The sequence below is a fragment of the Vidua macroura genome, chromosome 14 (assembly GCF_024509145.1).
Source record: "Vidua macroura isolate BioBank_ID:100142 chromosome 14, ASM2450914v1, whole genome shotgun sequence".
Taxonomy (NCBI): domain Eukaryota; kingdom Metazoa; phylum Chordata; class Aves; order Passeriformes; family Viduidae; genus Vidua; species Vidua macroura.
The window spans coordinates 297,920-422,571 of record NC_071584.1 but is presented as its reverse complement, the minus strand read 5'-3'; the positions used below and the strand labels follow the sequence as shown (position 1 = coordinate 422,571).

The following is a 124,652-nucleotide window of genomic DNA, read 5'->3' as shown; positions in this document are numbered from 1 at the left end:
TGCAAGAAAAAAAATCCCTTCTTTACATTCATAAATTAAACACTTATGGCTGTTACAGGATTTCAGGAAATGATGGCAGGAATCCAGACTCTCTAGCAATGTCCAGTGTCAATATTTATTTTCCTGGTGAGTGGAGACCTCATTTTCCCATATTTCTTTGCTGATGGCTACTATCCTGGCTTAGATGGCATCTTAGGAAGGACAGCAGCTGTTTGAATGTCCCTGTATAATGTGAGCCAACAAGGCATCTGCCATGGAGCTGGCTCCACGGAAATATTTGCTTTCTGTAATCAGCGTTGCTCCCAGAAAGACCCATCCAGCCCAAAGTCAAACGTCACACACTCCCTCTGCCTTTCAGATGACTTTGTGGCAGCCTCTCCACTTCCTGTGAGGCAGCTCTTCCACAAATCCATCACCAGTTTCCCGCAGTTCCTGAAGAAATGGTTTCTGTGTGCTGTCTGCTACCTTGGGAGCACACCCTGACTGAAGTATCCACAACCTGCTGGCTCCTGTCTTCACACTGAGTCAGCTTTTGCTCCTGGAGCAATTTCTTCCACAGCCTGCATGTACCCCTTGCCTACACAAGGACTTGCTCTGACTCTGCCTCTGATGCAGCTGGGCTTAGGTTTAGCAGAGACCGTGAGAATAATCTAGTTCTTGTCATGGCACAGTGCCATGTTTAATCAAGAACTCAATGACTCTACCCTGGAACAGCAGTGCACATAAAACTTTTGTAGGAAAGAACTACAAAGCAGGCTGAGGAATTAGACAGTGCTGACCAAAGTGTGTAGCAGTGCCTGGGAATCAGCCTGCAGGAAAAAAAGGGCTCCAGGGGCTGGGGGTGTGCAGGGCAGGCTGGGGAGATGCTGGAAGGGGAATAGGAGCACAGTCTGGAATGCCAGGGACCAAATTCTGTCACTAAATGCACCAGGGCATTACAGAAACAACTGAAGACACAATGCTGGCAGAGCAACAACTGCAACAGGCTGTGAATACATCCAGAGGGAGATGTAAAGGAAGCTAAAAATTATCTCCAGAACAGAAAGGCTCTCCCACAGAAGGATTAGGGGGGACAAAGAGCACCGTACCTATTTGTGCAGGCAGCACTCTGCCATGTGCCTGCTCTTGGCCGCTCCCAGCACCATCAGCACTGGGTGCAATGGCCCAATCCCCCTGCCAGGGGACCAGCCTGGCTACGGCAGGCTCTGCCTGGGATATGGGGCTCACAGGGAAGAGCTGTGTATCCCTGTTCTGGAAAAGGTGCCGTTTCCCCTGTTGCTCCTGCTCCCCCCTGTGGTTGTAGCTCTCTGGCCACAGAGAGCAGGCACAACTCTCTCAGGCATTGTCCTGGGGAAGGCTGTGAGAATATTAGAGAAAAGAATGATAAACAATTTTTATCTTTACGTGTTGTACTTGTTGTTGTGAATATGTGGAATGTGCTATGGAGACTTGTTTACTAAAGAGTAATTTTTAAATTAACTAATCGTGATAGTGTTTAGATTAAAGACTAATTTTGTTTGTCTGTATTAGACTGTTAGTAAGGGTGATGAATTTTTAATAGGTATAATAGTGTAGTATAGTATAGTATAGTATAGTATAGTATAGTATAGTATAGTATAGTATAGTATAGTATAGTATAATAAAGTGATTGATTAGCTTTTTAAAATCATGAAGTCAGTACTAATTGTATTGTCTAATACTACTATCAGGGACATCCTACTACAATATCCCCTGCCTGGAGACTCAGATCTGTGCTGCCCAGAGTCAGGGGGAGCTGCTGACCCCATGCAGGCAAGCCCAAGGCTGCTCCAGGACCACTTTCTGCTCTTCAGGCAAGAGCAGGCAGAAATAACACTTTGTATCAAATAGTCTGAGCCCTGCCGGAGCAGAGAAAATGGAGACATCCAAAGACAAATGGTTCTCACCCACACCATCTTCCCTGCCTGTCCTGCAGGGTGGGCAGGAGCCAAGCACAGCCTCCTGAGCACCAGGCTCTGACTGTGCAGGCATTCATTGAGAGTTAGAAAACACTCTCCATTTTCTTCCTCCCAACAAATCCACCAGCCTGCTGGGAGGGGCAGGTGAATACAACTGGTTCCCTACCTGGCCTAGAGGCTGCCTTAGGAAAGACCAAAATCTTCCCACCACATGGCTTTGAGTCCAGCTTCAAGACAAATTTTACCTGGAAAGGCAAATGTCCTAAATCTTGCTGCAATCCTGAAGCCAGTGTGGAGTTACTGGAGCAGGCAGAGCAAGCTCCCAGGCTGGCTGCCATCCTGCTGCTGAAAACCTGAGTGCAGCCAAGAGCCTAGCGCTTTTCCACGAGAGCAGTTTTTTCACCAGAGTGACGTGAGCGGTGGCAGCCAGGCGTTCAATCCCTTCTTCAGTGCTAAATCCTGGGAGGGGCTGACACACCTCACTTTGACTCTCCTGCCAGGGCCACGCTCAGCCTTTTTGCTGTGATGAATGCCCAGGTGCCAGCCCAGCCTCCTTCCAGCACATCCTGCCGGCAGGCAGTCACCATCTCCACTGGCCACCTCCCCTCCCTTGTACCAGTTTTATTCCAGCAGCATTTGCCCTCGAAAGTAATTACTTTTGTGGCAAAAGTAATTAAAGTAATTATTCCCAGTAGTAAGCACTTCCAATCTCGTTTTCAGAATTAGACATACAAAAAACCAGGTTGAGAGTCGTTATTAAGGCAGAAACATCTCACATGAAGTGTTGTCCCAGTAACTGTGAAAATAAGGCTGGCAGCAGGGCAGCACTCTGCAGGCTGGCCCTGAGAGTAAGGATGGGGGAGGCAACGTGATGGGCAAAGCAGGGATCCTGGCAGGCAGGGACCAGCTGCCTCTGATGGCTCTGGCACAGGCAGCAAAGGGAGCCAACGCTCCGTTCAGGCCATCCTAAAGTGAGAATAATCTCCTGGTTTCTTCTTCTCTGCCTTATCCTTGAAAACTGATTTGTCCTCCACAAGCCTCCAAGCCCTTGGAATAAAGAAAATAAATTTCCCTTTCCTTCTCCTTTTAACTGCATCCAATGCCTTGCACGAGAGAGTTTATGGAGACGTTGGCAGAGGTGTTCTGGTGCAATCATTGTGCAATGGGACTAACAAGTGAAAAAACAGATATTCTGTACCGCTAAACACCTTGACCTGGGAGCTGGCAATTCCCAATCTCTTCATCTTTGCTTCCTGCCTTTGTCTCCAGTGGGGATGGAGCAGCTTTCAGACAGCAATTCAGCAGCTCTTCAGCTATAAATCATTGTACTGAAGGATGTGCTCACAGGACTGCTCTCCAAGGCACAGCTAGCTGGTCTTCCCAGCACTGACTGGCCAGTGAAATTAGGCACAGGTTTGATCTCACCAGGTTTGTGAATGCTCTTACATAGGTTTGTTCTGCAGCAGGAAACATTATTAGGAAATATGATTAGGGAAAAAGGGTAGACCAGCTTCTTCTGGTAGCACTGAAATCCCTGTACAGCCCAGGAGCATGCACACATCAGGGAACAGTGAAAAGGGAAGCAGAGGAGGAGTAATTGGGTGGGTGGCGGGGGGTGTGGATGAGCTGCTGTGCCCTCTGGAAGGTGTTGCTGGCAGGATGCCTTCATTCAGCAGCTTCTGCAGGGCTGTGGTCTGCAGGGGGGCAAGGGTGGGACACCCTGACCCTCTTGAGGGGGTGGTCAGGCTAATCCCACTCTAGGCTGGGCTTGGACAGACCAGCTGTCCCTGCACTTGGGTAGTGGGAGGGACCAGCTCTGGCCAGACCTGTCCCTGGGATGTTGGGGCCAGATGTTCTTGCCAGACAACTTACCAACAATTTATAGTACTGATAGAGGCTTGGGTCAATGTGACCAGACCTGAAGTTAACACTGTTCAAACCTCCACAAAAGCACAGCAAATTTCCAAAGCCAGAGCCCTGAGAGGGCCATTCCCATATAAGTGTCCTGAGGATCCTTTTCAATAGAGGCTGTGTTGGGTTTTCCTTTTGGAGGGGTTCACCAAGCAGCATTTGCACTAACCACTGCAGTTTAGCTTGGGTTAAAGGAATCTAAGGATTTACATCTCTGCTGTGAACCAACACTTACAAAACAAACCCATGCTGGGCTGGTTTCATTGCAGATCTGTTGCTGGTAAGAAAGAATGAGTTTCACCTTGAAGGCAGGGCTCAAACAGTTTAAAGACTGCTTTTGCAAACAAAAATATTGGCTAACACCTAATATCTGACATGTAATGCTTGAGAAATTAGAGGTCCCACCGGTACAGGCTCTTACGGGTGTGCAGGATTAAGCCCAAAGGTCATCCAACTGTTATTTCCCAGTTGTTCCCTTTTCTGACTTTCCCTGGTGTTATGCTCTGTTCTTGGGGGTTGCCCTGCATTAGAGATGACTTCATGGATTTGAGTAATACTACTCCAAAGATTTACAACAGCAAAAACAAATATTTCAACAAGCTTTAAGAAATATACCAATAAATCCTTCATCATTGTATTAATCAACTGCCACTTACAAGATAGATATTAGCTGATGGGGAAGATTTGTCATAGCAGAGAAAATAAAAATATTTATTTTAATGAAAGGATCTCAGTAGTTTGCCTGCTTTGTGAAAGACATTCCTTTTACCCTGTGGGTGCCGCAATCTGCACTCTTCTAAAATTGAGTTGTGCTCTCCTTAATTCCCCACAAAGTGATTGAGCAGTGACTTTTTATTCCAATTACTAGCCTTGAAACTTGAAGAGTTGCCTTCTTCTGAAGCTTCTCCCAGTCCTACACCGCCTGTCTCTGCAGAAAGCCCCTGGGAAGATGCCACGCAGACAGAAACACCCTCTGATGCTTTCTTTGTGAAGTCCTACAGCACACTAAGCCCCTGGAGGCTGAACTCCCTTGCTCCATGCATTGGCTTACCCCAAAACAAATGATAGGGCTCATTACACACCAAAATATATTTAAATAAAACCATTTAATGTCAGGAAAAGGATAAGCAGGGAAAGCCTCCACAGACATTGAGCCATTGAAGTGGGTCTGCTTCAGTGGTTCTGCTCCAGTGGATGCTCCAGGGCGTCACCTTTAATTCCACAGGCTGGGATTGCAGGTAACAAAACAGAGCTGAACCTGCTGTCTCTGCTGGGGCAAGAGCTGCCAGCTCAGCCTTGGGCACAGGGGTGAGCACTGGGGATCCTGTGCTGAGCAGAGGGGAGGGCACTGCCCAGAACAAAAGGGACACTGCTCCAGTTAAAGCTAAGGAACCACAGCCTTGGCTCATCTTCCAGTCCACAGCATCTGTGCTTCATTGGTTTCCTATTTCCCAGTTTGGGAGTATCAAGCATAAAACAAATATTCCTGTACTTGTAGGTTTTATTTCTGTGAATGTCTGGCACAGAAAACATTCATCAGAGGTCAGAAATTCATCCTCTGTGAGAAGGAGTGGTCAACAGAACACAAGTTAACCACTGTCTTCTTCCTGCTGGATGGGAGGCAAGTAAATAAACTCCCCAGTCTTAATCACTTTTGACAGCCAGATTTCAAATGCTTTATTTTGACTTGTAGTTTGTCTCTTACACTGTCTAAAAAATTTCTTTAGCAGCACTTCTTGTGGATGTTTTTCATGGCACCACAGTGCATGAACTGGTCACTCAAAACTGCTCAACTAAAGGGGCAGGGTAAAAATGCCTTTGGATTCCTCCTTTGGTCCACCAGAGTCACAGCATGCCTGACAAATTAACCAGCAATTGAGATACATTTCATGTCAATCCAGCTGTTCATTTTGAACATATCAGAGCACAAGATGCTCCTGCTTGTGAAGAAACATCCCACCCTCTGTTCTGCCAGCTGACAGGAGTACCTGTGTGCTCCCCAACTGTTTCCCTAAAAAAAATGTGGGATTTGTCACAAACCATCATCTACAGCTGTCTAAAGCCTGCTGGCCAACAAGGACTGCCTGAGGCACCATCCTGGGGAGTCCAGAGCCAGCAAGCAGGGCAGGACACTGCAGCTCAGAGCCGAGGCTGGAGGGGACTGCAGGAGATCCCCTATTCCATCCACCTGGCAGAGGTGGGTCAAACACACCAGCAGTGGGCAGCTGGCTAAAATCTGAGCCAAACATGTTTTAGCCCTGTAGGGGAGGCAGGCGGGGAGCTCATCTGAGTTGGTGAGGGGGGTGGAGGGATGCCAAGGCACAGTGACACTGCTGGAAGTTAATAGAGAGCTGAAACTCCTTTAGGCAGCCCTGAGCACCACCCAAGTGTGTATTTTTAACTGCCACATCCTTGGCTTGGATTTTTCATGTTTACCAGCTTGGAAGGGTAACAGCTTCAGTGGCATCAAGTATTTATTTGTATAAACAAGCTGCAAAAGTGACAAACAGCAGAATGCTCTAGTTCTGGAGATCAGAGTGCAGGAGCAGTTCTCTGGCCAAAGTAAAGGGGCTTCACTGTCTGCAGGCAGAGCACAACCTGCACTCACAAGGGAACACAGGATTAAGTCAAGTTCCAATGTTGCCAAGCAGATGCAATCTGTCAGAAAGTGAAAAATAACTCATGTTTTTACCATTGTTGAGTAAACTATCAATTTAGACATGAATTTGTTGTGTTTTTTTTTTTTTAAAGACAATAACAAATTTAGTTTCAAAAATCTGTATTTACAGAAACTAGTTCACCCTTCTGTGCATAACCCTTTCTTGGTTTATGTCAAAGTCCAAGTGAGAAAAGCCAGATGGTGGCGAGATTTCTTTCCCCATCTGTATCTGTGGGAACAGAAGTGGTAAGATCTGCTCTGTTTTATAGATGTCTTCAAAGCATATTATAGCAATTCTGAGTTTGCTTTTAGTCAAAACAGAACTCCTTGCAATTTGTTGATATCTGAAAGGCCAAATAATTTTGCCAAAAAAAAAAAAAAAAAAAAAAAAAAAGAGGAATGTACCCCAATCTGAGGATACATAAGTCCTGAAAGAATCAAGTATTTTTCCTAAATAAAATGTTTGGCATTTCAATTTATGCATCAAACACAACTCCTGAATTTGCAATGAAAGCGCTTTGAATTAAATATTAATGCAAGTTATCAAAAAGAGTCAGTCGGTGTGATAAAGCAGTCAGAAGCAGTCTGCATGAAAAAGCTGTTTCTAAGCCAGTAGCAAAAGTAAAAATTGGGAATGGGAGTTTCAAAGTTCCCAATACACAAATAAGGCTTAATGATGCCATATACAGGCAATACACAAAAACTGACAATCAGAGCAAGCATGGCACTGCTAAGAGAAGGGCAGTAACACTGAGTAATAAATCTTGGTTCATTCAACGGGGGGGGGCCTATCTGCTACCTCTCTTTTGTAATCCTGTTGCATATACAGGAGGAAGAAAACTTTGAGAAATCCCCTATGATTTCATCAGAAAAAAAAATATAGCCATCATTTAAACTAATATTCCTGGGAAATAGAAGTTTATGTTGCTTGAGCCAAAAAATACAAGATAATCACTGTCCTTACTGGAGAAAGAACAGAATGCGCTTACTATTTCAGTACACAGTGAAAAGTGCAAGTTAGACACATCACCCAATGGTTTGTGGAGGAGAAGAGCTTTCACATAAACATTATTTGGAACTGAATTCAATACTACTTATCTATTTCTAAATTATACCCTTGAGAGTTTTCAGAGATAATCCTGCTTTCTTTTGATTCTGTTTCTTGAGGCCTGGAGAATACAGGGAGTGTGGGATGATTTGTCTTATTAAGAATTCTTCAGAAGTTCATGTGAAACAGAGATTTTTGGAGTTAAGTTAACAAAATGAATTAAGCATTTATAATTTAGCTTGTAGAGTTATGTGTTGAATTTTAACCTTTTACTTAAGAAACCTCTGCCTGGTACAAAGGGCATAGGAAAATGCAAATTTCTGAAGCTTCTTGCATAAAGAACAATACCAGAAGAGGCAAAGAACCCAGATAAAGAAGCTCCTCTGTCTCCAAGCCTATCAAGACTGACAGACGGACTCAGATAAGCACCAAAGGACCAAAAGCGCACGCGCAGAGAGGAAAAGTTCAAAAGTTCAATCATGAGGAAGACCACAATCTTCAGCCTCAGGACCACCAAGAGACCCCCGTACGACCACCACAGCAAACCACGCATGCCCAGAAGGGCGTGGACCCATTTAGCATGAGAGGTGAGGACAGGCGGGGCCAGGGGTTGAATGTGCATGAGAAAGTTGTGCAGTGTATTGCATATGGAACAGCTTTGGGAATAAAGGTGTGGGTGAGACTGAGGCTCGGGGCACAAGTTTTGGAGAGCTCTCTCACCTGTGCCGGGCGCTGACATACTAACACTGACACTTCATAACTACCCCAGGGTGTGGAGTCTATCTATTTATTCCGCGTATCGTTTCACATGCACTTGGAAGCTTCTGCTAGGAAATACTGTGTTGGCTGTTGCTTTACCTTCTCTTTCTGAGAGCTGGAGATGTTGGAGATCAAAAGGGAGAGGATGAAATGAACAACACAGCATCAGCTCATGAATTTATACCTGTCTATCTGGAATGTCATATTCTTATTAACAAAAATTAACATTTACACTGAAGATATCAGTATTTCTCACTCAAGCTGCAAAAGGATTTCAGCCTCCACTAACTGTGGAGAAGAAAAAGGTCTGGAAATGCATTAGGAGAGAAAGTAACACACATCACTGGACTGCTGAAGAGTAGGAATTTTAGATCTGACAGTTTCATAGAAGATAAAAATGGTAGTAAGTCATTGTGTTGGTTTCAACAGGGACAGAATTAACTATCATCTTAGAATCATAGAACCATTAAGGTTGGAAAAGACTCCTGAGACCATTGAGTTCAATCATTAGCTCAGCACCACTGAGCTCACCATTAAACCCTTTACCCAGTGCCACATCCACACAGCTCTTGCCCACTTCCAGGTATAGTGATTCCACCACTGCCCTGGGCAGCCTGTTCAATGCCTGACCACCCTTTCAGAGAAGAAATTTTTCCTAATATTCAATCTAACCCTCCCCTGACACAACATGAGGCTATTTCCTCTCATCCTGTCACTTGTTACCTGGGGGAAGAGACCAACCTCTACCTGGCTCCACCCTCCCTTTAAGGAGCTATAGAAAGTGATAATGTCCCCCTTGAGCCTCCTTTTCTCCAGGCTGAACCCCTCCAGCTCCTTCAGCTGCTCCTCCTCAGATCTACACTTCATGGAGTTCAGCTGGGAACAGAGGCTTCTGCACGTGGTATCATTGCCCTCGAACATCTAAAAAGCCTTTTCATAAGAGGAAAGTTTTCTTCAGAGCTGAAAACTAAACAGACTCAGAATATTTCAGCTTTAAACCCCTCATTGGTAACTGCAAAAAAAAGTTCCAGCTGCTGAGATGCTTTGGTAAAGGAATGGTGTTCCTTTCTTTAGAATACTGCTCCTCACTTTCTGCTTTACAGTCCCCAATGTGCCTCATCAGAAAACAAAGAGCAGCTGGGTGTGCGCAGGTGCAGAACAAGATCTCACAGGGAAAAAACATCTCTCAAAAGACAGTATTTATTTTCAATATTCAGGTCTAAGAATAAAATTGTCTACGTATTTAAATAATCTGAAAGAAATTAAGGTAAAATAAATTTGGTAATATACAACACTCTGTTAACCTACATTTGAATAACCCAACTTAACTACAGCTCCAAAACGTGGCAGTTCTGTTTCCCTAAGGCTGGATCAAGCAATTGATGACTGCAAACCAGACAGATTATCTGTGCTATTGCCAGAGCCAGCCCAGGGAATAGAAGGGAAACAGATCACCTCTGTCAGGAGGAATTTCTGTGCTGCTTTAAGGTTATCATTAGCAAGACTCAAAAATCTATGTTGTTCCAAATACATATGTGAGAAGATATTGGGTGGTTCTTACAGGAAAATGTGTAAATATATAAAGATTGCTACAAGTGAGGGCAACTTGATCCTTGTATATTCTCACCACTGTTGGTCAAAACCAAAATCCCAACATACTTCATATGTGGATGTGTCCTACATCCCTGAACCAGGAGTTAGCTTTCCATTTGTTTGTCAGAGGATGTATTTCCTGACATAACGAGGCAGGTCACTTATCTATCAAAATGACAACACAGACATTTGAGAGAACATACAACAAATTCTCATTATTTACTACAAATATATAAACTGAAATGAAATCAAATTGAATAACTTGACTACATGAAAATTATGAAACAGTTTGTATTTTATACACAGCATATGTACACTGGTTTTGGAAATGTGGGGTTTATCCATGCAACTTTAATACAAAACACTATTTACAAAAAAAAAAAAAAACAGTAAGAACATTTTTCGAAAGAAACATGTATGTTGGAAGCTCCGGCAATAATGGAAATCCTGAAAAAAGGCTTAATACAGTACAGTACAAGTAGACAATCTTCAGAAGTATGAAAGATGCACTTTACAAGAACATGAAATGCAAAATCAATTGAAATGCACTATCAAAAACTTTGCAAGTATATACACAATTTGAGCATCTATTTTTAATGATCACTCTCCTGCTGTGTCCTCAGAACTATTTTTGCCACATCCTGCACACATTTACACATTGACCATTTGGTTACATTGCATCTTCTGAGTTTTATAACCACAAATTACAAAATAAAATAACTGAATACCAGCTGAATGATAATTGTAAAGCAATCACATTTTCATTGTTCTAGACATTCCATAATAACAGAAAGTATTCACATTACTCCCAACATATTCCACCAACCCACCCTTTTTCACTACACCTGTGTGTGCTCCTCCTGGGAATCTCAGCTTTGCCTTGCTGCTGGTGCCACAGCCAAGAGCAGCTACAGCCAGGAACTCCCATGGCTGCAGGAATTTGCTTCAGGTATCACATCCCTTCAGCACACACACCTGCATCAGCAGCTCCATGTGAAGAGCACAGTCCTGCACAGCTCCAGAATACAAATTAATACTGAACAGTTACTACAAGCTCCTGTGCCAGGTATGGCACAACCAAACCCTACACAAATATAGTCATTTTGGAAATATTTCACTGGCTCACTCATTTTTAAATTAAAGCAAAAAAGTATCCTTGTGGCATTTCCAAATATTCTCTATTTTACAATCTGCCTTCATAAAACTATGATGGAAAAAGTTGTTTGCCTTATTTCACTTAATTTTGAATGAAGTGAAGAAACGCTCCTTAGTGCCAAGAATGTACTTTAAATTACTAATTTTATGCAGTAACTGAGTTACAAAACTCTGGAGGGAAATTCTGATCTCACTGAAGCCTTACAATCATAGACTTATTTAGGTTGGAAAATACTTTAAATGGATCAAGTTCAACTGTTGAGTTTAGCACTGCCAAAATCACAATTTTTCCAAAACAATTAAATTGCTGACAGTCCGAGCTGTTCTTCTCCTTTAGAGTTTCCTAAGACACCAGAGTAAGCCATGGAAAGAAATTTTGGTTTTTGCTTGTTTTAAGATTAGGATTCTAAAATGTAAAAAACACTCTGAAAATTCTTTTTTGAAAATGCAATTGGCTATATATAATTTGAACTACAAATGATAGGTTAGATGTCATTTTATGATAACTGGTATGCCTTCCCTATAACTGACCAAGCAGCTTGCAGAAATTTTGCTGAAAAATTTTGCCTCTCATGCTGAAAAAATAATGGTCAAACCCAATAAGGGACCAAACACTTCATATAACCACCATTTTAAGACAGTATGTTGCCAAAACTGTACTACGTGGAAATACTTAAAGACAAATCAAGCAAAAGGCATTTTATTATGTAACAAACACAGGAAGCCAGAACTGCTTCTGTGCAGTGGCAAGTTTAAACTAAAATTCAATTAATCATGTATACTCTATTTAAGCAGTGAAGATCAGCAGAATTCTTCTTCACAGGAAAAGAGAAAATTATCTTATTTTCCAAAACAAACCTGTACCATAACATATCTCATTAAGAACAGACAGTTCACCTGTCCCTCAGTCTGTAAATCAATGACACATGACCCAGTGTGCAGCATATGGAACAAACCCAGCATTACTGTTTGCCTTCCCTCCTGGAAGTGCATGAGGGCCACATTAACCATTCAGAGCCACGGTGCAATTTGCATTCAGAAAACGTCTGCAAGTTCCCGCAGCAAAAGTGTCCTCTGCCTCACTACATCACCCACTGCTGGGGAAAGTTAAATATTGCTGAGTATCTATTAGCAATTACTCTCAAATTATCACTTGGTGGTTTTGCTCAGGTTGCAGCATCTCTTTAAGAGCAAGGAGGTGTTTTTGTCAGCAGCTGTCCTGCACAGCCTCACTGGTACAAAGGCAGGGGATCACAAATGGCACATGCCAGGTCCCCTGCCCAGGGCTGGGCACGGGCAGTACTCTCTGCACCATCAGCCACGCTTCCTGCAGCACTGGGACAGAGTTATCAAAACCAAATGGGCTCTTGGAACACAAAGATGGCAAATCCCTTGTTGTTCTAAGCTCTATTGAAAGCTCCACGCAGTCCAGGATCCTTATCCCTCAGCTACAAAACACGTCCTTCTTTACTGAGACTGAAGGCTTTTCCTGAAGTGATTCAATGTGAAATGAATTCAGAGCACTCTCTGCTTGGATAACTCTACTTTGCCTTTCCCATTGCTGGTCTTAATGACATTTTCTTAATTCCAAATTTTGTGTTGGGGTGGGTTTATTTACTTTTGCTTTTCAAGTAGAGATCCTCTAACAGAAACACTTTAGCCTGATTTGGTATGGGAAGTGACATTTGATTTGCCAATACCAAACCACATCTCCTATCTGCAGAAGTGCTAAAAACTCCCAGAGGTTGCTTTCAGTTGAAATCCGTGTAATCAGCCTTTCAAATAAACACTTAAGGAATCAGCAAAAGGAAGAAGTGCCAGACCTTCGTCCTTCTCTCCTTCTCTTCAGTACCAACATGACATATGAAAGTTCCATATTAGTGAAAACAGATGTCTTCATTTTTGTTTGGATTTAGCTACAGATTTACATCAAAATCTGACGAGACTGCCACTAAATGATATGGTATTTGAAATGAAGTTTTTAGTGCAATAAAAACCTAATGGTTGTCATCACCTACAATTTCATTGAGGTAACAACACCTTCCCACCTCACTTCAATGTAATTTTTCCTACCATCTAAATACTGTTTGGCTTATCAGAAAATTTTTATTAAATGAATCCACATAACATTTTACAACTTCATTTAACTTACCAGAGGTCACTATTTTAGTCAAGAATCTGACACTAAAGTTTGCTAGTGTCAAACAAGTTTAAGCCATGTTTGCTACGGTCTTCAGCTCAGGTGCTCCACAAATAAAAAAGGCAAAAATCTACTGAAGTCAAGGGTAAAACTTGCCTTGACTTCAATAAAGCTTAGGATTAAAAAAAAAAATCTTATTATTCATGTCAGTTGTTTATTGTTTCAAATCCATTCCTCCCTATTTTATGTTCATAGTTCTTGGTTAGATTTTGGAAATCCTGCAGATTAGGGGTCTGGATGGTTTCTGCATTCCCAGCAGTGCCCCAGTGAGCAATGCTGGAAAACAGATGAAAAGCATTTCTGAGATACTCTCTGGGAAGACACTACACTTCACAACGATTATTTTACTGTCACTGCTGTAAGACCTCACCATATCTGGGACATTATTGCTCAAGTGAAAGTTCAGTCACATGTAACATACTGCATCCAGTGACACAAAACACAGAAAACATACACGAGGCCAGAAGCCTTGCCACTATGCTGATCCACTCTATAATTTACAATTCATGCCACATTATTGCAAAGTTTACTAGGAAAACTTAATGCACCTTCCTAAAGCTTTTAATGTTGACTTTTCTTCATGTTGTAAGTGAAAACATAATGAATGCAACAGGAACTGAGCAGGCCTCTGTTTTTACCTTCCCTATCAGCTGTATCAAGTACTAAACAAATCCTAAACAAAATGGAAGATGGGTATCTCAAACACTGGAAATGTTTGGAGCATGGATTCTGGAATCACAATGGTTCACCAGTGCCACTGGAACAATTCCTTTAAAAAATTCTAGAGGAAGAAGGGAAGTGGCCCAGAGTAAACAGCAACCTGAATGCACTAGATCTAAGAATGAACAAAAGTAAGATGCTGGGAATCAAAAGGGAGAGGGAAAAGGAATAGAGTATATGCAAATTCTTGTACAGAGAATACATAACTATCTTCACAGGCTACCTGGAAATGAAAACTTAAAATTCAAATCTTTTCAGTATCATTTTTGAAATTGCTGTTAAAGAAATCACAATGGGTACAAGCCAATGTTGGCAAGGCTTTAGATTATTATTAGTAGTAGTAAAAACAGTTAGATATGACAAAAAGATTCATCCGAGCACAGTGGGTCTTTTCTCAGACTGCTCCTAAGGGTACTTGAAAGCTTTAATCTGCCATGCTAAAAGGGAAGCCTTGGAAGACTCATGACTATCCTTTCCCATAAGCAAGAAGGCGGCCATAATAATTTCCAAGGAATGGCAAAGCACGACTGTTGGTAGCAAGGCTGTGGGGAAGAACTGCAGAGTACTAAAAAATATTTTAAAAAAAAAGGTTTTTTAGTAGATTTCAGTTTAAAATGAGTACATAAGTTTCATACCCAGTTTTCAACTTACTACAGAGTTTGAAAAACCCCTAAGTAGTCAGCAGCTGCCATGCTACATCAAGGGAATTCTTAATGTTTACACTGTGATGTTACTTAATAAAATTAGTTCAAGAAGGAAAAATGTTACCTTAAGATCAGAAAATGTTTTTAAATACGACAATGAAATAACAGTGAAGATCAGTTTTCAGATAAGAAAGTGACAATTTATAGTTAGCACTTCCATGGCTAACACTGAACTAGAACTTTGCTCTGGTAGTAGCAACAACAGTGAAATGAAAGACAAGGACTTATTCTTTTTGAGTGTCTGGGTTTTTTAAATTAGCAGGCTAGTATTTTGCTAAGTGAATTATAACTTTTTCATTAGTTTTTGCATGACTTTTCAGACAGCGCCATTAATGAAAATAGAGACTGAAGTTGCTAAAATAACCATTAGAAGAGATACAAGAACCAATTAGAGATAGATTTGAAATACGATATTTCAAATGTCAAAGCAATACAGTTTCTTTAAACACATATTTATCTAACCTAAGATTTATATCTAGGACTTTGCAAATTAATTTATACACCAGCCTCTCCATAAGCTGTGTTTTAAGACGACACTATATGAATAATAGTGGATTTTAACTATTACATGTACACAAACTTATTTCAATGGAATTTAAAATAAGTGGTATTTTTAAACTTATCATCAGAAAAGTTATTTTTCCTGTCAGCTACTGCCTTTAAGGACTACAGTAGAAGGAACAGACAACACTCTTCCCCCATTCTTTGATGAATTATCTTACATAGGGTCTTGGTCAATTGGAAAGAACATAATCAAGTATTGACACATGCCTGGCAAACATATCCCTCAACTGAAAATAACTTAGCCTGAAATAAAAAATCTGTGGCAGTCAAAACATTTTTTAATTGAGCTACCTACTCATGAAGAACAAACTAATACAAACAGATCTACTACCAAAATTAAGAAATTATTTGCAACTTGTTTAGAGAAGAATTCAACTGTATATGGTTCCAAAATGATCTCAACACACCAAGAATTTGTTCAGAAGCAAACAAATACATGAACTCAGAAATTTCAAAAGAACACTACAGTGGAAATGTTTCATTTTCACATTTATCCATCCATCCAATTTCTCAGCACAGTGACATTTGTACAAACTGACCTGTGTGCTAATGCCACACTCGTAAATTACACAATAAACACTGCAAACACTAAAAAAAGATAAACACTGATACTTCCCAGCTAAATTATGGATATACCTGTTGTAAAAATGTCATGTGAGATCAGGAGCAATTTTACATAAAATCCTGAACATCACAGTGTAAACCTGAGATTTTGGCAGTTTTATCAAAATGTCCTAAATTACTCTGTATGCATCACTAGTCCTCCTGTCTTATTCATCATGTGTATTTGTTTGTCCCAAACAAAGAAAAGTAGACAACTTTGTTTTTGTCCAACAATACAATAAACCAAAAGTAATTAGGTATTATCAAATTAAATATCATAAATAAAAAGTATTTACAGTGTTTTCTAATTATTAGACAACAATTAAATTGTGCAACAAACTTAAAACATCCAACATCAAAAATGTGAAGTATTACTTAAATCTTCACATACTGATTTTACAAAAAAACTATTAAAATATTTAAAAATTTCTATTTTATCTATTTTAAACAAAGAAACTTCAAAAATGTTAAAGACTATTAAGAGTTATCAATTACACAGGCACTTCACAGGTAAACAATCTACAGTACAACTGAAAAAAAATATTTGGCACCAACCTAGAAGACTGGGAAAACTCAATAAGCTGTGTCCTTTTCTCACTGTATCCTGTTCTGTGTAATCACCAGACACTCAGACTCAATACTGGCAATGTTAGAAGTGCGTAAGTTACAATCAGGAGTGCAAAAAACAAAGAACGCAAATATTAAGCTTTCAGAGAGTGAAAGGGGATTACAAGTGATCAGTTGCTCACATATTTACCATCATACCATCGCTACATTTATGACATCTTTAAATCAATGATTGACTCGAAAAATTAAAGTGACAGGGGGTGTGCTTTGTACTTTCAAAAGTAATTTAAACAACATTTTCAATGTAAAAAAAGGAATCCAGCATTTAACACTGAGATGTTAAATGGTAGCTTTTAACATAACTAGAAAGAGAACCTGATGCTACCACATTCTCTTTATACATCCAATTACAAAAGAGGAAAAAAAAATAATAGTTATGTTCTTTTAACTGTGAACTGACTCCAATGTTTTCACACACAGCTCCAAAGTAAGGCTCTCTATAGCATCTGGACAGGTTTTAGTTTTTGATGGCTTGGGTGTTCCCGTGTAGGAGGCTGAAGTGCCTCAGAGCAATCTATAACAGAGCAAATGGGAAGCTGTCTAGTTGCCAAGAAGCTGTGTCACATGGAAGAAAGCTGAGATACTTTCAATGCAGGCAACTCAAGCAGAGCTTGAACTGTGAGGCCAACCTTCACCAGACCCCTTTCCTCCAGAATGTGATGAGGTAAGCAAAGTCTCTCCTGCAAAAGAACACAGGACATTTAACCAGTTCCATGCCTTTGTCCCCAGGGCAGGTAACAAACACATCCTCTGAAGCCACACACACCTCAGGAAGACACTTGCAGAGAAAACACCTTTGGCCTTAAATGTCCCTGTGGTTCTCTACAGCAACAGAATGCGCAGAAACTTGTTATAGTTACAATCTCTTTGAAGTGTTAAACTATGAGAATGTCAGAAGACACATAAAAGACTGCTAAATTCTTAAAGTAAAGGACTTTCTTTTCATAAGCAGAGTCAGAAAAACAAGCTGGTGGGTGCTGTTGGCTCAGTGGCCTTCTTCTCCCTTTCCCTTGTTTTGCCATCTTATTAACAATCTTTCCCTTGGGATAACTTAGAAGTGCTGATAGACTCAGTAATGAACCATTCTCCAAGAAAGTCATCAATCTCAAAATTCAGCACAAGCTGGACAATCTTTCCAACTGTCAGCTGGTGTTACAAGTAATTCACAAGGTAAATCTCAGCACCTCTAGCTTCTGAATGGCCTGTGGCTCCACATGAGACAGAAGCTATGGCAGAGCAGTAAACCAGCTTCCAAATCTATCAACTAATTTTCTTCTTGCACTAAAGAAGAGCAAGGGAATTTTTTGTGTCATAATCTGCAGGAAATTACTTAATTTTTAAGCTTTTTCCTCCTCAAAAAAGGAGGTAAGAGGATACACTTGGGCAACAGAAGCACAAGTAATGGGCTGCAACTACAGCCATGCTAAAAAGACAGCCAATCATTCAGGCTACAGACTTCTATAAGTGTAGGATATTTCCTAGGCAGACTGAATTGATGTCAAAATTAGTTACTAAACTCAAGACTTTCAAGTAATAAAACATTACCCTCTCAAGTCCATTCTTTTGTTTAGATGACAATATACATTACAAGGAGGTCAGTGTAAGTTTTACTATTAAGAACTGACTAGAAACCCATAAAGTAGCTTCCTCAAGTCCACCCCATAAACCTGGAATGGAATTTCTCTTCAGACCATAAAGTTCTCTGGTCAGTGTCATAATCACTATTGCTCCCTAAATAAAGATCCCCTAACCCCTCAAACTCAGTATTTGCTGTCGTTTTCTGTGGTTATTAATAAATCAATAAAGCAATTAGTGTACCTGTGGAACGCCCAATTTTTTACAAGCATCAAGAAAGTTTTCAACATTTCTTCGGCACTTTGCCATGCTGAGTTTAGGCTGTGAAGACAGGATATTAGATCTTCATCAGACATTCATGAAGGAGTCTGAATTTCTGATGTAAATTCACTAACAGTTACTAAAACACAACACACATTCTATGAAGACTCAGTATGAGGAAAATAGCTCTTAAACTGAACTTCTGAGCCTCATTTAATGCTTCTTCCATGAAAAACCAAAGTGAGTAATGTAGCAAATCAATGCGGTAAACATGACTTACAATGTTTAATATAGAAATTCAAAAGCTTCTTTTCATGTAAGATGTACCAAAAATGAGATAAATTATTTATGCCTTACCACTGCTGGCGATGGGACGTGAATGCTGGCAACAGAACGTGGCCTTATGTGATTGGCTAAATGGCAAAGAACCACCCCATCCATCAATGCTGCTCCGATGTCATCTGGCAAAATTACCTTCAACCTGGATTCAAGATTCTAGGAAAAAGGCCAGAAGTAAGTTACTCTCAACATTAGCTAGTTTTTCCTTTTAAGAGCAGGGTATTTTAAAGCACGTAGATGTTTAATCCTTTTAAACATTTTAATAATAAAGTGAAATAAACAGAATAAATTTATGCTTAACTCAGTATAAACATCCTTTTCTCCTTATAGGCCCTGTGTTTCTTTTGTTTGTATTGTTGGGTTTTTCTTGCGCTTTGTTATTTTCTGGGGTTTTTTTAAATGACACAACAACATACATTGAGAAATGTCTTTTCTGCCAACAATGACCAGAATACACACCTCTCAAGCCCATACAACAAACTCACTGCTCATAACGGGCAAGCACAAAACTTAAGGACAGAAGTGTTATGCTGAATATGTGATCAGTGCTTAGTGGGCAGAATCTGCAAGTTTAAACCATACAGGACTTTATGAGAAGGAGGAAAATAAAAAGAAGGGAACACAAATGTGGGAAAGGCTATTTCACTTGTACAGATAAAAGTTAAGCTGGAGTGGCCAAGGGCCCACTCTTGTGTTGCAAAACAGAGAAGGCAAACAACGGTTTTTCCCACCCCAACAAGAAGACTTCACTGCTCAGGAAGTGAATCAGACAAACAAACACCCTTCATAGAAGGCACACCACAAATCAACACTGCCCTGAAAAGCAAAGCAGCTATGATTTAGTTAACTCTAACTGCTAAAAACCTTGAAAACAGAACTAGACAAAAACCAATTTACTGGAAATCCAAAGTGTATATCCCATTCAGGATCATGAAATTTGTAGCAACTTTCTACACTCAAAAAGCATTTGGCCATTTAGAAAACAATCATTTTTCTTCAGATCTCAGGTCAAACAATAGCAAACACAAGCAGATTAATTAACTCCCTAGAAAATTTAAAACCTCCGAAAAAAAATTCATTTCACTTTGTTTTTTAGAAAGAAAACAACCCCAGCAAATTCCCAGTCAGTATTCTGGTTGGACCCAAACAAGTACCAGTGAAGCCTGTTACATGAAATTCCTTAGGAAGAAATACCACTACAGGGATGCCCTTGTACAACTGCAACAACTTGGAGGCCTTTAAAATTAAGATTTAAATTGTGGAACAGAGCAAACCAAATGCACTGCACCCATATAGTATATGATGGTACCTACACTGCGAAGCTGTCTGATTTGTTCCCTTTCTTCCCTTAAATGTTCCATTTTCCTCCTCATAGTAAACCCAGGATCCACTGCACCGTAGTCCTGGCGTGAGGCACGGCTGAAAGCTGTCAAACATGAGGAAAGTCAGTCAGAAATCAGATTGAAAACATTCAAAAACTGAAGATCTATAACTGAGGATAAAAACAGGAAAAAAAAATGCAGAACTTTTAAGAACAAATATATTTAAGCATCCTGCTAGACAAGATGCTGCCTATGAAACACCTTTCAAATAAAATGCAGAGATCATCTTACTCAAGTGTAAATGGATAATTAGAAAACATGGAGACTGAACTGGCTTCAATAATGAAATATCAATATGGAACATACAACTCCATCTGCACGTCTTCAAGATATCAGTCTAGCTTTGAAAGTATTTGCATTGTGTTTTACTTTTAATCAAGTATAAAGCCTTTAAGCCATCAAACCTCAAGAACAATTGTGTACTGTTTCCCTGTTCTTTGACAATGACTAAGTATGCACAAAATAAAGAAGTGGGGAAAATAGCTAAAAGAAAACAACTCCCTAAAAAACCCCCAAACAAATCACTCTACAACTTGAGGAGCTTCCAATTATTTGTTTGTCAAAGCAGCTGTCTGTGCCTTTCCCAGTACTCTGCAGTGATAAGTAAATTGAGTGAACTGCTGTACTGTGACATCTGTTATGCTTACTGCCTCTTGCAGCCTGGCAAATAAACACGCTGTGTTAGAGAACAGCAGCTTACCTGATCTTGGTTTGAGACCAAATGGACCATGAGTGTTACTATCTGTCCTTTCATAATCCTGTTAAAAGAGATAAAGTCAGTTTTCTTCCACTCATTAAAAGAAGTAACTTTTGTTCCCATCAAGATACTGTTTAAGTTATTCTTGCCTAAGGAGAGTCCTTCTGCTTAACTGTAAAAGTCTTTTGAGGAGGACAATATAAAATAAATTGAATGAACGTAACCTTACTACATATAGATAAAACTGTCATCATGAGAAAGAAAAGCAGCACCAGATTATCTAAAATGTATTGCAAAATATTTCAAACTACTGCAAACCATTCTGTGAACAGAGTTTAAGCCAGCTGTAAGCCAATGCAAATGCAAATATTCTCCCAATGTTTAGCATCAAAACATTTCTTAAGAAATATCTACTTCCAACTATGAAGACAAGGTTTTTCTCATTTCACCATCTGAAAAGAGAAATGCACTCAGTATCTTGCTATGTACAAGAAATACCCTTGTTTCATTCCAGTGTATTCTAGGAGATGTTTTAATTCTTCTCTCTCAGACTGCTTACTGATATGAGGTAGAAATGTTAATAATATTTGCTTTATTTTGAGCTAAGCAGTGCAGTGCTCTCACAGTGAGACTTCAGGCACAGCCACCCCTGAATGAAGCTGGAAGGCTGCACCACAAAGGTGACACCCAGGATTGAGAAGGATGAAACTCCTCGAGAAGTGTCATCACTTTTGGGTTCCTGGTGATGTATAAAGAACTAAATCATAAACTTCAAATCCTCTCAGTGACTATGTGCCCTGAAGAGCAGTCGTCCTTAGGAAGGCCTATCAAATATGGCAAATTTGATTTTTGTTTCATTAGTATTTTCATCAGGAAAGATAATGGAGACAAAGCAATGCACCTTTCCTCACACCAGTCAAAAAGAAGACCTCTAGGGGAGACCAGAGTTGCAAAGGTAAAACAAGTTGTAATACCCGTCTCTAGTTTCTATCTCTTTTTGAATTTTTATTATGATGAAATATTTCTAATTGTAATTTCAAAGGAAACTAACAGCTTAGTATCTGCATGAAAACCCGGTGACAGCAATGAACACAAAGAAATGTTTGTTGAATGAAGAACAAACCCACAATTTGTACCTCGGATGACACAGGAGACTGTGGGGACACATTAATATTATCACTGTCTTGCTAAAAAGAAATCAAAGAGATGAAATTATAAAAATTAAAATGATGCTTTAACAAGAAATATGAAATTATTAAATCCATGAGACATGTAACATTTGTCAAGTATGCTACAAACTGGCAGCAACTAAATTTAAAAGATGTAAGGCAAGGAACCACTATTCGCTGTTTATATCAAATATTAGTTTTACATCACCTCTGCTTGATAGGTGGATTAATTTTGCTATTACCAAAGCAAGCAAACATCCTACTGTTTCCTAGCAGGCAATCACGATCTTTTTTTTTTCTAATAAAGGAGTGTAATAGTTATTTCTGCTATGGCTTTGGAATGCAAAGTTAATTTGTTCAAAAAAGACGTGAGAATAAATTTATTTCTTAATATTTCACACAACTACTACATCTCACCTCATCATTTTCATTTCCACTTGAACTCTTTCTGGAAGACTTATACTGCAAAACACACACAATTATTAATTTAAAATGAAAGCATGGTTTTCATTTGAACTAAAAGGCTTGCTTTCACTCAGATGTTACTTATTACTAATGAAGCTGCTGGGAAAAAAATCATGTTACAGAAACAAAGGAACAAAAATAAACAAACCAGAAAAGAACATGACATTTCTAGGCTAGACAAGACCTTCATTAGTTGAAGAGGTAAGTGCATTTTAAAACTAAACAATTTTATAAGGTAAACTCCGCATGTGACAGGCTAAGCAAGAGACAACTGTATTGTCACTGATTTCTCACAACTGCACTGGTGCCTATTTTTTTTTTCCCAGTTTGCCATGACAAACAGGCTGTTTCTGTGGCTTATTGCCTTGGTTTTGCAAATGAAACTATGAAACAGTGTCGTTTGTTACTGGTACAGGCTGTTTAATTCACTTAGGAGACCCATCTAGAGCTGTATGTAATGTGATTTCAGGCATCTGCTTCCATCACAGAGTTCACAACTGACTGGTCAGTTATGAGGAACCACTTCTGTATTGGTAGCATAGCTCTTTAACCAGCCAAACAACTGAATTCTGTTTTACTGAGAAGTTTCTCTCTTTCTCTCTCTCTTCTTAAATGCCACAGCAAAAAATTAATTTCAGGATGAAAACCATGAAAAGAAGATTCAAATCCATAATCCCTTCAGGAAAAAAAAAAGCTTCTGTAATCACAACAATATATCTGAGATGTATGGCATGCTCTGTTCTCCCAAGAATTTAATTTCTTTGAAGTTCCCTGGCATTTCACAAAGATGTTTGATGGCAAAGACCCAAGAAACTAATTTCTTAAGTGACAATTTTAATTCAAATTCAACCTAGCACTGCTCAGAGCTTTCCTATTTTCCTACTTAGCCCAAAACAAATGTTACCCAATGCTGCTAGAGCTTCCCCTCTGTTCTGCAGAAAGCAGACACTGGCACCTGCTGACTGAGGGTGCACACTACAGCATCAAGGGAACACTGAAAATATTCCTTCTGAAATGAAAACTAATGCCATGAGACCAAAAGGGTGTACATCATTCCTAGAACCATGCTGAAAAAAAAAAAGGCAATGTATCTTTTCTTTGCACTAAAAATAAGTACATAAATAGCTAAATAAAAATCCCTCCAAATAGATGGTGAAGGACCAATGACAAGATTAGTTTTTGTTTTTGCCAGAAAACAACAATTAATTACTTTCTTTTATTTGAAGGATAAACAAAATCTTTTATCAATTTTTTTCCTGTTGATTTTCCTGCACTCTCAAATTATCCAAAATACGTACATATAACTATTAATCAAAAGAGTAAAATAAAAAATTATATGTTACATGCAAATTTAAAATCATCAGAACCTTTGAGTATCTATCTTTACTTAGTTTTATAGTTTCTTCTACTCTCATTAAAAGAAATGTCACTCACCCTCACTCCCCCCATTACCTTGAAATACTCTTTTCTAATTTGTTTACTTCTCCTTCTCTCTTCATTCTGCCAGATTACTGGCTGTGTTTCTGGCCAGTGCTGCTCATCCACTGAATCCTTCTGGTTTTCCAGTGGCTATAATAGTCAGAAATATTTTAATGTAAAATGTAAACATCCCTCTTGTGTATAAGCACAAATTAGTATGAACTACAACGGTTAATTGTTTGCCTGCCTCAATCTAGCTTTATGACCTGAAAGTTGTCATGGATTGGTGCTGGCGCAATGCCAGTACACCCTGAAAATATATTTTTCTCAAATGAGCGCTGTGAGATGCGACCATAAACAGAGCAGAGCAGGCTCGAGCTTAGAAATAAAGAAAAAAAAACGTTATTAACCTACACTATGGTAAAAGGAATACACAGGAAAATGTGGTAGTGGGATTTTGAAGTTTATTTGCTTAATAAATAGTTTAAAATATTGTAATGGTTTGTCCCTATTCACCCCTGTTCAGTTTTCCTAATAGTCTCTCCCCAAAGTTGTTTTCCACCTGTTTTCCCATTTTTCCCCATGTCAGTCATGGTATATACCTCCCTTATCTCTAGATCCTTCCCTGTCCATTTTCCAAATCCTGCCCCTGCAGCTTGTCTGTCATTATTTGCTACACCCATTTATCTAGAAGCTTCGTTGTCAGTTATGGTATTTCCTTTCACTCACTGGCATATTAAGCATGCACTCTCCCCTTCTCCTTCCCTATTGGTTTTACGTTTACATATATCCACCCCATACTCCTCCTATCTAGCCCTTGATTTGTTGTTAGGCTGTCTCCCCCCCTGGGGACAGCTCCTCTTTAAAAGTTGCCATTTTTCTCTACTTCACGTCTTTTTGCCTCTGCCTTTCCTTCAAGTTGTTACACTGTGTCACCTGTTCTGCTCCCTGCGCGGGGAGAAATAAAGACTGCTCACAGACGCAAGCAAGGGTCCTTCCCTTTTTCCTTTGCCTCGATCCTTCGAAATGGGTGCACTCTTATTGGCTGCTGCTGTCGGTAAGGGACCACAGCCTGCGGCCGAGCCGCTGCTCTCTCTGTGCCTGCCCGTGGCTGAGGCGGGGAGCGGCCGCTCGCGGCGCACGCCTAGGGGAGAGCGGGCCGGAGCCTGCCGGCAGCCTGTGCCACCCCCTTCTCCTGCGACCGAGGCGTGGCGTCAGGAAAACAGAATGAAAACTCTTCAAAACATTCCTCGTGCGCACCGCGGCAGGAGGCGGCCATGGGATTCCGCAGCGTATCTGCCACGATGCCTGGGTCTCTTCCAGTGAATGCTGAATCCTGTTGGCCCAAAGATGTGGTAATTGTGGCACTGGAAATATATTTTCCCTCTCAGTATGTTGACCAGACAGAGCTGGAGAAGTATGATGGTGTGGATGCTGGGAAGTACACCACTGGGCTAGGCCAGGCAAGGATGGGGTTCTGCTCTGACCGTGAGGATATCAATTGTGCTTGACTGTGGTTTAGAAGCTCATGGAGAGGAACAACCTTTCCTATGATTGTACTGGGAGATTAGAAGTTGGAACAGAGACCATAATTGACAAATCAAAATCTGTAAAGACTGTCCTGATGCAGCTTTTGAAGAGTCTGGTAATACAGATGTGGAAGGAATCAACACCACCAATGCATGCTATGGAGGCACTGCTGCTCTTTTTAATGCTATTAATTGGATTGAGTCCAGTTCCTGGGATGGACACTCTGCCCTCGTGGTGGCTGGAGACATCGCTGTGTATGCCTCTGGAAATGCCAGGCCCACTGGGGAGCCAGTACTGTTGCTATACTGGTCGGTCCAAATGCACCACTGATTTTTGAGAGAGGGTTGCGTGGAACCCACATGCAGCATGCATATGACTTCTATAAACCAGACATGGTCTCTGAATATCCTGTAGTGAATGACAAGCTCTCCATACAGTGCTACCTCAGTGCACTGGACCGCTGCTACACTATCGCAACAAAATCCACGCCCAGTGGCAAAAGGAGGGGACAGACAGACGTTTCACCTTGAATGACTTTGGATTTATGATCTTCCATTCTCCATACTGTAAACTGGTACAGAAATCTGTGGCTAGACTCTTGATGAATGACTTTCTCAGTCACCAGAACCCAGAAACAGCAAATGGCGTTTTCAGTGGTCTGGAAGCTTTCAGGGATATAAAACTTGAAGATACATACTTTGACAGAGATGTGGAAAAAGCTTTTATGAAAGCTAGTGCAGAGCTCTTCAATCAGAAAACCAAAGTTTCACTACTTGTTTCCAATCAGAATGGAAATATGTATACCCTTTCAGTCTATGGTTGCCTTGCCTCTCTTCTGGCCCAGTACTCCCCAGAGCAGCTTGCGGGACAGAGAATCAGTGTGTTCTCATACGGCTCTGGTTTTGCTGCTACCCTGTATTCCATCAGGGTCACACAGGATGCCACTCCTGGTTCTGCAGTGGACAAAATAACTGCTAGCCTTTCTGATCTCAAGAAAATGTACTGCACGTGATGTCTTCGCTGAAAACATGAACTGCTCAGACAGGGAGCCGAATCCCCCCATTCTGCGGCACTTTCATAACAACACTAGAGCACTTTTAAAGGAAAGGCCTCTGGTCCTTATTAAGGACCCAGAATCTAAGATCATCCAGGGCTCATACCCACTCATAACATGGGGGAGAGGATACGGCTGTGTTTCCACCGAGCAAGGCCCCAGGCGGATTCCTGGCAAGTATGTGAAACTGTACCTGGACGCCGCACCACAAGATGACCTCCCGGCAGAACACCCTCCTGGAGCACCACAAACAGCCCAACCGGACTCCAATGCAGTCGCGTGGAGACAATGCAAGAAGGACACCACTCCACCAAATATCATCTCCCACGTCCTCATCATGAGAAGATGCTTTCCGCTACCAGCTGAGACAAACCCAGTTTTACCTTCTCCTGTGGTCCCATTCCCTTTCCCCTCTTACATTTTCCCTTGACCCCCTACCCATTAACCCTAGACTTTACCTGTTATTTATTTCATTCTATTAAGTTTAACAAAGGGGGAGGAAGGAGGGAAGGGAACCAAACAGAATTTTACTTACAAATGCTTTCTTCTGTTATCGTACTAGAACACACCCAGAGCAGTGATGGCCACCCTGCTGACACCTACCCAGACAACACTTAAGGCACCCCAGAGCATCCAGATGGCTGCCACCACATTTTTCATCTTACTGTGTCTCCAGGCAGCTGATGCATGGCTTGTCCCACAGCCAAAGGAGGACATTTGGATCCATACAAGCCAACATCAAGAAATTCCAATCACAAATTCAAGACCGTAAGACTGAAAACCAGGCTGTGGACGCAATAAATAAGATACTTACACAATGGGGGTGTTCCTAGCTGGGTGGCCTCCATCCTAAGAGGACTGCTCTGGATTGTAATTATAATTTTTATTGTTTCCATTGCTCTAACTCTCTTCAAAAAGACACTTGTGAAAACCTTGGGGGACGTTTATTTAATAAACAGACAAGGGGGAGATGTGGGATGTGCCCATGGGGAGGACAGTGTGGGAATGCCATGGGAAACTACAGTCATTTAGCATAAGGCATTTCCCCAGAGTCCTCTGCCCCCCAGTGCAAATGAGCACATGCCCATCACCTGTCAGTTTACGGTTGTCATCTCCCCAAGTTCTGGAAAGTTCCCCGTTCTCGTTGTTTCTAATGGTTCCCTCTGTAAACCACTCCTTCCCTTTTCCCTCACTGGCCCAGTTTATGTTACCCCATCCCTTACACCCTCTTCCCATTGGATCATTTGTACCCTAGTTACTCCTTCCCTCCCCAGTTATATACTCTGGCCCCTCCTTCCCCTTGCAGTCTGCCTCCCCTGAGTGTGGTTGTCTCCCTGCTCCTATTTCTGCCTCCCTACTCCTTCGATCAATCCTGAATAAACCCGCTTGGATTCCAGCAGCCCAAGAGTCCTTCCGTCTTCCTGGTGGGGATTTTAATCACGCTATCCATGCACCCGTTGCACGGCTAACTGAGGGTTACCCTGCGGGACTCGGTCCGGGGTAGCCTATACTCTCCCACCCAATTTCCACCAAAACACAGTGATACAAAACCTTGGACCCTCGATCAAGTTACCACCACTCACTCAATTCGCAGTTCCTCAAGGGAAAGAGGAGTCTCTCTTGTACCATAGTCCTCCACAGGAAACACAGTTGAAACCTCTTATGTTTCCATGTCTTACATGGCACCGTCCAGAGAAAATCTGCTATTGTGACATCCTCCTTCCATGTACAGTGCTCTCACCACCGTGCATGGACCGAGACTACTCATAGGGTTCCTTTAAGGATGCTTTGCCAAGGACCAAAAGAACAACAGTTTCTCATTTTGGGACAACAGTCCCCCTCCCATTTTCTCCTTCTCTGAGGCCGAGGGTCTTGAGAACAGAGATCTTCTTTCCTGAAGACAGAGGGCACCACCACACCCTCCTCATCTTTCTCTGTTCACTCCACTCCTGCACATGGCGTCACTGCAGCAGGTCACCCCCACTCCTGCACTGGCAATCACTGTAGCAGGTCACTTTCTTGGCTCAAACCATTGCATCCCCCTAAATGTAATCTCTGTGTTGAGGAGAATTGGTTCAGTCTATGGCTATACAAGAAAAGTCCAGCCAAAGGCCACTCCATCATTTCCTCCCACCTAGGATTTCTTTTCCATCTTCTTCTGACATCTCAGGTCCCAGACTTTCTCTTCTCTTTCAAACTGAGGAGAAGTAGTGTTTCGCAAAGCTTTCTTTGCCTAAGACAGGCTTAAAAGTTGGGCTCCCAGGACGACTGAAATCTGCAGCAGGCTGCCCAGGCACCTTCCTCTTCCCCTTTCTCCACTGCCAGCATACTGCCGGCACATGATATCAAATTTCCAGGTGTCTTCAGGCTCTCTGTCTCTCTCTCTCCCTCTAGGGAGGGGGAACAAAGACATCTCAGTTTTTTCCACCCTTCCATCCTGCAGGGGCAGACCTGGTTCCAGTCCCTTCAGCCCCTGGCCTACCTCTCCTAGGCCGCATGGCTTCCCCTCCCGCACCCAGCCCATGGCTGGGCAGGGGAGCTCTGAGCTCTTCACTGACCAGAACAGAAGAGAAAGTTCCCCTGGGCGTTCTCTGCTTTTAACCCTCTGTGTTCTCAGAGGCGTGTCCAATGTCTTCAGTGGTCACACCATGTGTCAGTATTCAAATCTGACCACTGATTGGTTTGACTATAACTTCCCAAGAAAAACTCACCTCCTTGTCAACCCAGGACAAAGTTTAAGAGTCTTAATGGTAATTCTGGTAGAAACCACTTATTTCTTTCCAAATTCTAAAATGTATTTCACAGAAGAAAAATAATCTATGAAATAATTCTTGAGAAAATAACACTTTTCAGCACTGAGACTAATTTTGTAGGTTAGGAAATCACCAAAGGCTGCCAGAAACAAACCAGTTTCAAGTGCGGTTAGCCACTAGCACATCTAATTTCTCACTGTGAATACTCAACACACAGAGGAAGGATGGCTACAACAAGACAGTTGGAGTATTTGTTGGCTGTTTCTATCTACAAGATTATACACCCCAACAAGCTGGAAGAGAAACCTCTCTTTCAAAGCATTGTATTATGCAATACATAATGAGGAGACAGCTAAAGTAGATTGATTCTTAAATAATAATAAATATATATGACTGCCTACTTTATGAAAACTGAAAGTAGACAATCTAAATGGCCTGTTTCCTAAGGGTAACACAACATTTCTATTTCTTCTTACAAGAATATGAGGGCATTTAAAGCAATTGTAGATAACTACCAGATTGAAATAATAAGGTACTCTCTTTAACTGGAATTTTGTCATATCATGCAAGCTTCTCATTGAGGTATGGGAAATTAAAGGCCTACATACTTCAACCCTTCTAGAAGCTGCATCTAAAACCCAAACTGAACATTATGGTGAGGCAATATCTTTATATGGAAAGACATACTAAACCCAACAAAGTAAAATTTATGCCTCATTAGTTTCAAGACCTTGAAGCTGGTACCACATGTTTTTAAAACAAAAGGCCTCCATTAGAAACAAGTCGAGGCATAAGCTCTCCCAACAGCTTATATTTTCGACCAAAATTAAGACACCTTCAAGAACTACGTGTATAAGCAATCATACGAATGCATGAAGTTTTCTGCCATAGAGATAAAATCAAGGAAACAACAATAAAATCACTGCATAATTAAACCACCACATTTACATTTGAATATTTACCTGCCAGCTGTATGGAGACACTGAGGAATTCACTTCATTTGTTGAAACACTAAAAAGTAAGATGAAAGGTATTATGAAGCACACTACTTTTTTGTGTACTTTAAAACAAGTTACTTGAAAATATCAAAAAAGTGAACTCTTAAAATTGGCTTCTTCACAGCACTACAGTACTTTTCTGCCATCTGTATAAGATGTCACAATGTGGCTTCAAAGTATGACCATTTAACTAAAATCTGAAATCATATTTCACTCTCCTTTAACATAACTTGACAATGGGTCTTCCACACTATAGTACTTTTATTCAGATAAAACTTCTTTTGAATTTTTTAGATTGTTTTGGTTTTACGTCTCAGAACTGCCTGTTTCATTAACAAAAAAGGAAAAGGCAAGTTTAATTCTTCCCTTCTCTAATAAAGAAGCCTAACAAAGGTGTACACTTGAATAGGTGACAGCAACTCACAGAGAACCTGTGGTAAGTAAGCAAGGCCTGGAAGGTTCCAAGTAACAGATGCAGCATGAGTCACACAACCACAGGACATGTGTGCAGCCAGCTCTGCAAAACCACAGGTACCACTGAGAGGGGAGACAGCCAAAGTAGGATGTGTCACACTGAAGGAGCTCCACTGGCTCAAGAAGCTCCCCTGAGGTGTAGCTGAACTGCAGAGATCCATTCCCACCCCACTGCTATCCAGCACCAACAGCAGTTACAGCTTTTTTCTCTCCACACAGGTCTGGACATTTCCCAGTTCCCTAAAGACAAGGCTTTGGTTATTTTAGATTATTGATGGTTTCTGGTTTGGCTTTTTTTTTTTTTTTTTTCTCCTTTGTTTTGTGTGTGGGTGTTTTGGGTTTTTTTTGTTTTTTTTTTTTTTAATTCAAAGAAAAAGCCTAAGTACAGCTCCTGCAGACAGTGGATTCCTCAGTAACACATCCTCCACAAACAATAAAGGTGTTGTAGGCTGAACTCCCAGCAACACTTTTCCAACAGCTCTTAACAGCACAAAAGGACTGCCAAGGAGAAAAATTTAGATGCCTAAGCACAGTTCCAGTGGCATCTTGTGTAACACAGGGTAAGACATCTGCACAGCACCATCACCTGTGGGAGGAGCTACAACCTTCCACACTGAAATTAGATGTCTGAAACATAAATGAATTGCTGCCATAATCAAACCTACAAATTTGTTTCTGTATGACATCTACTTTCCTAAATGCTCAGCAGAACAGATTTTTTTTTTATCGGAAAGAAAGCTCAAGAATAGATTACTCTTGTAGCTTCAATTTCATCATGAGCTTTTAAAAGCATTATGACAGAAGATGGCAGTAGTAACACAATAAACAAAAATGAAAGTAATAAAAGCTTGAAAGCTGTGATATATTTAAGTATATCAATACCATTTTTCAGATTCCATTGGCTGCTTTGGCCTGTTCCTTGTGTTTACTGAAACTGAATGATTAAGAAGCCTAGGGAAAAAAAAAGGTATTTAAAACAATTTTCTTAGAATATGTTACTTTTACTGCATCACATTTCCTGTAAATAAAAAAGTTTTGCACATTAAATGGCATCTTCCATAAAACTAAAATGTGTGTGAACACATATGAAATCCAAGCGCATTCCTGCTTCCATTTGAATTACAAGTGTAATTTCCAGCTCTCAAAGTATTTCAAGTTCTGTATTTTAAGGAAGCAAAACTTGGTGATAACTCAAACCAAAATGAAGTCTCCTCTTATTTTTCTCCCTAAATAGATACTATTTCAACTGATCTCACACCTGTGTAAAGTGATGCTGCTCTCAACACAAAAAGCCCCACTGTTACCTAAAATTAGAAGACGAAAGAGAGTCAACCTAAAGCAGACCAGAAAGGATAGAGATAGATTGAGCACAAAAAAGTCAGTCAGGACAGACGAGAAAGTGGCTGAGAAAGAAACACTGCAAGTGCAAAGGAAATGTAGGTAACAAGGTGAGGTGGAAAATTAACAAACACAGGCTAAGAACAAAATGAAAATTTTAATGCAGAATTTAATGGAAATTCCATTTTTCTAAATGGTAAACAACCAAAAAAGCCTAAACTTACAGAGATTCAGAAAGGTGTTTTCATCTGGAGCAAATGCATACTGCATGTGCACAGGAAGATGACACGATATTATGGATGGATATTATGATATTATGGATGTTTTAAGTGTTAAAAATAAAATTATCAGTAACACTTAAAACTAAATGTTTTCAAGTAAGCATCATCTTGAACTTAAGTGAAAAGTTCTGAACTCTTGAAGGTAGCAATATTACACTTTGACACTGACTCCATGTGCAGAAGTGTGGTGGAAGTGTATTTACACAGAATTATATTGAGAACTAGAATGTATTAAGAATCAGAACACAACAAATTATTCCATGGAAGAAAGTAAAACAGTAGACCCCTTTTTATATTTCTTTACTGTTATGTAGTGCAGCACAGCCATTAACTTTAAATGACTGATGATTTTTCAATCAAACTTCTCTGATTACTGTGATAACTTTGAGCTCAGTAATCTCATATGCAGTATAAACCTCTCATTGTGTGACCCTCAGTTTAATGGGATTATAAGAGGTTAAGCCTGTAAACCTGTAAATGTCTGTAAAAGTTAAAGCCTGTAAAAGTTAAGCCTGTAAATGCCTGCTGCACTCAGTCTGTAGCATCTGCTTCCTCTATTTTGTGTTCGGAAACTAAGATTGAAGGGGCATTCCAGAATTAATTTATACTACAGCCTGAAAAAAGAGTAACCAAAATAATATCCAGAGCATGGGTTATCAATCCAGAATATAAACCAGAATATAAAAATGCTATTTTAAAGTCATTACTTTTTACAGAGAACCCCTGTTTAAACTAGCTTTATCTCCAACTGAAAGCAATGAGAAATTCAGCGAGACTTTGTAGCAAACACAAATTACAAGTAAAAAAAAAATTAGACTCAGTTTAACGCAACACTTGCGCACTTGCACTGACATTGTAGTGTAAATGCAATGATTGTAGATAATACAGGCTATTCCTTTTCTATACTTAGTATATGAAACACAAGGAAAAACCATTCAAGCTAATTCTAACACATATATACATACAATTTTCATCTACTTTTCATCATTTCTGTGCAACATGTATATAATTAATGACTGAGTTCATCATAAACTAAAATTATTTAAACAAAATATATTCTTATACTTTCTAAAACAAAGCCAGTAATTTTTGAAAGCTCCTGTTTAAAAACTGAAGAATATAGATGGGGAAGTAACAGCAAGTTCAGTATCTGACATGTTGCAAGCCCAGTTACAGAAATCTCAATTTTCTGTGGAATAATAAACTTGAAAGCTTTTAACTAAAGAAAGTAGTGAAGAAAATTAATCTGAATCCACTAAATTGCAGAAAATTGGCAAAATAATTTGTTCAGCTGAAAGGGGTTCAGGGGGAATCGCTGCAGGCACATTAATTACTGTCTTCCAGGAAATACAATACAAAGCGGAGTATGTAACATGAAAGTAGAAGTAATTCAAGTTCAGAAGTTACACTCAAGTGTGGTGTTGATGGTCCACCAATAATTTCAGCAACTGTTGTCACTCACGTCATCACTCGTCAAACCCAAATCTTTATTGTATAGGTCAATTATCAGGCCAAATACTGATGTCCTGACTGATTCATGAACTAAGAACCTGCATAGGATAACTGAACTAGAACTGCAATTAATTTCCTAGTTATGATTCCTACAAATCACAACAATTCTATTGTTACGGAGGTAACACACAAACTAATCCTCTTTAAGGGTTCTAAAACTCACAACATTTTTAAAATCTAAATTACTCAACACCACATTTATATATTCTACTTCCATATTATGCAAGCACAGCATCTACTCCGAAGTGCTTGAGAGAGAAAACGCAATGGCAAGACCAACAAAGATATTGGAAAATATTTTCTCAAATTTCAGGATTTAAAGAGTGGAATCTCTTCTCACCAACCTGTACTTTCAGATTTTGTGTAAAAATAACAATGATTAACAGACAAATGAAGTGAAAATGGTAGTGTTATTTTAAGGTTAGCAATCTTCAAGTTTAGACAAGCAAGTACTACCTTGAATCTTAAAGTGTAAAAAGACACTAGAAATCCTGTGCAGTGAGACAAAGATGATTTATTTTCAACTCGTTCCAGAGCAGTCCACTGACTTCACATCTGGCTCTGCTTTGTGACTGAAGCTGTGCTCTTCTGGATTTAGACAGTTTTAGGAAATCCCTGCTGCCAGGTAAAAACCCAGACTTAATTGTGATGCAAATTCAAACAGGCTCATTTGGAACCAATGAAAATTATTTAATCTGAACTACTCTACTGTCTTTTGAAAAAGACAAGGAGTATCCAGACTAAGTTGCAGAGCTTCAATTTATAAGGTAACCAAGTCTGAAATCACTTCATTCAACACCTACATGTTTGAGTATAGTCGACACTATACTCCAATTTTATGTTACTGGTGAGGTTTGTGTATTACAAATACTTCCACCATGGGTCAAATGCAGAACAAATGATCTCTGGTCATGCTAACTTGAAAATGATCACTTTAAAACCGAAGTATCAAACAAACAACAAAACACCAAACAAAATCCCAAAAAAGTAAAAGCACCACTTTGCACGAGGTACTATATCTGAGGTTGTATACTTAAAGAAAAATAAAAGCTTTTAGGTTTGGACTCAAAGAGTTCTTTGGAGAATTGCCTAATTAAATATTTTTCTCAATTAATATTTCATCCTAAAGAACAAAGAAAATATTGCAAACTGTTTTTGATAACAAAACATCTTAGGCTAACTCAGCCAATCGCTTTAACGGTGTTTGTTCAAGAAATGGCCAAGAGCATTTCTTTTGTCCACATTTTAAGTCTTTATACCTTGATGCACGTCCTGCCGCCCTGGTCCTCTGGAAGAGCTTTTCACTGAATGAAGTTCTATAGCTTAGTGGCCTTCGTCTGCATTCACATTTCATGCACACCAAAGTCAAAGACGAAAGGAAGAAGCAGGATAGGTTGATGGGAGAGGACAGGGAAGTCATTAGCATAGCAAGCAAAAGGAGAGGAGACTGCATATTACAAAAACATACACTGAACAAACAGAAATGTGATTAGTAAGGAGTTATTTTGTGATGCTTAACTTCCGTGAGGATTCTGTTCACTGATAGACCATATTTTCCACAAATAAGCATAGAAGTATCTTCACTAAATGCTAAATAATATTCTCATTGCCAGTCAGGGCTAAATTTCCTATTAGAGGAGATTTTGAGTTCATGTACCTAAAGATACATAAGCCAACTTTAAAATATAAATGCTAAACTAAGAAGCAAAACTTAAGAACTATTAAGATTGCACATCTGCACAATTCATGACAAAGCAGAACAATTAGCAAGACCACTGCATTGAGACACAACAATATATGACAAGTAAAATTCAAATTGCAGTACCCCAGAAGAAGAGTGGCTTGGCATTTCAAATTATTAGATAACTAGGAAATACGTAATCAAACAAGAGCCTCATGCAACATAAATAACCATTATATTAAAACCTAATATGAGAAAAACACCCTCATTCTCTCTTCCTTAATAGGAGAAAATGATGCATTCTTGGCCTTATTTGCAGTACGTTAGGTATGGAGAATATCCTAGCATTAACATTTCATTCCTATTTTTCCCCTCCCTGTGAACAACCAATTCTTGAATGCAGGGCTTGGAGTTCTAAGCAAAACCTATTTTATCTTTCACACATGCACACTACTGTTACTATATTTACCTAATATAAAATGCTGGTGAATTTTTAAGACCCTGCAATTCATAGTATTGAGATCTCAGTTTCTCTGAGGGCTTCATGTGTATTTCAACCATCTTAAAAGCAAAGCAGCAGAGTATCATAATTACACAGAAATTTGAAAGAAAAGAACATAGTATTTAAGTTGGTATGAAATTACATCTATTACTGTGAGATACTGAATGAGTGTTATGAACTATTTTAGTTAATAAACTGCTATTAAATACAACTTTCACCTCTCAGAGGAGCTTACTCTAGAAGTACCTTACAGTATTTGCCTGCTTGTTAAAGGAACAGTACAGAAACTGTTCCTATGCCAGTCTGGCCACTTCTATGTGACTCCGGCTATTCTTTCTTGTTCTTCATTTTACACAGTTGCTAACATGTTCTATTACATGCCTTTAATCTGCTGCTTGTTCCATGGCTCCTTTTCAAGATTCTGTTGAGATGCCCATAATGAAGCAGAGAAAGGCAGGCAGTTGAAATGATCTATTTTTATCCATAGATATTGTCATTAGACATGATAATGTTAAAACTAATTTCCCCTTCAGTCCACAGGATATTGACTGAAGGAAGTACGACCTAAATTAGTTTGTATCTGAATAAAAATAACCAGTCGCAAACAAACTGTAGGGAAGTTGTGTAATTCAGACAAGAAACACAGGACAGCTATCTTGACAGAGTCCATCACTTCACTCTTTAGCAGCTGGACAAAACTGTTCTCAAAATAAGGTGTCAAAAGCTTTTGAGTATAAGAGAGGTTAAGGAATAAATTAATTGTAACAGAAGTTATTTTAACTAATATTGTTATACCTGTGTTTTTGTTCTTGCTGCAACAACTGAGCTGCTATTTTTCTCAAGTCAGTCACTTCTTTGAGTTCATCATCATCTTCAGCCAGCAGCTGTTCTTTCTGAAGGCTGAAAAATTAAACATTAGTGACCTGCCTGACTTCAGTGAAGGAAGAAACAGAAATGGCTCACTATGGCAGTAACTAAGCAGTGCTTCCTGTAAGCTTATTCTCTGTCCAAGAGGAACACTCTGTTCAATATGAGAATTCTTTCTTCCATATGCAAGGAGCTTAAAAAAACCCCCCACTATCACCCCTGCCACTACTAGTAAAATCTACTAAAAATATTAAGAATATTTACCTTTTTTCATCTCTCCAGTCCTCATTTTGTTCTATTTTCTGGGATTTCTCAAGATGTTTTCCCCGTTCCTTCAACAAAATGGAAAAATAAAAGTTAGAATTGAATTAAGAAGGAAAAAAAAAAATCAAGGTTACTCAACAGTTTTTCTTTTGTTAGTCTCTGATACCTTGACATAGGAGAGCAGGGGGCCAATCTGTGAATCTCCCTGCTCAGGAAGAGCTCCCTCCTCTGCATTGGGATCAATGTAGTCAAACGCCTCCTGGTCTGGGGAGGATTTATGAAGAACAGGAAAGACATTGAAACAATTCTGTTGACCAAATGTTATTCCTGAGAGAAACAAGTACTTATGAAAAATGTCAGATAAAGATAAAACATAGAAACTGTGCCTTCTTAAGCTAGAAATAATCTTTTTTTTTCCCTTTCTCTCAAGCCTTTTCTGCTTGTTATTATTCCATTGTTTTCTGAACTGATGAAAATACAACACCAACACGATCCTGTAATTTTGTGCCATCTTCCTACATTAGATTACCTAAGCAAAGTATCTCTGTTACCTAAAATAACAAATGCACAACTGGTATTACCTTTCTGTGGATCCAGTTTACTTCCCATTACGTGATTGTCATTCCTTAATGTCTGTTCCCTTGTTGATTCTGATACCTGGGAGTGAAGGCTGATTGTATCATCATCAGATGGCTGCAAAGACACTCATGTTTAGTGCAGAACTGACATGGAAATGGTATTATATGATTTCCTGTATTCCCATCATATCATATTAATTAGAATCAACCGTAACCAGAAAAGTTAAAGAAATACGTAAGTAATTTGTGTCTGATATGGCAGTCTAAAGGTTTAAACTCAACTGTACACATATTGAAAGAATATTAAATGCAACTTACTGAGGTATTTCTCAAACGATATAAAATACAAAGGAAAAAGTTCTAAAAAAATCAGAAATTACAATTTCAACAGTGAAAATATACTCACTTCTGTAGTAGACAACCTTTTATCTCCATTATCACTTCCAATGCCAGAGTCTGGTCCATGGTTTTTATTGGGATAAAAGTCCTCCATGCTTCATTAAGAAAAACAACACACAAAAAATCCACACAAGAAAGAAGAAAACAGCAGTTTCACTTTCCATTAGAAAATAAACACCCTTTTCAAGATATGTTCTCTATACTCAAAAACCCCACTACTCACCTGTCTGTGAGTGGCTGGGAGGGGATTCGTTTACCTAATGATGGAAGATCCAAAGAATCTGGTTTTTTATCTATTCTGAGGCATGCCTGAATACTGAGGAATTTAAATATATGTACTTTGCCCTTTAAGCATATCTGTTGGGAAACACAGGAACAAAGAGAACTCTTAATTATACAGCATGTCTGCTGAGAATGCACCCCATGAAATACCTGCTGCACTGCATTTACAGCCACAACACCCCAAAAGGAGAAATACAAGAAATACAGCTAAAAAAAGAGAAAACTTCATTGGTATCACTTAGAAGAGCTTCCTCTAAGATCCTAATGAAAAGTTCTGTAGTTGCATGGTTTAATACTAACCTGTGCTGGTGGTATCTGCATTGGATTGTTATCCAAAACTATAACTTGTAAATGACGTAACTTTCTGTAACAAATGGGAATTTCTGTAATTTTATTACAAGAAAAATCCAGCTTTACCAAGGGAAGGTCTCCTAATTCTGCATTCAGGAAAAAAAGCAAATAAACAAAAAAAGAATCAGTTATCTTCTTAACACTTTACCTAATTTGCCTACATCAATGGAAAGAAGATGAGTAGCTCACCATCTGGCAACATATGGAGATTGTTTCTTCTTATGTTCAATTCTCTAAGTGACTGCAATTTTCCTATTTGCTGGGGAAGAACTTGAAGTTCATTACAGCTAATATCCTAAGAAAGATATAATTAATAAATCAACTGAACACCTTAAATGAAATTACACAGAGGAATACTGCGATCAAAACTATTATAAAACACACTATTAAAAGAAAAGAAATCCAAGAAAAGAAATTCAGCTATCTTGGATTTTCCATGGAGAAGATGTACCACAACAAATCTTGCTATTTTTAAAGTATTTAATGATTCCAGAGATTCAATTCAAGAAGTTAAATCAATGAATGATGAAATACTGGGTTTGAAATGAATACTGTAGCTTAGGAATCAGGAGTTCCTGGTGTAGTTCCCAGATCTGTCAAAAACTTCTTGTGCTATTGCTGGCAATTGACTGGCATTCTGCTCCTCTTCTAAAAATTCTTTTTCCTTAATAAACCTTGAACCAACTCATGAAACTAAAAAATGTACAGACAGCAATAGCAGGCTCCAGCTTTTTGGATACAAGCTCTAGAGGGTGACAAAGCTGCATCAAGTGAACACAGACTACAGCTATTTCTGACACTAATTTAATATTAATTTATGTAGACCAGAGTGTTTGAACAATCACAGAGTCTTTCCAGCCTTCTTATGTTCTAAATAGGTATATCACAGGTACTGGAATGAAACTCTCTACTATGTCCTTAATCACCATCAAGCGTGCATTCTGGGTTTGTCAACCTTAAAAATTAACCAAAAAATTCAATAAAACACAGTAACTAAATTTAAATTTTGTAGTTCTGTATTTTAAAAATATTAACAATTTATTATACTGAATATATATATATATATATATATATATATATATAGTGCTTATAAGTGTACTTGCTACAAAGATTCACAATTGTACTTACCAACTCCATTAGATCTCTCAACTTTCCAATTTCTTCTGGAATGGAGACCAGCTTGTTATTACTGACAACCAGAACTTTCAGTGGGAGATCAAACAGGTATTTTGGCAATGTTGACAAAAGATTTCGACTTGAAAGCAAGAAAAAGGGACAAGAAAGGCTGAATTATAATCTCTTATATAGCTGTCAGGGAGTCTGAGATGAATATGGTACAACTTTTCTCCCATCCCAGATCACATTCTCCATCTATTACAATTTCATCTACAGTGTCCATCACCAATTCCTTATCAGATACAGCCTATTTCGAGTTATGTGAATTTTAGCTCCCCTTTTTACGTGATGCAATGAGGATGTACTAGGGCAGAAACTAATACCAAAACGTACAGAGAAATCTGTTAAAAGAAATAATGTTTGACACTTGCTTTTATCCTGCTGGTACCTTCAGAAGAATCACCTGATCTGACAGTCTGCCAAGTCAGAACTTTATATTATTTATATTGCTTCTCATGTCATGTTGTTTTGACCCTCCTGAGCCATCCCAAAAAGCCCTAAACATTTAATTATTTTGCTGGGCAATAGGCTGGAAAGTAAGTCTTAATTAAAATGTATTTCTTCTGTGTATATTATTTTCCAGCTGCATGCATGTATATCTGCTTTGTGCACTGTAATCCACTACTGTATTTAAATCTACATTGAAAAATGACCCACACTGATGGACTTCCACTGCCAGAAGCACCTAAAAGGTTTCTAATAAGGTGCATTTTAAAAAGTCATTGGGAAACAAGCTTGTTCAGATGTGATATGAAAGCAATTCCTTTCACGTGTAAAAGTAAAAAAATAAAAATCAGCATTTGCTGTTGATTTAGGTAGACCTAGCTCTATTTTTGACAAAAAAGTTACTTTTAAGTGCTGACACCTGGGTTCATACTACATTAAGAAAAATACCAGAAGTTTTAGTGCTTAGCTGATATAAAGTCAGAGCACTGTTTTCATAATCTAAAAATCTTGGAGTTTTTTCTGTATTTTCTCTATGATTAAAGTTTATAGAACTGCAGAAATTTAGGAAACTTCTAACAGTACATTTATAGAAGCAATGTATTAATTCTGTTAAATTCTGAGTGAACAATACAGAAAAGTTATTTATATAGATATGCATTAAGTCTCGTTTTAAGTTGTGTTTCAAGCAGATATGCCAGGCTTTTTTGGTTGAAGGCATGAGAAGCAAAAATATAATATGCAAGTAAACTTTTTTTGAAGTGACTATAAAAACATGGCAGTGAAGCAGTCATTCATGTCAGTTACATAGATTTCCTCTGGTTTTTTCAGGTTTTTGTTTTTTTTAGGAGCTGTCTGCTTTACTATGAAATGCACAATACATTTCTTCCACCATCTGAAGCCCAAATTAGAATGTGGTTTTCTCCTGTAACAAAGCACCTGAGCTAGGAAGGCAAGATTTTAGCCTGTTCTCCAATGCTACAGCCCATACGTTCCTGCACTGCAAAATCAGTCCTTGGACAGGAGCACAGAAATGAGGACAAAGTACAGCTTGGCAAAGGATCGTCGGGAGAATCGACTCTTGAAAGGAACTGTGTAGTAGAACTATGCAGTTTCTGTGTAAAGAAATGTATTCAGCACCTCAAGCACCATCAAAAGAGAAATGGGTTGCTGCTGAAGAAAGTTAGGCCATATTTCTTTCAGAAAATACTGCGGTTTTGTATCATATTAATCCTCTTTAAAGTTGTGACAGAGCACCTTACTTATGAATTAGTACTATAAGAATTGGTATTTGCAGATTTTGAGACACAGGAGGTTTTGGGGATTTAAATAGCTCTTAACTGAGAAAACTGCTTTGGATTTGATGCAGCTAATATGAGAAACAAGGAGTATTGTGGAAAACAGGGTCAGGAGAGTTTTCTAGGTTACCTCTCTGTTGCATCCCAGGTTTGAGTTCAGATTAGGGGTTCTAATCTATGTTAGTTAGCCGAGTGCTGTGCACCCCCGTGTACCCCCCCGTGTTTCCCTCCCTGCGGTGGCTCGCTCCAGGCTGCGTGCTATTGGAGCGTCCCCCCGCCACTCCTGTGACCACTCCCCCGCCCAGCCCCGGGAGCTCGGTGTCTGTCACCCCGATCCCGCAACCCCGTTCGCCCCGGGGACCCGCGTCCGCCCCTGTCGTGTTCCGGTTGGTCGCTGTCTCCATGTCATCGCCACGGCGCCCATCCCAATTGGGTGGGAGGGCGTCTGCCCTTCCTGTCACACCCCCTATATCATCCCGCTCCCCCCCGCCCCAGTCCCGGCCACCTTTTCCCCCATGCGGGCGCTGGAAACGGGGGTCAGGGTCTCCCCGCCGCAGCTCTCCGTGACCAATAAAACCTTCCCGCCTCCCGCGTGGGTGATTTGGTCATTCCTTCCCTCTTCGCCTCGGACCCTCGCGCGGGCGACAGATCCCCGCAGCCCCAACCAGCGTGCCGCTGCAGCGGCATGCAGGAGAGAAGCGGCGAGCCCCAGCTCCGGAGGGAGGCGGTGCCGAAAGGCGCTGGATCTGCCCAGAGCCGGGAGGAGCAACGCACCGTTGCACCTCTCCTTCCAGAGCTCATACCCATCTTCTGTTCTAGTGAGAAAAGCCAACCAAATGTTTTCCAAGTTTAAAAAGAGCACTACAGCAGTGAATGTAAATAATGTGCAAAATGAGCAGCAAATTTTTATAGCTGTGGTTTCTGAACACTGTCTGTCTACATAACATCAGAAACAAAGAAAACTCTGCAAACACAGTGACCTGATGAAACAAACTGCCAACTCTCTAAGGAGGAATGTTAAATAAAGACCAAAACCAACCACCATTACTCACCTAATGTTAAGGTAGGTAAGCATTTGCAGGTTTTTAATAGATTCTGGAATGGATTTGATGCAGTTGTGATACAAATTTAAAGTTTCCAGTGGTGCAAACAACCAGACATCAGGAGGAATTTCAGTAAATCTGTTCTTTGAAAGATCTAGAAGCAAACAGAAAAAAAAATCCTTTTTTACTCAAGACTTTCCCTGCAGTGAGAGGAGGTAAAAGTACCCACTGTTATTCTTGTCATGCTCCTAAAAAATAAGGTGTTGCAAGAAGTGTAAAATAATTCAGTTTTACCAGATGCTACCCCATATAATTAATACACAAAAGAGCCTTAAAATACTAAAATATTATTGCTCAATATGCAATTACAGCAGAAAGCAGAGGAGTGACAGGAATTCACAAATGCATTTCCTACTAGTTACAGTTACAATAACACTGAATATCAATTATGATTGTCCCTCCTCTATCAAGTCTTTGTTCTGTGCAATTCTTGTGTTTCTTCCCCTCCAACTCTAGGCACAACAGTAAATCAAGGTAAAAACTCAAAGTTATTTCTCCTGTTTGACAGCTACATTAGAATCCAGTGTCATTGTACAATGTATCTGCAGTGCTAAAGCCAAGTTCCCAAAGCACTCTTACACAGTAACTGACATTCTCCAGATACACATTTTGTAACTTAACTAAAAGAGGATAAAGTTGCATAAACCAATGCCACAGGTATTTATATATAAAAATCAAGATTCAATTTAGCCTGGTCTAAAAGCAGAAAGAGGAGAGATCTTTGCCTGTGGAAACACAATTCTTGAGCTAGTCTGACAATGCTCATAACTCCTGCATTATGCAAATCTGCATGCAGGAGTTATGACAAAAGAGAGCATTACCAAAATGCACAGCACCTCTTACTATATAAAACCTTGAAAAGAACCAGAAATATAAATGAAATGCGACCCAAGAATCCTGGAAATTATCAGCTAAACTTCCAAAACCTGTGCCATCAAGAGTACATCAAACTACCCTGGAAAAAAAGAGATATTTACTTGAGAACAACTGCCTAGTCTTCTGAAAGGAACTCTGGCTGCCAACCGAAGACATTTCAAAAGGATGTGGTTTCTCAGAAATGCTGAACAAACTCTTTTAACAAAGAAGTAATACAAATCCCTTGCTATGTCAGGCTTTAGTTCTCAGTTTTTAACACTCACATGGAATAATTGTTTTTGCTTAGCTCCCATCACATTATCACTGGAACAAACAGTTCTGCAAAAAGTCTAGAAAAGGGCTGGAAAATTGGCTCCAAGTCATTGTCAGATTCAAAGAGAGCTCAACAACCTGAAGTTTAACTGGCAAACCAGCTACGAGCAGCATTTCTCAGGGCCAACACTGGAATCAATATTGCTTAGCTTCTTCATCACCAACCTGGCAAACAGGTCAGAATGTGCCTTCAGAAAGTGCAAAGACAGCACCAAGCTGGAGGGATGGGATGAGAGCCAGGACCTCCCCTGGCAGACACCCAGTGTGAATAAAGGCTCACCTGTGGCAGATCCCTGCTCACACCAGCGTGAGCTGCCGGACAGCAGGGTACCAGGAAAGCTGTGCAGAGAACACCCTATGATGCTGCACACAACAGGCTGAATGCAGGACACCAGGGTGCTGAGCAGAGGGAATGGCTCTGTTAGTGTGCTGCAGGTGACCAGCAAACAAAACAGACTGGTACAATGAAACACTATCTTCCTGCGGAGTTATTTTTGGCAGTAGCTTTAACTTTACTTCTTGAAGTCTACAATATGTGAAATTTTGTGTGCTATCTGGCTGTCATTCCATTATTTCTAAAAAACATTCTCAAGCTTAAGTATCATAAAGTCTTCCTAAAAATCAGGGTATCCACTGCTGATGCAGAATTCTGCAAACTCTACCTGCAAGAGGCAGAGAAATACATTCCTAGGTTGAAGGAGTGGCATTCCTAATGAACTGTGAGAAAAATGGAATAAAATTAACTAAAACTGAACATCTCAACAAAACCTAAAAAGCTTATTAAAAAATTAGCATGCTTGAGAAAGTTTTCACAACCAGTGAAGCTCATTTTCTGTTTTCCACTACATCAGTTTTCAAAATGTTACAGAAAAACGACAGCTTTCACACGAAAGTTTTCTGCAAAACCCTTCTTTAACAAATCCTCTCTTGTTCTAATATTCAGCAGAGTGCGACCCCTGCATGCACAAGGGATGCCCACAGTTTTATTGCTGGCCCAGTTCTACAACCTCCACCACATGCTGAAGTCTTTAATACAGCTCCATTCTGAAAAAAACCTCCAGATTTGGTTTTATCAGCAGCTGAAAAGGTGACTGAAGGCTGGTGCAAAGATCTAGTCCACAAAACAAAAGACAGAATCTGACCCTACTGCCACTGGTCCCAGGAGCAGCACTGTAGACCTGAATGAGAAGGCTCAAGGGCACCACAAGAATTTTGCCGCTGTATTTGATTCCAGCCACACCATAACTACACATCTTGGAAAGTCCCAGGTTAAAAACAGCTTTGCTATTTCTTCTGCAGAAATAAAATCTAGAGGCAAGTCCAGACAATAAGCAGAGGATGCACTAACTCTCTGCTCTGGATGAGTGGACCAGGGGTGTAATACCCTACAGGGAACATAAACCAGCTGTGGTTTCCAGCCTGGCCTGAGACAAATCAAAGCAGCACAGACTGGTTGGAGCACCTCAGTATGCCCTGGTACAGAACCCATACAGCTGCACATCAAAACACATAACGAGGTCACCATATTTGTGTATTACTGTAGAAACCACTTGTCTGGAAACAATGCCTTTCAAGACACTGTGGGGCAAGGATTATACTTTCTTATTATGAAACCCAGAAATCCTATTAGAATAGGAAATGACACCCACTATCTCTCAACAATAAAATAAAAAAAGGTAAATAAAGAGGTGGGAGATAGCATGACTTATATTACAAGAAATTTTTCATTCCATCATTGCAAAACAGCATTAGAATAGCTCCAGGGGTTGGTCCAGATTGAGTATCTATAGTTTTCCTCAATATTCTCATATTGAATGTACTTGCAGCTTTTTAAAATCAAGTAAAGCTATTTTTATCCTAACTGAAGAATGATTTCTACTCTGAAAATGTTTTTATAACAATCAAGAAGTTTATGAGACAGTATTGCCTATTATGGTAAATAAAATGTAGATATGAAACATATGCAATTTAGGTACTTTTTGAAGACTAATAATACAACAGATGACCAAGAAAATACAGTCTGAAAAAAGGAAGGAACTTTAGGAATAGAGTGCTCCTCTATAAACAACACACAGCTTCCATCTCACCTGAAAGCAGGCTGCTAGCACTCGAGAATGGCTTTGTAAGGGTTAATAGAGCTTTTTGTTGAAGCAATGAGAAGGAAGGAAAGCTGCTAAATCCAGAACCACAGATGACTTAGGTTGACAACTCCTCTAGAAGTGAGATTATAGGAATCCTTTGCTTAATCAGTTTAGACTGGAAAACTCTCAGTGGGAGTGTTAAGTGAGGACTAACCAGAAGACACTACCTATGCCTGCTCATGAATCACAGGGTATTTCAATACATTATCTCTGCAGGAACAATGAAAGTGAGAAGTACACCATTACTAAGGTTAAATTTGAAAGAGGAACTAGGAACTAGAAAAATATGAAGAGGTTGCCCTTTAGGTTTTTTTTTTTTTTTTTGGACAGAAAAAGTAAACTCTTTAGTTACTATAAGATGATGATTAAAAAACAATATATAGAAAGACCAAAAGGAAAGAATTCTAGGAAATCAGTCTGGAAGGGAAGCTATAAGAAGTGAGAAGTTATCTTCTATCAATTTAAGTCATGATCAAGAGGGAAAACAAAAAGCTCAAGCTGTCAGGTTACAGCAGTGTGCAGCCAGGTATTTAAGTAGTATTACCATCACATTTGCCTTGGTTTTGCACTTTTCCCTAAGGATGCAGTACTGCTTACCATCAGGAACATGCTGATACAGCAGACTGGCCTTTTATTCAAATCAGTACAATTCCTTTTATATTCACATATTACATACACTACATGTTGAATTTGAAATACAAGGCTCAGCTAGGAAATTTACACTGAACTTCATCTTGATATTACAGTATTTTTCATAAAACTATATTTCTGATCCAGGATATTGGTGTTAGGCTTGTGCTCCAAAATGGTATTAGGAAACTAGATCATAAAACCCCCATATTCTTCACCCCACAAAACCCAAAACTGCTCTCCTAACTCATCACAGATAGATTTTCCTAGCCGGCTTTTCTAGCAGTGTTTTAGCCTAAGCCAACCAAAATCTAAGAACAGTTGTAACTGTAAAATTAATTCTACAGACGACAACAGATGCTTAAAAACAAGTGTTCAGACCTGATCCCAAAGATACTCTTTTAGTCAATCTAAACACGAATCTGGGATCACCACACAGAACATGGGTAAAACTCATTTGTCTGTCAGATGCAAGATGATTCCAGAGAAGAAAAAAGTAGCCTCAAATACTACAGAAACACCTGCATGTGGTATCTGTAGGAGGCACAAGCTGTCAATGTCCACAAATCACTGACTGAAGAAAGCTTCGTTATATAAACAATGAAATCGCTAAGTGTCATTTCTGTGGTTAGTCTTAGTTTCTCAACTAACTGGAGAAAAAGCCTCAGGAGAAAGGAACTCTTCAGCTTCCCAAGCTCACTTCAAATGGGCTGTCCCTCTAGCATTTCCCTCAAACTCCACATATCTACTTCTAGTTTCACAGTTCCAATCTTAATGCATGATGAGTGACAGAAGTGTTTTAAAATTTTCTATTCAAAAAAAAAAACAAGCCTGGATAATTAAATAATAAAAACCAGAATTCTTCAAACTTACTTATGTTGCAAAATGAAGTCCTGAATAATTAAAATACATCCAGATGTAGAATGATTTCCCATATTGATATAAACAGTAATCATTTCAGTTGCAAAGGAGACGAAAAATTTTGAACTTACTCGCAAAGAATGTTCAAGAATTACAGCACCATAAATCTACGTAACTGAATTTCACATACAAATCAACATTTGTTCTCCAACATCAAGAGCAATGCTGAAGGACAACACAGAACAATCTGAGCACCCATCAGCTCTTATGTGCAATAAGGAAGCTGAGAATACCTGCCAAAACCCTGCAGCTCTCAGGAAATTAAACTGACCACAAATTGTCAAGGAAAGCTACATACATTTGAAGTCTATTCTTAAAAGCTTATGTAGCAGTATTTAACTTGATTTTTATCTGTTGTGTATACTCAAATCAAGTAGAAGCAGTCTGCCTTCTGTTTAAATGAAAGAAGAAACATTCCCAGGACTAAAGGTGGCTACAAACAGCTTTTGCTTTTTTTCAACTGGGCATTTGACAGCATGGAATAGCTTCTGGTTTTGCGAAAAGATATTACAAACAGATATCAAAATGGTATTTGGATTCTAAATACAACAACTGAAGATCTAGGAAATCTAGGTGAAGATCTAGGTGCTTTATGGTTATCCCTGCCCTAAGTTTAGTTACAGACTCGATCTGTGCAATTAAAATGACAAACAAATAAACTGTACACAACCACATAATTGAGTTTTCTCATCAAGTACAGAGGAAAGGCTGATACAAGCAACCAGAAATTCTTTTTGACAGTACCTGAGTTCTTGGCTTTTCATGCTAATCAGCACTTCTGAAGAAAAATAAAACGCTTTTTAAACGTACACTTTTACTACTTTTAAGACTTCAATAAAAAATAAAACACCCTGTCAGACTGAACAGTTCTTCCACATGACAGAATTGTTTCTGTAACTGGAACCAACGGACCAATGGCTGTCTCTCACACTTCTGCTAACAGGGAGAAAGAACTGAGATCCAGCACACTGGCTCAGAAATCAAAGCAGCCTTAAGGAACCCATGATTCCAGCCCACCCTCACTAATCCCAGTCTCCCAGTCTATACTGGATGCGCCTACACTGAACATGTCTAAATTGGCAGTTTGGTTCAAGCAATTCTTGTTTTTCATGTAAGCTGCCTCTGCTCACCACATGTTGGTTCATGTGAGGTTTTTCCTGAAATCTCTACCAGTAGAAAACTAAACCAGAAGCTCTGATCTAAAGGCTGGAACAAGTGGGGGGCATGCTGGCGCTGATCTGCTGCACAGCAACGCCAGTGTTGTCCACACAAACAATCAGATTTGTTACTTGAGGTGCAACAAGCACACTTGAGAGAGGCACTAATTTATTTCAGAGTTGGGCAAGCCTGGGTGCTCAGGGGCATTCCGCAACTCAAGCACACTAACTATCAAAACTTATTACTATTTGTACATTTTAGCAAAGAAAGGAATTAGTGTTCATTGGCTACAAGTTATATAGCTCTCTTTTCAATCAGTATTCTATCTTCTATGAGCTAAGGACCTCTCTTGTTTCTCACACTAATTAGTCCATGTGCCCAGTCTCTCTTCCTTTGGGTGAGTGGGTTTCTTGGGTTCGTGGTCCATCAGTCACTGCTGTGATCTCCCCCTGCCAAAATTACCTTTTATCTACTCAGAACTGATTCAGCAGAGATGCTGAGTTGGCTTTAAAGGCTTCATAATTATCTTGGGGATTCTGCCAACTGTCCTTGTGGCAAGTTCTGCACTCCCTGTGCCCACTCTCAGTGTTACATCCTTCTTCCCAAGCCTTGTAACTGCCCCCACGTCTGAGATCACTGAAGCCTGTCAAGCCCTAAATCTTAACAAGGCAATTCTTAAACCAGTAATTTGTTTTTTTTACCACCTGGACATCACTTAGGTCTTACCTGTTAGTTGCTATTTGCTTCACGGATTAAATTTCCCTCCTTGCCAAGCAGGCTTGAAAGTACACAAAGATGAACATGCTTTCTCAAGAAAATGTTACATATTCCACATTTTGCAACATGAGGGTGAACTCAACAGATGAACAGATGAATTTTTCACTGCATTGCAACATCAGAAAGGTCCGGACATTTCCAACACAAGATAACACAGTGCTCCAACTCTGGAGTGTGTTCAGCTATTTTAGCACAGCATGATTTAAATGGAAAATAAAGAACACATCACCAGGATCACTCCTCAATCTGGCACGTGAAGGTGTAAATTCACATACCATGTCAAAAGGGCATAATTCATTACTTCACATCAAGGATTATTTTCCTCTCCATTATTGAAGGTGTCTTGACTCCACAGATCTTTCAGAGTTTAAACTGGTAAGCAGAAAATCCCACTGGAATCTTTTTTTGCTTTGGCACTTCAGCATTTAGTCTAGAGTATAGCTGTTAAAACACTGTACTACCAGAAAGAGTATTTTCTTGACAAGTCAGCAAGACTTCTTAAGCTGCCATATTACAGCACAGGGCATCTTCCTCCCACTTAAACTCGCCATCATTTATCAGTGTAATGCTGACAATTTATTTTCTGGCTTTGAAATTTTTTAATTCCAAATTTCTGTCTCTGCAACAAGTAATATAAGAGAAAGTAATCCTCATCTGGCAATGAATCAAAGCCTGGGTTTGTTAAGGAATATCTCAAATATACACAAAATTCCCAAGACTTACATCAGCCTCTGTATGCCCAGTAACACACATCCAAGCCTTTGTCCTGATGAGCTTACAATCTAAACAGACATAAGACAAGCTACAACCAACCTGCAGAAATCAGTGTTTACTACTGATTATCTTTTGCGCAGATAAAATGGCTTATTGCTGGATAAACTGATTAGAAACATTTTTGAAGTAAGCTAATCTACTGGAAGACAAAGAACATTGCAGAACAAGACAATTGTACTAAGATGAAAGCAGAAGAAAACCTGAAGAAACTGGGTAAACCAGCAGTCCATGAGCACTGAGTGAACAGGGTCTAGTAACACTTCCAGCATGTTCTCCTGAGATCTGGAGGCCCCTGCTGTAGCAACTTCAGCATCTGCTCTTACTGGCTGGTGCCTCCCACTGACTCTGTCCTACTCTTGCCAGACCTCGTGGCAGCATTTAAGAACAGCCACAGCCTCTTCTCTTCGCTCAAAAATCATTCTACAGTATCTCCTTTTCCTTCATGTATCAACTTGAAGCAAACACTCTCAGAAACCTTTTAGTTCTAGGTCAGTCTTCAACAGAGTAAGTTCTGGTCACTACATCCTGCTTGCACCTATGGGAACGGTGCTGAAGTGACAAACGGCAGGAGAGTTTGGTTGAACACACAGATGGCCGGGGATTTGCTCCCTGTGCAGTTACACCTGCTGCTCAGCTGCCAGTGAGCCAGGGCTCAGGGGTCCTTCAAGCCTTTTAACTTCACAAACCGTTTTTCAGAAGTCGTTCAGTGACACTTGGAAACACATTTGTGATAATCATGTCTGCCAAGCACAAAACTATTTTAGCTCTACACCAGAGTATAAGACTTTATTTTTTATTTTCACCTGAAGTGTGAGACCTCCTCTAGACCTGTGAGCACATTCTCCTAGCAAGTGGCAAACAATACCAGGCCAGAAGAACGATGAACATCAGACTGTGGGACAGGCACAGAAGAGAACTCAGAAGTCTCTTCCCACAGCCATTCCACTATTTTATTACCAAAAAAAAAAAAAAGTATCAAATAACTTCACATTTTCTGTGGAACTCCAGCCTTCAGCCCTGATTTAGTTACCTTTTTGCTAAGGACAGATTTCAGCATTAAATGCTAGCCTTGCTGGGAATGCGAGTATGTACTTTCGAATTAGCTCCAACCAAGTAGCACAACTTAAATGGGAAAACACATTTCACCAAAAAGAGTATCTCAAAAAGCAAAAACTACTTCATTATTCTTTATCTTACGAGGTTTTGCTAAGCAATTCACAATCTAAATTATTTGCCACCTCTGCAAATAATCAGTAGCAAGTAGAAACATGTAGAAACTCAAAAGAAGTTCCTTATTGATCAAACACAGAAATATTACAGACGTTAGATGTTGGATATTACAAAACACAAAAATAGTCAATGCAATGGCAAATTTAATTGTGATGGATGGAGATGGTAAAAACTCGAAAAATTACATATTACATGTTTTTTTGTAGGTCAGTATTTCAGATAAGGCTGTAACACTAAATTTATTGGGTTTTTTAATATTAAGAGGTAAGTGATATTTTTCATAATACAATCTTTTTAGGCAGGCAAATAGTAATGATCAGCTTCTTTAACTTCAAGTCACTGAACTGAACTTGCCCATCACACCAAGTATCCTTAACAAGGATCCTTAATAGTGGCCATCAGCAAGAAAGCCTCAAGCACACACAGCTCATTTCTGCTTTGCTGAAACACTGGCTGCAAGAACACTGCGGAAAGCTTCCATACTTGTCTATAAACTGCATCACATCCAGATTTTGCATCAGATGCATTTCAGAGCATAAACACTGTCCCCTCTCCCCCAAAAAACACAGAATCAGAGTTCCTCTTTTTGTTAAAATCTGAACGAAATGCCACTGAAAAACCATATTTTGCAATGTGTTTGATTTCCAGAATGTAATCAAGATTTAGGATAGACATCCTATATGAAAGTTAATTTTTTTTAGCTGAATACTGGATTTGTTGTTGCTCTTCAGCTATCGTCCTCAATTTAATCAACATTGGCTCCACCAACAGAAATAATAATTTTATTCAGAAAGGAAAATATAACTGGTTTAGAAGTCCATAGTGTAGAGGCAGAACTGCAGAATAAATTAACATTCTTATGCATTTCACACTCAGTATTAAGCCTTGGGGGTTTAATCTGTAATCACATGAATGACAATATACCTTTGAAGGGCCAGAAATAGGATGTAAAAAGAGTCAAAGACATGCAAGTTACGGTGACAATGGTCTCTCTAACAATGCCTTGCCAAGCCTGGTATTGGCCGTGACAGGAGGACTCACTCTCAAGTCATACTGGAACACACTGGTGTTACTCCTCCATGCTACAAGGAGGGAGCAAGGGTGAGAAAGGAGAAATTTCAACATTCATCTATTTACAGGCATCTGTTCACCTACTTATAATTGCCTGGGAGTTTCCTCAGAATTAAGAGGTGGGAATTGAAGCTGTTGTGACAAAGCCATAAACAAATAAGCTTGATGGCACCACTGCATTTTTCTGGAGCTGTCGGTCACGCACCTTTCATATTTACTAAATTCATTTCTGAAAAACTGCTCACTATAAAGGGGGAACATTGCTAAAGGCATGGGTTGACTTAGGTTCCTGTGCTATATTGTCAGACTGAACTATCTTTAAAAAAATAAAACCGCAAACACACAACTCTTCAGCTAAGTAGACTGTGATTACACTGATATGATAGACTCAATTACTTAACTGCCAGGGAGCCTAATGCTGTCCATACAGACAGAAGCAAAGTTACACATAAAATTACTGGAATATTCCAGGTATCTCTTGATATCTCAAGAAGTATGATTTTATTTTCTCTTCAAGAAGTTCATTAAAAGCAACACAAGATCTGTTTGGGCAGCCAGAAGACAAATTCAGATAAATAACAAAATAAGGATTTCCTGGCCAAAGTGCTGCAAGGACAATTCACAGTTAAAACCAACCAAACAAGAAGAGCTAAACAGCCCGATATGATCACTATGCTTTAGAAATATAATTTAAAATACAAAACGTATGCCTCAGTATTTGTAAATTAAGTATTGGCAAGCCATTATGTAAGTTAGATGCAAAATAAAATCCCAAGCCATTTTTGATAAATCAACAGAAGTTGTGCTTCAACATAGCTCTTGCTGACTTTACTGATACAAAGACAGAATATTCTGGGTTTACAGTAACACTGGAGATCCTACTGCCTAAGGGCTAGTGATATGGAAAATAAATTGTTTACATCCACACTGGCCAGAGACTGTTTTTCTTAAATATTTGTTCCAAGTACCACAGAATTGAATTGATGTCAGAGTCACTGACATAAAACAGAAAGTGAAACCCTGAAAGATTTGTGACCCAAGCCCCCATCTCCTATGCCTCAGCCTATAACCTTGTTCATGGGGACATTTACATGTGAATCAGGGATAACTGCTACAGAAATACCAGTTACTGCATGACTGTTGCCTCTCAGGCAGCTGCTAATTCCCCATGGAGCTCCAGGCCACACTGACACTGTCAAGGATGTCCGTGATTCACCAGCAGAAAACCGTTTACCCACTTGACAAAAATTCCTACAGATCAAGTCAAAATACAGACGACAGGTCTCTTTTTTTACAAGCATCTTTTGAAAGACATCTAAAATTTGTATTTCACCAGGATTCATTAATTAACCAGGACTACAATAAAACAGAATTATCTGGAGATGGTACTTACATAGACACCGTTCAACTACTTCAGTACAGGATTTTAGAGCAGCAAGCAATAAAGCTATTTCTGCCGGAAATAGCCCTTAAAACATTTTCACATCACCATTCACAATAACAACTCAATCCTGATGGGAATGACTGGGCTTTACTACATCCTAGAATACAGAGACAAGACCACTGTAGACAGCTCTGACTCAAATGTTGAGATTAAAAATAAATGGACAAAAAAAAAAAAACTTACCAAAATGCACACAGCAATAATTAGAAGTAAACAAAAAGTACAGACCCTTGATGCTGCAGAATACAGAAAGTCTTTTTAATAACAAATTGCCTATATACCTACAGTGCTTCTTTCTTTCTGAGTGCTTTGGTTATTGAATATCTACACAAAGCAGTGACCGACAACATTGCTAAATACATTTTTATACTATTACAAGGAAAACTCCAGCTTTCATTATTTCATAGAACCTCTTTTTATTTCCAGGTACCACCACGGACAGTTTCCTATTCCAAACAATATGCCAGCTATTCATAACCCATGGGGAAAGAAAAGCCCCAAAACAAACCCCCCCACAGCATCTATTCACTCAAACAACATTTTCAAATGCCACTACTATTTCTGAACAAAAGATCCTGCGCCTCTCAGTAATATTTTAAATAGTCTAGGACATTATTTAAAATTGTCTAGACATTTTAAATTTTAAAATGTCCTAGACATTATTTAAAATTATCCATTTTCAGCAACTACCCCAGCAGCAAAAAACCCCACAAGCAAATGGAGATGAGCCACAATATGAGAGAACCTCCGTAGAAAAGGTAGCTTTGTTTTCCAGGAACCGTATAGAAAAATTCCTCCATATTTACTTCACCTAAAAGTTTGGGTAAATCCAGGCCCACACTCACGATATCCAACACAGTGAACACACCAAGCTCTCCACACTCATTGCTGGATGCTCACACATCCCTCGCACTCGCACTTGGAACCACCTTCCTGCTGAGCGGGGACCGCGATACCCCAGGCGATACAGCTTTTACTGCAAGGGATCCGACACCCTTGAAAGTACAGCCCAGCCACAACACGGAGCTCTCATTCCCCCGAGTGCGAACACAAGCGCTCGCCTCACCCTGTACACCCTGCTCCGGACACACTAACTGCAATTCCCACCTTCAGGCACGTATGGACCGACACAGGGGACAAATGCCCGATTCCCTGAGACCGCCCCTCTTCCCTGCAGGCACACAGACCACAGCACCTTGCCCCCGCCGCGCACGGAGCCGTTCGCCCCGCACGGCCGCGGAGCCGGCAGCCCGGGCACACCGACAGCGCCGGCTCTGCTCCCAGCACCCAGGGGGACAGCGACCTCCACCCTCCGAACACCGAGCACCAGTGAGCTCGGACACGCACGGCCGAGCGGTGCAGGGAGCCCTTCTGCCCGCACAGCTCTGTGCCCCCGCACACGTAACACACGCAGAGAGCCCTATGCCCTTCCACACTCACACACACCCCGTGCTATCGCACACGCTCACACAGAGCTCGCCCCCCTGCCTCCCCAGACACCTCCGGGTCCCCCGCTCCCCTCGCATACAGCGGGCTCAGCGTGCCCCGCTCACAGCCCACACCTGCACGGACGCTCGCCCCACACTCACGAGGCAGAACGGGCCCCGGTGCGCCCAGCAGGGCAGCCCCAATACTGCAGCCTCACATCCTCCAAACCTCGGCCCGGTGCCTGCACGGAGAGCCCCCCAAACGCGGAGCCTCCACGCTGTCCCCCACTGCCCTCACCCAGCGGAATCCCCGCTCCTCACCCACAGCGGCCGCTCCCGTGTCACCCCCTCAGCCGTCCCCACAGCCCTCCCCTGCCACCGCGGGGATCCTCCCGCTGCATCCCCGCACCCGGGCCCGCACCTGCCGCCGCCCGGCCCCAGCGGCCACCACCGCGGGTCCACGCCCCCCGCCCTCAGCGCCGGGCCCGCAGCGACCCCGCAGGACGCCCGCAGCCCCGGCCCGGCGCTGCCAGGGCCCCCTCACCTGCTTGCGTGGTGTCGCTCAGGTCGCAGCCGCTGCTGGGGAAGTCGCGCAGCTTCCTCCCGCTCAGGCACAGGATGCCCGAGCTGCCCGCCTCCTCCAGGGCCCGCTCCAAGCTGCGCACCGTGTGCGACTGCGGCAGAGCTGCCGCACCCCAGTGCGGCCCGGACGAGAAGGAGAGAGTGAGGTGCGCGGGGATGCCGAGCCCCGCCGCTCCGCTCCCGGCCGCCGTCCCGGTCCCGCTGCCGGTGCCGTTGTTGCCGCCGCCGCCCCCCTGCCCGGCCGCCATCTTGACCGGCCCCTCCACAACAACGGCCGGGACCGCTGCGCAGGCGCCGCGGGGCCCGCAGGGGGCGCCGCGGGACAGGGCGGGGCTTCGCGGTGCCCCTCGGTCGCGCCAACCAATCGGCGGCGGCGACGGCGCCGAAGGGCGGGGCTTCCTGAGGGGGCGTGCGGCTGTGTGCCCGAGGGCTCCTGTGCCGCTAGAGGGCGCTGCCTGGAGCTGAGGGAGCGGGAACGGGAACGGGAACGGGAACGGGAATGGGAATGGGAATAGGGTCGGGATCGGGACCGGGACCGGGGTCCTCTTAGCAACGGAGGCATCCCGGGAGCGGGGGCAGCCCGGGAGGGAGGGTCCCGCAGCCGGGACGGGAGCGGGCGCAGGGGGCGCCGTTCGGGAGGCTGCGGGGAGGCTTCGGAGCCGAAGGAACGCGGGGAACATCGGCTCGGCAGCCCCGGCGCCGCTGCGAGAGCGGCCCTGCCCGGCCGCGGGGCCGCTCGGCTCTGCCCGCTGCCCTCACGCACCGCTCGGCGGTGCCGTCGCCTCTGCCCCGGCACCGCACGGCATCGGCCGCTCCTCAGGCCTGCAGCTCTCCTGCGCCGGCAGCGCCACAGCCTCCGTGGCCTCTGCCTCGCAAACCCGGGCACCGGCAGAGCCGGGCACGGACTGCGGATCCCCGCATGTGGCAGCGGCAAAAATCACCCACGAATCGGCCGTGGCAGATCAAAGGCAAGACGAGCGAGCAGCTCACCCTGAAATGGGTGAAAGAACACTCACAAAAGCCCCACAGACACAAGTGCGCGGAGCTCAGAATGTGAAAGGGCAGTGGGGGGACATAAATCAGAAGCCCCCGTGCAAGGTCCAGGGACCAGTTACCTGAATAAAATGCTACAGAACTGCAGGGATACTGGATGGATGGATGGATGGATGGATGGATGGATGGATGGATGGATGGATGGATGGATGGATGGATGGATGGATGGATAATTACCTCCTACCATGTAATCAGTCCTTGTTAGGTGCTGCATATTTCTCTTCCAGAAATGGCTCTGGAGCTGTGATTAGGAAATGCTAAAGAAAGCCTCATAGACCCACATTTTAATGCAATTGTCATACGTTTGATGAGCAAAATCTGCTTTTAAGCCTCAAACCTCAGGAAGACCCTTGAATTCTTGAATTGGTTTGGGTTGGTTTTTTGTTTATTTTTGCTTGCATATGTCATGCCTAATTGGGGGATCTAAGGGAAATTCCCTCTCTAGGGGGTATGGAAGAGACTGGCCTTCAGCCAGCAACACGTCACTGACATGTTGAGCCGTTATTGATCACAAAAGAACCAGACCTGAAATATGATGTGGCTGATGTCTGGGTGAAATTCAGCAGAACCAATGAGCTAGGTTCTCTGAGCAGGTCCTGAAGAGTGAAGGGCTCTGTCCTGCAGTGCAGTGCTGTGTACATTTGGGGATCACCCTGTCCTGGCACACAGATTGCCCTTCCAGCAAAGAGCTCAGTATGCAAAATGCAGCTCTGGGGGGAAGGGGTCCCATTGTCACCTGCAAATAGTGTGGCCGTCTGCCTCCTCTGGCCTTAGCTGTGGGTACTTGTGGGGGCTCTGAGATTCAAGCTTTCAGATTAATATCTGCCAATCAGTCTGACTGGGCCAGAGCTACTGCTCTTGCCCTGAAAAAAACGATCATTCCCTGGATTCACAACAAGAAAATCAGGCCAACCTGTATAAACACTGCTGACTGCTGCCCTTGGTTGAGGTTCCAGCCAGAGAGGGTGGAGGATGAATAAACTCAGACTGGTGTGGGGCCAAGTGTGTAGGATGATTTTGCCTGCAGACATGGAGCAGGAGGCACAGTGGCTCTGCAGCTGGCAAGAGTGAAGAGGAGCAGGGCCCCTTTGGAATTCCAGATAAATAGAAAGCAAAAAACAATACTGGAAGAATCCTCCACCAAGCGATGTGAAATGCAATGATACAAGTGGCTAAAGACACAGGTGAATGGTACTGTGGGTTCAGTGCAGTGACCAAGCAGGGCCACACAACTATACTGGTGTCCTCCCTGCCCTGGGGATGCACTGTGGGGACTCTCTTCTAACCCTGTACTGTTGCTTCTTCGTTTTTAAACTTCTCAGACACCACTGGAGATGTTACTCTTGAGGTGGTGTTACCTGGCCTGAAAGAGAGTAGAAGTTTTTCATGTCACGGAGCTGCCCCTTCACAGTGGCCCCGGCCTGTGCGCAGCCATCGTGGCTGAGAGCTCGGGCAAAGCAAGATGCTGCCACTCCCCAGGTGGGGAACTGCCGGCCCACCTGTCCAGCACAGGACAGTGCACAGGAGCTGTCAGACACTGGATGAGCACAGGCCACGTGTGCCCCACTGATAGCTCAGGAAGCAGCTGAACTGTGTCACATGAATACCCTTCCCAAAGGACAGGCAAGCCCTGTGCAGCAGTTCACCCTGTTGACAACAGCAGGGATAATTCTGTTAGAGACAATTATTCTGTGGGTTTTGTACTGTGGCAGAATGGGTTATTTTATGCCTGTTGGGCCGAGCTCACACTGTGCCCTCTCCCAGTATGTTTTTAGTGTGATGGTTATGCATTTTGGCTGCTTGTGAATTCAGTGCAAAGCCTGTTTTATCTCCTGCTACATAAAAAGTCACCCAGCACTGCAAGGGAACCAAGCTAGGAAAAAAAGCAGTTTTTACCACCTAAGCCCTCAATATAAATTTAGAGTGGTTAAAAGATTATAAGGTACAGATTGCTAAAAACCATTTCTTTGGAGAATAGAAATGGTGCGATCTGAACAGCAAAAGGATGTTTCCCACTCAGCTATTCTTTCAGGACTGAATGGCTCCATCCCTTTGCAACCTGATTGAAGAAGTGCTCAGGTTTTCCTAGCAAGTCTGCCATCTTCTGTCCATATTTATAGTCAGGAGGCAACTGAAATTAGGGATACTACCATTTGTGACAGTGTTTCTTGTTCAACTTTTCAACTTCCATGACATACAGACTTTGCAAGAAGGGATGATATCTCCTATAGAGGTCATTAATGTGGGAGTTAGGGTGCATTTGTTTAATTCTGAATATACTTGTTTTGGTTTGGAAAGCCAGGTGTCTGCTAAGGAAGGCAGGAGCCTCCTCTGAAATGGAAAAATGTAGACCCTTCCCTCTGAATTGTTATAAAGTTGAAATTAAGGGGGGCTCTCAGGCAAAAATATGGAAGCAGGAATAACAGTTCTTTATTAGGGAAGAAAAAAAAATATAAACAATGCAGTGAACCAAAACAACACTGACAGAGTCAGAATACAGCCTGACACCCTGTTAGTCAGGGTGTTGGCCACAGTCCAATGGGAATTGTGGCTGCAGCCCTCCTGGACTGTCAGGTGTGGTTCTGTTGGAGCAGTGATCCTGTAGAAAGGTGTAGTCTTCCTGCAGTGGAAGAGGCAGCTGTTCCTCTGGGAAATCCAGTGCAGGAAAAGCCGTGCTGGTGTTCCAGAAACTCAAGATTATACCCAGGTAGGAATGCTTGGCTCTTCCCTCTGGGCAGAGCATCTCCCAGTGGGATGTTCCAGTTCTTATCAGTCCTGCAGTGACATTCAATAGCCCATTATCAGCAGATGTCTCCCCTGAGAGAGGATGGGCTGTGGAAGAGATAAGGAAAACTGCCCACTTACCAGAAGACAACTGCCATACAGATGGCAAATGGATACATCTTGCTTCTCAATCTGGGACAATACTCAGAGCCAGGACTGCTCTGATAATTTTGACAGTAACATTCAAGGCATAAGAGATCACAGCGAAAATTTTACAAAATACCTATTGAAAACCTCACACTGCTCTGGACCCATCTTTTAAAGCAGTAAACTGCCTGCAGATGGGCACTAATTTCCCCCAAAGCACCAGCCCATGCAGTGTCACTATGAGAAGTTGAACTTGCACCAAAGAGCTGTTGAAGAAAAGGAAATAACCAGAGGTGACATTTGACAAGTTAAGTTTTTTATTCACTGCACTGGACTCATACAGCATTGCTTCTTCAACTAACAACATTTCACACATTCTTATAAAACCAATGCCAAAGTCCAGTCTCTTGTTAAAGATGCTTGGTGTAAAATGTAAAGCAGTCTATGAAATATTTCCTGTTATAAGTATAGCTTAGAGCCCAGTAACAGGCTGTGTCCAGCATGTTCAGTGCTGGGTTCCAGCAGTGGATGGAGAATGGAGGAGTTACTCAGGGTTGATGCAGGGCTTCATTAACAAATGTCTAAACCCAGCTCATTAACATCTCACCCAATGTTTATCAGAGGGCTGCTGCTTTGAGCATGGGTGGAGCTGCAACTACAAAAACCCTAATGCAGAACTACTCAGCACTGGAAAATGTGATCTGGGCTGGGGCAGCCTCTCTTGCTCCATGCTGAGGACAGTGACTCCAGCAGCACGGCAGGGCATGTCTCACCCCATCCCTGCAGCAGCAGTCAGAACAGCACAGCAATCCACAGAGAAATGACAGGTGCTCAGGCCTGACTGTCAGGGCAAAGCAACAGGTTTTCAGGGTGGAGCAGTCTTACACTGCAAACCTCTGGGCAGGGATGCCTGCAAGCACAAGTTGGGCAATTAGGTGGATGCTGGTGATTGTGGGCAGCTGCAGCATCTCCACTTTCCTCCCATCTGGGCAGGCACATCATCCTCAAACCCTCCTACCCACCAAGCAATGTAGGGAAGGCTCCATGGTACACCCTCCCACTATCAGCCATCACCCTGTTCAGCACAGGGTGCCCTGGCAGGGGGACACGGCTGGTGCCAGCCCTACAGCTTTCCAGCAGAGCTCTCGCAGCAAATCCATCTCTGCTCATCCCCCTCCACCACCTTGCCCATGTCCCACCTGCCTTGTGCTCTGGCCCAAACTCTAATCCTGCCTGATCCCGGCCCTCAATCACTCATTCACTCTGTGTGTAAGGAAGGAGACAGCACATTGCCAAATCAGCTATCTCAAAGGGAATCTAGCGACTTTTATTGAGGCCTTGTCATGGAGCCTGGACTGTCACAGGCAGTCCCTGTGACGAGCACGCGGTCCTAAGGCATGGTGACCATCCGTCCGGCGCTCCTGGCTGCTGTAAAGCGCCTCTTATTCCTCAGACTAGAGAATCTCTCATCCAGCGTCAGGCTGGTCTGCAGGGGAAAGTGAGAGTGAGTCAGTCCCTTGTCTTGTGGCAAAGCACAGCCAAACTTGTAGCGGGGCGGGGAGGGGGTACTGATTAGAGCCCATCAGTCAGGCTGGTGATTCACAGCTGGTTAGTCAATTAAACCACTCAGCACACAGAGACAGGGAGCTCAACAGACTGTGTGTGGCTGGAAAAGCTCCAAGCAGCTCCAAGCCCCAAGAAATAGGGCATCCTCGACAAGAACAGGAGCAAACAGATGGCATTTGAGTACAAGGCATCAGGTAAAACCAAACCGTCCAGACAAGAAACGCCGGCAATGGAGAAGTTGGAGCAGGATTTCTCAGCTGCCCCAAGGCTCTTGGACCATACTTCAGTGTAAAATGTGACACCAAGAAGGGCACCAAAGCAAAGAGCGAGCAAAGCCCAGAAGTGCCATGTGTCTCTGAGGAATGGGAAGCACTGACAGTGAAACAGTCCCCTCTGGCCAGGACTACTCATCAGCAGGACCTCCCTGCTCCAAGCAAGCACACGGACAGGCCAAGACAGGCCATCAGAGTGGGGAAAACTGGGCTGAGTCTGTAGCTGCTGAACAGTCTTCTCAAGTGTCTTCAGTTTTGTGAGCAACACAGCTACAGGATTTTCCTCCCAGGTTGTGTTAGATAAACCCAGCTGGCAGCCCCAAAAACCTGAGTGTGACATTAACAGCTCAGTGGCAGGGCCGCTGCAGGGAGCCAAGTGCCTCCTGTCTGGTCGACAATCGTCTACCTGGTTGGCCATGGCGCGGAAGTTGAATCTCAGCAGCACCCCCTTGGGCTGGGGCTTGGCCACCCGTGCTGGGGGTCTCTGGCTTCGCAGGAATGGGCGCTTGGATCCAGGCCTGGGGAAAGGACAGAGCTGCAGTCACTCAGGATGCTAAGGCAGCTCATTTCCCATCCTCTGCAAATCAGCACGGAGTAAAGGACACACCTGCACACTCCACCCATCCCATTGTGTGTCCGACCCCTGGCAAAGCCAGAAGAGCAGCCGTGCAGGTGGAGTTCAAGCACTGGGGGCTGTCACATCCAGGCTATTGAGGGGTGCTCTCTGCACCCAGAACATGAACAATGCCCTCACCCACCCTTCTCTCTGCCCCCAGCTAGGTGCCAGGTCCTGCAGCTGCCCCTTTCCAGCCCCTGAGCTCCTCTTACACAGGGAGCACGAGGTCTGAGGTCTCCCTTTGGGGCACACTGTTTCTCCCAACACCTCACAACCAGCACAACCAGCCTGCCACCTCCTCCTACAATGGTGCTTCCATTTCTCCTCACTCTGCATAACAAATGAGGGCACAGTAATTACAGATTACCATGCAATTACAGGTAAATAGAGGAAAATTTTATCTCCTTCTGGTATGCTGGGAAAGGAACCAGACATCATTTGCTAACCGTTTTGGGTCTGAACCATTCACTGCACACTCATTACAGAAGTGAAGCTGCAATAATGCTAAAGGAACTTGCAATGGCTTTTGTAGGGCTCCCACCCTAAGAAATCACCTCATTTACTTACAGGCTGCGCTGGCCCGCCTGGGGATTAACCACAGAAACCGTCAGAATTGCTCCCGGGCTGGGTTTCACTTGCCACCTGCCAAGACAGGGAGATTTATCCAGCTTCAAGTCTGAAAGAGCACTGTCATATTTGCATTGTGCCTTTGTTCCCCAATTACCTTCTCATCCTTGGCCGTTTCCCTTCTCCTTGAGAATCCATCTGCTGTAAAATATATTTAAAAACAATTACTTGAAAGAATTAGCTCTCAGAAACAGTGATTCCTTTTCCAGGATTTTGTTTGGTGTATCTGAAGAGCTCCTTTCTTGTCAAGAAACGTGCTAATTTGGGGTTTCTCACTGGCACAGTGATGTGTATGCGGTGCCTTTACCTTGCCCTGCTTGTGCTGCTTTATGAACTGCAAGGTTTATTTTAATCACCCTCCCAGGATTTACTTCCCAGCTGCCAGAATACCAAGCTGCATTAAAAACTGCCTGCAAATAGTTTCCTACCAATACATGCAGCATTCAGGTCTTCCACCTCTTTCCCCCAGTTGCTTTTGGAAGCAAAGCTACAACCAGGCTGGTAAAACATGAAGGCTTCTCACTACCAGCAGACTGCAGAGGAAATGTCTCAAATACTGACCCCTCTCTGGAAGCGGGCTTTGGAGAACCACTGCTGCACCCGCTTCTGCTGCAACGCCAATCCCCTGTTCAGCAGGAAAGGCCTGCTGGTAAAGACGAGAGACAAAGAAGTGAGGATGATACCAGGTTTAAAATTTAATGCCAAATACACCTAACCCAAGCTGGTCTTAAAAAGCAGTGTAAGAAGCAAATGAGGTTATGTGTTACCAAGTTCAGCCCAACAGGTTTTTCTGCCAGCAAAGGATTTCAGAGGAACTTGATTTTCTGCTCAAATGAGGCAACAGTTTGTGTGTTCTGAGCTTTTCTCATTAAAAGCAAAAAACATGTGAGGAAAATCATAGAAAAAAATCAGGTCAGAAAGGACCTCTCAATGTTATTCAGTCCCCATTCTGCTCAGAGATGAGGAAGGATTGCAAGGAGCTTCCTTTCAAGCTCAGAGAACACAATGATCTTGATGAGACAGGCACTGAGACAATGCCCAGCACCTGGCACACTGCCTCACTCACAGCTCCTGGAGCACAGTCTGCTCCTGCAGCCCCTCACTGGGACAGACGCCCTGTCTCTGCCCATCCCTTATGGCTGAAATCTGTATTTCCTGCCTGTATGAAAATAAATGCTATTTCACCCTTCAAAAGTGTTTCCCAAAATGATGAAGTTTATTAAAAATACAAAGGTTACATTTTCTGTGCTTCCTGAAATAAAATCACAGATTAATGTCGGCATTATTAACTATGAGCATGAGGTTGTTTTCTTTCCAGGTGCCTTCCTAACATACCCAGGGGTATTTTTCTGGTGCTGCACATGCACATGGCTGTAGCCACACCCAGCTGGCACATACAAAGAGAGGAATCCAATGAGTTGCACAGCTAAAAACCACTGAAAACCAAAATAACCCAGAGTTACCAAAGATTTTACCTTCTCCCTGGGGCACAGATGCTGGCAGTATCTGCTCTGAATCTTTTGGTGCCGGGAGATGGCTGTGGCTGTTCCTCCTGCTGCCCACTGCAGCTTTTGGCAAAAGCATGGTTCTTCTTGGTGCCCTGAAAGAGCAGTGAGACATCAGCAGCTGTCACCTGCAGCACAATCTTGGTACAAGAACAGGCGGTGAGGGCAAGGGACAGCACACAAGATGCTGCTCTCCTCTGACACTGCTGTCAATAATCAGGGGTATGCCTTGCTTCCTGCACATGGAACTACAAGTGCCAGAGAGAATGTTTTGTTCTAATGCTGCAAAAACCAAAGAAGAAAAAAAAGATCAGTCCATGCAGAGCAAATGTCACAGAATCTGTGCATTACAGCCCTGCTCAGGTTTCCTTTTGGTCATCAGCTCTTTCTTGTCTGGACACGCGCATTGCCTGGACCACACCTTGATGCATGAAACACACCAGAAGACCCCTCAGCAGGGTCTGTCCTGCAGTTCCAACACACACTGCCCCAGGCTCCAGCCTGGTGATTTCTGTGGGGCAACTACTATCATGTTAGTACCAACTAACTGAGATCTATTTCCATATTCTTCCCCCTTGGTTTATTCCTGCAAAGTGGAAGCTACTGTAGAATTCTGCCTCCTAGCAACTGCTTATTACTCTCTGTAAATACCAGCCACACTCAATATCTCAGTCATCCTGGTCTTTCTTTTCAGGAATAACCTCACTCCTTGCACATGCATGCTCAGTTTAGAGCTTTCTTATTTATACACCTACAACACAGTCACTAAATGCGCCATCCTGTTCAGCACTTTCATTTTTTTAAAAAGCTTACAGAACATCTATGACCTCCTAACTGAGTGGATTTTCATCAGTGCAGGAAAACCCAGCTGCCTCTCACACTATCTGTCACAGTAGTGGGAAGCAGTGTCTCTGGTGGAAAGTATATCTCTGAACCAGAGTCACCTGACAAGTCAGCAAGTCTGTCCTTTGACTTCACATGAACTTGAAAAATGTTCTAGGTGGAGAACAAATAACAAAGAATCTTAACACACCTCCTCTAAATGATAATAGTAAGATGAGATGCCATGGAATTAATTTTTATGGAAATATTTTTAAACCTTTTCATATCAATTTAAAAACCATCTTTTTTAGCAAAACTCATGGGAACTGATCAGTAAAATTATGCTAAGTCAGAAGCTTTATAAAACTAACTGTAAAATTGCTATTCCATATGCATGTATGTCTGTACTCACCTATGCATACAAATGCTGTGCACAGGCATTAAAAGATGGTGTTTTTTATTTAGATTGTTCTTTGGGGGTGATCCAGGATCATAAAATTGAGCAGATTTCTACATTACATTTGGGAAAAGCCATACCTTCCTTATTCCCCTACCTCCTGAGCTGATGCCTGGCGATTTAAAGGGCTCACTCCATCAAATGCAGCAGCTGCTCTTCTCTTGCGACCAGGCAAAGCATTCCTGAATTGTCTCCGATTGAACTGCTGCTGTCCAAACCCTCTTCTGAAACGGTTAGGTCCTAAAAACAAAGTCGTCTTACTTTAGGATCCTTCAAAATTTGATTTATGATTAGTTTCGTAAATAGATTACAAGGTTAACTTAATGTGAAACAGCAGTATCTACAGAAATAGTGGTGCAAAAGTCATACTTATTCATATTAAATAATTAATTTTTCCAAACTCTCTCTAGTACTCTTATTGTATATAGGACTGCCATACACATTATTTTATGTGAAAGAATAAAGAAGAGAAAAGCCTTTCACAATTCTGATTCCTCATAAAGACAGGACCACCTACATCAGACCTGTCAATCTGTTGTCAGAGCTCATACTGCTATGAATTAACTATTAAACAGAAAAAGCATTTAGATACAGATATACACATGATTAAGCACGCCAAAGCCAACCCCACAGCAGCTTGAAATAGCTCTGAGGGCCCACATCATAGTATAATTTTTATTTATTTATTTATTTGTTTGTTTTCTTTTAGCTTGACACACCATAACTTCTCGTATTGAAGGGGAAGCCTCCTGCTGCTCTTTTATGATACACACACAGCCGCTGTCCATCCTGCATTTAACCTTCTCCCCTAAGCCTGCTGATGATTTTGAAGAGTGCTGAAGAGCTGAGCGAGAGGAAAGCCCTGTCAGACTGAGGCACAGTGCTTCCAAACCTAATTACTCCACATAATAAAATTCTGTAGTTGTAATGAGAGACTCAGAAAGTTTCTGAGTCACTGTGTGAGCTGACACAGGCACAACAACAACAACAATCACAAACCCACAGCTGGAATGCCAAGATGGAGTTTATTTCTGTTACCTCACAAACCAGCAGATCTCTGAAGCAACACCTAAGCTGAACCACTTAGTCACCAGCACCATTAAGTTTGGCCCAGTGCTGGAGAATCACCAGGCTGCCCTTCACACCAGTTTATCAAGGGTTTGCCTGCATAGGGTCACCACCACACTGTGTTCTTATCTCTGTACCACGGCAGGGAGCTCAAGCATGTCCAGACAGGTGCCCCAAGTCCACCAAACACCTCCATTATCTATAACCAGATGTTCTACTTCTCAATACACACAGAGGATGAACAGCAGTAGACGTGTGTTTTCCTTCACTGCTGCTTCAGACTGCTATCCCCAGCTGCAAGGTCACTTAAGCCCCTCTGTTTTGAGCCCATTCCCCCCAACGGCCAGTGAGATGTGCCCACACCTGTGGGCTGTATAAATTAGGCACAAATCTGTGCATGGCAGAGGGCAGTGGGAGTGCACTCAAACCTGGATCTCACAGCAGAACCTCACTGACACAAACCACAGAGCAGTGAGGTGCATATATTGATCTTACATCATCGACTGCTACATGACAGCAATTTATACTGCCTTGGAGCAACTGGAAATTAAGTGTTCTGAGGAAGCAGTGGCATTGCTGTGAGGGGCCACAACTGCTGCAAAGAATGAAGGCTCCAGTCTCAGGGTGTAACACCAGCCAGCACCAGCTGGAGCTGCCTACACTGGAACATGCTTGAAGATGATTTGAGCTGCTCTTGCTCTAAAACAGAAGGGCACCAGTACAGGCCCTTGGGAAGCAGATCCCAAAAACCATGCTGGGGTGCTTCATGCCCCATGGCCAGAGGTGCTGGTTGGGAATGTGCACAAAACCACATGACACAAGTTCACAAGCTCTGGGGCCAGTTGTTATTTCCTTTGCAGACAATGCCCTCTCATTGTAGAAGTGCAGGTGTGTAAATGTTCCTCTCATGGCAAACATTCAAGTTCGGCAAACTGTTTCTTTTTGACCACATGTGGACTTGCTGTAGTCAATGTCCCTTTGATTTTTTTCTCCTGCTTCTATTCCCCCAGTCTGTTTTAGCCCTGCCTTGTTTCTCTTCAGCCCCCACCGTGGGCCTGTCCCTATCTCTTGCCTATTTGCTGGGCTGCTCTCCTCCTGGACACCCAGCTTTGCTGCACAGCTCTCCTACACCCTGGAGAGGACAAGAGACTGAGCTCAGCTGCCTTTCCTGGATACTCCATCAGGGCAATGGCAGGGACGGCTGCAGAAGGCAGCCCTGACTAGAAAATCGTGTCCCTGTCAGTCTGTTCCTATTAGAGAGCCTGTGCTCAGCAGTGCACTCAGGCACAGCTCACTCAACACAAATAACACATGACAGAGCCATCAGCCTCCAAGGGGGACCCCATCACACCAGCTGGGGACCAAGGCCTTGCTCTGTCATCTGTGTCCTGAAGTGTGACACATGGGAGGCTTCATGTCTGCAAAAGGCCTGGCAGATATTTAATAATGTAAGAACATTTCAATAAAACCCCACAGCATCAGCAGCTGGGGAAGAACCCCCCCACACACACATCCCATGTTTGGGTGTGTGCTCAGAGCCTGGCTCTGAGCACACCTGGAATGGCCAAAAGGCACCTCTGCTCAGCCAGTCCAGAGTGGGAGTAAGTTCCCATGTCTGACAGACTCTTTTTTCCAAGGAGATTTGAAATTCAAATTTCTCGTCATTAAAAATCATCTTTCCCCCACTAGGAAAAAGGTTTAAGCCATATTCCAAGAGGGATTAACAGCTCTTTGCTTGCTGGTTTAATCAGCATAACACCCTTCCCCCTCCTCTGTCATTACAGTGCTGGGCTCCTCAGATCATCATTTTGATAATGGCTATCACATCTCAGCCCAGAACTGCATTTCAGCAGGGACCAAAGTGAACTGAGCCCCTGATGAATTATGGGCTAAATTCCCAGTCATGTTGAGCTTCCCCAAATTGCTACTGACAATCAGCACCACACAGCATGGCAAGTCTCTGCACTTGGCAGGGATGAATTCAGACTCATTCAAAACCTATGAAATACTAAAACTATCCAAAGTAATTATATAAATTAACAGAAAAGCTCTCCCATCTAAGAAATAACGAAAAAATATTTTATTGGATTTGCCTCTGGATGCAGTAATTGCTTGAGTGTGGGAGAATATCAAAGCCTGTGGGTTTTGACAGAAAAATCAATTTGCTAAGGGCATTTATCACCATTATGATTTGAACTAGAACAATCCTCAGTAAGGCACTGTGAGGTGGACACCAAGAACACAAAGGTCAGAGGCAGAGCAGAGACAAGCAGGGTATCTCCCAGTGATCCCACTGTCCTGATCTGCGATAGGCACTCCAATATAAGACTGAAAAGATATTTCTGCAAAATATCACTAAAATCTTCAGGGTATGACTTAGCATTAATTAAAAAAAAAGTTCATAGAGATGTAATTTCATGCAGCAGATAACTTTGTTTTGTAGGTAAAAGCCAGTGGAACAAAACAAAGGTGTGATCACTTGGTATTATAAAAGAACCTCACCATAAAAATAGCATGCTTGGCAAAAGTGACAATTTAGCTTCAATAACTGAGCTATCAAATACAGTTACTGAGGGGGTAATTTGGATAATTTAAATCTGCTCTGGGAAAATGAGGATTAGGAACAGGCATAATTAAAATATGCAAAGCCAAGGGGAATAGAGAATAGGTATTAAGTCACTTTAAATTAGTAATTCATGAGAGTAGAAGGGAGAGAAATGGATGAATTATGCTCTGAAAGGGCCCTGATATTCCATTGTTATGGAGAGAAAAGCTAATCAGGGCCTGAGGGCATCTTATACGCACACAGAAATTGGAAAGGAGAAGGATTTAAGAGATGGATTTTGCTAAAAAATGCATTTCCCAGCCTGGCCAGCCTCTGCTGTCTCAAGTGCCCATCTACCTTGCAAATTCCTCTGCTTCCAGGCTCGGTATCGGGGCCGCCCATACCCGGAGGCTGAACTCCTGCTCTTGACCTGCTGCCTTCTGCTGTCGCCCACGGCGCTGGCATCTGTCTGCTCTTTCCTGTGGCGCTTTATGATGTCATCTAGAATAAAATTAGGAGAAATCCATAGAAACTGCACTTTCCACCAACAGTGATTCCCTCTTTGGGTGCTTGGAATTGTCTGTGGTAAACATGGACCTTGCTGTTCTGTGAGCTACACTGGGCAGACAATGAAAGATTAAGCTTAGCTTAGAAAGTATAGGATCAATTTACTGGGCTCCTGCAGGCTGGAGATTAGAGTGCAGCAAATGATTTACAAATGTGCCACCATCAAGCACGTCCCCACCACTGGCAGGACAGAGATTTCAAACCCTATCCCCTGAGGGGTCTGATCCTGCAGGCTTCCTACAAGCCTAAGGGAAGATGTTTTTGCAGGGGCCTTAGGAGCTCAGTGCTGGGCAGAGAACTTTTTTGAGAAGGTCTGACTTGAGTGGCTGTAGGAAAGGTGGCCAAAGAGGGGAGGATGTGACAGTTGTTGAGCTACTTGGATCATGCACAAAGTACTGCCAGATGTAGAGCTCTGTCAAGAAACAGCTCAGGCCCTCCATTCTCAATCAGCTGGTCTGCAATCAATGGGATCTTCCTAATTCAAGCTGTTCTGATGAAGAGGAATGGCAAAGGCAAAGGGACGTCTCTTCATTAATTCATATTTTCCAACATTTTCTTCTTTTAACGCCAAATCTTCCAGGAAATACTTTGCAAATATTTGCAAATAATAAAGGCACATCTGCCTTTATTATTGCCTGCATTCTGCAGGCAGAATGTTTTAACTTGAACGAATTAGCAAGAAATGAAGTGGCCCTTTCCCAGGCAGTGGCTACTCCAGCTCCTTAATGTATCACTGGAGTCAAAGGACAGAAGTGCCATCAGCTTTCAGTGGGTGCTTACCATGAATTATCAGACCTTCAGCACTGGTCCCTTGTCATTTCCTATCAAGAAACTCCCGTGTCCTAACGAATACAAAGCCCAAGGAAAAGAAACAAGAGCATGTGTAAGAACAGGCTGCTTTTGTGATTTCTCTTTCAAGTCTGCCAGGAAAAGAATAGGCTGGGAGATGCTAGGCCACGTTCTTGGGATGAATTTGCTAATGGTCTTAGCTAAATGTGCCCTTGGGACATGTGTGATTTGGAGCACAGGATACTTTGAAGTGTTTTGAAAGCATCACTGCTCCTCTGCAGGGAGGCGACCACACTCATCCGAGGGTGGGCTGTCCACAGCTTGAGGAAATGAGAGGGGCTGAATGCTCAGGTGCCTGACCTGTCACCCTTCAGTGTCTTTTTTGTTTGGGTATGAGTTGTTACCCTGGCTTTTGTGCCCATAAACCTGATGAGGTTAACAGAGTGATGTAATGGACTACCACACAAGGCTGCAAGGGAATCTTGAGAGGTCGTTGATGGTATATGTATGCCCCTGAGGTAGAATTAGATCTATCAGGGCAGCTTTAAAGCAACTCCTGCAGTTCTTTTTTGTGACTGCTAACTCATATAAGGCACAAATGTACTTGAAAGCACAGAAAAAACACTTGATGAAAAAAGTTCACCAGGGGCCTCTTGTTTTCCAATTCTCTCTTCTACCCTGAGCAAGGTGTATTCTGGATGGAATATGGAGCTGGACTACAGGAGGTCTGACTGAGAGAAGCACTGAGGAAGAGGAAAAGCAAAGGGAGTATCACACATCACCGAAGAGGAAAAGGGTGTGCAGCACTATGGGAGAAAAATAAATTAAAAATGAGGGATCCACTGTTGCTATAGCTCCTTATAGAGACATTAAAATAAGGGTGCATAAGCCAAGGGATCATTTTGAGTTTGCAGTGGAAAATGTTCGTCGTTCCTAACAAATGACTCTTCGCTGGGAAGAAATGACACAAGGTTTCAGTTAGGAAGCTGACCCAATAATGAAAAGTGCTGGTGGACTTTCACAGCAGAGACACCAACACGATAATCCACCAAAATCTCTCATCCATGCGTCAGAATCCAGGCCTGGGGAGTTCATGACAGGGCAGTTGTTGGTTGTTTATGCACAGTCCACATTCCCCGTGCCAAAGGAATGGCGAGCATCGGAGCAAGCTGCTATAAATAGCACGGCGAGGCCATGGCTCCCCCTCCGCTGTCACCGGGGCTGCTCTGCGTTAGCCCCCCCCGGGCCGCCCTCCGGTGAGCTCCGGGCTGCTGCCAGCCCAGCGCCGAGCCCGGGGTCCGCACACGGCCCCTCTGCCCGTGCTGCTACCCGGACAAGGCGAGCCCGCACGGCGGGACCGCCTCCGGCCCGAGCCCGGCCTGAGCCATCCCGCACACAGCCATCCCAGCTCCCCCGCCCGTACGGAGGGCCCGGTCCGACCGCGCCGCCCGGCAGCGCGCCGCACCTACCCAGGGACATGTCGATCTCCTCGGCCCCCGGCTGCGGCCCCGCCGCGGGCTGCGGCCCCGCCGTCTCCATGGGCCCGGAGCGCTGCGCGCTCACTGCGCCTGCCCAGAATGGGCCGGCCCCGCGGCGGCCCCCGCCCGCCCGCCCGCCCCGGCCCCGGCCCCGGCCCCGGCCCCGGCCCCGGCCCCGGCCCCGGCCCCGGCCCCGGCCCCGGCCCCGGCCCCGCCGGACCCCGCCCCGGCCCCGGCCCCGGCCCCGGCCCCGGCCCCGCCGGACCCCGCCCCGGCTGTCCCGGCCGCTGTGCCCGACTGCCTTGTCCCCGCACCGAGGGGCCTCTGCGCCGCCTGTGGCCGGCGCTGCTCCCTGCCCGCGCTCAGCCCTGCCCTTCGCACTCTCCCCGGCGATCCTTTCCATCAGCACCTCCACTCCATCTCTCTCTGCCTTAAGCACCGTGCCTCAGCCTCTGGGCTGACACTCTTCCGCATCTCCCCCGGAATTCTCCTCCTCCGGGGTTTATGCCAGCAGCAGATACATCTTAACGACCCGGCAGTCAATTCTGAGCCATGTGAACGATGGAATGACCTTGCTTCGTTCTGAAGCAAGGCAAGTATACGAACAGAGATATTCGTGGCTCATATTCGTGCTTGAAGTCTGTTCTCATATTTGTGAGCGCCTGAAGGAGGAAGCACCCGTTTGGGACTGGTCTTGGGGCAGCATCCCGATCACTCACAGAACTCAGATTTCTCAGGGATCTTTCAGTCTCTGTAGCATTGGTTATGGCACCGGAGCTATTCTACAGTTTGAATACAAAATGCATGCTAAAGCATTTTCCTCCCCTTTAAAACACAGGTGAAGAAATAAATTTAAAAAAAATAAAATAGAAGAACAATATCTTCCAAAGGGCTGCCATGCATCAAGTGAGGAGCATGCTTTTCTCTGAAGTTTCCATAAGATAAATGCTGTGAAATAAACTTTCTCACCATGTACATAATAGGGGCCACATAAATAGTGAACAGTGTCTACATGTTTTGTGTTTTCAATACAGTGGTTTTTTTCCACCTTGCACTTCAAATGGGAGAGAAATTTCTACAAGCAGATCAATCAGGGCAAGAATTGCCTCCTGGTATGTGTACAGCCCTTGGAAAGATCAAGTGCTTCTGAAAATGTTGGTTTAGGGAGTCATTCTTTCACGAAAGAAAATAATAGAACAGTGCTGAGGGAGCAACAAATAACCTTTGCTGTATTTTGCAGTGACGCTGCAGAATGACCATGGAAGCAGATTGGTGTGAAATGTGAGGACCTGGGGTTGATACTTTGTTCCGTGGTACAAACAATGTACTTTGTACATTGTTGATACAATGTTCTGTGGTACACAAGGTGTGCTGGGTGGTCTGCTGTTCTCTGGGGAACATGGCTCTAACACTGCCGTAGTCCAAGAGCTTTTCTCCAAAGGGAATCCTTGAGATTTCTCAGCAATTTAGCCAGAGTATCTAGAGAAGTTGTGGCTGCTGGGAAAGGGCTGGAAGTATCCATATAAGCCCAGCTTCTAGTGATGTACTGGGAGAGAAGGTTTACAGCTGTATTATTTCCTAGCACCTAAGGAGGGGCTGGAGCAGGGCTCTCGGCAGTGTCCTGCAAAGCAGCAGCTGTCCAGAGACACGAGCAAAGGACTGCAGCAGGGGTTTGGAGTCTCCTCGGGTAAGGCCAGCCGTGAGCTGAATGACCCAAGTTTCCACACGGGGCAGCAGCTGGGTCACTCTGTGAGGTCCGTGTCATGAAAGCTTGTAGGAATGTAAAAAGGTAAAAGACTTTAGAAAGTGCAAAAAGGCCCCAAAAAGTAGACATAAAGCTGAGAAAGGCTGGGAAATTTCAAAACCTTCTCATGAGAAAGCTAGGAAGTTAAGAACCAAGTGAATACATTTATATTTATCATAAGGAACAAGAAAGAACAAGAACTTATTGATAGTTGGAGATGTAAAAAGTCCTAGATAAATGCTTTGCAAAGATAGAAAAAGTTTCCATCTTAAATAATGAATTACTGTGTATTGTTTGAGGTTCACAGAAGTCCTTTTGTTAATGTTAAACCCATGTGGGTCCTTTTCTAATTGTTTAGAGTATAATGACTTTACACCTTTTCTTTTACACTATTGGTTCAAAGAATACGTAGAAAAAGGCTTTGCATGGGCTGCCATCTTGTCTCTGATCTGTGTTTGCATGGATGCTGTTATTTTCCGGTGTCTCTTGCTTTTTGCTTGTATGATACAGACAGATAATAAATCCTAAGTCTGCAACCAGTCAGGGTCCGTCCCGTTTGTGAGACACGGACCGATCTGGCAGAAAAGCTTTCCTGGCTTTCTGTAAAATCTTGGACATTTGTATCTTCAGAAGCTCTGGAAGCAACAGCTGAGAGATTTCCAGCAGTGTTACTGTTTGATCACATTTAGTGAAACAAACATTTGAGACCAAAGAAGACAAAGGCAGAGTTTAGAAATGGCAACTTCTAAAATATTCAAAAGACATTTTTTCATGGAACTACAACACAGCTTTTGCAGCAAATTCCACTTCACCAGCTGAGAGGTTTAATTAGCTGCTTTCCTTCAAGTGCATAGCATTAAAGGCAATAATAAAACCTTTCCAAGCCATATTTCTTCATCTGGGAAGTATGAGCTGATATGTGCTCTTATCTCTCAACTGCCAGTCTGTGACCTCTTAACATCTTGGCAAGTGTCCCATTTGCTTAGTATGTCTGAGCACTGCCATCATCTCAGTCCTGAGTAATTTCTCACATCAACAGTGGAGGTGACACATGCTGGAGTTGGTGAAAAGGCCTGAAGAGCCAGAGCCTCCTCTAAAGCACAATCCCCCTGCACTGGAGAGGACTGCAGGTGTCTGACAGACAGACTTGACTCTGCATCCTAGAAAAGGAACATCAGGAGTGTGACTTTCACAACTAAAAAGTGAGATTAATAAATGAACAATGAAAAAAGAAACTAAGAAAGCGGGTGGGGGGGAGGGGGTTAGGGTTAGGGTTAGGGTCAGGGTTAGGGGTTAGGGTTAGGGGTAAGAGTTAGGGTTAGGGTTTGGGTTTAGGCTTAGGGTTTAGGGTTAGGGGTAAGGGTGAGGGTTAGGGTTAGGGTTAAGGTTTGGGTTTAGGATTAGGGTTTAGGGTTAGGGTTAGGGATAGGGTTAGAGTTAGGGTTAGGGCTAGGGCTAGGGCTAGGATTAGGGCTAGGGTTTAGGGTTAGGGTTAGGGTTAGGGTTAGGGTTAGGTTAGCGTTAGGGTTAGGGAGAGGGTTAGGGTGTGAGGTGGAGGCAGCTTGGGTCTGCGACACATCTTCGATCGTTTGGATTTTTGGAGGTGTCGGGCCACTCAGGGCCACAGGCCCCTGGAGAAAAAAAGGGTCCTTTTCCCTGGGAAAGAAAAGTGGCCAGCCCAGGTTCCTGATGTCAGTTTGTAGGGTTCCCTTGGGACTGTCAGGGCAGGACAGGTTTGAGGTGGGGGCAGCTTAGGTCTGCGACACATCCTCGATCGTTTGGATTTTGGGACGCAGCCGGCCACTGAGGGCCTAACCCTAAACCCTAAACCCAAACCCTAACCCCTAACCCTACAAGATGGTGGCACCCCTGTGGTCACATGATGGGCAGTAAAATGGCAGCACCTGTGTGGTCATGTGACAGGGAGCAAGATGGTGGCGCCCATAGGGTCACGTGATGGGGAGCAAGGTGGCGGTGTCTACATGGTGGGGGTGATGTGGGTAGTGGGTATTGTAATGTGCCAGGTGGAGCACTAATTAGGGGTTGTATAGGTATATATAAAAAAGAAGAAAAACTATATGTCTGGTGCAGCAGTAGAAAGTTTCAGGCTCCCGGGGAGTAAATTCTCTTTTTTTTTTAATAATTATTTAAAGTTTGTTTTTTATTTTACTCCCAGGGAGCCTGAAAGTTTCTACTGCTGCTTTTTGAAAGCTAGAAAGGGAAACAAAGTTAGAAATGAAAAGATGGAAAGAAAGAAAAAGACAGACTTAAGAGAGCACTTAAGAGACGACTTAAGAGAGGACTTAAGAGAGCAGTTAAGAGAGGACTTAAGAGACGAAAAGAAATAGGAAAAGCATGGCAAAGAGTCCAAAAAATGAGAAGGGTTACAGTGAAAAAGAAAGAGGGTGAGAGTGAAAAAGAGGACAAAAGAATAGAGAAAAAAAAGAAGAGAAGCTGGAGAGAAAAAGAAATAAAGAGTAAAAGCATCAACCAGAGAGACAAATAAATAGTTAGAAATAGTGAAACAGAGAAACAGAAGAAAAGACATACAGGGAAATAGAGAAGAAGAGAGAGAGAGAGTTAGAAACAGGGAGAAACAGAAACAAAGTTAGGGACGGACAGAAATGACGTGACAGAAAGAAAACTAAGAGAAGAAGCAAAGGAAGAAATACAGTGGGGAAAAAAAAAAATTACTAAACCACACCAAAAAAAACACAGGAGCCAAAGGGGGAAGGGGATGGAGCGGGTGGCATCATTATTAGGGTTGATTCAAATTTATTGAATATTTTTTTATTTACACTCCAGCAAAACACATGGAAACTATGTATAAAAATGGGAACCGTACAAACTGACATCAGGAACCTGGGCTGGCCACTTTTCTTTCCCAAGGAAAAAGGCTGATCTTTGCCTCCAGGGGTCTATGGCCCTGACATGCCCTTTTCCCTGGGAAAGAAAAGTGGCCAGCCCTGGTTCCTGATGTCAGTTTGCAGGTGGTGTTTGGCTTTGCCCTGTCCACTAAAATTGTATTTTGCTGCAGCTTTGGTCTGGGATATGTGGACTGCCCCCTCCAAATGTCCCTCTTCCCTCTGCCCTGTTCTGCTCTGTCCCCGTCTCCACCCCTCACCCCTTCTTGTCCTTCCAGCCCACCCCTTCCCCAGTCTCTCTCCACCCTTCACCCCTCCCCATCCCGCCCCTGCCCCATCCCTCACTCCTCCCACCGCCCAGGTGTGACTCCCTGCAGCAGGACATGGGAGCCCGGACTCGTGGGGATAGTGCGGCCCTCGCAGCAGGACAACACCCAAAGAAAACAGGCAGGGACGACGTCTGTGGGCCGCGCGGTGTCACAAAGGCACCTGGGGCTGAGGGGAGGGGGCTGGAGGGTGACACAGAACATGGGGGCAGCTGAGAGGCAGAAGGGGTCTTTAGGAGTTAAAAAGGGGGGCTCCAGGGTGGCACAGAGACGCTGAGAGGCTGCGGTGGGAACCTGAGGGTGACACAAGGAGGCTGAGAGGCAGGGGCTGTCCTGAGGGACAAAGTGGGGGGGTGCCTGAGGGTGACAGGTGAACCAGCCCTCACAGCACCCTTAACCTCACCCTTAAAACCACCCCTACAAGGGTGGAAAGTGCACGGTGGAGGTTAGGGGGCCACAGGACAGTGTCGGGGGGCTTGGGGTGACACACAGACATTGCGGGCTGAGGGGCAAAAAGGGGGGGACTTGACAGGTGGAGAGCTGACCCTGAGGGTTAGGGGTACAAAGGACAGGGCACGGGGTACCAGGAAGGGTTAGGGTACAGCAGCAGCCCTCACCCCAACCCTAAGCTCACCCTAAACACACCCCTAGAACACCAGTTTTCCTCAACAGCAGCTGCAGGCAGCAACCCTACTGCTGGGACAGCCCCAGAACCCTCCCAGCAGCTGCAGGCAGTGACCCTAATGAAAAGGTAGGGATGATGTTTGCTGGCTAGAGAGTGAGTGGTAGAGGTTGGGGACTGAGCACTTTTTTAGGGGTTTTTTAGGGCTTTAAAAAGATATTTTAGGGTTTTTTTCACAGGAGCTTTTTAGGAATTTTCTGTGACTATTTAGGATACTTTTAGGGCTTTTTTAGGGCTTTTAAAAGATTTTTTTTAGGGTATTTTCATGGCTTTCTTACTACTAATTAGAATGTTTATGGGGTTTTTTTGGGGTGTTCTTGGAGCTTTTTTTAGGTCTATTGAGGGTATGTGGAGGACTCTTAGGACTAGGGTATTTTTAGGTCTTTTGAGGGAACTTTTAGGTTTTTTTAGGGTCTTATCAGGGCATTTTAAGTATTTTGGGGTATTTTTAGAGCTCTTTTAGGAATATTGAGGGATTTCTTAAAGGTTTTTTAGGGATATTTAGGTGTGTTTTAGGGTTTTTTTAAAAGGAGGGTATTTTTCTTGTATTTTAAGGGTATTCTGAGGCTATTTTTATGTTTTTGTGGGGCTTTTAGAACATTTTGAAGATGAGGGGTTTTTAGGGAAATTTTATGTTTTTTCATGGCACAGCACCTAGAGGCTGAGGGGCACTGTGGGGGCTTGAGGGTGACAGAGGCTGGGAGCTGAGGGAGGCACGGGGAAAGGGGACAGTGGGTGACAGAGAGATGCTGAGGGGGGCAGGGGCAGCTGGAGCATGACACAGAGAAGCTGGGGGCTGAGGGGCAAAGGAGAGGGATTAAGGGTGACGCACAGGAGCTGAGGGGCAGCTGAGAGGGGGCTTGAGGGGCAAAGGGGGGGCTCGAGGGTGACACACAGAGCCTGAGGGCTGGGGGGCAGAGGGAGAGGTTGAGGGGTAAAGGGCGAGGGCTTGAGGGCTGGACAGTGCAGTGGAGATCAGGGCTACAGGGTACAGCTTAGGAGGCAAGTTAGGGTACAGGAGCACCACCTCTCCCCCCAGCCCTAACCTCAGCCTAAGCAGCCCCCCTAACAAGAGCCTTTTCCCTTTTCAGCCCTGCCAGCAGCAGCACCACACAGCAACCCTAACAGCGAGAGCACACCGGAACGCTCCCGCTGGGACAAGGCAGTGACCCTCACACCAGGACAACGACAGAACCCTCAGAGGACAACAGGACCCCCTGGAGAAAGGTAGGGATGACATCTGTGGGCTAGAGAGCACCAGGAAGGGTTTGGAGGCTGAGCAGGTTTCCCTGAGTGTTTTTGCAGGACTATTAGGAATATTTAGGGGATTTTGGAAGGCTTCTTAGGACTTGTCTGGTGTCTTTTAGGGCATTGTTACACCTTCCTAAGGGCTGTTTTAGAATTCCTTAGTGCATTTTAAGGGTCAGGATGAGGGTCAGACAGGCTGAACCACTGGAAATGCAGAGTATTACTGGAATGTAGTGCAATGCTTTGGAAAGGTGCCAGTGGAGGGCACATCCTGGCTTGTTGGAATTTTTTGGAGGTGTCCGGCCACTCAGGGCCACAGGCCCCGGGAGGTAAAGATAAGCCTTTTTCCTTGGGAAAGAAAAGTGGCCAGCCCAGGTTCCTGATGTCAGTTTGTAGGGTTCCCTTGGGACTGTCAGGGCAGCACAGGTTTGAGCTGGCGGCAGCTTGGGTCTGCGACACATCTTCGATCGTTTGGATTTTTGGAGGTGTCCGGCCACTCAGGGCCACAGGTCCCTGGAGACAAAGACCGGTCCTTTTCCCTGGGAAAGAAAAGTGGCCAGCCCAGGTTCCTGATGTCAGTTTGTAGGGTTGCCTTGGGACTGTCAGGGCAGCACAGGTTTGAGCTGGGGGCAGCTTGGGTCTGCGACACATCTTCGATCGTTTGGATTTTTGGAGGTGTCCGGCCACTCAGGGCCACAGGTCCCTGCAGACACAGACCGGTCCTTTTCCCTGGGAAAGAAAAGTGGCCAGCCCAGATTCCTGATGTCAGTTTGTAGGGTTCCCTTGGGACTGTCAGGGCAGCACAGGTTTGAGCTGGGGGCAGGTTGGGTCTGCGACACATCTTCGATCGTTTGGATTTTTGGAGGTGTCCGGCCGCTCAGGGCCACAGGCCCCTGGAGGCAAAGATCAGCCATTTTCCTTGGGAAAGAAAAGTGGCCAGCCCAGGTTCCTGATGTCAGTTTGTAGGGTTGCCTTGGGACTGTCAGGGCAGCACAGGTTTGAGGTGGGGGCAGCTTCGGTCTGCGACACATCTTCGATCGTTTGGATTTTTGGAGGTGTCCGGCCACTGAGGGCCACAGGCCCCTGGAGGCAAAGATCAGCCTTTTTCCTTGGGAAAGAAAAGTGGCCAGCCCAGGTTCCTGATGTCAGTTTGTAGGGTTGCCTTGGGACTGTCAGGGCAGCACAGGTTTGAGCTGGGGGCAGCTTGGGTCTGCGACACATCTTCGATCGTTTGGATTTTTGGAGGTGTCTGGCCACTCAGGGCCACAGGCTCCTGGAGACAAAGGCTGGTCCTTTTTCCTTGGGAAAGAAAAGTGGCCAGCCCAGGTTCCTGATATCATTTTGTAGGGTTCCCTTGGGACTGTCAGGGCAGCACAGGTTTGAGGTGGGGGCAGCTTGGGTCTGCGACACATCTTCGATCGTTTGGATTTTTGGAGGTGTCCGGCCACTTCAGGGCCACAGGCCCCTGGAGGCAAAGATCAGCCTTTTTCCGTGGGGAAGAAAAGTGGCGAGCCCAGGTTCCTGATGTCAGTTTGTAGGGTTCCCTTGGGACTGTCAGGGCAGCACAGGTTTGAGGTGGGGGCAGCTTGGGTCTGCGACACATCTTCGATCGTTTGGATTTTTGGAGGTGTCCGGCCACTCAGGGCCACAGGTCCCTGCAGACACAGACCGGTCCTTTTCCCAGGGAAAGAAAAGTGGCCAGCCCAGGTTCCTGATGTCAGTTTGTAGGGTTCCCTTGGGACTGTCAGAGCAGCACAGGTTTGAGGTGGGGGCAGCTTGGGTCTGCGACACATCTTCGATCGTTTGGATTTTTGGAGGTGTCCGGCCACTCAGGGCCACAGGCCCCTGGAGACAAAGACCGGTCCTTTTTCCTTGGGAAAGAAAAGTGGCCAGCCCAGATTCCTGATGTCAGTTTGTAGGGTTGCCTTGGGACTGTCAGGGCAGCACAGGTTTGAGGTGGGGGCAGCTTGGGTCTGCGACACATCTTCGATCGTTTGGATTTTTGGAGGTGTCCGGCCACTCAGGGCCACAGGCCCCTGGAGACACAGACCGGTCCTTTTCCCTGGGAAAGAAAAGTGTCCAGCCCAGGTTCCTGATGTCAGTTTGTAGGGTTGCCTTGGGACTGTCAGGGCAGCACAGGTTTGAGGTGGGGGCAGCTTGGGTCTGCGACACATCTTCGATCGTTTGGAGTTTTGGAGGTGTCCGGCCACTTCAGGGCCACAGGCCCCTGGAGACAAAGATCAGCCATTTTTCTTGGGAAAGAAAAGTGGCCAGCCCAGGTTCCTGATGTCAGTTTGTAGGGTTCCCTTGGGACTGTCAGGGCAGCACAGGTTTGAGCTGGGGGCAGCTTGGGTCTGCGACACATCTTCGATCGTTTGGATTTTTGGAGGTGTAGGGCCACTCAATGCCACAGGCCCCTGGAGACAAAGACCGGTCCTTTTCCCTGGGAAAGAAAAGTGGCCAGCCCAGGTTCCTGATGTCAGTTTGTAGGGTTGCCTTGGGACTGTCAGGGCAGCACAGGTTTGAGGTGGGGGCAGCTTCGGTCTGCGACACATCTTCGATCGTTTGGATTTTTGGAGGTGTCCGGCCACTGAGGGCCACAGGCCCCTGGAGGCAAAGATCAGCCTTTTTCCTTGGGAAAGAAAAGTGGCCAGCCCAGGTTCCTGATGTCAGTTTGTAGGGTTGCCTTGGGACTGTCAGGGCAGCACAGGTTTGAGCTGGGGGCAGCTTGGGTCTGCGACACATCTTCGATCGTTTGGATTTTTGGAGGTGTCTGGCCACTCAGGGCCACAGGCTCCTGGAGACAAAGGCTGGTCCTTTTTCCTTGGGAAAGAAAAGTGGCCAGCCCAGGTTCCTGATGTCAGTTTGTAGGGTTCCCTTGGGACTGTCAGGGCAGCACAGGTTTGAGCTGGGGGCAGCTTGGGTCTGCGACACATCTTCGATCGTTTGGATTTTTGGAGGTGTAGGGCCACTCAATGCCACAGGCCCCTGGAGACAAAGACCGGTCCTTTTCCCTGGGAAAGAAAAGTGGCCAGCCCAGGTTCCTGATATCATTTTGTAGGGTTCCCTTGGGACTGTCAGGGCAGCACAGGTTTGAGGTGGGGGCAGCTTGGGTCTGCGACACATCTTCGATCGTTTGGAGTTTTGGAGGTGTCCGGGCACTTCAGAGCCACAGGCCCCTGGAGACAAAGATCAGCCATTTTTCTTGGGAAAGAAAAGTGGCCAGCCCAGGTTCCTGATGTCAGTTTGTAGGGTTCCCTTGGGACTGTCAGGGCAGCACAGGTTTGAGGTGGGGGCAGCTTGGGTCTGCGACACATCCTCGATCGTTTGGATTTTTGGAGGTGTCCGGCCACTCAGGGCCACAGGCCCCTGGAGACAAAGACCGGTCCTTTTTCCTTGGGAAAGAAAAGTGGCCAGCCCAGATTCCTGATGTCAGTTTGTAGGGTTGCCTTGGGACTGTCAGGGCAGCACAGATTTGAGGTGGGGGCAGCTTCGGTCTGCGACACATCTTCGATCGTTTGGATTTTTGGAGGTGTCCGGCCACTCAGGGCCACAGGCCCCTGGAGGCAAAGAAAGATCAGCCTTTTTCCTTGGGGAAGAAAAGTGGCCAGCCCAGGTTCCTGATGTCAGTTTGTAGGGTTCCCTTGGGACTGTCAGGGCAGCACAGGTTTGAGGTGGGGGCAGCTTGGGTCTGCGACACATCTTCGATCGTTTGGATTTTTGGAGGTGTCCGGGCACTTCAGGGCCACAGGCCCCTGGAGACAAAGACCAGTCCTTTTTCCTTGGGAAAGAAAAGTGGCCAGCCCAGGTTCCTGATGTCATTTTGTAGGGTTCCCTTGGGACTGTCAGGGCAGCACAGGTTTGAGGTGGGGGCAGCTTGCGTCTGCGACACATCTTCGATCGTTTGGATTTTTGGAGGTGTCCGGCCAGTCAGGGCCACAGGCCCCTGGAGACATAGACCGGTCCTTTTTACTTGGGAAAGAAAAGTGGCCAGCCCAGGTTCCTGATGTCAGTTTGTAGGGTTCCCTTGGGACTGTCAGGGCAGCACAGGTTTGAGGTGGGGGCAGCTTGGGTCTGCGACACATCTTCGATCGTTTGGATTTTTGGAGGTGTCCGGCCACTTCAGGGCCACAGGCCCCTGGAGACACAGACCGGTCCTTTTCCCTGGGAAAGAAAAGTGGCCAGCTCAGGTTCCTGATGTCATTTTGTAGGGTTCCCATTTTTATACATCGTTTCCATGTGTTTTGCTGGAGTGTAAATAAAAAAAATATTCAGTAAATTTGAATCAACCCTAATAATGATGCCCCCCGCTCCCTCCCCTTCCCCCTTTGGCTCCTGTGTTTTTTTGGTGTGGTTTAGTAATTTTTTTTTCCCCACTGTATTTCTTCCTTTGCTTCTTCTCTTAGTTTTCTTTCTGTCACGTCATTTCTGTCCATCCCTAACTTTGTTTCTGTTTCTCCCTGTTTCTAACTCTCTCTCTCTGCTTCTCTATTTCCCTGTATGTCTTTTCTTCTGTTTCTCTGTTTCACTATTTCTAACTATTTATTTGTCTCTCTAGTTGATGCTTTTACTCTTTATTTCTTTTTCTCTCCAGCTTCTCTTCTTTTTTTTCTCTATTCTTTTGTCCTCTTTTTCACTCTCACCCTCTTTCTTTTTCACTGTAACCCTTCTCATTTTTTTATTCTTTGCCATTCTTTTCCTATTTATTTTCCTCTCTTAAGTCCTCTCTTAAGTCCTCTCTTAAGTAGTCTCTTAAGTCGTCTCTTAAGTGCTCTCTTAAGTCCTCTCTTAAGTGCTCTCTTAAGTCCTCTCTTAAGTGCTTCTTAAGTGCTCTCTTAAGTCCTCTCTTAAGTCCTCTCTTAAGTGCTCTCTTAAGTCTGTCTTTTTCTTTCTTTCCATCTTTTCATTTCTAACTTTGTTTCCCTTTCTAGCTTTCAAAAAGCAGCAGTAGAAACTTTCAGGCTCCCTGGGAGTAAAATAAAAAACAAACTTTAAATAATTATTAAAAAAAAAAAAGAATTTACTCCCCGGGAGCCTGAAACTTTCTACTGCTGCACCAGATATATAGTTTTTCTTCTTTTTTATATATACCTATACAACCCCTAATTAGTGCTCCACCTGGCACATTACAATACCCACTACCCACATCACCCCCACCATGTAGACACCGCCACCTTGCTCCCCATCACGTGACCCTGTGGGCGCCACCATCTTGCTCCCTGTCACATGACCACACAGGTGCTGCCATTTTACTGCCCATCATGTGACCACAGGGGTGCCACCATCTTGTAGGGTTAGGGGTTAGGGTTTGGGTTTAGGGTTTAGGGTTAGGCCCTCAGTGGCCGGCTGCGTCCCAAAATCCAAACGATCAAGGATGTGTCGCAGACCTAAGCTGCCCCCACCTCAAACCTGTGCTGCCCTGACAGTCCCAAGGGAACCCTACAAACTGACATTAAGAACCTGGGCTGACCACTTTTCTTTCCAAAGGAAAAAAGCTGATCTTTGTTTCCATGGGCCTGTGGTCCTCAGTGGCCGGCTACGTCCAAAAATCTAAACGATCGAAGATGTGTTGCAGACCCAAGCTGCCGTGACCTCAAACCTGTGCTGCCCTGACAGTCCCAAGGGAACCCTACAAACTGACATCAGGAACCTGGGCTGGCCACTTTTCTTTCCCAGGGAAAAGGACCGGTCTGTGTCTCCAGGGGCCTGTGGCCCTGAAGTGGCCGGACACCTCCAAAAATCGAAACGATCAAAGATGTGTCGCAGACCCAAGCTGCCCCCACCTCAAACCTGTGCTGCCCTGACAGTCCCAAGGGAACCCTACAAACTGACATCAGGAACCTGGGCTGGCCACTTTTCTTTCCCAAGGAAAAAGGCTGATCTTTGCCTCCAGGGGTCTATGGCCCTGACATGCCCTTTTCCCTGGGAAAGAAAAGTGGCCAGCCCTGGTTCCTGATGTCAGTTTGCAGGTGGTGTTTGGCTTTGCCCTGTCCACTAAAATTGTATTTTGCTGCAGCTTTGGTCTGGGATATGTGGACTGCCCCCTCCAAATGTCCCTCTTCCCTCTGCCCTGTTCTGCTCTGTCCCCGTCTCCACCCCTCACCCCTACTTGTCCTTCCAGCCCACCCCTTCCCCAGTCTCTCTCCACCCTTCACCCCTCCCCATCCCGCCCCTGCCCCATCCCTCACTCCTCCCACCGCCCAGGTGTGACTCCCTGCAGCAGGACATGGGAGCCCGGACTCGTGGGGATAGTGCGGCCCTCGCAGCAGGACAACACCCAAAGAAAACAGGCAGGGACGACGTCTGTGGGCCGCGCGGTGTCACAAAGGCACCTGGGGCTGAGGGGAGGGGGCTGGAGGGTGACACAGAACATGGGGGCAGCTGAGAGGCAGAAGGGGTCTTTAGGAGTTAAAAAGGGGGGCTCCAGGGTGGCACAGAGACGCTGAGAGGCTGCGGTGGGAACCTGAGGGTGACACAAGGAGGCTGAGAGGCAGGGGCTGTCCTGAGGGACAAAGTGGGGGGGTGCCTGAGGGTGACAGGTGAACCAGCCCTCACAGCACCCTTAACCTCACCCTTAAAACCACCCCTACAAGGGTGGAAAGTGCACGGTGGAGGTTAGGGGGCCACAGGACAGTGTCGGGGGGCTTGGGGTGACACACAGACATTGCGGGCTGAGGGGCAAAAAGGGGGGGACTTGACAGGTGGGGAGCTGACCCTGAGGGTTAGGGGTACAAAGGACAGGGCACGGGGGTACCAGGAAGGGTTAGGGTACAGCAGCAGCCCTCACCCCAACCCTAAGCTTACCCTAAACACACCCCTAGAACACCAGTTTTCCTCAACAGCAGCTGCAGGCAGCAACCCTACTGCTGGGACAGCCCCAGAACCCTCCCAGCAGCTGCAGGCAGTGACCCTAATGAAAAGGTAGGGATGATGTTTGCTGGCTAGAGAGTGAGTGGTAGAGGTTGGGGACTGAGCACTTTTTTAGGGGTTTTTTAGGGCTTTAAAAAGATATTTTAGGGTTTTTTTCACAGGAGCTTTTTAGGAATTTTCTGTGACTATTTAGGATACTTTTAGGGCTTTTTTAGGGCTTTTAAAAGATTTTTTTTAGGGTATTTTCATGGCTTTCTTACTACTAATTAGAATGTTTATGGGGTTTTTTTGGGGTGTTCTTGGAGCTTTTTTTAGGTCTATTGAGGGTATGTGGAGGACTCTTAGGACTAGGGTATTTTTAGGTCTTTTGAGGGAACTTTTAGGTTTTTTTAGGGTCTTATCAGGGCATTTTAAGTATTTTGGGGTATTTTTAGAGCTCTTTTAGGAATATTGAGGGATTTCTTAAAGGTTTTTTAGGGATATTTAGGTGTGTTTTAGGGTTTTTTTAAAAGGAGGGTATTTTTCTTGTATTTTAAGGGTATTCTGAGGCTATTTTTATGTTTTTGTGGGGCTTTTAGAACATTTTGAAGATGAGGGGTTTTTAGGGAAATTTTATGTTTTTTCATGGCACAGCACCTAGAGGCTGAGGGGCACTGTGGGGGCTTGAGGGTGACAGAGGCTGGGAGCTGAGGGAGGCACGGGGAAAGGGGACAGTGGGTGACAGAGAGATGCTGAGGGGGGCAGGGGCAGCTGGAGCATGACACAGAGAAGCTGGGGGCTGAGGGGCAAAGGAGAGGGATTAAGGGTGACGCACAGGAGCTGAGGGGCAGCTGAGAGGGGGCTTGAGGGGCAAAGGGGGGGCTCGAGGGTGACACACAGAGCCTGAGGGCTGGGGGGCAGAGGGAGAGGTTGAGGGGTAAAGGGCGAGGGCTTGAGGGCTGGACAGTGCAGTGGAGATCAGGGCTACAGGGTACAGCTTAGGAGGCAAGTTAGGGTACAGGAGCACCACCTCTCCCCCCAGCCCTAACCTCAGCCTAAGCAGCCCCCCTAACAAGAGCCTTTTCCCTTTTCAGCCCTGCCAGCAGCAGCACCACACAGCAACCCTAACAGCGAGAGCACACCGGAACGCTCCCGCTGGGACAAGGCAGTGACCCTCACACCAGGACAACGACAGAACCCTCAGAGGACAACAGGACCCCCTGGAGAAAGGTAGGGATGACATCTGTGGGCTAGAGAGCACCAGGAAGGGTTTGGAGGCTGAGCAGGTTTCCCTGAGTGTTTTTGCAGGACTATTAGGAATATTTAGGGGATTTTGGAAGGCTTCTTAGGACTTGTCTGGTGTCTTTTAGGGCATTGTTACACCTTCCTAAGGGCTGTTTTAGAATTCCTTAGTGCATTTTAAGGGTCAGGATGAGGGTCAGACAGGCTGAGCCACTGGAAATGCAGAGTATTACTGGAATGTAGTGCAATGCTTTGGAAAGGTGCCAGTGGAGGGCACATCCTGGCTTGTTGGAATTTTTTGGAGGTGTCCGGCCACTCAGGGCCACAGGCCCCGGGAGGTAAAGATCAGCCTTTTTCCTTGGGAAAGAAAAGTGGCCAGCCCAGGTTCCTGATGTCAGTTTGTAGGGTTCCCTTGGGACTGTCAGGGCAGCACAGGTTTGAGGTGGGGGCAGCTTGGGTCTGCGACACATCTTCGATCCTTTGGATTTTTGGAGGTGTCCGGGCACTTCAGGGCCACAGGCCCCTGGAGACAAAGATCAGCCATTTTTCTTGGGAAAGAAAAGTGGCCAGCCCAGGTTCCTGATGTCAGTTTGTAGGGTTCCCTTGGGATTCTCAGGGCAGCACAGGTTTGAGCTGGGGGCAGCTTGGGTCTGCGACACATCTTCGATCGCTTGGATTTTTGGAGGCGTCCAGCCACTCAGGGCCACAGGCCGCTGGAGACAAAGACCGGTCCTTTTTCCTTGGGAAAGAAAAGTGGCCAGCCCAGGTTCCTGATGTCAGTTTGTAGGGTTCCCTTGGGACTGTCAGGGCAGCACAGGTTTGAGGTGGGGGCAGCTTGGGTCTGCGACACATCCTCGATCGTTTGGATTTTTGGAGGTGTCCGGCCACTCAGGGCCACAGGCCCCTGGAGGCAAAGATCAGCCTTTTTCCTTGGGAAAGAAAAGTGGCCAGCCCAGGTTCCTGATGTCAGTTTGTAGGGTTGCCTTGGGACTGTCAGGGCAGCACAGGTTTGAGCTGGGGGCAGCTTGGGTCTGCGACACATCTTCGATCGTTTGGATTTTTGGAGGTGTCTGGCCACTCAGGGCCACAGGCTCCTGGAGACAAAGGCTGGTCCTTTTTCCTTGGGAAAGAAAAGTGGCCAGCCCAGGTTCCTGATGTCAGTTTGTAGGGTTCCCTTGGGACTGTCAGGGCAGCACAGGTTTGAGGTGGGGGCAGCTTGGGTCTGCGACACATCTTCGATCGTTTGGATTTTTGGAGGTGTCCGGCCACTCAGGGCCACAGGCCCCTGGAGACAAAGATCAGCCATTTTTCTTGGGAAAGAAAAGTGGCCAGCCCAGGTTCCTGATGTCAGTTTGTAGGGTTCCCTTGGGACTGTCAGGGCAGCACAGGTTTGAGGTGGGGGCAGCTTGGGTCTGCGACACAGCTTCGATCGTTTGGATTTTTGGAGGTGTCCGGCCACTCAGGGCCACAGGCCCCTGGAGGCAAAGACCGGTCCTTTTTCCTTGGGAAAGAAAAGTGGCCAGCCCAGATTCCTGATGTCAGTTTGTAGGGTTGCCTTGGGACTGTCAGGGCAGCACAGGTTTGAGGTGGGGGCAGCTTCGGTCTGCGACACATCTTCGATCGTTTGGATTTTTGGAGGTGTCCGGCCACTTCAGGGCCACAGGCCCCTGGAGGCAAAGATCAGCCTTTTTCCTTGGGGAAGAAAAGTGGCGAGCCCAGGTTCCTGATGTCAGTTTGTAGGGTTCCCTTGGGACTGTCAGGGCAGCACAGGTTTGAGGTGGGGGCAGCTTGGGTCTGCGACACATCTTTGATCGTTTGGATTTTTGGAGGTGTCCGGCCACTCATGGCCACAGGCCCTTGGAGGAAAAGAGCAGCTATTTTCCTTGGGAAAGAAAAGTGGCCAGCCCAGGTTCCTGATGTCAGTTTGTAGGGTTGCCTTGGGACTGTCAGGGCAGCACAGGTTTGAGCTGGGGGCAGCTTGGGTCTGCGACACATCCTCGATCGTTTGGATTTTTGGAGGTGTCTGGCCAGTCAGGGCCACAGGCCCCTGGAGACACAGACCGGTCCTTTTCCCTGGGAAAGAAAAGTGGCCAGCCCAGGTTCCTGATGTCATTTTGTAGGGTTCCCTTGGGACTGTCAGGGCAGCACAGGTTTGAGGTGGGGGCAGCTTGGGTCTGCGACACATCTTCGATCCTTTGGATTTTTGGAGGTGTCGGGCCACTCAATGCCACAGGCCCCTGGAGGCAAAGATCAGCCTTTTTCCTTGGGAAAGAAAAGTGGCCAGCCCAGATTCCTGATGTCAGTTTGTAGGGTTCCCTTGGGACTGTCAGGGCAGCACAGGTTTGAGCTGGGGCCAGGTTGGGTCTGCGACACATCTTCGATCGTTTGGATTTTTGGAGGTGTCCGGGCACTTCAGGGCCACAGGCCCCTGGAGACAAAGATCAGCCATTTTTCTTGGGAAAGAAAAGTGGCCAGCCGAGGTTCCTGATGTCAGTTTGTAGGGTTCCCTTGGGACTGTCAGGGCAGCACAGGTTTGAGGTGGGGGCAGCTTCGGTCTCCGACACATCTTCGATCGTTTGGATTTTTGGAGGTGTCCGGCCACTCAGGGCCACAGGCCCCTGGAGGCAAAGATCAGCCTTTTTCCTTGGGAAAGAAAAGTGGCCAGCCCAGGTTCCTGATGTCAGTTTGTAGGGTTCCCTTGGGACTGTCAGGGCAGCACAGGTTTGAGGTGGGGGCAGCTTGGGTCTGCGACACATCTTCGATCATTTGGATTTTTGGAGGTGTCCGGCCAGTCAGGGCCACAGGCCCCTGGAGACAAAGGCTGGTCCTTTTTCCTTGGGAAAGAAAAGTGGCCAGCCCAGGTTCCTGATGTCATTTTGTAGGGTTCCCTTGGGACTGTCAGGGCAGCACAGGTTTGAGCTGGGGGCAGCTTGGGTCTGCGACACATCCTCGATCGTTTGGATTTTTGGAGGTGTCGGGCCACTCAATGCCACAGGCCCTTGGTGACAAAGACCGGTCCTTTTTCCTTGGGAAAGAAAAGTGGCCAGCCCAGGTTCCTGATGTCAGTTTGTAGGGTTCCCTTGGGACTGTCAGGGCAGCACAGGTTTGAGGTGGGGGCAGCTTGGGTCTGCGACACATCTTCGATCCTTTGGATTTTTGGAGGTGTCGGGCCACTCAATGCCACAGGCCCCTGGAGGCAAAGATCAGCCTTTTTCCTTGGGAAAGAAAAGTGGCCAGCCCAGATTCCTGATGTCAGTTTGTAGGGTTCCCTTGGGACTGTCAGGGCAGCACAGGTTTGAGCTGGGGGCAGCTTGGGTCTGCGACACATCTTCGATCATTTGGATTTTTGGAGGTGTCCGGCCACTCAGGGCCACAGGCCCCTGGAGACAAAGACCGGTCCTTTTTCCTTGGGAAAGAAAAGTGGCCAGCCCAGATTCCTGATGTCAGTTTGTAGGGTTGCCTTGGGACTGTCAGGGCAGCACAGGTTTGAGCTGGGGGCAGCTTGGGTCTGCGACACATCTTCGATCGTTTGGATTTTTGGAGGTGTAGGGCCACTCAATGCCACAGGCCCCTGGAGACAAAGACCGGTCCTTTTCCCTGGGAAAGAAAAGTGGCCAGCCCAGGTTCCTGATGTCAGTTTGTAGGGTTCCGTTGGGACTGTCAGGGCAGCACAGGTTTGAGGTGGGGGCAGCTTCGGTCTGCGACACATCTTCGATCGTTTGGATTTTTGGAGGTGTCCGGCCACTGAGGGCCACAGGCCCCTGGAAACAAAGACCGGTCCTTTTTCCTTGGGAAAGAAAAGTGGCCAGCCCAGATTCCTGATGTCAGTTTGTAGGGTTGCCTTGGGACTGTCAGGGCAGCACAGGTTTGAGGTGGGGGCAGCTTCGGTCTGCGACACATCTTCGATCGTTTGGATTTTTGGAGGTGTCCGGCCACTCAGGGCCACAGGCCCCTGGAGGCAAAGATCAGCCTTTTTCCTTGGGGAAGAAAAGTGGCCAGCCCAGATTCCTGATGTCAGTTTGTAGGGTTCCCTTGGGACTGTCAGAGCAGCACAGGTTTGAGGTGGGGGCAGCTTGGGTCTGCGACACATCTTCGATCGTTTGGATTTTTGGAGGTGTCCGGCCACTCAGGGCCACAGGCCCCTGGAGACAAAGACCGGTCCTTTTTCCTTGGGAAAGAAAAGTGGCCAGCCCAGATTCCTGATGTCAGTTTGTAGGGTTGCCTTGGGACTGTCAGGGCAGCACAGGTTTGAGCTGGGGGCAGCTTGGGTCTGCGACACATCTTCGATCCTTTGGATTTTTGGAGGTGTCCGGCCACTCAGGGCCAGAGGCCCTTGGAGGCAAAGGGCAGCTATTTTCCTTGGGAAAGAAAAGTGGCCAGCCCAGGTTCCTGATGTCAGTTTGTAGGGTTCCCTTGGGACTGTCAGGGCAGCACAGGTTTGAGGTGGGGGCAGCTTGGGTCTGCGACACATCCTCGATCGTTTGGATTTTTGGAGGTGTCCGGCCACTTCAGGGCCACAGGCCCCTGGAGACACAGACCGGTCCTTTTCCCTGGGAAAGAAAAGTGGCCAGCCCAGGTTCCTGATGTCATTTTGTAGGGTTCCCATTTTTATACATCGTTTCCATGTGTTTTGCTGGAGTGTAAATAAAAAAAATATTCAGTAAATTTGAATCAACCCTAATAATGATGCCCTCCGCTCCCTCCCCTTCCCCCTTTGGCTCCTGTGTTTTTTTGGTGTGGTTTAGTAATTTTTTTTTCCCCACTGTATTTCTTCCTTTGCTTCTTCTCTTAGTTTTCTTTCTGTCACGTCATTTCTGTCCATCCCTAACTTTGTTTCTGTTTCTCCCTGTTTCTAACTCTCTCTCTCTGCTTCTCTATTTCCCTGTATGTCTTTTCTTCTGTTTCTCTGTTTCACTATTTCTAACTATTTATTTGTCTCTCTAGTTGATGCTTTTACTCTTTATTTCTTTTTCTCTCCAGCTTCTCTTCTTTTTTTCTCTATTCTTTTGTCCTCTTTTTCACTCTCACCCTCTTTCTTTTTCACTGTAACCCTTCTCATTTTTTTATTCTTTGCCATTCTTTTCCTATTTATTTTCCTCTCTTAAGTCGTCTCTTAAGTCGTCTCTTAAGTCGTCTCTTAAGTGCTCTCTTAAGTGCTCTCTTAAGTGCTCTCTTAAGTCCTCTCTTAAGTGCTCTCTTAAGTCCTCTCTTAAGTCCTCTCTTAAGTGCTCTCTTAAGTCTGTCTTTTTCTTTCTTTCCATCTTTTCATTTCTAACTTTGTTTCCCTTTCTAGCTTTCAAAAAGCAGCAGTAGAAACTTTCAGGCTCCCTGGGAGTAAAATAAAAAACAAACTTTAAATAATTATTAAAAAAAAAAAAGAATTTACTCCCCGGGAGCCTGAAACTTTCTACTGCTGCACCAGACATATAGTTTTTCTTCTTTTTTATATATACCTATACAACCCCTAATTAGTGCTCCACCTGGCACATTACAATACCCACTACCCACATCACCCCCACCATGTAGACACCGCCACCTTGCTCCCCATCACGTGACCCTGTGGGCGCCACCATCTTGCTCCCTGTCACATGACCACACAGGTGCTGCCATTTTACTGCCCATCATGTGACCACAGGGGTGCCACCATCTTGTAGGGTTAGGGGTTAGGGTTTGGGTTTAGGGTTTAGGGTTAGGCCCTCAGTGGCCGGCTGCGTCCCAAAATCCAAACGATCAAGGATGTGTCGCAGACCTAAGCTGCCCCCACCTCAAACCTGTGCTGCCCTGACAGTCCCAAGGGAACCCTACAAACTGACATTAAGAACCTGGGCTGACCACTTTTCTTTCCAAAGGAAAAAAGCTGATCTTTGTTTCCATGGGCCTGTGGTCCTCAGTGGCCGGCTACGTCCAAAAATCTAAACGATCGAAGATGTGTCGCAGACCCAAGCTGCCGTGACCTCAAACCTGTGCTGCCCTGACAGTCCCAAGGGAACCCTACAAACTGACATCAGGAACCTGGGCTGGCCACTTTTCTTTCCCAGGGAAAAGGACCGGTCTGTGTCTCCAGGGGCCTGTGGCCCTGAAGTGGCCGGACACCTCCAAAAATCGAAACGATCAAAGATGTGTCGCAGACCCAAGCTGCCCCCACCTCAAACCTGTGCTGCCCTGACAGTCCCAAGGGAACCGTACAAACTGACATCAGGAACCTGGGCTGGCCACTTTTCTTTCCCAAGGAAAAAGGCTGATCTTTGCCTCCAGGGGTCTATGGCCCTGACATGCCCTTTTCCCTGGGAAAGAAAAGTGGCCAGCCCTGGTTCCTGATGTCAGTTTGCAGGTGGTGTTTGGCTTTGCCCTGTCCACTAAAATTGTATTTTGCTGCAGCTTTGGTCTGGGATATGTGGACTGCCCCCTCCAAATGTCCCTCTTCCCTCTGCCCTGTTCTGCTCTGTCCCCGTCTCCACCCCTCACCCCTACTTGTCCTTCCAGCCCACCCCTTCCCCAGTCTCTCTCCACCCTTCACCCCTCCCCATCCCGCCCCTGCCCCATCCCTCACTCCTCCCACCGCCCAGGTGTGACTCCCTGCAGCAGGACATGGGAGCCCGGACTCGTGGGGATAGTGCGGCCCTCGCAGCAGGACAACACCCAAAGAAAACAGGCAGGGACGACGTCTGTGGGCCGCGCGGTGTCACAAAGGCACCTGGGGCTGAGGGGAGGGGGCTGGAGGGTGACACAGAACATGGGGGCAGCTGAGAGGCAGAAGGGGTCTTTAGGAGTTAAAAAGGGGGGCTCCAGGGTGGCACAGAGACGCTGAGAGGCTGCGGTGGGAACCTGAGGGTGACACAAGGAGGCTGAGAGGCAGGGGCTGTCCTGAGGGACAAAGTGGGGGGGTGCCTGAGGGTGACAGGTGAACCAGCCCTCACAGCACCCTTAACCTCACCCTTAAAACCACCCCTACAAGGGTGGAAAGTGCACGGTGGAGGTTAGGGGGCCACAGGACAGTGTCGGGGGGCTTGGGGTGACACACAGACATTGCGGGCTGAGGGGCAAAAAGGGGGGGACTTGACAGGTGGGGAGCTGACCCTGAGGGTTAGGGGTACAAAGGACAGGGCACGGGGTACCAGGAAGGGTTAGGGTACAGCAGCAGCCCTCACCCCAACCCTAAGCTTACCCTAAACACACCCCTAGAACACCAGTTTTCCTCAACAGCAGCTGCAGGCAGCAACCCTACTGCTGGGACAGCCCCAGAACCCTCCCAGCAGCTGCAGGCAGTGACCCTAATGAAAAGGTAGGGATGATGTTTGCTGGCTAGAGAGTGAGTGGTAGAGGTTGGGGACTGAGCACTTTTTTAGGGGTTTTTTAGGGCTTTAAAAAGATATTTTAGGGTTTTTTTCACAGGAGCTTTTTAGGAATTTTCTGTGACTATTTAGGATACTTTTAGGGCTTTTTTAGGGCTTTTAAAAGATTTTTTTTAGGGTATTTTCATGGCTTTCTTACTACTAATTAGAATGTTTATGGGGTTTTTTTTGGGGTGTTCTTGGAGCTTTTTTTAGGTCTATTGAGGGTATGTGGAGGACTCTTAGGACTAGGGTATTTTTAGGTCTTTTGAGGGAACTTTTAGGTTTTTTTAGGGTCTTATCAGGGCATTTTAAGTATTTTGGGGTATTTTTAGAGCTCTTTTAGGAATATTGAGGGATTTCTTAAAGGTTTTTTAGGGATATTTAGGTGTGTTTTAGGGTTTTTTTAAAAGGAGGGTATTTTTCTTGTATTTTAAGGGTATTCTGAGGCTATTTTTATGTTTTTGTGGGGCTTTTAGAACATTTTGAAGATGAGGGGTTTTTAGGGAAATTTTATGTTTTTTCATGGCACAGCACCTAGAGGCTGAGGGGCACTGTGGGGGCTTGAGGGTGACAGAGGCTGGGAGCTGAGGGAGGCACGGGGAAAGGGGACAGTGGGTGACAGAGAGATGCTGAGGGGGGCAGGGGCAGCTGGAGCATGACACAGAGAAGCTGGGGGCTGAGGGGCAAAGGAGAGGGATTAAGGGTGACGCACAGGAGCTGAGGGGCAGCTGAGAGGGGGCTTGAGGGGCAAAGGGGGGGCTCGAGGGTGACACACAGAGCCTGAGGGCTGGGGGGCAGAGGGAGAGGTTGAGGGGTAAAGGGCGAGGGCTTGAGGGCTGGACAGTGCAGTGGAGATCAGGGCTACAGGGTACAGCTTAGGAGGCAAGTTAGGGTACAGGAGCACCACCTCTCCCCCCAGCCCTAACCTCAGCCTAAGCAGCCCCCCTAACAAGAGCCTTTTCCCTTTTCAGCCCTGCCAGCAGCAGCACCACACAGCAACCCTAACAGCGAGAGCACACCGGAACGCTCCCGCTGGGACAAGGCAGTGACCCTCACACCAGGACAACGACAGAACCCTCAGAGGACAACAGGACCCCCTGGAGAAAGGTAGGGATGACATCTGTGGGCTAGAGAGCACCAGGAAGGGTTTGGAGGCTGAGCAGGTTTCCCTGAGTGTTTTTGCAGGACTATTAGGAATATTTAGGGGATTTTGGAAGGCTTCTTAGGACTTGTCTGGTGTCTTTTAGGGCATTGTTACACCTTCCTAAGGGCTGTTTTAGAATTCCTTAGTGCATTTTAAGGGTCAGGATGAGGGTCAGACAGGCTGAGCCACTGGAAATGCAGAGTATTACTGGAATGTAGTGCAATGCTTTGGAAAGGTGCCAGTGGAGGGCACATCCTGGCTTGTTGGAATTTTTTGGAGGTGTCCGGCCACTCAGGGCCACAGGCCCCTGGAGGCAAAGATCAGCCTTTTTCCTTGGGAAAGAAAAGTGGCCAGCCCAGGTTCCTGATGTCAGTTTGTAGGGTTCCCTTGGGACTGTCAGGGCAGCACAGGTTTGAGGTGGGGGCAGCTTGGGTCTGCGACACATCTTCGATCGTTTGGATTTTTGGAGGTGTCCGGGCACTTCAGGGCCACAGGCCCCTGGAGACAAAGATCAGCCATTTTTCTTGGGAAAGAAAAGTGGCCAGCCCAGGTTCCTGATGTCAGTTTGTAGGGTTCCCTTGGGACTGTCAGGGCAGCACAGGTTTGAGGTGGGGGCAGCTTGGGTCTGCGACACATCTTCGATCGTTTGGATTTTTGGAGGTGTCCGGCCACTCAGGGCCACAGGCCCCTGGAGGCAAAGACCGGTCCTTTTTCCTTGGGAAAGAAAAGTGGCCAGCCCAGATTCCTGATGTCAGTTTGTAGGGTTGCCTTGGGACTGTCAGGGCAGCACAGGTTTGAGGTGGGGGCAGCTTCGGTCTGCGACACATCTTCGATCGTTTGGATTTTTGGAGGTGTCCGGCCACTTCAGGGCCACAGGCCCCTGGAGGCAAAGATCAGCCTTTTTCCTTGGGGAAGAAAAGTGGCGAGCCCAGGTTCCTGATGTCATTTTGTAGGGTTGCCTTGGGACTGTCAGGGCAGCACAGGTTTGAGGTGGGGGCAGCTTGGGTCTGCGACACATCTTCGATCCTTTGGATTTTTGGAGGTGTCGGGCCACTCAATGCCACAGGCCCCTGGAGGCAAAGATCAGCCTTTTTCCTTGGGAAAGAAAAGTGGCCAGCCCAGATTCCTGATGTCAGTTTGTAGGGTTCCCTTGGGACTGTCAGGGCAGCACAGGTTTGAGGTGGGGGCAGCTTGGGTCTGCGACACATCTTCGATCATTTGGATTTTTGGAGGTGTCCGGCCAGTCAGGGCCACAGGCCCCTGGAGACAAAGGCTGGTCCTTTTTCCTTGGGAAAGAAAAGTGGCCAGCCCAGGTTCCTGAAGTCATTTTGTAGGGTTCCCTTGGGACTGTCAGGGCAGCACAGGTTTGAGCTGGGGGCAGCTTGGGTCTGCGACACATCTTCGATCGTTTGGATTTTTGGAGGTGTCGGGCCACTCAATGCCACAGGCCCTTGGTGACAAAGACCGGTCCTTTTTCCTTGGGAAAGAAAAGTGGCCAGCCCAGGTTCCTGATGTCATTTTGTAGGGTTCCCTTGGGACTGTCAGGGCAGCACAGGTTTGAGCTGGGGGCAGCTTGGGTCTGCGACACATCTTCGATCGTTTGGATTTTTGGAGGTGTCCGGCCACTCAGGGCCACAGGCCCCTGGAGGCAAAGATCAGCCTTTTTCCTTGGGGAAGAAAAGTGGCCAGCCCAGGTTCCTGATGTCAGTTTGTAGGGTTCCCTTGGGACTGTCAGAGCAGCACAGGTTTGAGGTGGGGGCAGCTTGGGTCTGCGACACATCTTCGATCGTTTGGATTTTTGGAGGTGTCCGGCCACTCAGGGCCACAGGCCCCTGGAGACAAAGACCGGTCCTTTTTCCTTGGGAAAGAAAAGTGGCCAGCCCAGATTCCTGATGTCAGTTTGTAGGGTTGCCTTGGGACTGTCAGGGCAGCACAGGTTTGAGCTGGGGGCAGCTTGGGTCTGCGACACATCTTCGATCCTTTGGATTTTTGGAGGTGTCCGGCCACTCAGGGCCACAGTCTCCTGGAGAGAAAGGCTGGTCCTTTTTCCTTGGGAAAGAAAAGTGGCCAGCCCAGGTTCCTGATGTCAGTTTGTAGGGTTCCCTTGGGAGTGTCAGGGCAGCACAGGTTTGAGGTGGGGGCAGCTTGGGTCTGCGACACATCCTCGATCGTTTGGATTTTTGGAGGTGTCCGGCCAGTCAGGGCCACAGGCCCCTGGAGACAAAGACCGGTCCTTTTCCCTGGGAAAGAAAAGTGGCCAGCCCAGGTTCCTGATGTCAGTTTGTAGGGTTCCCTTGGGACTGTCAGGGCAGCACAGGTTTGAGCTGGGGGCAGCTTGGGTCTGCGACACATCCTCGATCGTTTGGATTTTTGGAGGTGTCCGGCCACTTCAGGGCCACAGGCCCCTGGAGACACAGACCGGTCCTTTTCCCTGGGAAAGAAAAGTGGCCAGCCCAGGTTCCTGATGTCATTTTGTAGGGTTCCCATTTTTATACATCGTTTCCATGTGTTTTGCTGGAGTGTAAATAAAAAAAATATTCAGTAAATTTGAATCAACCCTAATAATGATGCCCCCCGCTCCCTCCCCTTCTCCCTTTGGCTCCTGTGTTTTTTTGGTGTGGTTTAGTATTTTTTTTTTCCCCACTGTATTTCTTCCTTTGCTTCTTCTCTTAGTTTTCTTTCTGTCACGTCATTTCTGTCCATCCCTAACTTTGTTTCTGTTTCTCCCTGTTTCTAACTCTCTCTCTCTGCTTCTCTATTTCCCTGTATGTCTTTTCTTTTGTTTCTCTGTTTCACTATTTCTAACTATTTATTTGTCTCTCTAGTTGATGCTTTTACTCTTTATTTCTTTTTCTCTCCAGCTTCTCTTCTTTTTTTCTCTATTCTTTTGTCCTCTTTTTCACTCTCACCCTCTTTCTTTTTCACTGTAACCCTTCTCATTTTTTTATTCTTTGCCATTCTTTTCCTATTTATTTTCCTCTCTTAAGTCGTCTCTTAAGTCGTCTCTTAAGTCGTCTCTTAAGTGCTCTCTTAAGTGCTCTCTTAAGTGCTCTCTTAAGTCCTCTCTTAAGTGCTCTCTTAAGTGCTCTCTTAAGTGCTCTCTTAAGTCCTCTCTTAAGTGCTCTCTTAAGTCTGTCTTTTTCTTTCTTTCCATCTTTTCATTTCTAACTTTGTTTCCCTTTCTAGCTTTCAAAAAGCAGCAGTAGAAACTTTCAGGCTCCCTGGGAGTAAAATAAAAAACAAACTTTAAATAATTATTAAAAAAAAAAAAGAATTTACTCCCCGGGAGCCTGAAACTTTCTACTGCTGCACCAGACATATAGTTTTTCTTCTTTTTTATATATACCTATACAACCCCTAATTAGTGCTCCACCTGGCACATTACAATACCCACTACCCACATCACCCCCACCATGTAGACACCGCCACCTTGCTCCCCATCACGTGACCCTGTGGGCGCCACCATCTTGCTCCCTGTCACATGACCACACAGGTGCTGCCATTTTACTGCCCATCATGTGACCACAGGGGTGCCACCATCTTGTAGGGTTAGGGGTTAGGGTTTGGGTTTAGGGTTTAGGGTTAGGCCCTCAGTGGCCGGCTGCGTCCCAAAATCCAAACGATCAAGGATGTGTCGCAGACCCAAGCTGCCCCCACCTCAAACCTGTGCTGCCCTGACAGTCCCAAGGGAACCCTACAAACTGACATTAAGAACCTGGGCTGACCACTTTTCTTTCCAAAGGAAAAAAGCTGATCTTTGTTTCCATGGGCCTGTGGTCCTCAGTGGCCGGCTACGTCCAAAAATCTAAACGATCGAAGATGTGTCGCAGACCCAAGCTGCCGTGACCTCAAACCTGTGCTGCCCTGACAGTCCCAAGGGAACCCTACAAACTGACATCAGGAACCTGGGCTGGCCACTTTTCTTTCCCAGGGAAAAGGACCGGTCTGTGTCTCCAGGGGCCTGTGGCCCTGAAGTGGCCGGACACCTCCAAAAATCGAAACGATCAAAGATGTGTCGCAGACCCAAGCTGCCCCCACCTCAAACCTGTGCTGCCCTGACAGTCCCAAGGGAACCCTACAAACTGACATCAGGAACCTGGGCTGGCCACTTTTCTTTCCCAAGGAAAAAGGCTGATCTTTGCCTCCAGGGGTCTATGGCCCTGACATGCCCTTTTCCCTGGGAAAGAAAAGTGGCCAGCCCTGGTTCCTGATGTCAGTTTGCAGGTGGTGTTTGGCTTTGCCCTGTCCACTAAAATTGTATTTTGCTGCAGCTTTGGTCTGGGATATGTGGACTGCCCCCTCCAAATGTCCCTCTTCCCTCTGCCCTGTTCTGCTCTGTCCCCGTCTCCACCCCTCACCCCTACTTGTCCTTCCAGCCCACCCCTTCCCCAGTCTCTCTCCACCCTTCACCCCTCCCCATCCCGCCCCTGCCCCATCCCTCACTCCTCCCACCGCCCAGGTGTGACTCCCTGCAGCAGGACATGGGAGCCCGGACTCGTGGGGATAGTGCGGCCCTCGCAGCAGGACAACACCCAAAGAAAACAGGCAGGGACGACGTCTGTGGGCCGCGCGGTGTCACAAAGGCACCTGGGGCTGAGGGGAGGGGGCTGGAGGGTGACACAGAACATGGGGGCAGCTGAGAGGCAGAAGGGGTCTTTAGGAGTTAAAAAGGGGGGCTCCAGGGTGGCACAGAGACGCTGAGAGGCTGCGGTGGGAACCTGAGGGTGACACAAGGAGGCTGAGAGGCAGGGGCTGTCCTGAGGGACAAAGTGGGGGGGGTGCCTGAGGGTGACAGGTGAACCAGCCCTCACAGCACCCTTAACCTCACCCTTAAAACCACCCCTACAAGGGTGGAAAGTGCACGGTGGAGGTTAGGGGGCCACAGGACAGTGTCGGGGGGCTTGGGGTGACACACAGACATTGCGGGCTGAGGGGCAAAAAGGGGGGGACTTGACAGGTGGGGAGCTGACCCTGAGGGTTAGGGGTACAAAGGACAGGGCACGGGGTACCAGGAAGGGTTAGGGTACAGCAGCAGCCCTCACCCCAACCCTAAGCTTACCCTAAACACACCCCTAGAACACCAGTTTTCCTCAACAGCAGCTGCAGGCAGCAACCCTACTGCTGGGACAGCCCCAGAACCCTCCCAGCAGCTGCAGGCAGTGACCCTAATGAAAAGGTAGGGATGATGTTTGCTGGCTAGAGAGTGAGTGGTAGAGGTTGGGGACTGAGCACTTTTTTAGGGGTTTTTTAGGGCTTTAAAAAGATATTTTAGGGTTTTTTTCACAGGAGCTTTTTAGGAATTTTCTGTGACTATTTAGGATACTTTTAGGGCTTTTTTAGGGCTTTTAAAAGATTTTTTTTAGGGTATTTTCATGGCTTTCTTACTACTAATTAGAATGTTTATGGGGTTTTTTTGGGGTGTTCTTGGAGCTTTTTTTAGGTCTATTGAGGGTATGTGGAGGACTCTTAGGACTAGGGTATTTTTAGGTCTTTTGAGGGAACTTTTAGGTTTTTTTAGGGTCTTATCAGGGCATTTTAAGTATTTTGGGGTATTTTTAGAGCTCTTTTAGGAATATTGAGGGATTTCTTAAAGGTTTTTTAGGGATATTTAGGTGTGTTTTAGGGTTTTTTTAAAAGGAGGGTATTTTTCTTGTATTTTAAGGGTATTCTGAGGCTATTTTTATGTTTTTGTGGGGCTTTTAGAACATTTTGAAGATGAGGGGTTTTTAGGGAAATTTTATGTTTTTTCATGGCACAGCACCTAGAGGCTGAGGGGCACTGTGGGGGCTTGAGGGTGACAGAGGCTGGGAGCTGAGGGAGGCACGGGGAAAGGGGACAGTGGGTGACAGAGAGATGCTGAGGGGGGCAGGGGCAGCTGGAGCATGACACAGAGAAGCTGGGGGCTGAGGGGCAAAGGAGAGGGATTAAGGGTGACGCACAGGAGCTGAGGGGCAGCTGAGAGGGGGCTTGAGGGGCAAAGGGGGGGCTCGAGGGTGACACACAGAGCCTGAGGGCTGGGGGGCAGAGGGAGAGGTTGAGGGGTAAAGGGCGAGGGCTTGAGGGCTGGACAGTGCAGTGGAGATCAGGGCTACAGGGTACAGCTTAGGAGGCAAGTTAGGGTACAGGAGCACCACCTCTCCCCCCAGCCCTAACCTCAGCCTAAGCAGCCCCCCTAACAAGAGCCTTTTCCCTTTTCAGCCCTGCCAGCAGCAGCACCACACAGCAACCCTAACAGCGAGAGCACACCGGAACGCTCCCGCTGGGACAAGGCAGTGACCCTCACACCAGGACAACGACAGAACCCTCAGAGGACAACAGGACCCCCTGGAGAAAGGTAGGGATGACATCTGTGGGCTAGAGAGCACCAGGAAGGGTTTGGAGGCTGAGCAGGTTTCCCTGAGTGTTTTTGCAGGACTATTAGGAATATTTAGGGGATTTTGGAAGGCTTCTTAGGACTTGTCTGGTGTCTTTTAGGGCATTGTTACACCTTCCTAAGGGCTGTTTTAGAATTCCTTAGTGCATTTTAAGGGTCAGGATGAGGGTCAGACAGGCTGAGCCACTGGAAATGCAGAGTATTACTGGAATGTAGTGCAATGCTTTGGAAAGGTGCCAGTGGAGGGCACATCCTGGCTTGTTGGAATTTTTTGGAGGTGTCCGGCCACTCAGGGCCACAGGCCCCGGGAGGTAAAGATCAGCCTTTTTCCTTGGGAAAGAAAAGTGGCCAGCCCAGGTTCCTGATGTCAGTTTGTAGGGTTCCCTTGGGACTGTCAGGGCAGCACAGGTTTGAGCTGGGGGCAGCTTGGGTCTGCGACACATCTTCGATCGTTTGGATTTTTGGAGGTGTTCGTCCCCTTCAGGGCCACAGGCCCCTGGAGACAAAGGCTGGTCCTTTTTCCTTGGGAGAGAAAAGTGGCCAGCCCAGGTTCCTGATGTCATTTTGTAGGGTTGCCTTGGGACTGTCAGGGCAGCACAGGTTTGAGCTGGGGGCAGCTTGGGTCTGCGACACATCTTCGATCGTTTGGATTTTTGGAGGTGTCCGGCCACTCAGGGCCACAGGCCCCTGGAGAAAAGACCAGTCCTTTTCCCTGGGAAAGAAAAGTGGCCAGCCCAGATTCCTGATGTCAGTTTGTAGGGTTCCCTTGGGACTGTCAGGGCAGCACAGGTTTGAGGTGGGGGCAGCTTGGGTCTGCGACACATCTTCGATTGTTTGGATTTTTGGAGGTGTCCGGCCACTTCAGGGCCACAATCCCCCGGAGGCAAAGATCAGCCTTTTTCCTTGGGAAAGAAAAGTGGCCAGCCCAGGTTCCTGATGTCATTTTGTAGGGTTCCCTTGGGACTGTCAGGGCAGCACAGGTTTGAGCTGGGGGCAGCTTGGGTCTGCGACACACCCTCCATCGTTTGGATTTTTGGAGGTGTCCGGCCACTCAGGGCCACAGCTCCCTGGAGACAAAGACCGGTCCTTTTCCCTGGGAAAGAAAAGTGGCCAGCCCAGGTTCCTGATGTCAGTTTGCAGGGTTCCCTTGGGACTGTCAGGGCAGCACAGGTTTGAGGTGGGGGCAGCTTGGGTCTGCGACACATCTTCGATCGTTTGGATTTTTGGAGGTGTCCAGCCAGTTCAGGGCCACAGGCCCCTGGAGGCAAAGATCAGCCTTTTTCCTTGGGAAAGAAAAGTGGCTAGCCCAGGTTCCTGATGTCATTTTGTAGGGTTCCCTGGGGACTGTCAGGGCAGCACAGGTTTGAGGTGGGGGCAGCTTGGGTCTGCGACACATCTTCGATCGTTTGGATTTTTGGAGGTGTCCGGCCACTCAGGGCCACAGGTCCCTGGAGACAAAGACCGGTCCTTTTCCCTGGGAAAGAAATGTAGGCAGCCCAGGTTCCTGATCTCATTTTGTAGGGTTCCCTTGGGACTGTCAGGGCAGCACAGGTTTGAGCTGGGGGCAGCTTGGGTCTGCGACACATTTTCGATCGCTTGGATTTTTGGAGGTGTCCGGCCACTCAGGGCCACAGGCCCCTGGAAACAAAGACCGGTCCTTTTTCCTTGGGAAAGAAAAGTGGCCAGCCCAGGTTCCTGATGTCAGTTTGTAGGGTTCCCTTGGGACTGTCAGGGCAGCACAGGTTTGAGGTGGGGGCAGCTTGGGTCTGCGACACATCTTCGATCGTTTGGATTTTTGGAGGTCCGGCCACTTCAGGGCCACAGGCCCCTGGCGACAAAGACCGGTCCTTTTCCCTGGGAAAGAAAAGTGGCCAGCCCAGGTTCCTGATGTCAGTTTGTAGGGTTGCCTTGGGACTGTCAGGGCAGCACAGGTTTGAGGTGGGGGCAGCTTGGGTCTGCGACACATCTTCGATCGTTTGGATTTTTGGAGGTGTCCGGCCACTCAGGGCCACAGTCTCCTGGAGAGAAAGGCTGGTCCTTTTTCCTTGGGAAAGAAAAGTGGCCAGCCCAGGTTCCTGATGTCATTTTGTAGGGTTCCCTTGGGACTGTCAGGGCAGCACAGGTTTGAGGTGGGGGCAGCTTGGGTCTGCGACACATCTTCGATCGTTTGGATTTTTGGAGGTGTAGGGCCACTCAATGCTCCAGGCCCCTGGAGAGAAAGGCCCGTCCTTTTTACTTGGGAAATTAAAGTGGCCAGCCCAGGTTCCTGATGTCAGTTTGTAGGGTTCCCTTGGGACTGTCAGGGCAGCACAGGTTTGAGGTGGGGGCAGCTTCGGTCTGCGACACATCTTCGATCGTTTGGATTTTTGGAGGTGTCCGGCCACTCAGGGCCACAGGCCCCTGGAGGCAAAGATCAGCCTTTTTCCTTGGGAAATAAAAGTGGCCAGCCCAGGTTCCTGATGTCATTTTGTAGGGTTCCCTTGGGACTGTCAGGGCAGCACAGGTTTGAGGTGGGGGCAGCTTCGGTCTGCGACACATCTTCGATCATTTGGATTTTTGGAGGTGTCCGGCCAGTCAGGGCCACAGGCCCCTGGAGAGAAAGGCTGGTCCTTTTTCCTTGGGAAAGAAAAGTGGCCAGCCCAGGTTCCTGATGTCATTTTGTAGGGTTCCCTTGGGACTGTCAGGGCAGCACAGGTTTGAGGTGGGGGCAGCTTGGGTCTGCGACACATCCTCGATCGTTTGGATTTTTGGAGGTGTCCGGCCAGTCAGGGCCACAGGCCCCTGGAGACAAAGACCGGTCCTTTTCCCTGGGAAAGAAAAGTGTCCAGCCCAGGTTCCTGATGTCAGTTTGTAGGGTTGCCTTGGGACTGTCAGGGCAGCACAGGTTTGAGGTGGGGGCAGCTTCGGTCTGCGACACATCTTCGATCGTTTGGATTTTTGGAGGTGTCCGGCCACTCAGGGCCACAGGCCCCTGGAGGCAAAGATCAGCCTTTTTCCTTGGGGAAGAAAAGTGGCCAGCCCAGGTTCCTGATGTCATTTTGTAGGGTTCCCATTTTTATACATCGTTTCCATGTGTTTTGCTGGAGTGTAAATAAAAAAAATATTCAGTAAATTTGAATCAACCCTAATAATGATGCCCCCCGCTCCCTCCCCTTCCCCCTTTGGCTCCTGTGTTTTTTTGGTGTGGTTTAGTAATTTTTTTTTCCCCACTGTATTTCTTCCTTTGCTTCTTCTCTTAGTTTTCTTTCTGTCACGTCATTTCTGTCCATCCCTAACTTTGTTTCTGTTTCTCCCTGTTTCTAACTCTCTCTCTCTGCTTCTCTATTTCCCTGTATGTCTTTTCTTCTGTTTCTCTGTTTCACTATTTCTAACTATTTATTTGTCTCTCTAGTTGATGCTTTTACTCTTTATTTCTTTTTCTCTCCAGCTTCTCTTCTTTTTTTTCTCTATTCTTTTGTCCTCTTTTTCACTCTCACCCTCTTTCTTTTTCACTGTAACCCTTCTCATTTTTTTATTCTTTGCTATTCTTTTCCTATTTATTTTCCTCTCTTAAGTCGTCTCTTAAGTGCTCTCTTAAGTCATCTCTTAAGTCGTCTCTTAAGTGCTCTCTTAAGTGCTCTCTTAAGTCCTCTCTTAAGTGCTCTCTTAAGTCCTCTCTTAAGTCCTCTCTTAAGTGCTCTCTTAAGTCTGTCTTTTTCTTTCTTTCCATCTTTTCATTTCTAACTTTGTTTCCCTTTCTAGCTTTCAAAAAGCAGCAGTAGAAACTTTCAGGCTCCCTGGGAGTAAAATAAAAAACAAACTTTAAATAATTATTAAAAAAAAAAAAGAATTTACTCCCCGGGAGCCTGAAACTTTTTACTGCTGCACCGGACATATAGTTTTTCTTCTTTTTTATATATACCTATACAACCCCTAATTAGTGCTCCACCTGGCACATTACAATACCCACTACCCACATCACCCCCACCATGTAGACACCGCCACCTTGCTCCCCATCACGTGACCCTATGGGCGCCACCATCTTGCTCCCTGTCACATGACCACACAGGTGCTGCCATTTTACTGCCCATCATGTGACCACAGGGGTGCCACCATCTTGTAGGGTTAGGGGTTAGGGTTTGGGTTTAGGGTTTAGGGTTAGGCCCTCAGTGGCCGGCTGCGTCCCAAAATCCGAACGATCGAGGGTGTGTCGCAGACCCAAGCTGCCCCCACCTCAAACCTGTGCTGCCCTGACAGTCCCAAGGGAACCCTACAAACTGACATTAAGAACCTGGGCTGACCACTTTTCTTTCCAAAGGAAAAAAGCTGATCTTTGTTTCCATGGGCCTGTGGTCCTCAGTGGCCGGCTACGTCCAAAAATCTAAACGATCGAAGATGTGTTGCAGACCCAAGCTGCCGTGACCTCAAACCTGTGCTGCCCTGACAGTCCCAAGGGAACCCTACAAACTGACATCAGGAACCTGGGCTGGCCACTTTTCTTTCCCAGGGAAAAGGACCGGTCTGTGTCTCCAGGGGCCTGTGGCCCTGAAGTGGCCGGACACCTCCAAAAATCGAAACGATCAAAGATGTGTCGCAGACCCAAGCTGCCCCCACCTCAAACCTGTGCTGCCCTGACAGTCCCAAGGGAACCCTACAAACTGACATCAGGAACCTGGGCTGGCCACTTTTCTTTCCCAAGGAAAAAGGCTGATCTTTGCCTCCAGGGGTCTATGGCCCTGACATGCCCTTTTCCCTGGGAAAGAAAAGTGGCCAGCCCTGGTTCCTGATGTCAGTTTGCAGGTGGTGTTTGGCTTTGCCCTGTCCACTAAAATTGTATTTTGCTGCAGCTTTGGTCTGGGATATGTGGACTGCCCCCTCCAAATGTCCCTCTTCCCTCTGCCCTGTTCTGCTCTGTCCCCGTCTCCACCCCTCACCCCTACTTGTCCTTCCAGCCCACCCCTTCCCCAGTCTCTCTCCACCCTTCACCCCTCCCCATCCCGCCCCTGCCCCATCCCTCACTCCTCCCACCGCCCAGGTGTGACTCCCTGCAGCAGGACATGGGAGCCCGGACTCGTGGGGATAGTGCGGCCCTCGCAGCAGGACAACACCCAAAGAAAACAGGCAGGGACGACGTCTGTGGGCCGCGCGGTGTCACAAAGGCACCTGGGGCTGAGGGGAGGGGGCTGGAGGGTGACACAGAACATGGGGGCAGCTGAGAGGCAGAAGGGGTCTTTAGGAGTTAAAAAGGGGGGCTCCAGGGTGGCACAGAGACGCTGAGAGGCTGCGGTGGGAACCTGAGGGTGACACAAGGAGGCTGAGAGGCAGGGGCTGTCCTGAGGGACAAAGTGGGGGGGTGCCTGAGGGTGACAGGTGAACCAGCCCTCACAGCACCCTTAACCTCACCCTTAAAACCACCCCTACAAGGGTGGAAAGTGCACGGTGGAGGTTAGGGGGCCACAGGACAGTGTCGGGGGGCTTGGGGTGACACACAGACATTGCGGGCTGAGGGGCAAAAAGGGGGGGACTTGACAGGTGGGGAGCTGACCCTGAGGGTTAGGGGTACAAAGGACAGGGCACGGGGTACCAGGAAGGGTTAGGGTACAGCAGCAGCCCTCACCCCAACCCTAAGCTTACCCTAAACACACCCCTAGAACACCAGTTTTCCTCAACAGCAGCTGCAGGCAGCAACCCTACTGCTGGGACAGCCCCAGAACCCTCCCAGCAGCTGCAGGCAGTGACCCTAATGAAAAGGTAGGGATGATGTTTGCTGGCTAGAGAGTGAGTGGTAGAGGTTGGGGACTGAGCACTTTTTTAGGGGTTTTTTAGGGCTTTAAAAAGATATTTTAGGGTTTTTTTCACAGGAGCTTTTTAGGAATTTTCTGTGACTATTTAGGATACTTTTAGGGCTTTTTTAGGGCTTTTAAAAGATTTTTTTTAGGGTATTTTCATGGCTTTCTTACTACTAATTAGAATGTTTATGGGGTTTTTTTGGGGTGTTCTTGGAGCTTTTTTTAGGTCTATTGAGGGTATGTGGAGGACTCTTAGGACTAGGGTATTTTTAGGTCTTTTGAGGGAACTTTTAGGTTTTTTTAGGGTCTTATCAGGGCATTTTAAGTATTTTGGGGTATTTTTAGAGCTCTTTTAGGAATATTGAGGGATTTCTTAAAGGTTTTTTAGGGATATTTAGGTGTGTTTTAGGGTTTTTTTAAAAGGAGGGTATTTTTCTTGTATTTTAAGGGTATTCTGAGGCTATTTTTATGTTTTTGTGGGGCTTTTAGAACATTTTGAAGATGAGGGGTTTTTAGGGAAATTTTATGTTTTTTCATGGCACAGCACCTAGAGGCTGAGGGGCACTGTGGGGGCTTGAGGGTGACAGAGGCTGGGAGCTGAGGGAGGCACGGGGAAAGGGGACAGTGGGTGACAGAGAGATGCTGAGGGGGGCAGGGGCAGCTGGAGCATGACACAGAGAAGCTGGGGGCTGAGGGGCAAAGGAGAGGGATTAAGGGTGACGCACAGGAGCTGAGGGGCAGCTGAGAGGGGGCTTGAGGGGCAAAGGGGGGGCTCGAGGGTGACACACAGAGCCTGAGGGCTGGGGGGCAGAGGGAGAGGTTGAGGGGTAAAGGGCGAGGGCTTGAGGGCTGGACAGTGCAGTGGAGATCAGGGCTACAGGGTACAGCTTAGGAGGCAAGTTAGGGTACAGGAGCACCACCTCTCCCCCCAGCCCTAACCTCAGCCTAAGCAGCCCCCCTAACAAGAGCCTTTTCCCTTTTCAGCCCTGCCAGCAGCAGCACCACACAGCAACCCTAACAGCGAGAGCACACCGGAACGCTCCCGCTGGGACAAGGCAGTGACCCTCACACCAGGACAACGACAGAACCCTCAGAGGACAACAGGACCCCCTGGAGAAAGGTAGGGATGACATCTGTGGGCTAGAGAGCACCAGGAAGGGTTTGGAGGCTGAGCAGGTTTCCCTGAGTGTTTTTGCAGGACTATTAGGAATATTTAGGGGATTTTGGAAGGCTTCTTAGGACTTGTCTGGTGTCTTTTAGGGCATTGTTACACCTTCCTAAGGGCTGTTTTAGAATTCCTTAGTGCATTTTAAGGGTCAGGATGAGGGTCAGACAGGCTGAACCACTGGAAATGCAGAGTATTACTGGAATGTAGTGCAATGCTTTGGAAAGGTGCCAGTGGAGGGCACATCCTGGCTTGTTGGAATTTTTTGGAGGTGTCCGGCCACTCAGGGCCACAGGCCCCGGGAGGTAAAGATCAGCCTTTTTCCTTGGGAAAGAAAAGTGGCCAGCCCAGGTTCCTGATGTCAGTTTGTAGGGTTCCCTTGGGACTGTCAGGGCAGCACAGGTTTGAGCTGGGGGCAGCTTGGGTCTGCGACACATCTTCGATCGTTTGGATTTTTGGAGGTATCCGGCCGCTCAGGGCCACAGGCCCCTGGAGACAAAGACCGGTCCTTTTCCCTGGGAAAGAAAAGTGGCCAGCCCAGGTTCCTGATGTCAGTTTGTAGGGTTCCCTTGGGACTGTCAGGGCAGCACAGGGTTGAGCTGGGGGCAGCTTGGGTCTGCGACACATCTTCGATCGTTTGGATTTTTGGAGGTGTCCGGCCACTCAGGGCCACAGGCCCTTGGAGGCAAAGATCAGCCTTTTTCCTTGGGAAAGAAAAGTGGCCAGCCCAGGTTCCTGATGTCAGTTTGTAGGGTTCCCTTGGGACTGTCAGGGCAGCACAGGTTTGAGGTGGGGGCAGCTTGGGTCTGCGACACATCTTCGATCGTTTGGATTTTTGGAGGTGTCCGGCCACTCAGGGCCACAGGCTCCTGGAGACAAAGGCTGGTCCTTTTTCCTTGGGAAAGAAAAGTGGCCAGCCCAGGTTCCTGATGTCAGTTTGTAGGGTTCCCTTGGGACTGTCAGGGCAGCACAGGTTTGAGCTGGGGGCAGCTTGGGTCTGCGACACATCTTCGATCCTTTGGATTTTTGGAGGTGTCCGGCCACTCAGGGCCACAGGCCCCTGGAGGCAAAGATCAGCCTTTTTCCCTGGGAAAGAAAAGTGGCCAGCCCAGGTTCCTGATATCATTTTGTAGGGTTCCGTTGGGACTGTCAGGGCAGCACAGGTTTGAGGTGGGGGCAGCTTGGGTCTGCGACACATCTTCGATCGTTTGGATTTTTGGAGGTGTCCGGCCACTCAGGGCCACAGGCCCCTGGAGGCAAAAATCAGCCTTTTTTCTTGGGAAAGAAAAGTGGCCAGCCCAGGTTCCTAATGTCAGTTTGTAGGTTTCCCTTGGGACTGTCAGGGCAGCACAGGTTTGAGCTGGGGGCAGCTTGGGTCTGCGACACATCTTCGATCGTTTGGATTTTTGGAGGTGTCCGGCCACTCAGGGCCACAGGCTCCTGGAGACAAAGGCTGGTCCTTTTTCCTTGGGAAAGAAAAGTGGCCAGCCCAGGTTCCTGATGTCATTTTGTAGGGTTCCCTTGGGACTGTCAGGGCAGCACAGGTTTGAGCTGGGGGCAGCTTGGGTCTGCGACACATCTTCGATCGTTTGGATTTTTGGAGGTGTCCGGCCACTCAGGGCCACAGGCTCCTGGAGACAAAGGCTGGTCCTTTTTCCTTGGGAAAGAAAAGTGGCCAGCCCAGGTTCCTGATGTCATTTTGTAGGGTTCCCTTGGGACTGTCAGGGCAGCACAGGTTTGAGGTGGGGGCAGCTTGGGTCTGCGACACATCTTCGATCGTTTGGATTTTTGGAGGTGTCCGGCCACTTCAGGGCCACAGGCCCCTGGAGACAAAGACCGGTCCTTTTTCCTTGGGAAAGAAAAGTGGCCAGCCCAGATTCCTGATGTCAGTTTGTAGGGTTCCCTTGGGACTGTCAGGGCAGCACAGGTTTGAGCTGCGGGCAGCTTGGGTCTGCGACACATCCTCGATCGTTTGGATTTTTGGAGGTGTCCGGCCACTTCAGGGCCACAGCCCCTGGAGACACAGACCGGTCCTTTTTCCCTGGGAAAGAAAAGTGGCCAGCCCAGGTTCCTGATATCATTTTGTAGGGTTCCGTTGGGACTGTCAGGGCAGCACAGGTTTGAGGTGGGGGCAGCTTGGGTCTGCGACACATCTTCGATCGTTTGGATTTTTGGAGGTGTCTGGCCACTCAGTGCCACAGGCTCCTGGAGACAAAGGCTGGTCCTTTTTCCTTGGGAAAGACAAGTGGCCAGCCCAGGTTCCTGATGTCAGTTTGTAGGGTTCCCTTGGGACTGTCAGGGCAGCACAGGTTTGAGGTGGGGGCAGCTTGGGTCTGCGACACATCTTCGATCGTTTGGAGTTTTGGAGGTGTCCGGCCACTCAGGGCCACAGGCCCCTGGAGACAAAGACCGGTCCTTTTTCCTTGGGAAAGAAAAGTGGCCAGCCCAGGTTCCTGATGTCAGTTTGTAGAGTTCCCTTGGGACTGTCAGGGCAGCACAGGTTTGAGCTGGGGGCAGCTTCGGTCTGCGACACATCTTCGATCGTTTGGATTTTTGGAGGTGTCCGGCCACTCAGGGCCACAGGCCCCTGGAGGCAAAAATCAGCCTTTTTTCTTGGGAAAGAAAAGTGGCCAGCCCAGGTTCCTGATGTCAGTTTGTAGGGTTCCCTTGGGACTGTCAGGGCAGCACAGGTTTGAGCTGGGGGCTGCTTGGGTCTGCGACACATCTTCGATTGTTTGGAATTTTGGAGGTGTCCGGCCACTCAGGGCCACAGGCCCCTGGAGACAAAGGCTGGTCCTTTTTCCTTGGGAAAGAAAAGTGGCCAGCCCAGGTTCCTGATGTCAGTTTGTAGGGTTCCCTTGGGACTGTCAGGGCAGCACAGGTTTGAGGTGGGGGCAGCTTGGGTCTGCGACACATCTTCGATCCTTTGGATTTTTGGAGGTGTCCGGCCACTCAGGGCCACAGGCCCCTGGAGACAAAGACCGGTCCTTTTTCCTTGGGAAAGAAAAGTGGCCAGCCCAGATTCCTGATGTCAGTTTGTAGGGTTCCCTTGGGACTGTCAGGGCAGCACAGGTTTGAGCTGGGGGCAGCTTGGGTCTGCGACACATCTTCGATCGTTTGGATTTTTGGAGGTGTAGGGCCACTCAATGCCACAGGCCCCTGGAGACAAAGACCGGTCCTTTTTCCTTGGGAAAGAAAAGTGGCCAGCCCAGGTTCCTGATGTCAGTTTGTAGGGTTCCCTTGGGACTGTCAGGGCAGCACAGGTTTGAGGTGGGGGCAGCTTGGGTCTGCGACACATCTTCGATCGTTTGGATTTTTGGAGGTGTCCGGCCACTCAGGGCCACAGGCTCCTGGAGACAAAGGCTGGTCCTTTTTCCTTGGGAAAGAAAAGTGGCCAGCCCAGGTTCCTGATGTCAGTTTGTAGGGTTCCCTTGGGACTGTCAGGGCAGCACAGGTTTGAGCTGGGGGCAGCTTGGGTCTGCGACACATCTTCGATCCTTTGGATTTTTGGAGGTGTCGGGCCACTCAATGCCACAGGCCCCTGGAGGCAAAGATCAGCCTTTTTCCTTGGGAAAGAAAAGTGGCCAGCCCAGGTTCCTGATGTCAGTTTGTAGGGTTCCCTTGGGACTGTCAGGGCAGCACAGGTTTGAGGTGGGGGCAGCTTGGGTCTGCGACACATCTTCGATCGTTTGGATTTTTGGAGGTGTCGGGCCACTCAATGCCACAGGCCCCTGGAGGCAAAGACCGGTCCTTTTTCCTTGGGAAAGAAAAGTGGCCAGCCCAGGTTCCTGATGTCATTTTGTAGGGTTCCCTTGGGACTGTCAGGGCAGCACAGGTTTGAGCTGGGGGCAGCTTGGGTCTGCGACACATCTTCGATCCTTTGGATTTTTGGAGGTGTCCGGCCACTCAGGGCCACAGGCCCCTGGAGACAAAGACCGGTCCTTTTTCCTTGGGAAAGAAAAGTGGCCAGCCCAGATTCCTGATGTCAGTTTGTAGGGTTGCCTTGGGACTGTCAGGGCAGCACAGGTTTGAGGTGGGGGCAGCTTGGGTCTGCGACACATCTTCGATCGTTTGGATTTTTGGAGGTGTAGGGCCACTCAATGCCACAGGCCCCTGGAGACAAAGACCGGTCCTTTTCCCTGGGAAAGAAAAGTGGCCAGCCCAGGTTCCTGATGTCAGTTTGTAGGGTTCCCTTGGGACTGTCAGGGCAGCACAGGTTTGAGCTGGGGGCAGCTTGGGTCTGCGACACATCCTCGATCGTTTGGATTTTTGGAGGTGTCCGGCCACTCAGGGCCACAGGCCCCTGGAGACAAAGACCGGTCCTTTTTCCTTGGGAAAGAAAAGTGGCCAGCCCAGATTCCTGATGTCAGTTTGTAGGGTTCCCTTGGGACTGTCAGGGCAGCACAGGTTTGAGGTGGGGGCAGCTTGGGTCTGCGACACATCCTCGATCGCTTGGATTTTTGGAGGTGTCCGGCCACTCAGGGCCACAGGCCCCTGGAGGCAAAGATCAGCCTTTTTCCTTGGGGAAGAAAAGTGGCCAGCCCAGGTTCCTGATGTCAGTTTGTAGGGTTCCCTTGGGACTGTCAGGGCAGCACAGGTTTGAGGTGGGGGCAGCTTGGGTCTGCGACACATCTTCGATCATTTGGATTTTTGGAGGTGTCCGGCCACTCAGGGCCACAGGCCCCTGGAGACAAAGGCTGGTCCTTTTTCCTTGGGAAAGAAAAGTGGCCAGCCCAGGTTCCTAATGTCAGTTTGTAGGTTTCCCTTGGGACTGTCAGGGCAGCACAGGTTTGAGCTGGGGGCAGCTTGGGTCTGCGACACATCCTCGATCGTTTGGATTTTTGGAGGTGTCCGGCCACTCAGGGCCACAGGCCCCTGGAGGCAAAGATCAGCCTTTTTCCTTGGGGAAGAAAAGTGGCCAGCCCAGGTTCCTGATGTCAGTTTGTAGGGTTCCCTTGGGACTGTCAGGGCAGCACAGGTTTGAGGTGGGGGCAGCTTGGGTCTGCGACACATCTTCAATCGTTTGGATTTTTGGAGGTGTCCGGGCACTTCAGGGCCACAGGCCCCTGGAGACAAAGATCAGCCTTTTTCCTTGGGGAAGACAAGTGGCCAGCCCAGGTTCCTGATGTCAGTTTGTAGGGTTCCCTTGGGACTGTCAGGGCAGCACAGGTTTGAGGTGGGGGCAGCTTGGGTCTGCGACACATCTTCGATCGTTTGGATTTTTGGAGGTGTCCGGCCACTTCAGGGCCACAGGCCCCTGGAGACAAAGGCTGGTCCTTTTTCCTTGGGAAAGACAAGTGGCCAGCCCAGGTTCCTGATGTCAGTTTGTAGGGTTCCCTTGGGACTGTCAGGGCAGCACAGGTTTGAGGTGGGGGCAGCTTGGGTCTGTGACACATCTTCGATCGTTTGGATTTTTGGAGGTGTCCGGCCACTCAGGGCCACAGGCCCCTGGAGACAAAGACCGGTCCTTTTTCCTTGGGAAAGAAAAGTGGCCAGCCCAGGTTCCTGATGTCAGTTTGTAGAGTTCCCTTGGGACTGTCAGGGCAGCACAGGTTTGAGCTGGGGGCTGCTTGGGTCTGCGACACATCTTCGATCGTTTGGAGTTTTGGAGGTGTCCGGCCACTCAGGGCCACAGGCCCCTGGAGACAAAGGCTGGTCCTTTTTCCTTGGGAAAGAAAAGTGGCCAGCCCAGGTTCCTGATGTCATTTTGTAGGGTTCCCTTGGGACTGTCAGGGCAGCACAGGTTTGAGGTGGGGGCAGCTTGGGTCTGCGACACATCTTCGATCGTTTGGATTTTTGGAGGTGTCGGGCCACTCAATGCCACAGGCCCCTGGAGACAAAGGCTGGTCCTTTTTCCTTGGGAAAGAAAAGTGGCCAGCCCAGGTTCCTAATGTCAGTTTGTTGGTTTCCCTTGGGACTGTCAGGGCAGCACAGGTTTGAGGTGGGGGCAGCTTGGGTCTGCGACACATCCTCGATCGTTTGGATTTTTGGAGGTGTCCGGCCAGTCAGGGCCACAGGCCCCTGGAGACAAAGACCGGTCCTTTTCCCTGGGAAAGAAAAGTGGCCAGCCCAGGTTCCTGATGTCAGTTTGTAGGGTTCCCTTGGGACTGTCAGGGCAGCACAGGTTTGAGGTGGGGGCAGCTTGGGTCTGCGACACATCTTCGATCCTTTGGATTTTTGGAGGTGTCCGGCCACTCAGGGCCACAGGCCCCTGGAGGCAAAAATCAGCCTTTTTCCTTGGGGAAGAAAAGTGGCCAGCCCAGGTTCCTGATGTCAGTTTGTAGGGTTCCCTTGGGACTGTCAGGGCAGCACAGGTTTGAGCTGGGGGCAGCTTGGGTCTGCGACACATCTTCGATCGTTTGGATTTTTGGAGGTGTCCGGCCACTCAATGCCACAGGCCCCTGGAGACAAAGACCGGTCCTTTTCCCTGGGAAAGAAAAGTGGCCAGCCCAGGTTCCTGATGTCAGTTTGTAGGGTTCCCTTGGGACTGTCAGGGCAGCACAGGTTTGAGCTGGGGGCAGCTTGGGTCTGCGACACATCTTCGATCCTTTGGATTTTTGGAGGTGTCCGGCCACTGAGGGCCACAGGCCCCTGGAGACAAAGACCGGTCCTTTTTCCTTGGGAAAGAAAAGTGGCCAGCCCAGATTCCTGATGTCAGTTTGTAGGGTTCCCTTGGGACTGTCAGGGCAGCACAGGTTTGAGCTGGGGGCAGCTTGGGTCTGCGACACATCTTCGATCGTTTGGATTTGTGGAGGTGTAGGGCCACTCAATGCCACAGGCCCCTGGAGACAAAGACCGGTCCTTTTCCCTGGGAAAGAAAAGTGGCCAGCCCAGGTTCCTGATGTCAGTTTGTAGGGTTCCCTTGGGACTGTCAGGGCAGCACAGGTTTGAGGTGGGGGCAGCTTGGGTCTGCGACACATCTTCGATCGTTTGGATTTTTGGAGGTGTCCGGCCACTTCAGGGCCACAGGCCCCTGAGACAAAGACCGGTCCTTTTTCCTTGGGAAAGAAAAGTGGCCAGCCCAGGTTCCTGATGTCAGTTTGTAGGGTTCCCTTGGGACTGTCAGGGCAGCACAGGTTTGAGCTGGGGGCAGCTTGGGTCTGCGACACATCTTCGATCGTTTGGATTTTTGGAGGTGTCCGGCCACTCAGGGCCACAGGCCCCTGGAGACAAAGACCGGTCCTTTTCCCTGGGAAAGAAAAGTGGCCAGCCCAGGTTCCTGATGTCAGTTTGTAGGGTTCCCTTGGGACTGTCAGGGCAGCACAGGTTTGAGGTGGGGGCAGCTTGGGTCTGCGACACATCTTCGATCCTTTGGATTTTTGGAGGTGTCCGGCCACTCAGGGCCACAGGCCCCTGGAGACAAAGACCGGTCCTTTTTCCTTGGGAAAGAAAAGTGGCCAGCCCAGATTCCTGATGTCAGTTTGTAGGGTTGCCTTGGGACTGTCAGGGCAGCACAGGTTTGAGCTGGGGGCAGCTTGGGTCTGCGACACATCTTCGATCGTTTGGATTTTTGGAGGTGTCCGGCCACTCAATGCCACAGGCCCCTGGAGACAAAGACCGGTCCTTTTCCCTGGGAAAGAAAAGTGGCCAGCCCAGGTTCCTGATGTCAGTTTGTAGGGTTCCCTTGGGACTGTCAGGGCAGCACAGGTTTGAGGTGGGGGCAGCTTGGGTCTGCGACACATCTTCGATCGTTTGGATTTTTGGAGGTGTCTGGCCACTCAGGGCCACAGGCTCCTGGAGACAAAGGCTGGTCCTTTTTCCTTGGGAAAGACAAGTGGCCAGCCCAGGTTCCTGATGTCAGTTTGTAGGGTTGCCTTGGGACTGTCAGGGCAGCACAGGTTTGAGGTGGGGGCAGCTTGGGTCTGCGACACATCTTCGATCGTTTGGATTTTTGGAGGTGTCCGGCCACTTCAGGGCCACAGGCCCCTGGAGACAAAGGCTGGTCCTTTTTCCTTGGGAAAGACAAGTGGCCAGCCCAGGTTCCTGATGTCAGTTTGTAGGGTTGCCTTGGGACTGTCAGGGCAGCACAGGTTTGAGGTGGGGGCAGCTTGGGTCTGCGACACATCTTCGATCGTTTGGATTTTTGGAGGTGTCCGGCCAGTCAGGGCCACAGGCCCCTGGAGACAAAGATCAGCCATTTTTCTTGGGAAAGAAAAGTGGCCAGCCCAGGTTCCTGATGTCAGTTTGTAGGGTTCCCTTGGGACTGTCAGGGCAGCACAGGTTTGAGCTGGGGGCAGCTTGGGTCTGCGACACATCTTCGATCGTTTGGAGTTTTGGAGGTGTCCGGCCACTCAGGGCCACAGGTCCCTGCAGACACAGACCGGTCCTTTTCCCAGGGAAAGAAAAGTGGCCAGCCCAGATTCCTGATGTCAGTTTGTAGGGTTCCCTTGGGACTGTCAGGGCAGCACAGGTTTGAGCTGGGGGCTGCTTGGGTCTGCGACACATCTTCGATCGTTTGGATTTTTGGAGGTGTCCGGCCACTCAGGGCCACAGGCCCCTGGAGACAAAGACCGGTCCTTTTTCCTTGGGAAAGAAAAGTGGCCAGCCCAGATTCCTGATGTCAGTTTGTAGGGTTGCCTTGGGACTGTCAGGGCAGCACAGGTTTGAGCTGGGGGCAGCTTGGGTCTGCGACACATCTTCGATCGTTTGGATTTTTGGAGGTGTCCGGCCACTCAATGCCACAGGCCCCTGGAGACAAAGACCGGTCCTTTTCCCTGGGAAAGAAAAGTGGCCAGCCCAGGTTCCTGATGTCAGTTTGTAGGGTTCCCTTGGGACTGTCAGGGCAGCACAGGTTTGAGGTGGGGGCAGCTTGGGTCTGCGACACATCTTCGATCGTTTGGATTTTTGGAGGTGTCCGGCCACTCAGGGCCACAGGTCCCTGCAGACACAGACCGGTCCTTTTCCCAGGGAAAGAAAAGTGGCCAGCCCAGATTCCTGATGTCAGTTTGTAGGGTTCCCTTGGGACTGTCAGGGCAGCACAGGTTTGAGCTGGCGGCAGCTTGGGTCTGCGACACATCTTCGATCGTTTGGATTTTTGGAGGTGTCCGGCCACTTCAGGGCCACAGGCCCCTGGAGACAAAGACCGGTCCTTTTCCCTGGGAAAGAAAAGTGGCCAGCCCAGGTTCCTGATGTCAGTTTGTAGGGTTCCCTTGGGACTGTCAGGGCAGCACAGGTTTGAGGTGGGGGCAGCTTGGGTCTGCGACACATCTTCGATCGTTTGGATTTTTGGAGGTGTAGGGCCACTCAATGCCACAGGCCCCTGGAGACAAAGACCGGTCCTTTTCCCTGGGAAAGAAAAGTGGCCAGCCCAGGTTCCTGATGTCAGTTTGTAGGGTTCCCTTGGGACTGTCAGGGCAGCACAGGTTTGAGGTGGGGGCAGCTTCGGTCTGCGACACATCTTCGATCGTTTGGATTTTTGGAGGTGTCCGGCCACTCAGGGCCACAGGCCCCTGGAGGCAAAGATCAGCCTTTTTCCTTGGGAAAGAAAAGTGGCCAGCCCAGGTTCCTGATGTCAGTTTGTAGGGTTCCCTTGGGACTGTCAGGGCAGCACAGGTTTGAGCTGGGGGCAGCTTGGGTCTGCGACACATCTTCGATCGTTTGGATTTTTGGAGGTGTCCGGCCACTTCAGGGCCACAGGCCCCTGGAGACAAAGATCAGCCATTTTTCTTGGGAAAGAAAAGTGGCCAGCCCAGGTTCCTGATGCCAGTTTGTAGGGTTCCCTTGGGACTGTCAGGGCAGCACAGGTTTGAGGTGGCGGCAGCTTGGGTCTGCGACACATCCTCGATCGTTTGGATTTTTGGAGGTGTCCAGCCACTCAGGGCCACAGGCCCCTGGAGACAAAGACCGGTCCTTTTTCCTTGGGAAATAAAAGTGGCCAGCCCAGGTTCCTGATGTCAGTTTGTAGGGTTCCCTTGGGACTGTCAGGACAGCACAGGTTTGAGCTGGGGGCACCTTGGGTCTGCGACACATCTTCGATCGTTTGGATTTTTGGAGGTGTCGGGCCACTCAATGCCACAGGCCCCTGGAGACAAAGACCGGTCCTTTTCCCTGGGAAAGAAAAGTGGCCAGCCCAGGTTCCTGATGTCAGTTTGTAGGGTTCCCTTGGGACTGTCAGGGCAGCACAGGTTTGAGGTGGGGGCAGCTTGGGTCTGCGACACATCCTCGATCGTTTGGATTTTTGGAGGTGTCCGGCCACTCAGGGCCACAGGCCCCTGGAGACACAGACCGGTCCTTTTCCCTGGGAAAGAAAAGTGGCCAGCTCAGGTTCCTGATGTCATTTTGTAGGGTTCCCATTTTTATACATCGTTTCCATGTGTTTTGGTGGAGTGTAAATAAAAAAAATATTCAGTAAATTTGAATCAACCCTAATAATGATGCCCCCCGCTCCCTCCCCTTCCCCCTTTGGCTCCTGTGTTTTTTTGGTGTGGTTTAGTAATTTTTTTTTCCCCACTGTATTTCTTCCTTTGCTTCTTCTCTTAGTTTTCTTTCTGTCACGTCATTTCTGTCCATCCCTAACTTTGTTTCTGTTTCTCCCTGTTTCTAACTCTCTCTCTCTGCTTCTCTATTTCCCTGTATGTCTTTTCTTCTGTTTCTCTGTTTCACTATTTCTAACTATTTATTTGTCTCTCTAGTTGATGCTTTTACTCTTTATTTCTTTTTCTCTCCAGCTTCTCTTCTTTTTTTTCTCTATTCTTTTGTCCTCTTTTTCACTCTCACCCTCTTTCTTTTTCACTGTAACCCTTCTCATTTTTTTATTCTTTGCCATTCTTTTCCTATTTATTTTCCTCTCTTAAGTCGTCTCTTAAGTCCTCTCTTAAGTCCTCTCTTAAGTGCTCTCTTAAGTGCTCTCTTAAGTGCTCTCTTAAGTCCTCTCTTAAGTGCTCTCTTAAGTCTGTCTTTTTCTTTCTTTCCATCTTTTCATTTCTAACTTTGTTTCCCTTTCTAGCTTTCAAAAAGCAGCAGTAGAAACTTTCAGGCTCCCTGGGAGTAAAATAAAAAACAAACTTTAAATAATTATTAAAAAAAAAAAAGAATTTACTCCCCGGGAGCCTGAAACTTTCTACTGCTGCACCAGACATATAGTTTTTCTTCTTTTTTATATATACCTATACAACCCCTAATTAGTGCTCCACCTGGCACATTACAATACCCACTACCCACATCACCCCCACCATGTAGACACCGCCACCTTGCTCCCCATCATGTGACCCTATGGGCGCCACCATCTTGCTCCCTGTCACATGACCACACAGGTGCTGCCATTTTACTGCCCATCATGTGACCACAGGGGTGCCACCATCTTGTAGGGTTAGGGGTTAGGGTTTGGGTTTAGGGTTTAGGGTTAGGCCCTCAGTGGCCGGCTGCGTCCCAAAATCCAAACGATCAAGGATGTGTCGCAGACCCAAGCTGCCCCCACCTCAAACCTGTGCTGCCCTGACAGTCCCAAGGGAACCCTACAAACTGACATTAAGAACCTGGGCTGACCACTTTTCTTTCCAAAGGAAAAAAGCTGATCTTTGTTTCCATGGGCCTGTGGTCCTCAGTGGCCGGCTACGTCCAAAAATCTAAACGATCGAAGATGTGTCGCAGACCCAAGCTGCCGTGACCTCAAACCTGTGCTGCCCTGACAGTCCCAAGGGAACCCTACAAACTGACATCAGGAACCTGGGCTGGCCACTTTTCTTTCCCAGGGAAAAGGACCGGTCTGTGTCTCCAGGGGCCTGTGGCCCTGAAGTGGCCGGACACCTCCAAAAATCCAAACGATCGAAGATGTGTCGCAGACCCAAGCTGCCCCCAGCTCAAACCTGTGCTGCCCTGACAGTCCCAAGGGAACCCTACAAACTGACATCAGGAACCTGGGCTGGCCACTTTTCTTTCCCAAGGAAAAAGGCTGATCTTTGCCTCCAGGGGTCTATGGCCCTGACATGCCCTTTTCCCTGGGAAAGAAAAGTGGCCAGCCCTGGTTCCTGATGTCAGTTTGCAGGTGGTGTTTGGCTTTGCCCTGTCCACTAAAATTGTATTTTGCTGCAGCTTTGGTCTGGGATATGTGGACTGCCCCCTCCAAATGTCCCTCTTCCCTCTGCCCTGTTCTGCTCTGTCCCCGTCTCCACCCCTCACCCCTTCTTGTCCTTCCAGCCCACCCCTTCCCCAGTCTCTCTCCACCCTTCACCCCTCCCCATCCCGCCCCTGCCCCATCCCTCACTCCTCCCACCGCCCAGGTGTGACTCCCTGCAGCAGGACATGGGAGCCCGGACTCGTGGGGATAGTGCGGCCCTCGCAGCAGGACAACACCCAAAGAAAACAGGCAGGGACGACGTCTGTGGGCCGCGCGGTGTCACAAAGGCACCTGGGGCTGAGGGGAGGGGGCTGGAGGGTGACACAGAACATGGGGGCAGCTGAGAGGCAGAAGGGGTCTTTAGGAGTTAAAAAGGGGGGCTCCAGGGTGGCACAGAGACGCTGAGAGGCTGCGGTGGGAACCTGAGGGTGACACAAGGAGGCTGAGAGGCAGGGGCTGTCCTGAGGGACAAAGTGGGGGGGTGCCTGAGGGTGACAGGTGAACCAGCCCTCACAGCACCCTTAACCTCACCCTTAAAACCACCCCTACAAGGGTGGAAAGTGCACGGTGGAGGTTAGGGGGCCACAGGACAGTGTCGGGGGGCTTGGGGTGACACACAGACATTGCGGGCTGAGGGGCAAAAAGGGGGGGACTTGACAGGTGGAGAGCTGACCCTGAGGGTTAGGGGTACAAAGGACAGGGCACGGGGTACCAGGAAGGGTTAGGGTACAGCAGCAGCCCTCACCCCAACCCTAAGCTCACCCTAAACACACCCCTAGAACACCAGTTTTCCTCAACAGCAGCTGCAGGCAGCAACCCTACTGCTGGGACAGCCCCAGAACCCTCCCAGCAGCTGCAGGCAGTGACCCTAATGAAAAGGTAGGGATGATGTTTGCTGGCTAGAGAGTGAGTGGTAGAGGTTGGGGACTGAGCACTTTTTTAGGGGTTTTTTAGGGCTTTAAAAAGATATTTTAGGGTTTTTTTCACAGGAGCTTTTTAGGAATTTTCTGTGACTATTTAGGATACTTTTAGGGCTTTTTTAGGGCTTTTAAAAGATTTTTTTTAGGGTATTTTCATGGCTTTCTTACTACTAATTAGAATGTTTATGGGGTTTTTTTGGGGTGTTCTTGGAGCTTTTTTTAGGTCTATTGAGGGTATGTGGAGGACTCTTAGGACTAGGGTATTTTTAGGTCTTTTGAGGGAACTTTTAGGTTTTTTTAGGGTCTTATCAGGGCATTTTAAGTATTTTGGGGTATTTTTAGAGCTCTTTTAGGAATATTGAGGGATTTCTTAAAGGTTTTTTAGGGATATTTAGGTGTGTTTTAGGGTTTTTTTAAAAGGAGGGTATTTTTCTTGTATTTTAAGGGTATTCTGAGGCTATTTTTATGTTTTTGTGGGGCTTTTAGAACATTTTGAAGATGAGGGGTTTTTAGGGAAATTTTATGTTTTTTCATGGCACAGCACCTAGAGGCTGAGGGGCACTGTGGGGGCTTGAGGGTGACAGAGGCTGGGAGCTGAGGGAGGCACGGGGAAAGGGGACAGTGGGTGACAGAGAGATGCTGAGGGGGGCAGGGGCAGCTGGAGCATGACACAGAGAAGCTGGGGGCTGAGGGGCAAAGGAGAGGGATTAAGGGTGACGCACAGGAGCTGAGGGGCAGCTGAGAGGGGGCTTGAGGGGCAAAGGGGGGGCTCGAGGGTGACACACAGAGCCTGAGGGCTGGGGGGCAGAGGGAGAGGTTGAGGGGTAAAGGGCGAGGGCTTGAGGGCTGGACAGTGCAGTGGAGATCAGGGCTACAGGGTACAGCTTAGGAGGCAAGTTAGGGTACAGGAGCACCACCTCTCCCCCCAGCCCTAACCTCAGCCTAAGCAGCCCCCCTAACAAGAGCCTTTTCCCTTTTCAGCCCTGCCAGCAGCAGCACCACACAGCAACCCTAACAGCGAGAGCACACCGGAACGCTCCCGCTGGGACAAGGCAGTGACCCTCACACCAGGACAACGACAGAACCCTCAGAGGACAACAGGACCCCCTGGAGAAAGGTAGGGATGACATCTGTGGGCTAGAGAGCACCAGGAAGGGTTTGGAGGCTGAGCAGGTTTCCCTGAGTGTTTTTGCAGGACTATTAGGAATATTTAGGGGATTTTGGAAGGCTTCTTAGGACTTGTCTGGTGTCTTTTAGGGCATTGTTACACCTTCCTAAGGGCTGTTTTAGAATTCCTTAGTGCATTTTAAGGGTCAGGATGAGGGTCAGACAGGCTGAACCACTGGAAATGCAGAGTATTACTGGAATCTAGTGCAATGCTTTGGAAAGGTGCCAGTGGAGGGCACATCCTGGCTTGTTGGGATTTTTTGGAGGTGTCCGGCCACTCAGGGCCACAGGCCCCGGGAGGTAAAGATAAGCCTTTTTCCTTGGGAAAGAAAAGTGGCCAGCCCAGGTTCCTGATGTCATTTTGTAGGGTTCCCTTGGGACTGTCAGGGCAGCACAGGTTTGAGCTGGGGGCAGCTTGGGTCTGCGACACATCTTCGATCGTTTGGATTTTTGGAGGTGTCGGGCCACTCAATGCCACAGGCCCCTGGAGACAAAGACCGGTCCTTTTTCCTTGGGAAAGAAAAGTGGCCAGCCCAGGTTCCTGATGTCAGTTTGTAGGTTTCCCTTGGGACTGTCAGGGCAGCACAGGTTTGAGGTGGGGGCAGCTTGGGTCTGCGACACATCTTCGATCCTTTGGATTTTTGGAGGTGTCCGGCCACTCAGGGCCACAGGCCCCTGGAGGCAAAAATCAGCCTTTTTCCTTGGGGAAGAAAAGTGGCCAGCCCAGGTTCCTGATGTCAGTTTGTAGGGTTCCCTTGGGACTGTCAGGGCAGCACAGGTTTGAGCTGGGGGCAGCTTGGGTCTGCGACACATCTTCGATCGTTTGGATTTTTGGAGGTGTCTGGCCACTCAGGGCCACAGGCTCCTGGAGACAAAGGCTGGTCCTTTTTCCTTGGGAAAGAAAAGTGGCCAGCCCAGGTTCCTGATGTCAGTTTGTAGGGTTCCCTTGGGACTGTCAGGGCAGCACAGGTTTGAGGTGGGGGCAGCTTGGGTCTGCGACACATCTTCGATCCTTTGGATTTTTGGAGGTGTCCGGCCACTCAGGGCCACAGGCCCCTGGAGACAAAGACCGGTCCTTTTTCCTTGGGAAAGAAAAGTGGCCAGCCCAGGTTCCTGATGTCAGTTTGTAGGGTTCCCTTGGGACTGTCAGGGCAGCACAGGTTTGAGCTGGGGGCAGCTTGGGTCTGCGACACATCTTCGATCGTTTGGATTTTTGGAGGTGTCCGGCCACTTCAGGGCCACAGGCCCCTGGAGACAAAGGCTGGTCCTTTTTCCTTGGGAAAGAAAAGTGGCCAGCCCAGGTTCCTGATGTCAGTTTGTAGGGTTCCCTTGGGACTGTCAGGGCAGCACAGGTTTGAGCTGGGGGCAGCTTGGGTCTGCGACACATCTTCGATCGTTTGGATTTTTGGAGGTGTCCGGCCACTTCAGGGCCACAGGCCCCTGGAGGCAAAGATCAGCTATTTTCCCTGGGAAAGAAAAGTGGCCAGCCCAGGTTCCTGATGTCAGTTTGTAGGGTTCCC

The 124,652-nt window shown here is 46.5% G+C and overlaps 3 protein-coding genes across 18 annotated transcripts; 1 reads left to right on the top strand and 2 right to left on the bottom strand.

The window, feature by feature from the left end:
- Positions 1-10,107: 10,107 nt before the first annotated feature.
- LRCH2 (leucine rich repeats and calponin homology domain containing 2) lies at positions 10,108-56,263 on the bottom strand. 11 transcript variants are annotated; one of them, XM_053989876.1, is made up of 22 exons: positions 55,978-56,263; positions 42,622-42,766; positions 39,780-39,906; positions 38,841-38,946; positions 38,601-38,737; positions 38,242-38,375; positions 38,026-38,113; positions 37,623-37,734; positions 37,208-37,305; positions 37,042-37,109; positions 36,706-36,810; positions 34,987-35,064; positions 31,479-31,547; positions 30,087-30,135; positions 23,803-23,937; positions 22,321-22,365; positions 21,862-21,921; positions 20,738-20,795; positions 19,969-20,081; positions 18,674-18,811; positions 18,299-18,376; positions 10,108-17,160 (listed from the first exon to the last, which is right to left on the bottom strand). In XM_053989876.1, exons 1-22 carry the CDS (start codon positions 56,261-56,263, stop codon positions 17,041-17,043), a joined length of 2,349 nt encoding a protein of 782 aa, XP_053845851.1. In that variant the 3' UTR covers positions 10,108-17,040. The 11 variants fall into 11 exon arrangements, with proteins under 11 accessions (XP_053845851.1, XP_053845853.1, XP_053845854.1 ...); XM_053989878.1 differs by having other exon boundaries at positions 21,871-21,921; XM_053989879.1 differs by having other exon boundaries at positions 23,821-23,937.
- On the top strand, positions 24,947-26,865 carry LOC128814239 (hydroxymethylglutaryl-CoA synthase, cytoplasmic-like). Its single transcript, XM_053989889.1, is given in 6 exon segments — positions 24,947-25,287; positions 25,290-25,415; positions 25,418-25,597; positions 25,600-25,782; positions 25,785-26,304; positions 26,306-26,865. Coding segments are annotated over 6 exon segments (1,728 nt in total). The 5' UTR covers positions 24,947-25,064; the 3' UTR covers positions 26,802-26,865.
- Positions 56,264-61,245: 4,982 nt separating the features above from the next.
- LOC128814522 (UAP56-interacting factor-like) lies at positions 61,246-72,354 on the bottom strand. 6 transcript variants are annotated; one of them, XM_053990429.1, is made up of 9 exons: positions 72,243-72,354; positions 69,775-69,918; positions 65,902-66,044; positions 64,496-64,620; positions 63,582-63,663; positions 63,118-63,158; positions 62,961-63,035; positions 62,184-62,295; positions 61,246-61,425 (listed from the first exon to the last, which is right to left on the bottom strand). In XM_053990429.1, exons 1-9 carry the CDS (start codon positions 72,310-72,312, stop codon positions 61,330-61,332), a joined length of 888 nt encoding a protein of 295 aa, XP_053846404.1. In that variant the 5' UTR covers positions 72,313-72,354; the 3' UTR covers positions 61,246-61,329. The 6 variants fall into 6 exon arrangements, with proteins under 6 accessions (XP_053846404.1, XP_053846403.1, XP_053846402.1 ...); XM_053990428.1 differs by having other exon boundaries at positions 63,582-63,666; positions 72,243-72,353; XM_053990427.1 differs by having other exon boundaries at positions 63,118-63,161; positions 72,243-72,353.
- Between the last annotated feature and the right edge of the window lie 52,298 nt (positions 72,355-124,652).

Bases quoted from the DNA above. Each gene is read 5' to 3' on its own strand.
- LRCH2 (XM_053989876.1), bottom strand. From the start codon at position 56,263: ATGGCGGCCGGGCAGGGGGGCGGCGGCGGCAACAACGGCACCGGCAGC. The intron at 42,767-55,977 runs GTGAGGGGGCCC...GTTTGCTTCTAG, and splicing joins GAGCGACACCACGCAAGCAG to ATCTTTCAAAGAACAGATTT. The intron at 30,136-31,478 runs GTATTGATATAC...CTTACTTTTTAG, and splicing joins CCAATGGAATCTGAAAAATG to TGTTTCAACAAATGAAGTGA.
- LOC128814522 (XM_053990426.1), bottom strand. From the start codon at position 72,312: ATGGAGACGGCGGGGCCGCAGCCCGCGGCGGGGCCGCAGCCGGGGGCC. The intron at 62,296-62,960 runs GTAAGTAAATGA...TCCTTTCCCCAG, and splicing joins CAGGCGGGCCAGCGCAGCCT to GCCTGGATCCAAGCGCCCAT. The intron at 61,426-62,183 runs GTAGACGATTGT...TTTCCCCTGCAG, and splicing joins TCCGCGCCATGGCCAACCAG to ACCAGCCTGACGCTGGATGA.